The 144,179-nt window shown below is 45.0% G+C and overlaps 1 protein-coding gene, 1 long non-coding RNA gene and 2 pseudogenes across 5 annotated transcripts; 2 read left to right on the forward strand and 2 right to left on the reverse strand.

Moving 5' to 3' along the window:
- Positions 1 to 13,303: 13,303 nt before the first annotated feature.
- On the reverse strand, positions 13,304 to 75,440 carry LOC148136240 (uncharacterized). Its single transcript, XR_015754611.1, has 3 exons — positions 75,351 to 75,440; positions 39,038 to 39,256; positions 13,304 to 14,345 (listed from the first exon to the last, which is right to left on the reverse strand). It is a non-coding gene; the product is annotated as an uncharacterized LOC148136240 (long non-coding RNA).
- Positions 75,441 to 83,459: 8,019 nt separating this feature from the next.
- LOC148136241 (uncharacterized) lies at positions 83,460 to 89,154 on the forward strand (annotated as a pseudogene). Its single transcript, XR_015754602.1, has 2 exons — positions 83,460 to 83,478; positions 87,494 to 89,154. The product of XR_015754602.1 is annotated as an uncharacterized LOC148136241 (transcript).
- A 19,281-nt stretch (positions 89,155 to 108,435) lies between these two features.
- On the forward strand, positions 108,436 to 114,921 carry LOC122543932 (uncharacterized). 2 transcript variants are annotated; one of them, XM_043682878.2, is made up of 3 exons: positions 108,513 to 108,549; positions 108,824 to 108,933; positions 113,244 to 114,921. In XM_043682878.2, exon 3 carries the CDS (start codon positions 113,333 to 113,335, stop codon positions 114,317 to 114,319), a length of 987 nt encoding a protein of 328 aa, XP_043538813.2. In that variant the 5' UTR covers positions 108,513 to 108,549; positions 108,824 to 108,933; positions 113,244 to 113,332; the 3' UTR covers positions 114,320 to 114,921. The 2 variants fall into 2 exon arrangements, with proteins under 2 accessions (XP_043538810.2, XP_043538813.2); XM_043682875.2 differs by lacking the exon at positions 108,824 to 108,933 and having other exon boundaries at positions 108,436 to 108,549.
- A 16,196-nt stretch (positions 114,922 to 131,117) lies between these two features.
- Positions 131,118 to 135,738, reverse strand: LOC122543941 (uncharacterized; annotated as a pseudogene). The gene is made up of 2 exons (XR_015754604.1): positions 135,516 to 135,738; positions 131,118 to 132,844 (listed from the first exon to the last, which is right to left on the reverse strand). The product of XR_015754604.1 is annotated as an uncharacterized LOC122543941 (transcript).
- Positions 135,739 to 144,179: the final 8,441 nt, after the last annotated feature.

Here is a 144,179-nt window from a genome sequence, read left to right on the forward strand (position 1 = left end):
ATTTTGGGTCCATTTCCTACTTCTTGCACCCCGGCCAAGAAATCCACAAACAAGATTCTGTCTGTTTGCAGTTTCAAGCCTCTGTACCTCTCGACAGCAGTTTAGTTTAAGCTGAAATAAGTTCCACTCAAAGTTGAATGTAACATTCAAATGGTGCATTGAGATAAATCTAATTACTTTTTTGATTATTGTTATGGTCTCGGCGAGTTTGCAGCAAAGTGAATAACAGGGAAGAGATGAACACAAGGTAACCCAATGCAGAGTCATCCACTTGAGAAAGAGCTAAAACAGCTGAAAGGGTTGACAAGCCAAACAGAGACATGCATGAGAATGCCTAGAAGCATGGCATTCCAACCAGAACTCCATCCTCAAACACATTGATTTGGACCCCATTTACCACCATGTGAGGAAAAGAACAGGAAATGACACCACCACAGGAAATGATGTCACCAACCCAAGGAAACCTAAACACTTAAATAGAAAGTGGGACATGACACTAGTGCTTCCCCAGAGACTCACTGATGATGTTACTTAGTATGATGACGAAACAACTGAAAACAAACCTTCCAGGTCAGCGAGCAAATTGACATCCAGAGCTGAAACATCACATTCGGTTGTTTTTCCATGGATGCTTCTTCATTTGTAGGATATTTGCCGGTAATTGTGACATTTGCCCCGGTAAGGTCTTTCAAAATCCACAGAATCTGGCATTTTCCAACATGTCAATTCTGGTCAACACTATCCTTATCCTACTCTTCCATTTCAATAAAAGCTGCTCGAGGTGAGGTTTGAACTCACAGCGCTGGCATTTCACACACCTCTACGCTGCCCTAGAAGCATTGCACACAATTGCTTCGCTGGCACCACATAGCAAAATGCGCATCCAAATTTTCAGTTGTGTCTTTGTGGCACAGACGATATCGGCTGATGGGCCTTTTTTGTATAATTGCGATTGTATAATTGAAAAAAACCCAAAAGAAGTGCAGATGCTAGAAATCAGAAACAAAGAAATTTCTGGTAAATCTTAGCAGGTTTGACAGCATCTGTGGAGAGAATAAGGAGTTGATGATTTGGATCCAGTGACCCTTCTTCAGATCTGATAGTAGTAAGGAAAATATTGACATGAAGTTTGGGGGTGGAGTAGGCATAATTGGTGGAGATAAAGCCCAAATAGAGAGATTAATAGTTGGACAGACATACGACTGGGTAAAGATCAGCCTGGGAGGATAGGTAATTGCTCACGGGGACTATGAGTAGCTGACAATGGGGTTGTGTGTGGTAGCAGCCCAAGTGATGACAAGGTCTGGTGTGTGGGGTCGTTGTATGAGCAACGAATAGAGTCAGCTAGATTGAGTGAACTGCAGATAAAGTGCCGCTTCACCTGGAAGATGTATACGGGAACTTGGAGGTGAGGAGGGAGGAAGTAAACAGGGCAGGTAATACACCTTCTGCGATTGCAGGTGCAGGTGCAGTGGTGCTGTGTGTTTTGTTAGGAGTGAACCAGGGTGTCCCAGGGGAAATGGTCCGTACAGAAGACTGACAAGGGACAGGAGGAGAGTACGTTTCTGGTGGTCGCATCCTGCTGTAGGTAATGGAAATGCCGTGAATGATCCTATGAATATGGATCCTGGTTACATAGTAGGAGAGGACAAGAGGAACGTGGTCTGTTGTATACACCAAACCATCAGCACTTAGAGAGTTAGCAAATTGGTTTACAGCACTGCTGCCTCACAGCGCCAGAGACCCGGGTTCAATTCCCGCCTCAGGCGACTGACTGTGTGGAGTTTGCACATTCTCCCCGTGTCTGCGTGGGTTTCCTTCGGGTGCTCTGGTTTCCTCCCACAGTCCAAAGATGTGCAGGCCAGGTGAACTGGCCACGCTAAATTGCCCTAGTGTTAGGTAAGGGGAAAATGTAGGGGTATGGGTGGGTTGCACTTCGGCGGGTCGGTGTGGACTTGTTGGGCCGAAGGACCTGTTTCCACACTGTAAGTAATCTATTCTAAATCGAATCTATATCTGATTTGGGAGTTCGTCTGGGAAACGTATCACACCCAGACAGATCTTAGTGCTGAATCTAATTAAATGCATTGCAATTTGTTAAGAGCTACATGCTTTGACACAATGGTATGAACTAACCAGGAAATTGAGAAACAGGTTTGTCAGGAGATTTCAGTTATCTGTAAGAATAATAGGATGGTTATGGTAAGGGATTTTAACTTTCCAAACATAGACTGGGACTGCCATTGTGTTAAGGGTTTAGATGTACAGGAATTTGTTAAGTGTGTACAAGAAAATTTTCTGATTCAGTCTGTGAATGTTCCTACAAGAGAAGGTGCAAAATGTGACCTACTCTTAGTGGTAGACTGGAGGAAGACTGGAGGGTAGCTAACATGGTGCCACTATTTAAGAGAGATGGTAAGGAAAACCCACGGAACTATAGAGCAGTGAGCCTGACCTCAGTAGTGGGCAAGTTGTTGGAGGGAATCCTGAGGGACAGGATTTACATGTATTTGGAAAGGCAAGTACTGATAAGGGATAATCAGCATGGCTTTGTGCATGGGAAATCATGTCTCACCAACTTGATTGAGCTTTTTGAAGAAGTAACAAAGAGGATTGAAGAGGACAGAGCAGTGGACGTGATATTTGGACTTCAACAAGGTTCCTCATGGGAGACTGGTTAGCAAGGTTAGATCTCATGGAATACAGGGAGAACTAGCCATTTGGATACAGAACTGGCTCAGAGATAGAAGACAGAGGGTGGTGGTGGAGGGTTGTTTTTCAGACTGGAGGCCTGTGACCAGTGGAGTGCTACAAGGATCGGTCCACTACTTTTCATCATTTATATAAATGATTTGGATGTGAACGTAAGAGATATAATTAGTAAGTTTGCAGATGACACCAAAATTGGAGGTGTAGTGGACAGTGAAGAAGGTTACCTCAGATTACAACAGGTTCTTGACCAGATGGGCCAATGGGCTGAGAAGTGGCAGATGGAGTTTAATTCAGATAAATGCGAGGTGCTGCATTTTGGAAACGCAAATCAGAGCAGGACTTGTACACTTAATGGTAAGGTCCTAGGGAGTGTTGCTGAACAAAGTGACCTTGGAGTGCAGCTTCATAGCTCTTTGAAAATCAAGTCGCAGGTCGATAGGATAGTGAAAAAGGCGTTTGGTATGCTCCCTTTATTGGTCAGAGTATTGCGTACAGGAGTTGGGAGGTCATGTTGTGGCTGTACAGGACATTGGTTAGGCCATTTTTGGAATATTGTGTGCAATTCTGGTCTCCTTCCTATCGGAAAGATGTTGTGAAACCTGAAAGAGTTCAGAAACGATTTACAAGGATGTTGCCAGGGTTGGAGGGTTTGAGCTCTTGGCAGAAGCTGAGTAGGCTGGGGCTGTTTTCTCTGGAATGTCGGAGCCTGAGGGGTGACCTTATAGAGGTTTACAAAATTATGCGGGGCATGGATACGATAAATAGACAAAGTCTTTTCACTGGAATGGGGGAGTCCAGAACTAGAGGGCATAGGTGGGGGGTTAGAGGGGAAAGATATAAAAGGGACATAAGGGGAAACCTTTTCATGGTGCTTGTATAGAATGAGCTGCCACAGAAAGCAGTGGAGGCTGGTACAATTACAGCATTTAAAAGGCATCTGAATGGATATATGAATAGGTTGGGTTTAGAGGGATGTGGGCTAAGTGCTGGCAAATGGGACTAGATTAGGTTAGTCGGCATGGACGAATTGGACCAAAGGGTTTGTTTCCGTGCTGTATATCTCTATGAACCTCTGACTCTAAATGGTGCCAGTTTATTACTCTGCCCATCTGTTTAGAGACATGTTATGGACATCTGTGTTTATATCATTTGGCTAATTGACTCTTCAGCATCTGCGGTTCTCACTATCTCCGGGTTTAGGTGTTATCAGAGTGAATAAAGACTGGAGCTGGAAAAAGCACGGCAGGTCAAACAGAATCAGAGAAGGAGGAAGGAAATCGATGTTTCAGGTCACAACCTTTCATCAGGACATGAAACCCACCAGGAGGATGATTGTGCACAATGGTCAGATGGTCCATTCCTGATGAAGGGCTTTTGCAGTGTACTTCACCAAGTTTCCTCATTTCCTCTCCCCCCCACCTTACCCCAGTTCCAACCTTCCAGCTCAGCATAGTCCTCATGACCTGCCCTACCTGCCAATCTCCCTTCCCACCTATCCTCTCTACCCTCTCCTCTGACCTATCACCTTCATCCCCACCCCCATTCGCCTATTGTACTCTTTGCTACCTTCTCCCCAGCCCCCAGCCCCAGCCACAGCCCCACCCCCACCCAATTTTCTCTCCACCCTTCAGGCTCCCTGCCTTTATTCCTGATGAAGAGCTTTTGCCTGAAACGTCGATTTTCCTGCTCCTCGGATATTGCCTGACCTGCTGTGCTTTTCCAGCACCACTCTGATCTAAACTAAGGCCTGACATGTGGCGTCTATTCGCCTGCATTGAACCATGTGCATTGCAGCTTAGCAGATGTACTTGCAAGTGCCAAGATTTAATGACAAAATCATTCACAAAATTGGCCCAAACCACATGTGTGTTACCAGTATACATACCATCTATTTCAATGATAAGAGAGGGGAACCATTCACCATTTTATCATTCATCATTCAACATTTATGTTATCTATGACACAATGAGGTGTCATAGTTAATCTTTACATAGTTCTTGGCCACTCGAAATTTTACAGATTCCTGCACGGGATGAATCTTTTCTGTGTTGCTGGTTTTAGATTGAGCAGGAGGGTTAACCCTTTCTTCTAGTTACATATTCTGTGTTTATCTAAAAGTCCTTTAAACCCCCCATCAGATCTGCCTCCACCACCACCATTGGCAGTGTGTTCCAGGCTCCTACCACCCTCTGTGGAAAAGACTTGCCTCTCACATCTCCTTTGAATTTTTTCCCTTCTCCCCCTTAAATGCATGCCCTTTGAACTCTGGGAAAAAGAGATTCTGACTGTCATCCCTTTTCACAAATCTCATAATTTTATAGAAACCATTTGGAGTTCTAGCCTCTCCTTATAGCTCATACCTTCTCATTCAGGCAGCATCCTGGTAAACTTCGTCTGCACCCTCTCCAAAACCTCCACATCCTTCCTGTTATGTGGTGACCAGAATTGATTGCGATACTCTTAAGTGTGGCTAACCAAAATCTTTCAAGTTGCAACATGACATCCTGATGTGTACTCAATGGCCCGACCAATAAGGGCAAGCATGCTATATGCCTTCTTTACCACCCTATCTACTTGCGTGGTCACTTTCAGGGATAGTGCAGTACCACGGGGAAGTGACAGTGAAATGGAAAGAGGGAATTGAAGGAGGGTTAGTGATTATGAGAGGGAGAAAAATCTCCAACGTGAGGTGGGTTTGAATTCTCAACCATCACCCGCAGACATCTGAGAGAGCGGGGTTTTGAAGGAACAAAATCATCACTTCAGAGAATATATTCATGCAAAAAAGATGCTGCTTTTCTGCATTGCTTTATCACTTGTGATTGAGAGTAAGGTGAGGAGGAACACCCAAACCGAGATTGCTGGGGCCATAGCACAGAGCACTGACCGCTGTGCGATCACGGACCACATGTACTGGATATTTGAAGTATGGTTCCAGAGTGTAAGCCAAACGCAGCACTAGACACATGGAAAAGTGAAGTGTCCACACCAGGAATACTTGCCATATAACGGGTAGGGATGGGGGAACTCAGAGTGAGGCGAAACCTTCAAATTTGCTGCCCCAGAAACTGTGGAGGACAGTCGTTGAGTCTGTTCAAGACTGAGATTTCAAAAACATCACAGGGAAAAGAATATTTCAAAAAGCAATGCCATTTAACATCGGTCACTGCACCGGTGTCCTCCCACAAGGAAGTAACCACTACGGCAGAGGATGACATTGATCCCAGTTCCCAGGCCAGGAATCAGAGAAACTGGGTGGCACAGCCGCGAAGATCCAACTGGAAATGGGGAATGGGAATGAGTGCGCAGAGCGACTCTGTGGTTGTGGTGATGTAATCAGTGAGCGCGTGGTCCTTCCATCATGTTTAAAGTTAGGGTGGTGCTGGAAAAGCACAGCAGATCTGGCAGCATCCGAGGAGCAGGAGAATCGACGTTTTGGGCAAAAGCCCTTCATCAGGAATGAAGCTGGGGGCCTCGGGGGTGGAGAGATAAATGAGAGAGGGGGGTGGGGCTGGTGGGGGGGAGGGAAACGGTAGCTGAGAGTGTGGTGGATGGAGGTGAGGGTAAAGGTGATAGGTCGGAGGGGAGGATGGAGCGGATAAGTAGGGAGGAAGATTGACAGATGGGGCAGGTCATGAGGATGGTGCTGAGCTGGAGGTTTGGGAACTGGGATAAGGCGGGGGGATGGGAAATGAGGAAACTGGTGAAGTCTGCATTGATGCCCTGGGGTTCGAGGGTCCCGAGGCAGAGGATGAGGTGTTCTTCCTCCAGGTGTTGGGTGGTAAGGGAGTGGTGATGGAGGAGGCCCAGGACCTGTATATCCTCGGCAGAGTGAGTGGGGGAGTTGAAATATTCGACCTTGGGGCGGTGGGGTTGATTGGTGCGGGAGGTGTTCTCTGAAGCGTTCTGCGAATAGGTGTCCAGTTTCCCCAATGTAGAGGAGACCGCATCGGGAGCAACGGATACAATAAATGACATGTGTGGAAATGCAGGTCAAACTTTGATGGATGTGGATGGTTCCTCTGGGGCCTTGGACAGAGGTGAGGGGGGAGATGTGAGGGGGCAGATTTTGCAATTCCTGTGGTGGCAGGGGAAGGTGGCAGGAGGGGAGGGTGGGTTGTTCAGGGGCGTGGACCTGACCAGGTAGTCACGGAGGGAACGGTCCTTCTATGACAGTGTAGAGGCACATGAAATGCCGAGGCTGGGAGCTCCAACCTGACCTGGAGCAGCTTCTATTGACATGGAGCAGGGAGCATTTGGGATATCAGGCTGGGGGAAATGTCACAGAGTATTGCTGAGTAGAACAAAATTGATTCGAAAAGACCGGTACCTGATTTGGTGTGAAGAACAGAGGATTGTTGAAAACTAAACTAAACAGCTTCATTCCTTTGCAGTTTGTTAGTAGTTCATTTTGAACCGGCTGCCACACCTTTCAAAACCACGAGCTCTTTTTATACTTTAAGTTATTCCGTTAAACTTGTTACACTTGTCTTTTAAAATATTCCGGAATCAGCTTCCACATGCCTCTTCTCAAAAACCATTCCCCATTTCGATAACTCCGAGCAAATAAAAATTCTGGTCCAAAGTTTTCTTGATCGTTCATTGGTGAGGAGAGAGATTTAAAAAATACATGAGAGGCGAACGTTTTATACAGAGGGTGGTTCGCATGTGGAATGAACTTCCTGAGGAAGTGGTGGAGGCGGTTACAATTACAACGTTTAAAAGCCATTTGGGTGGACATATGAATAGGAAAGGTTTATAGGAAGGATATGGGCCAGGAGCAAACAGGTAGGACTTGTTTTATTTGGGATTATGTTTGGCATGGTTTGACTGAGGGGTGTGTTGCTGTGCTGTATGACTCTATGGTGAATGATCCAGCTGAATGCCACCACCAAACATTCTTCCCCCTCCCCCCCTACCCCCGACCTGGCCATTTCGCAGATATCGTTCCCTCTGGGACATCCTCGTCCATTCATTGACCACTAACCCCACTCCCATTCCCATGGCACCTTCCCATGTAACCGCACAAGGTGCATCACCTCCCCCTTCATCTCCTCCCCCTCACCATCCAAAGGCCTACACAGTCTTTCCAGGTGAAGCACCTGTACCTCTGCCAATCTTGTGTATTGTATTCAGTGTGGTCTACTCTGCACTGGAGAAATCAAATATAGCAAAACAGCTCCGGTCTGTGTGCAAGAATGACCCTGACCTTCCTGTTGCCAGTCATTTTATCACAGCATCCTGCTTTCATGCCAACTTGTCTGTCCTGGGCACGCTGCAGTGCTCCAATGATCCACAGCACAAACTGGAGGAAAAACATCTCATCTTCAGAGTCGGCACTTTACTGCCTTCTGTGCTTAATATTGAGAATGACACCTTCAAATTGTGAATCAAATTTCATTTGTTTTCCCTCTTTTAGTTTTACTTGCTACATTCTATGTCACCATGTTCTCTCTCCCCTCCACCCCCATTGGACTGTCTGATCTTTCAAGTCTGGTCGGTAGACACACCATTGTTCTGTCATTCTCATATTCTAATCACTTTTTTTAGAATCCCTACAGTGTGGAAACAGGCCCTTCGGCCCAACAAGTCCACACCAACCCTCTGAAGAGTAACCACTCAGACCCATTCCCCCTACCCTACATTTACCCCTGACTAATACACCTAACTCACTCATCCCTGAGCACTATGGGCAATTTAGCACAGCCAGTGCACCTGACCTGCACCTCTTTGGACTGTGGGAGGAAACTGGAGCACCCGGAGGAAACCCATACAGACATGGGGAGAATGTGCAAACTCCGCACAGAGAGCCGCCTGAGGCTGGAATCGAACCCGGGTCCCTGGTGCTGTGAGGCAGCAGTTAGCACCACTGAGCCACTATGCTGCCAAATCTCTACAATCAACATAGGGTGGCATGATGGCTCAGTGGTTAGCGCTGCAGCCTCACAGTCCTAGGTTTCAATTCCAGCCTCGGGTGACTGTCTATGTGGAGTTTGCACGTTCTCCCTGTGTTTGCGTGGGTTTCCTCCCACAGTCCAAAGATGTGCAGGTCAGGTGAATTGGCTGTGCTAAATTGCCCATAGTGTTAGGTGCATCATTCAGAGGGGAATGGATCGGGGTGGGTTTCTCTTCGGAGGGTCAGTGTGGACTTGTTGGGCCAAAGGGCCTGTTTCCACACTGTATGGAATCAAATTTAAACATCTTTTTCTTCCCTGACACAACATTCTAAATGGGGAGAAAGTGAGGACTGCAGATGCTGGAGGTCAGAGCTGAAAAATGTGTTGCTGGAAAAGCGCAGCAGGTCAGGCAGCATCCAAGGAGCAGGAGAATCGACGTTTCGGGCATAAGCCCTTCTTCAGAAATGAGGAGGGTGTGCCAAGCAGGCTAAGCTAAAAGGTAGGGAGGAGGGACTTGGGGGAGGGACGTTGGGAATGCGATAGGTGGAAGGAGGTTAAGGTGAGGGTGATAGGCCGGAGAGGGGGTGGGGGCGGAGAGGTCGGGAAGAAGATTGCAGGTCAAGAAGACAGTGCTGAGTCCGAGGGTTGGGACTGAGATAAGGTGGTGGGAGGGGAAATGAGGAAGCTGGAGAAATCTGCATTCATCCTGTGTGGTTGGAGGGTTCCTAGGCGGAAGATGAGGCGCTCTTCCTCCAGGTGTCGTGTTGCCATGGTCTGGTGATGGAGGAGGCCAAGGACCTGCATGTCCTTGGCGGAGTGGGAGGGGGAGTTAAAGTATTGAGCCACGGGGTGGTTGGGTTGGTTGGTGCGGGTGTCCCAGAGGTGTTCTCTGAAACATTCCGCAAGTAGGCGACCTGTCTCCCCAATGTAGAGGAGGCCACATCGGGTGCAGTGGATGCAGTAAATGATGTGTGTGGAGGTGCAGGTAAATTTGTGACGGATATGGAAGGATCCCCTGGGGCCTTGGAGGGAAGTGAGGGGGGAGGTGTGGGCGCAAGTTTTGCATTTCTTGCGATTGCAGGGGAAGGTGCCGGGAGTGGAGGTTGGGTTGGTGGGGGGTGTGGACCTGACGAGGGAGTCGCGGAGGGAGTGGTCTTTCCAGAACGCTGATAGGGGAGGGGAGGGAAATATATCCTTGGAGGTGGGGTCTGTTTGGAGGTGGCGGAAATGACAAAGGATGATATGATGTATCTGGAGGTTGGTGGGGTGGTAGGTGAGTACCAGTGGGGTTCTGTCCTGGTGGCGAGAGGCGGGGTTCAAGGGCAGAGGAGCGGGAAGTGGAGGAGATGCAGTGGAGAGCATCGTCAACCACATCTGAGGGGAAATTGTGGTCTTTGAAGAAGGAGGCCATCTGGGTTGTTCGGTATTGGATTACACCTCCTCCCACCCTGCCCTAGATTACACCTCCTCCCACCCTGCCCTAGATTACACCTCCTCCCACCCTGCTCTAGACTACAGCTCCTCCCACCCTGTCCCCTGTAAAAACACCATCCCATATTCCCAATTCCTTCTCCTCCGCCGCATCTGCTCCCAGGAGGACCAATTCCAACACCCCTCCTCCAAGTCCCTCCTCCCTACCTTTTATCTTAGCCTGCTTGGCACACCTTCCTCATTCCTGAAGAAGGGCTTAAGCCCGAAACGTCGATTCTCCTGCTCCTTGGATGCTGCCTGACCTGCTGCGCTTTTCCAGCAACACATTTTTCAGCACAACATTCTAAACCCCTCCCCCCTAACTATAGCATAAATGCTTTCTCCACCACACTTCATGTCAGCTCCGATGAAGTGTCATCTGGACTTGAAATGTTAGGTTGCCCTCTCTTCAAGAATGCTGCCTGACCCACTGTGACCCCCAGCATTTGTTGTTTCCAGCATTAAAAATTGCTGCTCGGCAACATTTTGTACACACGTCAGGATTAACCCACACGGGGAAGAGAGATGAGAAAGATCAAAGTGCTATTTGTCCCTCTCCGTATGACCTGAAAGGCTGTGTCTAAGCTGAAGTTCTCTTTCTGCCAATGATCCCTCCCCAGATTATCCTTTCTGAGCTCCAGTTAAACCCTCAGATGGGAAAGAAAAATCCAGTGTTTTAAATAAAGCTGATTTACTGACCATGTATTCAAAATATCAAGTTCCAGCCCAGTTACAAGGATTGTTAATATCAGCAGAAACAGGACCCAAACTACTAATATATTACTCAGTCCTGGATGTGATTCACAGCAAAATTCAACTGCTGCAGTCACTTCTGAACAACTCATGAGTGTCTCAGTTGGTGAGATGACTGAGTGACGATCATCCCACGCACAAACCTTCTCATCAGCATCATTGGGTTTGTTGGACAAGTGGACATTTGCTTTTAAATCTTTGAATACAGAACATTAAAATGTTTTCTTACCGAAACAAGCAAGTTGCTGTATGATGAGGTGGATGACCGATTTGAATCTTTTGCCACACACACAACAAATGGCAGTTCTGTCCCTGGTGTGAATTTGGTGTTGGACAGTGAGTTCACATGATCCTCTGAAGCCAGTCCCACAGTGAGGGCACCTGAATGACCTCTTGTCAGTGTGAACATGTTGCTGGAAAATCGGATCCGAAACTTTCACACCCCCTCCTGCAATCAGACATTTAAAAGTCCTTCTGTCAATGAACACTTGGTACTGTGCCCACAGATTTCTGATCAATATGAGAATCATTGGTTATGGGGATAACAAAGGAAAGTGGATTGAAGATTATCCAAAAACTTGATAGGCTGAATGGCCTACAACTACTCCTATGTCTTATATCCTCTATGTATCACCATAGCCCAGGCCCCTGTCATGACATGGACTGCTTTTAGCCCAGCCAACCCATTTTCACTGACTTCTAGCCCTCATAGAGTCAAAGAGATGTACAGCATGGAAACAGACCCATTGGTTCTAATGTCCATGCCGACCAGATATCCCAACCCAATCTAGTCCCATCTGCCAGCACCTGGCCCATATCCCTCCAAACCCTTTCTATTCATATACCCATCCAGATGCCTTTTAAATGTTGCAATTGTACCAGCCTCCACCACTTCCTCTGGCAGCTCATTCCATACACGTACCACCCTCTGAGTGAAAAAGTTGCCCCTTATGTCTCTTTTATATATTTCCCCTCTCACCTAAACCTATGCCCTCTAGTTCTGGACTCTCCCATCCCAGGTAAAAGAACTTTGCCTATTTACCCTATTCATGCCCCTCATAATTTTGTAAACCTCTATAAGGTCACCCCTCAGCCTCCAACACTCCAGGGAAAACAGCCCCAGCCTGTTCAGCCTCTCCCTGTAGCCCAAATCGTCCAACCCTGGCAACATCCTTGTAAATCATTATCACTTTTTCTTTCTCTCTGGCATACTACCATCCAGCCCTTTAGCTGTCCAACTATTATTCTCTCTTACACATTATGCTTTCTCTCCATTCTTTCCCCCAATGGCATCTTAAGCTATCTGCCAATTTTCATTGACCTCACCTCAGCGTTTCAGCTTCTCTTTCCATTCCCTTTTCTCGCATGCTTATTGTTTGAAGCATTTCCTGTAGTGGTGAGCTCCACATCCCAAAAACACTAAGCAAAGACATTTCTCCTTATTTCCCTGTTGGATTTATGAGTAATGGTCTTGTGATCATGGCCTTGCAATTATCATCTTGTCCTCAAGTCGAAACGTTATCTCCAAGGCTACAAGGTCCTACATGGTAGACTGGGCGTAAAAAATAAATCTCACAAGATCGAAGCACAAGTTACAACTTACATCTAAAACTGACTGAATGGCAGGACATAATGAATGATGGATGGTGTAACAAGATGGTGGTTTACAGTGAGGTCGCACTGGGTTCAATCCTGAGTCCTTCACTCCTGAATTATAAGCTTGATGCAGGTGAGATGTCGGGATATGAATAAGACATTTTCAGATAACGTGAAAGATGGGCGAGTGCTTGACGTTAAGAATGAAACGTGAAGATCAAAGGCAGTTAACAATGGACTAGTCAGGATGAGAAACAGAAGCGGGATTAAACCATCTGGCCCATCGACCATGCTGCATGATCCAATACATTTCTGACTGAGTTTACTGCCTGTCCCTTTTCGATGAAAAATCTGTTTCTGTCTTGAATATTTTCAATAGCCCAGCCTGAATGGCTCTCTCGTCAAATACACACAATCTTTTGAGAGAAGAAATTCCTCTTTGTCTCGATCTTCAACCAAAAACTATAATATAAAACTGATTTTCCCTGCATCTAGATTCCTCCACATCCTCTCAGCAATTAATATGCCTGGTCCCATCAGAATTTTATATATTTTTATGAGATCACCACTCATTTTTCTCAACTTCAATGGATACCAACCCAAGTCTTTCCTCATAATAATCCTTTCATCCAGGACACTGGCCTTGTGAACCTCTTTTGAATGGTTCCCAAAGCAGCTATAGGCCTGCTTATGGAAGGAGGTTAGAGGTGTTGTTCAGACTATAACAAGAGGAGTGTGCTGGCAACCAATTCGAGTACAGCCCCATGACACTATCTGTGGAGATGCATTGATTTGTTTTTATTTGATTTCCAGTGCACTACAATGCAGAATCCAGGAGACTTTCACCAGACTTCTTGTCAGCAAAATTTCAAAACAATCCAATCATTATAAAACAAAACTGACTGTTAAAACGGTGGCAAAGCTGTTAACATCACAACTATAATCTGGAAAAAGAACTACATTCCCTTAAAGACACAGTCACTCAATACAAAGGTCACTGCAGAGACCATTTTTTAAAAAAAAAGCCCGAGGTTCTGCAATGAAAGGACAGAATTCCATGAATCTTCACGGTCCACTTCCTGTCAAGGAGATTGAATTGTTGACAGCCGGAGGATGTTAGATCTTCAGGTCAGATTGAAGTCAAGCTGGATCAAGTGTTTGGGAAGTGGAAACAATTCAGCTTTTCAGGGGTTAGAAATGGTCGGACAAACTGTTATCTGGAAATTTTATCAGGTTTCTAATAACTTGAACTGCTGGACTAAGTGAAGGAGACTTCCAGCTTCTGAGGTTTACTGACCAGCCAGATCAGTGTGAACATTGATCAGATGAGTTGTCAGGAAACCCATCAGTCCTCTGGATTACCCATAGTCCAAAACCCATGTTTTCCAGAAATTAGTTTCCATAAATCTTATCTTCCAAAACACCTGTCTTTCTTTTCCCCTCCTGATTCATTTCACTTTCTGTATTTAGAATAGAATATCCTTTATTGCCACATGGACTCCATTGGAGAACTAGAGTGAAAAGCTTTTACAATGTCTGCCTCTTATGGCGCCATCTTGGGTGCAAAAGAGGAATAAAAGTAGTTGTATTACTTTACAGAATATTAAAAAATAAGTTAGAAATAAGACATTGTTAAAGGATTGATATTACAGTGAGGTAAAAATTTTCAGATAAACATTACATCGCAGCAGCTCAATGCAGGGCCTCTGGAAATGGTCTGACCATTCGTGCCAGACCCCAGCCCAACAACTGCCCCTGTTCCAAGCGTCCAGTCCACTCCATAGAGGCACTCAGCTGCTCAAAGATACGTTCTAGGTCTGCCTTCCCTGTGCTGCTCTCCAGCTGGGATTCATCGCCCCGGGCTGCTCCAGGACTCGCTGCCCACAACTGCCACTACTCCAGGATTCGCCTCCGGGGCTAAGGGGAGAGAAAAAGAAAGTAATTAAAGAAAAGAACAGGCCAAGCAGAGGGGCAGGAGCATCTTACTTGCAGGAAGTAGCAGGCAAAACAGCAGATATTAAATCTGACCTCATTTTCCAAATAAATAACCATAAAAATTCTTAATGTTTCAGTAAGTGTCCAAACTGTTTCATATCTTCCTCCTTTTCTCATAGATTTGGAGTTTATTCCCAATACTGTCCACAGTACTCAAGGACATTCCCACCAGTGCTTTGTAGAATTACAATGAGACTTGCAAATCAGGGCAACAATCTGACTGTCTTTCTGCTTACTTGCCCCACCTACATATTACTGTATGTGATCCAAGGACACCCAGATCCTTCTTCAATGCAGCATTCTGCTGCCTCCTCACACATTTTTCCACAATTAGGCTCAACCTGTCATTTTGCATTCCCCAATATCTTTCTTGCTTTACAGATTCAGTCTAACCTCCTCACATCTTGCTCAGAAAGTTTGTTTACAAAACTGTAGACTCTTTCATTCAAGTCAGTCAGATAGATTGCAAATAGTTGAAGTCCCAACACTGATCTGTGGTACTGCATGAGTTAACGTTTGCCAGCCTGAAAACTAATCATTTATTCCAACTATCAGGCTGCTGTTAGTCAGCCAAACCTCTGCCATACTAACCACCAACACCTTGAGCTCTGAGTTTGCACAGAATTTTTTTCCCTGGAATCTGATTGAACACTGGTCAGAAATCCAAATACACAACATCTCATCTTCTTTCTCCACCTTCCTTATTACATCTTCTAAGAGGTCAAATATCTTCAGTCTTGTTGGAAGTGAGGATGGAGGAGACAATGGAGAGGAAAAGACCTTCACAAGGAAGCAACATATGTGAGAGATATTGTTGTCTGGATCCTTATACACAAATCTCAAAAACCTAATATCAGAAGGACAAAAACTGATGGTTATTACGAGGGGATGGGACTCGGGAAGTGAGGAAGTCTCGCCATGACTCTACAGGGGAGACGTGAACCATGAACCAACTCAAAAAGGCTACTGGACCAATGTGACAATTCACAGACATTCTGGGAGAGGAGAGAGAAACAGACAGACACACACTGAGCAATGGGACACACAACAACCAAAGGATATTTGGATTTCCAACAGGCATCATCTCAGGTCAGTCTTCAATTTAAAAATTGAACATATTCTTGCTGAAAGTAGATAAATTATGAAGACGATGTAAGAGGTATTCCAACTGGATAATGTAGAGATGATCAGTAAAACATTGTCTGATGCAGCATAAATTGGAGAGTGTGGTTTTTGTCAGAAAGAATCAGTAAAAAGCCTTTAAATTAAATGGGGAGAGGCTGAAGGACTCTCAGGTACAGAGGGATCTGGGTACCCTGGAATATGAATCACATTGAGTTAGGCTGCAGGGGCAGCAAGTGATTAAGAAGACAAAGTTTTTTTTTCCATTTGTTCCTGGGATGAGAGCATCACTGGCTGCACCAGCAGTTACCCCCCATTCCTATCAGCTCTTGAGAAGGTGGTAATGAGGTGCATTATTGAACTGGTGAACTCCAAAAAAATTAGTTTTGAGGAGAAACAGAATGTAACAGAAATTAAACAGCAGTTTTCTTTTTGCTGCCTTCAGTTTCACATTCAACCATTTAGTTTCTGCTTAGTTAGAGTTCATAGTCTCATTGATGGTCTCAGCATGTTTATATATGGCAAAACACAACGGAATGAGTTACAAACTGGATCTAATTGAAGGGATCAGGGGTTTTATATGGAGCATAATACATATTCGGGAGTGAGTTACAGTCTGAAATCTAATCAAGGGATTTGGGTTAATTTATATAGGGAGGCAGACAAAAGATGGAGAATAATAGACCAGTTAGCTTCTGTAATGGGAAAACGCTTGAGTCGATTATCAAGGAAGAAATAGCAAGACATCTCAATAGAAATTATCCCGTTGGGCAGGCTCAGCATGGGTTCAGGAAGGGTGCATCATGCTTAACTAATCTTTTGGAATTCTATGAGGTTATTACGAACACAGTGGACAATGGGGACCCAGTAGATGTGGTTTATCTAGATTTCCAAAAGGCATTTGACAAGGTTCCACACAAAAGACTGCTGCATAAGATAAAGATGAGGGCATTAGGGGCAATGTATTAGCATGGATAGAGGATTGGCTAACCAACAGGAAGCACAGAGGGAATAAATGAATGCTATTCTAGTTGGCAATCAGTGACTAGTGGTGTGCCTCAAGGATCAGTGTTGGGGCTGCAATTATTCACAATTTACATTGATGATTTGGAGTTGGGGACCACATGTAGTGTATCAAAGTTTGAGGATAACACTAAGATGAGTGATAGAGCAAAGTGGGCAGAGGACTGTGAAACTTTGCAAAGGGACATAGATATTTTAATTGAGTGGGCAAAGGTCTGGCAGCGTTAATAAATGTGAAGTCAGCCATTTTGGTAGGGGTAACAGTAAAAAGGATTATTACTTGAATGGTAAAACGTTGCTGCATGCTGCTATGCAGAGGGATCTGAGTGTCCTTGTGCATGAATCACAGGAGGTTGGTCTGCAGGTACAACAAGTAATTAGGAAGGCAAATGGAATTTTGTTCTTCATTGCGAAAAGGATTGAGTTTAAAAGCAGAGAGGTTATGTTGCAACTGTATAAGGTGCTGGTGAGGCCACACCTGGAGTACTGCGTACAGCTTTGGTCTCCTTCCTTGAGAAAGGATGTACTGGCACTGGAGGGGGTGCAGAGGGGGTTCACTAGGTTGATTCCGGAGATGAGGGGATTGGCTTATGAGGAGAGGCTGAGTAGACTGGGATTATATTCATTGGAATTTAGAAGAATGAGGGACGATCTTATAGAAACATAAGAAACTATGAAGGGAATTAATAAGATAGAAGTAGGGAGGATGCTTCCACAGGCAGGTGAAACCAGGACAAGAGGGCACAGCCTCAAGATTAGGGGGAGCAGATTTAGGACTGAATTGAGAAGAAACTTCTTCACCCAGAGAGTTGTAATTCTATGCAACTCCTTGCCCAGTGAAGTAGTTGACTAAGATAGCTCCTTTACTGTTCAAAAAATAATCTAAGAGTTATGGTGAGAGGTTGGTTAAATGGAGCTGAGGCGTTGAAAGATCAGCCATGTTCTTAGTGAATGGCAGAGCAGACTCAAAGAGCCAGATGGCCTACTCCTACTTCTAGCTCTTATGTTCGAGTAACAGATACTAGGGAGTGAATGACAAAGAATCTAATCTAGGGGTTTGAGAGGTTTATGTCCACAGTCTCAGACACTTTGGACTGAGTTACTGACTAGAATCTAATCCTGGGGTTCAGCGTGGCTGATATGTGGAATATCAAACACACAGAGTGGGTTACAGATCGGAATCTAATCGAAAGATTTGGTGTGGATCAAAAAGTTGGGGGCAATCGTGAGAGGCATACAATTTGTGGGAGGGGGGTGTAATGTGAGGGGGAAACACTGGGAGGGTGTTCAGTGGAGGGAGTGGCAGCACAAAATGTGGCATGGGTGTAAATTGAGAAAGGGCGCAACAATGGGGCAGGGATGATATTTGGGGGGAGATCAAACATTTGGAGGGGATTGAGTGCCAGATCTGAGAACGGGAACAACATCTGGGTAGGTGCAAAATTTGGGTGGGCATAATTTGTGGAGGGCCTGCAAACATTTGGAGGCACACACAGTGGGCATAAAACGGGGCGGGGAAAGGGGGGGAGAAACAGGGAGAGCTGCATAACTTTGTGGGAGGCTGTGCAACTGGGTGGGGGCGCAGTTAGGGATGGCTGCAAACAGGGGAGTACTATACCAAAGAGGGGCAATATTTGGGATGCAACTTTTGGCTGGGACACAAACTTTCAGGGTGAGCACAATTTGGGGGCATACACAACAGTGCATGTTGTATAATTGGGGGGTGAGTGAAGACATGGGGGGGCAAAATGAGGCAGTGCATAATTTGGGGGGGATGCAAGAGGAAATAATATTGGGGTGGTGCAAAGCAGGAGTAGGCCTAAGACTAGGGGGCAGAAAACTGAGGTGGGGGGAAAATCGTGTGTGTGGAAAATCAGGGGGTGTTGTACACTATTTGGGGAAGGTCAAAATTTATGTGGTCGATAATGGGTGTCAAGTTTTTAGAGGGATGCAGAGCTTTGAGGAGGGGCACAATGTTTGAGAAGCTGCAAAATTGGAGTGGACTCAACATTGGGGAGGCTGCATAAATAGGGAGCCGCTGCAAGATTTTGGGTGTTTGCGAAATTAGAGGGGGCTCCACAAACGAGTTCCCTCTCCACCCCCACCCCTCCTCCCAATGTTCGGCATGTGAAAAAATTTGGGAGTACAACATTTTTGGGAGGGTGCGATATTATGGGACTACCAAATTTGGTGGGGACAAAACTTTGGGTGAGGACTGCATAGTTTTTGGGTTGCATAATTTGTGAAGGAGCTGCAAATCCTGGAGGGGGTCTGCAGAGAGATGGGGCAGGAAAGTTACGGGGGATTAAATGAGATGGGGCAATAAAAAGAGAGGAATAAAAAGAAGGGAGCACATAGGGAGTGAAGAAGGGGTGAAATTTTCTGATTCAGTATGTGGATTACAGACGAGAGAAGGTGCAAAACTTGACCTACTCTTGGGAAATAAGGCAGGGCAGATGACTGAGGTGTCAGTGGGGGAGCACTTTGGGGCCAGCGACCATAATTCTATTCGTTTTAAAATCGTGATGGAAAAGGATAGACCAGATCTAAAAGTTGAAGTTCTAAATTGGAGGAAGGCCAATTTTGACGGTATTAGGCAAGAACTTTCAAAAACTGATTGGAGGCAGATGTTCGCAGGTAAAGGGACGGCTGGAAAATGGAAAGCCTTCAGAAATGAGATAATGAGAGTCCAGAGAAAGTATATTCCTGTCAGGGTGAAAGGAAAGGCTGGTAGGTATAGGGAATGCTGGATGACGAAAGAAATTGAGGGTTTGGTTAAGAAAAAGAAGGGGGCATATGTCAGGTATAGACAGGATAGATTGAGTGAATCCTTAGAAGAGTATAAAGGCAGTAGGAGTACACTTAAGAAAGAAATCAGGAGGGCAAAACGGGGACATGAGATAGCTTTGGCAAATAGAATTAAGGAGAATCCAAAGGGTTTTTACAAATACATTAAGGACAAAATGGTAACTAGGGAGAGAATAGGGCTGTTCAAAAATCAGCAAGGCCGCCTTTGTGTGGAGCCACAGGAGATGGGGGAGATTCTAAATGAGCATTTTGCATCGGTAGTTACTGTGGAAAAGGATATGGAAGAGATAGAATGTAGGGAAACAGATGGTGACACTTTGCAAAATGTCCATATTACAGAGGAGGAAGTGCTGGATGTCTTGAAACACATAAAAGTGGATAAATCCCCAGGACTTGAACAGGTGTACCCAGAACTCTGTGGGAAGCTAGGGAAGTGCTTGCTGGGCCTCTTACTGAGATATTGTTGTGTGATTTTTAACTTTGTACACCCCAGTCCAACACCGGCATCTCCAAATCATGAGATATTTCTATCATCGATAGTCACAGGTGAGGTGCCAGAAAACTGGAGTTTGGCTAATGTGGTGCCACTGTTTAAGAAAGGTGGTAAGGGCAAGCCAGGGAACTATAGACCGGTGAGCCTGACCTCAGTGGTGGGTACATTGTTGGAGGGAATCCTGAGGGACAGGATGTACATGTATTTGGAAAGGCAAGGACCTGTTAGGGATAGTCAACATGGCTTTGTGTGTGGGAAATCATGTCTCACAAACTTAATTGAGTTTTTTTAAGAAGTAACAATGGATTGATGAGGGCAGAGCAGTAGATGTGATCTATATGGACTTCAGTAAGGCGTTCGACAAGGTTCCCCATGAGAGACTGATTAGCAAGGTTAGATCTCATGGAATTCTGGGAGAACTAGCCATTTGGATACAGAACTGGCTCAAAGGTAGAAGACAGAGGGTGGTGGTGGAGGGTTGGTTTTCAGACTGGAGGCTTGTGACCAGTGGAGTGCCACAAAGATTGGTCTGGGCCCTCTACTTTTTGTCATTTACATAAATGATTTGGATGTGAGCATAACAGATATAATGAGTAAGTTTGCAGATGACACCAAAATTGGAGGTATAGTGGACAGCGAAGAAGGTTATGTCAGATTACAACAGGATCTTGATCAGATGGGCCAATGGGCTGACAAGTGGCAGATGGAGTTTAATTTAAATAAATGCGAGGTGCTGAGTTTTGGAAAAGCAAATCTTAGCAGGACTTATACACTTAATGGTAAGGTCCTAGGGAGTGTTGCTGAACAAAGTGACCTTGGAGTGCAGGTTCATAGCTCCTTGAAAATGGAGTTGCAGGTAGATAGGATAGTGAAGAAGGTGTTTGGTATGCTTTCCTTTATTGGTCAGAGTACTGAGTACAGGAGTTGGGAGGTCATGCTGTGGCTGTACAATATATTGGTTAGGCCACTGTTGGAATATTGCGTGCAATTCTGGTCTCCTTCCTTTCAGACAAATGTGAAACGTGAAAGGTTTCAGAAAATGTTTAACAAGAATGTTGCCAGGGTTGGAGGATTTGAGTTTAGGGCGAGGTTGAATAGACTAGGGATGTTTTCGCTGGAGCGTTGAAGGCTGAGGGGTGACCATGTAGAGGTTTATAAAATCATGAGGGGCATGGATAGGATAAATTGACAAAGTCTTTTCCTGGGGTGTGGGAGTCCAGAGCTAGACGGCATAGGTTTAGGGTGAGAGGGGAAAGATATAAAAGAAACCTAAGGGGCAACTTTTCACGCAGAGGGTGGTGTGTGTATGGAATGAGCTGCCAGAGGAAGTGGTGGAGGCTGGTACAATTGCAACATTTAAAAGGCATCTGGATGTTAAATAGGAAGGGTTTGGAGTGATATGGGCCAGGTGCTGGCAGGTGGGACTAGATTGGGTTGGGATACATGGACGGGTTGGACTGTAGGGTCTGTTTCCATGCTGTACATGTCTATGACTCTAAGTTGGGAAGGACAGAGACTAGGGCAGAAAGTCAGTCAGAAATACAAAAGATAGAGCAAAACAGAGCGAGAGAGAGAAACAATGAGACATATGGGGTAAAAAAAGAGACAGGCAACGAAAGTAAAAATAAAGAGTGTGAAACAATAGAGACAAAGGCAGAATGAAGAGGTAAGAACCAGAACACAAAAGAACAAGAAAGAAATGGGCAGCAAGTGACAATGTAAGAGAGAGAATAAAAAGAGACAAGCAGAGAGAGATTAAGAGAGAGATAGAGAAAATAAGAAAAATGAAAACAAGTCACAAAGACAGACAGGAGTTAAGGAAAGTTCCTGCCTCAGGTTCAATTCCCGCCTCAGGCGACTGACTGTGTGGAGTTTGCACGTTCTCCCCGTGTCTGCGTGGGTTTCCTCTGGGTGCTCCAGTTTCCTCCCACAGTCCAAAGATGTGCAGGTCAGGTGAATTGGCCATGCTAAATTGTCCGTAGTGTTAGGTAAGGGGTAAATGTAGGGGTATGGGTGGGTTGCGCTTCGGCGGGGTGGTGTGGACTTGTTGGGCCGAAGGGCCTGTTTCCACACTGTAAGTAATCTAATCTAATCAGTAATCTAATCTAATCAAAGTCATGGAGAGAGTGAAGAGGGGATATTCACCTTTCCAGTGACTCACAACTTTCTCAATGGCTTCTCTCACTCCCTGTCTCCCATGAGGGAAAGACCCTGCTGCTGGAGTTTTCTTCAGTCTGGATGGTTCAGGGAGGGGTGGGGTGGGGGATGGGTGCTGGGGGTGGTGAGGAAGTGAAAGGATCAAAACTTACATTGAGATTCCAACAATGCCCACATTCTCTCTCCCTTACACACACACAAACATAAACCCTCTGATACTTACCACATGGCAAAAGGAATTATATATAGTCCAGAGCCTGCTTCAGGTCTGTAACTCAAAGGCACCTCTCCACCCAAATCCCAACTCATCCTCGACCTGGAGCACACCTCTCCCAGGTATGGAGCAATCCAAGAGGCATTTTTTGTGAGACGAGAGGCAGGAGGTGTGAGAAAAAGCAGCAGCTCTGTAATTTATTCCAGACTGCCTGTCTGTCCGTCTCCTCCCCCACCGGCCCCAGACTTGAAACCACACAGAGACAAAGCTGTGGTTCAAACCGGCAGCAGCCACAACACAGGATCATTCAGACAATGGAACACGGGCTTCTACAACCAACGGACACAAAATTTATTTCACAAAGGAACACAGGATTGTCACACCGAACAACACAAGGTGTGAGTGGAACTGAAATAAACAAGTCAGCAAATTTACTTTTAATGAGTTTGAGAATTCCACAAATGAATCAATCCGTTTTATAAATGAACGGTGATTACACAGATCTATTGTCCAAATTAACGAGGTTATTGTACAAATCAACTTGAGTTTCTTAAACACATTAACCCTGACCTTATACTGAGGGATACTGTCTGTTTGTATCTCTCTATGGATGTTTGTGAGTGTCTGTGTGTCTATATGTCTGTGTCTCGCTCTCTGTATACGTGTTTCTATCTGTGTGTGTGCCCAGCTCTGCCTGCAATGGGGTACACTTTGAAAGAATGAATTAATATGTGATGAATTAGTCAGTCTCTCTCTCTCTGACCTTCTACTGTTGAAGGGAATACCACACTACCCTCTGCTGGCCTCCCCATGTCCATCACAAGCACCGCATATTTCTCCAACAACTGCTTCCTGGTCCTCGGGAAGAGGGGGAGGTGGTTGGACCTGGATCAATCAAAGTTTTGTGAAGAACAATAACAGTTGCTCTGCCGTCACTTGTGTACTTGCTGGTGTCTCAGCATGTGGGGGTGACGGAGTAAATCCTTTCCCACAGAGGGAGCAGATAAACAACTCACCAGTCTGTGCTCACTGGTGTCTCAGAAGATTTAGTGCAGCACAGAACAGACCCTTCGGCCCTCGATGTTACGCTGACCTGTGAACTATTCTCAGCTCGTCCCTCTACACTATCACATCATCATCCATGTGCTTATCCAAGGATTGTTTAATTCTCCATTTGTTATAATGGTGGGTGGCACGGTGGTTAGCACTGCTGCCTCACAGTGCCAGAGACCTAGGTTCAATTCCCACCTCAGGCGACTGACTGTGTGGAGTTTGCACATTCTCCCCGTGTCTGCGTGGATTTTCTCCGGGTGCTCCGGTTTCCTCCCACAGTCCAAAAATGTGCAAGTTAGGTGAATTGGCCATGCTAAATTGCCCGTGGTGGAAGGGGTAAATGCAAATGTAGGGGAATGGGTCTGGGTGGGTTACGCTTCAGTGGGTCAGTGTGGACTTGTTGGGCCGAAGGGCCTGTTTCCACACTGTAAGTAATCTAATCCCTAATGTGGCTGAGTTAGGTCATTCCATTGTCAAATGGACAAGTTGATTCTCTCAGCTGGAGCAAGGGAATGGCCTCTCCCCAGTGTGAATGCATTTGTGTTTCAGAAGGTCAGATGACAGAGTGAATCCTTTGCTGAAAATGTGTTGCTGGAAAAGCGCAGCAGGTCCGGCAGCATCCAAGGAACAGGAGAATCGACGTTTCGGGCATAAGCCCTTCTTCAGGGCTTATGCCCGAAGGAACACTCATTTGGGTGGGTGGATGCTGCCGGACCTGCTGCGCTTTTCCAGCAACACATTTTCAGCTCTGATCTCCAGCATCTGCAGCCCTCACTTTCTCTCAGAGTGAATCCTTTCCCACATTCAGAGCAGATGAATGGCCAGTGTGAATTTGCTGGTGTTTCAGCAGGTTGGATGAGTCACCGAATCCCTTCCCACGCTCGGGGCAGATGAACGGCCTCTCCCCCGTGTGACTGCATTGGTGAGCTTCCAGCAGGGACGGGCTTTTGAATCCCTTCCCACAGCCCACACATTTCTATGGTTTCTCCCTGGTGCAGCTGTCCTCACCTTTGTCCACACTGGATGATCAGCTGATCCTCACCCATACACAGGACAGGGCTACAGTTTCTCTCCACTGTCGATGGTATGGTGTTATTCAGGCTGTGTAACTGGTTCAAGACCTGTCCATAGTCAGTTCATTGGAACACTCATTTGGGTGGATGTGCCTTAGTGCATTTCCAGTCACACTGATGTTTGCAATCTTTTCCCACAGACAAAACAGACAAGCATTGAAAATCCATCGATTTTCAAGTCCTGAATTGACTCACACAGATCTTGATGGGGTGTTTGGAATTCTTGCTATTAAATGTGCCTCTGAGATTCTCTGTTTTAAAAAAAAGTTAAATCAGGAAAAGGTGAGTATGACAAAGAGAACTGTTTAAGAACTGGAGCGTCGGAGGCTGAGGGGTGACCTTATAGAGGTTTACAAAATTATGAGAGGCATGGATAGGGTAAATAGGCAAGGTCTTTTCCCTGGGCTTGGGGAGTCCAGAACTAGAGGGCATAGGTTTAGGGTGAGAGGGGAAAGATATAAAAGAGATCTCAGGGGCAACTTTTTCACGCAGAGGGTGGTACGTGTATGGAATGAGCTGCCAGAGGATGTGGTAGAGGCTGGTACAATTGCAACATTTACGAGGCATTTGGATGGGTATATGAATAGGAAGGGTTTGTAGGGATATGGGCCGGGTGCTGGCAGGTGGGACTAGATTGGGTTGGGATATCTGGTTTGCATGGACAGGTTATGACATCTCTATGACTATGACTCTATAACTGAAGGAGGTGGTGAAATGGAGTTCATTGAATCTGCTAATTGGTATGAAAGACACTCAGAAATAGTGACCATGAAAGATTATTGGATTGTCATAAAAACTCAACCAGTTCACAAATGCCCTTCAGGGAACTGCCTGCCCTGGTTCTCCACAAGACTCAGCCCTCAATGGAAGGAGAGACAATGAAAGCAGTGAGATACTTCAGGACATCTACATCAGAGGAATAGCTGTGACAGATCTGCCCTCCAAGAAGGTCAAGACCAGCTTGTATGGGGAATCATCACCCATAAATACCCCTCCCAGACACACTGGGTCCTCTTGTGATACATGTTGTTTCTTCATACCTGCTGCCTGACAATCCTGTAACTGCTTAGTGAACAGCGCTGTGGGAGAATGGTCACAACAGTGAATGCTGGCCTCTTTAGCCTTGCTCATGTCTCAGTTATAAAATTAGATGTAAATTCAATTCTCAATTATCCTTGAGAAATACCTCTCCCTAAAATAAATTCCTGAACTTTGAACAGGCACCTTCAGTTTTTTTAGATTAGATTCCCCACAGCATGAAAACAGGCCATTAGGCCAAGTCCACACCGACACTCTGAAGAGTAACCTACCCAGATCCATTCCCCTACCCTATATTTAACCCTGAGTAATTCACCGAACACTTTGGGCAATTTAGCATGGCCAATTCACCTGACCTGCACATCTTTGGATTGTGAGAGGAACCCCACGCAGACATGGGGAGAATGTGCAAACTCCACACAGACAGTCGCCTGAGGTTGAATTCAACTGGGTCCCTGGCGCTGTGAGGCAGCAGTGCGAACCACTGAGTCACTGTGCCGAAGCAACTAATCCTAGGAAAATTTCCCATCACAGCCTCACAATGGTGGTTATTGGAGCTGGTCAGTCTCAGCAGTGCTGGGGGGTAAACCCAGCAGCTTCTCCTCGCTCTCCACTCCAGATGAAAATGAAACAACAAAAATTGACTCAAACAGGAGGCCAGAGACCTACTTCCCCATCCAATCGCCACCCTGATGTAAAGTAGCTTTTTAACTGATCTGCCTTTGGTTCAAGACTGGGTTCTGGGACTCCAGCTCACTCAACATCAGTCTTCAATGACCAACCACACGGAGTTCCTCCTCACTGCTATGGACTCCAGCCGCTTGTACCCTGCTGCAGACGGCTCTGACCCGGGCTCTGGAAGCCTCTGAGACTCAGTGTCACTGAGGCTGTGTTCAGCTTCCGGGAGCAGCAGTACACATGCACTGCAGGGCTGTCTGCCTTCGGAGGAAGGGCCATATTGCGTTTGCATAGTGCCACCCTTTCGCGTATTCATCTCTGCGGGGTGTTCTGAGTTTGCCATGCACCATTCCATTCAATAAATATGCACATGAAGGTGGGCTTTGGAATCTGTAGCAGTTCTTCTGCAGGCTACGTCTACCAGAGTTTCAAAGAATGAGGGGGATCTCAGAGAAATGTAAATAATTTTGACAGGTCTGAACCGGGCATGGCATAAACGTAAGAGCTAGTAGCAGGAGTAGGCCGTCTGGCCCTTCGAGCCTGCTCCACCATTCAATAAGATCATGGGTGATCTTTTCATGGACTCAGATCCATTGACCCGCACTCTCACAATGTCCCTCAATTCCTTTATAGTTCAAAAAAAATCTACCTTAACTTTAAAAACATTTACTGTAGTAGCATCAAGTACTTCACTGGGCAAGAAATTCCACAGATTAACAACCCTCTGGGTGTAGAAGTTCCTTCTCAATTCAGTCCTAAATCTGGTCCCTCTAATCTTGAGGCAATGCTCTTTTGTTCTAGCTTCAACGACCAGTGGAAACATCCTCTCTACTTCTATCTTATCTATTTCCTTCATTGTTTTATATGTTTCTATAAGATCCCCCTCATTCTTCTGAATTACAAAGAATATTAGATTACATTACACTACCTACAGTATGGAAACAGGCCCTTCGGCCCACCAAGTCCATACCGACCCTCCAAAGAGTAACCCACCCAGACTCATTCTCCTACCCTATATTCACCCTGACTCTATGGGCAATTTAGCATGGCCAATTCACCTAAACTGCACATCTTTGGATTGTGGGAGGAAACCGGAGCACCTGGAGGAAACCCATGCAGACACGGAGAGAATGTGCAAACTCCACACAGATAGTCGCCCAAGGCTGGAATTGAACCGGATCCCTGGCGCTGAGGTAGCAGTGCTAACCACTGAACCACCATGCCGTCCCTATAATCCCAGTCTACTCAATTTCTCCTCATAAGCCAACCTCCTCAACTCCGGAATCAACCTAGTGAACCTCCTCTGCACCCCCTCCATGCCAGTACATCCTTTCTCAAGGAAGGAGACCAAAACTGCCTCACCCTATACAGCTGCAGCATAACCTCTCTGCTTTTAAACTCAATGCCTTTAGCAATGAAGGACAACATTCAATTTGCCTTCCTAATTGTGGTACCTGCAGTCCAACCTTCTGTGATTCATGCACAAGGACACCCAAGTCCCTCTGCATAGCAGCATGCTGCAACATTTTACCATTCAAATAATAATCCTTTTTATTGTTACTCCTACCAAAATGGATGACTTCACATTTATTAAATTGTCTTCCATTTGCCAGACCTTTGCCCACTCACTTAATGTATCTTTGTACCTCTGCAAAGTTTCACAGTCCTCTGCATACTTTGCTCTGCCACTCAGCTTAGTGTCATCTGCAAACTTTGACATACTACACGTGATCCCCAACTCCAAACCATCCACATAAACTGTAAATAATTGTGGTCCCAACACCGATTCCTGAGGCACACAACTGGTCAATGATTGCCAGCCAAATTTGCATTCATTTATGTCCACTATTTGCTTCCTGTTAGTCAACCAATCCTCTATCCATGCTAATACTTTACCCCTAACGCCATGCATACTTATCTTAAGCAGGAACCTCTTGTGTGGTACCTTGTCGAAGGCCTTTTGGAAATCTAGATACACCACATCCACTGGGTCCCCATTGTCCACCTTACTTGGAATGTCTTCATAGAATTCCAAAACATTTGTTAAGTGTGACCTGCCCTTCATGAACCTATGCTGCACCTGCCCAATGGGACAATGTCAATTGAGTTGCTTTGCTATTTCTTTCTTGATAATAGACTCAAGCATCTTAACCCACGACAGAGATTAAGCTAACAGGTCTATAATGTTCCATGTTTTGTCTACCTCCCTTTTCAAACAGTGATGTCACATTTGCTGTTTTCCAATCTGCTGGGACTGCCCCAGAATCCAGTGAATTTTGGAAAATTACCAGACGTGCACTTGCTATTTCTCCTGCCATTTCGTTTAGTATCCTGGGATGCATTCCATCAGGGCCAGGAGGCTTATCAATCCTTAGCTCCATTAGCTTGCCCAACACTATCTCCTCCGTAATAATGATTGTTTCCAGATCCTCACCTACCTTTGTCAATTACCGGCATGTTATTAGTGTCCTCCACTGTGAAGACCTACACAAAATACCTGTTCAATGCCTCGGCCATTTCATCATATCCCATAACTAAATGACCCTTCTCATCCTCTAGAGGACCAACGTTTATTTTAGCCACTCTTTTTCGTTTTACATACTTATAGAAACTTTTGCGATCTGTCTTTATATTCTGTGCTAGATTTTTCTCATGTTCTATCTTACTTTCTTTTGTAGTTCTTTTTGTGGCTTTCTGTTGACCTTTAAAGTTTTCCCAATTTTCTAGCTTCATGCTGTTTTTGGCCACTTTGTATGCATTCTCTTTCACTTTGATAGCCTCCCTTATTTCCTTAGCCACCCATGACAGATTACGCCGTTTCTTACAGTCCTACCTTTTCACTGGAATATACTTTTGTTGAGCACTTTGAAAAATTGCTTTCAAAGTCCTCCACTGTTTGTCAACTGTCCCACCATAAAATCTTTGTTACCAGTCTACTTTAGCCAAGTCTTCCCTCATTCTATTGTAGTCTCCCTTGTTTAAGCTCAGGACCCTGGTATTGCAATTTATCATCACACTCTCCATTCTAAATTCAACCATACTGTAATCACTACTTCCAAGAGGATCCCTAACTATGACACCATTCATTATTCCTGCTTTATTACACCGGACCAGATCTAGAATAGCTTGCTCCCTCGTCAGTTTCATTACATACTGTTTAAGAAAACTATCATGGAAACACTCAACAAACTCCTCCTCTAGGCTACCCTGACCGAGCTGGTTCAACTAATCTATGTGTAGATTAATTCCCCCATGACAATTGCTATACCATTTTTACAGGCATTCGTTATTTCCTTGTTTAATGCCCGCCCCAATGTGATGTTATTATTTGGTGGCCTATAGACTACACCTATCAGAGACGTTTTCCTCTTATAATTTCTAATTTCCACCCAAATAGATTCAACCTCATTCTCCAGAGAATCTCTCAGCACTGCCCTGATGTCATCCTTGAATATCAGAGCGACACCACCTCCCTTATCTTCCTGTCTGTCTGTCCCTCCGAATGGTCTGATACCCCTGGATATTTAACTCCCAGTTGTGACCATTCTCTGTAATGGCTATTAAATCATATGGATTCACGATGATTTGTGCTGTTAACTCATCAACCTTGTTATGAATGCTACGAGCATTCAGGTAAAGTGCCTTTATGCTAGCTTTCTTACCCTCATGATTTGCAACATTTCTAATAATATCTCCTGAGTTATCCTTTCTCTTTGCTTCTCTTGGACTGAAACCTCCCTGCACACATACTAACCTACTGCTTACCCTTTTATTTGCCACCATACCCTCTGTCGTTTTCCTTTTCCCTTCCCTCCCCTGACTCACCAGTTTAAAGTCCTAATGACCACCCTATTTATCCTTTTCGACAAAACAGTGTTCCACATTGGTTCAGGTAGAGACTCATTGGTACTAATTCCCCCTCGTTCCAAAACTGATGCCAATCCCACATGAAATGGAACCCTTCTTTCCCACACCACTCCCTTAGCCACGTGTTTATTTCCCTAATTTTCTTATCCCTAAGCCAATTTTCACATGACTGGGGCAGTAATCTAGAGATTATGACCCTCCAGGATGTGTTCCAGAACAAAGGGTCGCATTCTCATTGCATGTAGCAGGTCATTACAGACAGGCATCAGGAGAAACCTATTCAGCTTGAGACTGATCAGCCTGGGGAATTTCCTGTCACAGTAAGTGGTTGAAGCGAATATATTGAATGCTTTCAAGAAGAGTTCCATGTTGTTGTTAAGGCCGAAGGGTCAAAAGGTGTGGGAAAAGTAGGCACTGAGTTGGCTGATCAGGCACGATAATACTGAATAGTGTAACAGGCTTGAAATGCCGAATTATCTATTCCTGCTCCTCGTTTCTATGTTTCATCTGAACCTCAGGGCAGGAACAAACTGCCCTGAAGCTGGAAAATAGAAGTAAAGATAGAAGACGTCCAGTTCTGGTCGCACTATTATAAGAAAGATGTGGATGCTTTGGAGAGGGTTCAGAGGAGGTTTACCATGATGCTGCCTGGACTGGAGGGCTTATCTTATGAGGAGAGGTTGACTGAGCTCGGACAATTTTCATTGGAGAAAAGGAGGAGAAGAGGGGACCTAATTGAGGTATACAAGATAATGAGAGGCAGGGATAGAGTCGATAGCCAGAGACTATTTCCCAGGGCAGAAATGACTAACACGAGGGGTCATAGTTTTAAGCTGGTTGGAGGAAAGTATAGAGGGGATGTCAGAGGTGGGTTCTTTACACAGAGAGTTGTGAGAGCATGGAATGCGTTGCCAGCAGCAGTTGTGGAGGCAGAATCATTGGGGACATTTAAGAGACTCCTGGACATGCATATGGTCACAGAGATTTAAGGGTGCATACATGAGGATCAGTGGTCGGCACAACATCGTGGGCTGAAGGGCCTGTTCTGTGCTGTACTGTTCTATGTTCTATGTTGGAAATTCTGAGTGAAGCGGAGTTAAATGTTCAGGGCAGCACCTTTTCATTGGAACTGATAAAAGTTGGGAATGTTACAGATTTTTCAGCAATTAAACGAGAAAGTAGATAGAAAGAAAATTACAAAAGTTCTGTTGAGGATCCTTTGAGACAAATCTTCATCACTATAGAAACACAGGTCACTCTGCTCTTGCACATCATTTTAGGAGAGCACCTCTTATTTTATACTGTCCCTGCAGTAATTCGCCACACTGTTTCCAACAGCAATGTCCTCCAGGTGACGTGAAAAGTCGTGAATGCCAAAATCGTCGTTTATAACTTCCTGCGCAAATCTGATTCTGCCACGTTTGCTCCTGCCCTCCTCCAGTGTTTGAGAGAAAGCTGCAGAGGTATACCATCCCCCAGCACTGCCTGCCCGTGGAGGGAAATGGTTTAATCCATCTGTCAATGGAGAGAGCCTGGTCTGAAAGGAAAGGAGCAAAGGGCAGCTTCTTGGGAGCAGGGTGACAGAACGGGAAGAAGCTGTTCATTGCTACTTTCACAGGGATTGCTTTTTCTAATAAACCTATTCAGAGATGTTATTACATATTTCTGAAGCAGACTGGAGTTGAACCTGGGTTTACTACATCCAAGGTTTGGACATTGTCACTGTTTGATTGTCACCTGGTTTATTGGTAAATGGATTGGCTTCTCCGTCTGACAGTAGATTCTCACTCTGGGTGACTGCAGGGACTGCGAGAGGCCCCAGGTCCAAATCCTGGACAAGCCCTTAATGTCTTCGACTCCGTCCCTTATTCATTGTTTGACGTGCTTAAAAAGCCACTTCGAGAGTGCGTGAAGGTGGCTTGTTTTTATGAGAGCGCTGTTGGTCTGAGATCCCACAGGTCTGTGAATTGAATATATCACATTCGGAGAAGACGGAATCAGGTTTTCAAAAACTTCTCTGCCCGTGGTGAGCTGGCTTCACTGCTGATGGTGAAAAGCGTAATATAAATGCAACTATGTCTCCTTCGAATGCCCTTAAATCAAAGTACTCTATTTACTGACCCTGGTGAGTGGAAAGAATTTCTCACCCATCAGCTCAGTCAAACTGCCCAATCCCACCGCTACCCATCCCCAACATTATAAACAGTGCCCACATTGTCAGTTGGGAGGTGGAAACATGAAAAGGAAGCAAAACAGAAATCCCAGTCTCCAGCTTCATGAATCTTTTAAAACTCCGTGAACCAGACTCAGGCGAGAGTGACAGGTGAACTGTCCAATTCAGCAGAGCCGGTCAAAGCACCTCTCCCTCCTTTAACACTCTGGGACATTGACTTGGTCTCATGACCTGATCTGAGACATTGAAATAATCAGGATTCTTTGAAAGGATCAAGCATTCATACAGAATCTTGGTTCTCAAACAATCAGATACTTGGGAATGGATTAGAAGCGGAAAGGCTTGTTGGGAGTTGGTCCTGAGTTCAGGGGAACGGGTGCATGGTGACATAGGATCAGACTGTTTCTGTGACTCCACAATGAATGTCCCTGACTTTATTTTGGAAGGTAAAACTAGCCAAGGACAATATATTCTTGTGAAATCACAATCTCAATCTGAAACATCTTACCTACCCTACTTACTCCACAGATGGAGGTTATGATCTACTTTCTTGAATTCCTTCGCACATAACTACAGCCATGATGCCATTAGGGAGGGAGTTCCACCCACTGACACTGACGGAACAGTGGTATATTTCCAACTCTGAATGGGGAGATGTTTAGAGGGGGATGTGCAGATGATAGTGGTCGCGTGTATCTGCTGTCATTATCCGTCCAAATGGAAGCAAACTCTCACTGGGCTGATCCTGGCAGATTAAGGATGTGCGTTCTGTTTGTAACCAGGAATTTGCATTGGGATAATTCACACAAGAGAAAGAAATCTTCATTTCCTGACTGGGAATTGTGTCCAGCCTGAGCGATGCAAGTTCTATAATGTAACCACTGAAACACCAGTGATGCTGATGGTAATACTTGTGGCCTGACCTGTGCACACTCTTGTGTCATTTCTTCACATCAGAAGCACCTTCACCAGAAATGTTTCTCTCTCTAGCTTTGAAACGGATCATATTGTCGCCCATGTTGCTATGTGAAGAAAGTGGGACTGTCATAATCTGATGTTGTTCAGCAGATTGTTATAGACTAGGCCAGACCACTCAAAACATTCTTGAGCAGGCAACCCAGACCATAACTTTGCAATTTGTTTCGGGAAGTGTACAGTCAAAATTATCCGGGGTAAATTAGCTAGGTAGACTACTAGATTTTAAAACAGACAGAAAGTTATTCACAAAATTACACAATGAAACACAAAGAACAGAATAAAGAACCCTGATAGAACTTAGTCTATCCAAACTAGACTTAATTATGCTGTTCCGAGTGTACACAACAGTCCCAATAAGCAAACTCTCTTGAAAAACAGTATTAAAATGGAACAGCTGCTTACAAGTTGAAGTGAGAAGGGCAGAAAGAGAGACTGCCTGTTCACACAGTCCACTGCTGAACGTCCCAACTAGTTTTGGACTGAACTCAGCGAGAGAGCTGACCACTCCCCTTTCATTCTACAGGTCACTTCTAAAACATGACCACTTTGGCCTGAAGTCTCATGTGTTTACATATAAACAAGAGGCCTCTCAAAATCCTTTTCATCTCTGTACCAAACCAATCTGATCAAAGCCGGCCTGGTTTATGACCACTCTGAAAAACATCAAGGACAAAGTTTCCTGGGAAGGTGAGCATAACAGTTTAAAACACTTACTTCAGGCACCGGGGCATCCATTTGCCGAGAGGTGCGAGGGATGCGCAAAGGACTGCTGGGAATTTTTTAAGTGGGTGAGATCTAAACCCGAGACCCTATACTGTATGGCCTCCCTCCCGCCGACCTCCTCTAACCTTATTAAGAATCTGTAAACTCGGTAAATTTTCAGTTTTCTCTTTTTATTTTCTCTTCTTTTCCTTTATTGAGTCCTGTGCGGGCTTTCAGTGTAGCGGGATATGGATGTTAGGGCAGTTGCATGTTCCTCCTGCAGAATGTGCCAGGTGAGAGACACTTCACATGTCCCTGCCGGCTACATCTGCGGGAAGTGCACCCAACTCTACCTTCTCAAAAGCCGAGTTAGGGAACTGGAGCTGGAGCTGAGTGAATTATGGATCATCCGGGAGGCTGAGGGGGAGATTGAGAGGATGTACAGGAAGGTGGTTATTCCCCAGACACAGGATAAGGATAGCTGGGTTACTGTCAGGGGAGGAACGGGAACCGACGGTCAGAGCAGGGATCCCCTGTGGCCGTTCCCCTCAGCAATAAGTATACCGTGTTAGATACTGCTGGTGGAGATGGCCTACCAGGGGAAAGCCATAGTTGTCAGGTCTCTGGCACTGAGATTCAGAAAGGGAGGGTGGAAAATAGAAAAGCGCTCGTGGTAGGGGACGGATTGACAGGAGATTTTGTGGTCAGGAACGGAACTCCCGGAAGTATGTTACCTTCCCGGTGCCAGGGTCCGGGATGTCGCCGATCGGGTTTACAGGATTCTGAACAGGGAGGGTGAGCAGCCAGAAATCGTGGTACATATTGGCACCAATGATATAGCCAGGAAAGGGACTAAGGTTCTGAAAAGTGACTACAGAGAGCTAGGTTGGAAGCTGAAGAGCAGGACAAGTAGAGTAGTGATCTCAGGTTTGCTACCGGTGCCACGAGATAGTGAGGTGAGGAACAGTCAGCGAGTGAAGCTTAACACGTGGCTGCGAGGCTGGTACAGGAGGGAGGGCTTCAGATACCTAGACCATTGGGATGCCTTCTGGGAAACGTGGGACCTGTACATGAAGGACGGGTTGCACCTGAACTGGAGGGGCACAAATGTCCTGGGTGGAAGAGTTGCTTGTGTGATTCGGGAAGGTTTAAACTAGTTTGGCGGGGGGTTGGGAATCAGAGCCACATGTCTGAGAGGGGCACAGTTGCAGATGGGGCAGTGACAGGATGTATTGAATCTATCGGGAAGGTTTCTCACGCTATGGAACAAAGGGATCGGTTAAAGTGTGTCTGCTTTAATGCAAGGAGTGTCCGAAATAAGGGTGACGAATTTAGACCATGGATCAGTACTTGGGGCTGCGATATTGTGGTCGTAATGGAAATGTAGGTTTCACAGGGGCAGGAATGGTTCCAGGGTTTAGAACGTTTAAAAAGAACAGGGAGGGTGGTAAAAGAGGGAGGGGGTGTAGCATTGCTAATCAGAGAGTGCATCACAGCTACAGAAACGAAGGTTGTTGAGGAAGGTTTGTCTACTGAGTCAATATGGGTGGAAGTTAGGGACAGCAAGGGAACAGCTACCGCATTGGGAGTTTTCTATAAACCACCTAATAGCAGTAGAAAGATTGTAGATCGCATAGGCTGGCAGATTCTGGAAAAATGCAAAAGTAGAATGGTTGTTGTTATGGGTGATTTCAACTTCCCTAATATCGACTGGAACCTCCTTCGTGCAGATGGTTTGAATGGGGCCTTTTTTGTCAGGTGTGTTCAGGAGGGTTTCCTTACTCAGTATGTAGACAGGCTGACGAGGGGAAGAGGCCATTTTGGATTTGGTGCTTGGCAATGAGCCAGGACAGATGTCAGATCTCGTGGTGGGAGAACACTTTGGTGACAACTGCCTCACATTTACCATAGCCTTGGGAGAGGGAAAGGAGCAGTTACCGAGGGAGATATTTAATTGGGGAAAAGGAAATTATGAAGCTATCAGACAGGAGTTGGGAAGTACAGACTGGGAGCAATTGTTCCACAGAAAGGGCATAGTAGAAATGTAGAGACTGTTTAAGGGGCAGTTGTTGCGAGTGATGCACGAATTTGTTCCTCTGAGACAGGTAAGAAAGAGTAAAATTAAGGAACCTTGGATGACGAGAACAGAGGAGCTTCTCATCAAAAGGAAGAAGGCAGTTTACATAATGTAGAGGAAACAAGGATCTAGTACAGCTTTACAGGATTACAGGCTTGCAAGAAAGCAGCTCAGAAATGGACTGAGGAGAGCCAGGAGGGGGCTCGAGAAAGGCTTGGCAAGAAGGATTAGGGAGAACCCGAAGGCATTTTACTCATACGTGAGGAATAAGGGAATGATCAGGGAGAAGGTATAGTGGGGGGAACTTGTGTGTGGAGTCTGAGCAGATAGGAGAAGCCCTAAATCAGTTTTTTAGCTTTGGTTTTCACCAAGGAAAGGGACCTTGTTGCGAATGGAAAATTTGAGGAGCTAGGATACAATCTGGACCAAGTCAAGATTGATGAAATTGATGTGCTGGAAATTTTGGAAAACATTAAGATTGATAAGTCCCCAGGGCCAGACCAGATTTATCCTTGGCTGCTCCGGGAAGCGAGAAAGGAGGTTGCTAAGCCGCTGGCGAGGATACTGGAGTCGTACCAGAGGATTGGAAGGAGGCAAATGTTGTTACTCTTTTCCAGAAGGATAATAGGGAAATCCCTGGCAATTACAGACCAGTCAGTCTTACGTCTATGGTCAGCAAAGATTTGGAAAGCATTCTGAGGGATAGGATTTATGACTATTTGGCAAAGCATAGTGTGATTAAAGGCAGTCAGCATCGTTTTGTGAGGGACTGGTCATGCCTCACAAATTTTATTGAGTTCTTTGAGGAGGTATCAAGACAGGTCGACAAAGGTCGAGCAGTAGATGTGGTGTATATGGACTTTAGCAAGGCATTTGATAGGGTTCCCCATGGTAGGCTCATTCATAAAGTCAGGAAGTATGGGATATAGGGAGATTTGGCTATCTGGATTCAGAATTGGTTGGCTGACAGAAGGCAGAGAGTGGTTGTAGATGGAAAGTATTCTGCCTGGAGGATGGTGTTGAGTGGGGTCCCGCAGGGCTCTATTCTTGGGCCTCTGCTCTTTGTAGTTTTTATAAATGACTTGGATGAGGAAATTGAGGGGTGGGTTAGTAAATTTACAGATGCCACAAAGGTTGGAGGTGCTGTCGACAGTATCGAGGGCTATTGCAGGCTGCAGCACAACATAGACAGGATGCAGAAGTCACGCATTTTGGAAGGTTGAACTCAACTGCTGAATATAGGATTAAAGACAGGATGCTTGGCAGTGTGGAGAAACAGAGGGATTTGGGTGTGCAAGTACATAGATCCCTCAAAGTTGCCACCCAAGTGGATAGGGTTGTTAAGAAAGAAATGGTGTTTTGGCTTTCATTAACAGGGGGATCGAATTTAAGAGCCATGAGGTTTTGCTGCAGCTCTACAAGTCCCTGGTGAGACCACACTTGGAATATTGTGTCCAGTTCTGGTCGCCCTACTATAGTAAAGATACAGAGGCTTTGGAGAGGGTGCAAAGAAGGTTTACCAGGATGCTGCCTGGACTGGAGGGCTTGCCTTATGAAGAAAGGTTGAATAACCTCGGACGTTTCTCTCTGGAGAGAAGGGGGAAGAGAGGAGACCTGATCGAGGTATATAAGATAATGAGAGGAATAGATAGAGTTGATACCCAGAGACGTTGCCCCAAGGCAGGATTGTCTGGTGCGAGGAGTCATAGTTTGAAGATATTAGGAGGAAGGTATAAAGGAGACATCAGAGATAGGTTCTTTACGCAGAGAGTTGTGAATGCATGGAATGCGTTGCCAGCTGTGGTGGTGGAAGCAGAGTAATTGGGGACATTTAAGCAACTGCTGGACATGCACATGGATAGCAGTGAGTTGAAGGGTGCGAAGGTTAAGTTACTATATTTTACATTAGGATTAAACCTCCGCATAACATCGTGGGCCAAAGGGCCTGTTCTGTGCTGTACTTTTCTATGTTTCACTAAGTACATTTCATTTGGAGTGAATCATAAAATAGCAGAGATACTATGAATAAAACAATGGAAACTTCCATCAGAGAAAGAATGAATACTGAAACAGCCACCTAAGGACAAATGTTTTCTTTGCCAGTGAAACTCACCACCTCTCAAAATGGGGACCATGGAAGTGAAGCAGTGATGGTGATTGGCTTTGATGGTTGCTCACCTTGCTGCTCATGTCCATGTAACACCACAACTCTGCATCATATAGGCCTTAGGTATGCACAGGGTCAGTGGTGCAATGGATAACAAGTGTGACTATGGATCAGGAGACTGTAGGTTCAAGCCCTATGTGGCCCACGTGTAATTCATGATTTCTTTATAATTCCTCATTGCCCTGAAGCCGAGATGAGGGTTGAATTCCTGATCTGCAGGAATGAGAATCCTTTCAGTGACTCACATCAGTAAATGTCCCCGAGAACATCAGAGTCAGTCTCACAGAGCTATCAGAGTCAGTCTCACAGAGCTATCAGAGGAGGAGAAGCTGAATAGTCACACAAGCTGCTCATGGGTCCTGTTCAATTTCCCAAACCCAACGATCCAATCACTGCAGATCCTAAGAATGGAAAGGAAACAAACAACAAAACCCAGTCTCAACTTCGTGAATCTTTAGAAACTCTTTGGGAACTGGAATCAGAGAAGAATGAATAAGCAAAGATGGTCAAGGCACCTTTCCCTTCTTTCAGAGGCTGGGCCATTGACGGTGATGTTCTCAGGGATATTAACATTGAGAGGATTCCCATTGTCACAATAAATCCTGATTACCTGTTGGGAATTGAACCCATGTCATGGCGATGAAAGTGCCAAATCCTAACCAGGGATGACAGCAAGAACGCTTGCATCATTTCTTAATGACACAGCTTTTGGCTTTTTTTCACTGGAGGAAGGTTTCTCCTCCAAAATGATCAAGTCACTGAGTTTTGACAGCACAGAAAGAGGCTCATCATCCCAGTTTCCAGCACTTGGCTGCAGCCTTGTGTGCGCTAACGTTTCAGGTATTCATCTTAATGATACTTTCCCTGTTACGTTTTAATCTCATGCACATAACGAATTGGACTGAAGTTTGAGACCATAAAACAGAACCTCATTTTCAACCACAGACAAATCCCCCCCCCGAGAGTGACAGAGGCCTCAGGAGTGACCAACCTGCAGAAAGCAGGATTTCACCCACTTGGCTTAGATTGTCCCATTTCGGATTTCAAAACACGAGTCTGGTTACAGCAAAGAACGGCAGTATTTGGCCACTCCCCTGTCAATGTTCCTCCTGCTTTGTTTCCCAGTTACTCTGTACGTTATACTGTCTCGCCTCGCTCTTCCTGCCACGTCAGCTGTTTCCTGTGCCTCCAAATGGTCTTCCTCAAGTACCTGGAAGGACAAACAGGAATGTGATATTTCAAACACATTTCTGGTCAGTGGAGGAAACGTCATCGTCACAATTTCAGGCAATATTTAAAGTGCTGCTTTGGACGTTGGATGCAGCAGGTATACAAAACTTGCACAGGACCCTGTGAGACTCAAACTCACAACCCCTGATTTGTAAGGCCAGTGCTCAAATGAGGAGGAGTCTCATATGCACTAGAAGCTGCAGTGCAATAGATTGGACAGCTTGTGTATTATAAACCCAGACATAACAAAACTGAGACAGAGCTGAGAGGAGAATGATGGGAGAATGCAATGCTGAATCAGACAAGTCTCCAGGGTGACATCAGCCCTGCTAATCTAGTGATCAGGATTCAATGCTTCCACTGCCATGACCTGTTAATGGTTAACATTTATAGTAATAAATAGAAAATCCTGACTGATCTTTAGAAGCAGAATTAAGTCGCGGACCAGTCAGAATCACCTCACTGCATGTCACAGTTCCACGTCAGTAATATCAGCCGCAGTTGCCTGACGTGCAATCTGTTTAAAACACAGAGGGGACGGCAGGAAAAATGAAGGGCAGTGGTGAATTTATGAGAGATGACTGTGGGCCTAGTGGAGCCAGGCTCAATGTGGGTGCTCAAGATCGATGTCCACTGCTTATCCTGGCAGACAGATCATGAGTAGTGTGGTGCTGGAAAAGCACAGCAGGTCAGGCCCATCCGAGGAGCAAGAAAATCGACGTTTCGGGCAAAAGCCCTTCATCAGGAATAGAGGCAGGGTGCCTGCAGAATGGAGAGATAAATGAGAGGGGAGTGGGGGTCGGGAGAAAATAGCATAGAGTACAATAGGTGAATGGGGGTGGGGATGGAGGCGATAGGTCAGAGGGGAGAGTGGGGGAAGGTAGCAAAGAGTACAATGGGTGAATGGGGGTGGGGATGCAGGTGATAGGTCAGAGAGGAGGGTGGAGTAGATAGGTGGAAAGGAAGATAGGCAGGTCGGACAGGTCACGAGGGCGGTGCTGAGGAGAGACCCACCGAGATTCTTGTAGAGAGAGGAGGAAAACTTCTTCAAGGCAGGCATCCTTGCAAGAGGATTCGCAAAAAGGGTTAAAAACAACTAGGTAAAAACAAGGACTGCAGATGCTGGAACCTATCACCTTCATCCCCACCCCCATTCACCCATTGTACTCTTTGTTACTTTCCCCCACTCTCCTCTCTGACCTATCACCTCCATCCCCATCCCCATTCACCTATTGTACTCTATGCTACTTTCTCCCCACCCCCACTCCCCTCTCATTTATCTCTCCACTCTGTAGGCACCCTGCCTCTATTCCTGATGAAGGGCTTTTGTCCGAAACGTCTATTTTCCTGCTCCTCGGATGCTGCCTGAACTGCTGTGTTTTTCCAGCACCACTCTAATCTCGACTCTGGTTTCCAGCATCTGCAGTCCTTGTTTTTACCCAGACGGATCATGATGCCAACAGTGTGGGGCTAAATCCCAAAATCGCTGAGGTTACTGCTTATGACTTTCCTTTTCATGCTTCTGTGCATCGGAGGTGTGGAGTCCCTCAGGTTAAACAACCAGCAGCTCTCTCTCTCTCTCTCGAATAAGAAAGCAGCCCCATTGTCCAGATTAAGTATGGCAACTTTACCATTTAATGTGTAGTTCAGTGTCAGACTTTGTTCTATTATATCCTGGGATGCACAAGGAACTTCTTATTCTCAATTAAATGTATTATATGTATGTTAGTTGTCCTGGCAGAAAGTATGAATGCCAAGTGCTTGTGACCATCCCCTATGCATGGAATTGCTTATCATGGCCCAGGCACAGTTTCTTTCCACCTATCCACAATCTTGAGCATGCGCGGTGGGAGTGAGCCTGAGCAGCAGCTGTTCTTTTCCTTGGCTTCACAAAAAAGGTAACAATGAGACAGAGCGGAGGAGGCAATGGTCCAGGCGGTTAGACATGGAGGCTTCGTAAATAGTTTGTGGATATGGCTGACTCTGCAGAAAGAAACTCTGTCCCTGTTTCATGAACTCAAGGCTTCCTCTCAGCCACAGGCCCCGGTAACGGCCGCCATCTTTGTAAGGGGCGAAGGGCAGCAGGACACACGTGCAGCCATCCTGGGCTGGGGAGAGAATGTTGTGAATGTCTGCCCTGGGCTGACACGGATGGAGATTATAAACTCCTTTTACAGGGAGGGATTTACACACAGCAAACTCCAAATAACAGAAATATTTGTCTCTTCTGAATTTCTGTCCTGGACTGACGGAGATGGCTTTTGTAAACTTATTTAACAGCATGTTAGAAGAGGAGTTGCAGGTGGGAAACTCAAACCAAATAACATACCAAGATCTGAGCGTGCCACTTTATTCATTAGTCATCATCATTGAATATTATTAGCCGTTGAATGTAAGTATTGAGTAAAACAAAAGTAACATAAAGTTCCTTCCTTACATCCGCCAGTAACTCTTGCCAAATAACTTAAATCTGTGTCTTTAATACATTTACTATTAGCTAATGGAACAGCTGCACTTTATCTATCTTACCTAAACCTATCATTAACCTAGACACCTTCATCAACTCTCACCTCAATTTCCTTTGCGCTGTGCAGAACAGCTTCAGTTTCTCCAACCTGACCTTACAACTAATATCCCTCATTCCTTGAACCATTCTGAAGACTATTCCTTTTAATCTCTCCATGGACCTTCACATCGTTCACGGTGATCACTTGTCTGTGCAGACCCAAATGCTCTGTGTTCATGTGGGTGATGTTAATACACAGGGGGAATTGCTCAGTAACGTCACCCTGATTCCCAGGGTATCTCCTCAGCGCTTCTGATAACGTTTGAGCTGCATTTGATTGTAAAGTTGAAAACAATGAAATTATTTCAGTATTTTTAAAGCAGTAACCTTCATGATTCAGCTTTTGCTGCTGTTCTCAATTATCTGTGAAAACTTGATATGGCCCTGGAGCTGGTGTGGATCTGAATCAATATCTATCCATTGCTTGTTTCACCACTGCTCTCCCTGATCAACTCTCTGTCATTGTCTAACGTCCTGTCTCCTATAATGGGTATAACTGTCTTACGGGTATAAATGAGGGTTTTATAGCTGAACATCACCTGACCATTTGATGCTGGCATTTATCTTCCCTTAGTAGATCGTGCACTGCCATTAGGGAAGCAGTTATTCACCGAGTGATGATGAAAGATGCGTCCAAATTAATGACAATTAATTTATATCACTACAGTGTTATAAAGCAACTTTTGACCCCAGTCACACAACGAGATATCAAGAAGATGACAAAACGTTTTATGGTTAAAAATGTAGTTTTCAAGGAGTATTTTAAAGCGCAAAACTGAGATCAAGAGAGGGAGAGGTTTAGTGAAGAGAGTTTATGGCCTTGGCAGCTGAAGGTTGAGGGCTTCAAATGTGGAACAGTTAAATTCGAGAATACTCAGGAGGCTGGAATTAGAGGCAATGCAGATATCTCAAAGAGAATTTTAAATAATTCATTTTTGGATGTGGGCATCGCTGGCTGAGTTAGCCAGCCCTAATTGCCATTGAGAGGGCTGGAGGACATTACAGAGATAGATAGAGAAGACACTATTAAAAGGTTTGAATAGAAGGACCTAAAGTTTAAAATTTAGTTACACAGGCATAGGGTGGTGGGTAAGCCAGAGAGTCATCGAGATGTATAGCACAGAAACAGACCCTTCGGTCCAACTCATCCATGCCAACTGGATATCCTAAACTAATTAATCCCATTTCCTTAGAATCCCTACAGTGTGGAAACAGGCTATTTAGCCCAAAAGGTCCACACTGAACCTTGGAAGAGTATCCCTCACAAACCCATTTCCCATTACTCTACATTTACCCCTGACTAATGCACCTAACCTACACATCCCTGAACACTATGGGCAATTTAGCATGGTCCATCCATCTAGCCTGCACATCTTTGGACTGTGGGAGGAAACCATAGCACCTGAGGAAACCCACCCATTTGCCAGCACTTGGCCTATATCCCCCTAAACCCTTCCTATTCATATACTCATCCAGACGCCTTTTAAATGTTGCAATTGTACCAGCCTCCACCACTTTCTCTGGCAGCTCATTCCATACACACACCACCCACTGTGTAAAAAAGTTGCCCCTTAGGTCCCTTTTAAATCTTTCCCCTCTCACCCTAAACCTGTACCTTCTAGTTCTGGACTCCCCCACCCCAGGAAAATACTTTGTCTATTTATCCTATCTATGCCCCTCATGATTTTACAAACCTCTATAAGGTCAACCCTCAGCCTCCAACCCTCCAGGGAAAACAGCCCCAGCCTACTTAGCCTCTTCCTATAGTTCAAATCCTCCAACCCTAGCAACATCCTTGTAAGTCTACTTTGAACCATTTCATGTTTCACAACATCTTTCCGATGGGATGGAGACCAGAATTGCACACAATATTCCAAAAGTGGCCTAACCAATACACTGTACAGCCATAACATGACCTCCCAACTCCTGCACTGGATGCTCTGACCAATAAAGGAGAGCATCTTCACTATCCTATGTGTGACTCTACTTTGAAGGAACTATAAATCTGCACTCCAATGTCTCTTTGTTCAGCAACACTCGCTAGGACCTTTCCATTAAGTGCATAAGTCCTGTTGTGTTTTGCTTTTCAAAATGCAGCACCTTATATTTATCTAAACTGAACTCCATCTGCCACTCCTCAGCCCATTGGCCCATCTGATCAAGATCCCTTTGTGCTCTGAAGTAACTTTCTTTGCTGTCCACCACACCTCCAATTCTGGTGTCATCTGCAAACTTACTAACTACACCGCTTACGCTCACATCCAAATCATTTATATAAATAACAAAAAGTAGTGGACCTAGCACTGATCCTTGTGGCACTCCACTGGTCACAGGCCTCCAGTCTGAAAAGCAACCCTCCCCCAGCATCCTCTGTCTTATACCTTTGAGCCAGTTCTTTCTCCAAAAGACTAGTTCTCCCTGTATTCCATGAGATCTAACTTTGCTAACCAGTCTCCCATGGGGAACCTTTTTGAACACCTTACTGAAGTCCATATAGATCACGTCCATCGCTCTGCTCTCATCAATCCTCTTTGTTACTTCTTCAAAAAATTCAATCAAGTTTGTGAGACATGATTTCCCACACACAAAGCCATGTTGACTATCCCTACTCAGTCCTTGCCTTTCCAAATACATGTGCATCCTGTCCCTCAGGATTCCCTCCAACAAACCTGACTTGTTGCGAATAATCACACCAGGACCAGAGTTTTGAATGACCTCAGGATTACATCACTGGGTGAACAACCTGTAACTCACTCCCTTACAGCATTGTGGGAGCTTGGGTGGGAAGAGAAAGCTGCCAAGGCAGCAGCACATGGTTAGAATGGGCAGTGGTAACAACTTCATTCAGAAACAGGCAACAGAAGGGACGATAAAACACTAAACAGAGCTCAAGTACATCCATTAACAGAGGCAGAGGAAGTCAGGCAAGTGCAGAGAGGGGAATGTGAGCGGTTGGTGGGGAGTGAATAAGGACAGTTCAGGCCAGAGGGAACAAAGGAATGGATGAGAGTTTCAGCAGCAGGTGAGCAGAGACTATGAGGAGTTGGGTGATGTTCTTGAGGTGGAGGTGGGCAGGCTTGGTGATGACGGGGATATGTGGTGGAAAACTCACCTTGGGGTGAAATATTTCACCATGGTTATGGTGTGTTTGGTTCAGACTCAGACAGTTGCCAGGGAGAGGGATGGAGTTGGTAGCGAGGCAGTGGAGTTTGCAACGGGGCCTGATGACAGAGGCCTCAGTTTTGCTATGATTTAACAGGAGGAAATTTCTCCTCCACCAGGGACTGGATGTCAGCCAAGTCAGGACGGTGTGTGACCTGGAGGGAACCGAGAGATGATGGTGTTCACAACCACCCTGCTCTGCCTCGGTGTGGAGGCTGAGTGTTTGGAAGATTCTGTCAAAGTTCTGATCAAGTTGTAGGTGTCCAATAGCCCTCTCCTTCAGACCTAATCTTCACACAGGAGCCAGACTCTTGTGAGAGATTCTCTGTCACTCTCTTGCTGTTTGTTTGACATCAACTTCACAGGATATTAGACAAGGAAGATTTACAAACCAATCATCGCACCCATTTCATCACAAATGGCACGTCATCAGATTTGATGAGAGAGAAATCATACAGCTAATCATCAGGCTTCACAAACCACAAACGCAGTCACACCAGAGGGAAACTGTAGAAATGTGGGAATTGTGGGGAGGAATTCATTTCCCCTTCTGAGCTGGAAACTCATCGATGCAATCACACTAGTAACAGGCAATTCACCGGCACAGTGTGTGGGAAGGGATTCACTCAATCATCTAACCTGCTGCAACACCAGCTCATTCACACTGAGGAGAGACCATTTCAATGCCTGGATTGCGGGAAGTGCTGTAAAAATTCAAGGGGATTGCTATGCCATCAACGCATTCATACTGCAGACAGACCATTTCAATGCCCAGACTGTGGAAAATGCTTTAAAACAGCCAGGGACTTGATGTCCATTGACATGCTCATATAAATGAGAGACCATTTACGTATCCAGACTGCGGAAAATACTATAAAATGTCTGGGGACCTGATGTCCCAACAACTTGCTCACATGGAGGAGAGACCTTTTAAATGCCCAGCCTGTGGGAAATGCTACAAAACCTCCATCTGATGTCCCACCAACGTGTTCACTCTGAGGAGAAAGTGTTTAGATGCTCTCTCTGTGGGACTGGGTTCAGGTGATCATCTGACCTCATGGAGCACCAGCAGGTTCACACTGGGAAGAAACTGTTCAGCTGCTCAGAGTGTGGGGGGGGATTCACTTGTTCATCCAACCTGCTGAGACACCAGCAAGTTCACACTGCAGAGAGATCTTTTACATGCCCAGACTGCGGGAAGAGCTACACGAACTCCTGGGGACTGGCTTGTCATCAGCATATTTACTCTGAGGAGAGACCGTTCAAAATGGTCGGACTGTGGAAAGTGCTTTAGGAATTCTGTGGAACTGAAGTCCCATCAACACAATCAAACCCAAGTTCTAGGTAGTGTGAGGCAGCAATACTAACCACTGGGCTAAAATGTCCAAAATTGACTTGTGAAAGCTGGAAATTGAACCAGGAACCTTTATATCTTTAGGCTAATATACTCTGAGCGGAGCTATGTCAATGGTAATTTGTGGAGCAGGCCCTTGGAAAATGTGACCAGGAAAGCTGCCGGATTATTGTCGAAACCCTAGCGTGTTCACAAATGCCTTCGGGAAAGAGAACCTCCCACCTCTCTGGCCTACACTGGACTGTGGTCTCTGTGGGAGGAGAGAGAGCTGGGAATAACAAGTGACAAACAAAAGGGACATTTTCTCCATTTAAAGAGGAGGAAGAACGAAGCTGTTGTCTTCAGTAGCCACTGCAATCTCCATTACTTATCACCAATAATGGCACCAGCTTATGATACATTAAAAAAAAACTGTCATTTCTAGCTTCTGTAGTGCAGAGTTTTTCTAGTTTTATTACTGTTATCTCCAATAACCTGGCCTTCCACTGGGAGCTGCCAGACCCCACTCTCAGCTAACGAGGGCTGGTAGTTTGTCGTTTCTACAAGCTGGTTGTGGAGTCTCCCCAGCCTGTGCTGGATTAATGGGTCCCACCATACCAGAATATAAGGGACAATAAGGGTGGTGTGGGTATGAAATGAGCTTCCAGAGGATGTGGTTGAGGCTGGTAGAATTACATTTAAAAGGCATCAGGATGGGTACATGAATAGGAAAGGTTTAGATGGTTATGCGCCAAATGCTGGCAAATGGGTCAAGAGTTATTCGGATATCCGGTCGGCACGGACGAGTTGGACTGAAAGGTCTGCTTATGTGCTGTATTTCTCTATGACTCTACGTGACCTATTTTATGACTGGTGTTGCCCTTTCTTATTTAATGGTCCTGAGAAACTTTGTGAGTCTTTACATGATATTAAATGGGTGATCTAAGTTGTGAATGGACAAAATAAATAGAAAGAAAGAGGCAAGCACCTCTTGCATGTCTGAAATATGCTACATTTCCCTGAACCATTTCAGAGTGAAGCTGCACAACTGGGGTGAATAAATGTTGGAGTGGTAAAAGATTGACCATCCAAATATTCACAAATTCAAATGAATATATTCAAATGGATTCCAAATATTCACACCAAATTGAGTACTAGCTGACTGACACATGTTGATCACAATGTGATGTCATTTCTGGACACACCAATCAGAGTGGCCACACCCGCTCTGCAACAACACTGTCAAATTATTTCTGAGTTTCAGGCTGCTCAATGAGATTGTCCCTCATTATTGTAAACTGAAGAGAGAACATGTTTATCTTACCTCATCCTTGTTTCAACCACCTCAATTCCTTGACTCAATCCATGAGTGGGCGGCACAGTGGCACAGCAGTTAGCACTGCTGCCTCACAGCGCCAGAGACCCGGGTTCAATTCCCGCCTCAGGCGACTGTGTGGAGTTTGCACATTCTCCCAGTGTCTGCGTGGGTTTCCTCCCACAATCCAAAAATGTGCAGGTTAGGTGAATTGGCCACGCTAAATTGCCCGTGTTAGGTGAAGGGGTAAATGTAGGGGAATGGGTCTGGGTGTGTTGTGCTTCGGCGGGTCGGTGTGGACTTGTTGGGCCGAAGGACCTGTTTCCACACTAAGTAATCTAATCTAATTTAAGTAATCAAGACCAATCTAGTAGATAGACAACCAGCAAAATAAAGATTCCCATTCACCACAATGACAGAGACCATTTGACCCCGTGAGCTGCATTGAAAGAGCAGTTGCAGTTCTTTGATTAGGAGTGAGATTGTGTCACTGAAAACAGATGGAATTAAAATCTTTCACATGACTGTCCATACTTTCTGTCTCACCACTGTCTCCACCATCAGTGCTTGGCAACGGGGTCAGTTGTAGAGTTTTTACAGCATGGCAGAAGCCCTTCAGCCCAACATGTGCACCAATGTCATCAAACATCCATCTGTTTAATCCGATTTCCCAGCATTTGGCCTGTCTATGCTATGGCATATCACGTTTGTGACTAAACGAGGGTGAGAACAGTTCATTAACATTGCGGAGAGACAGCTAACATCGCACATAAACCTTTGGTTCTCCCTTTTATGAACCTCTGGAGTGTTTGTTGTGGTTCTGTTCGCCGAGCTGGGAATTTGTGTTGCAGACGTTTCGTCCCCTGTCTAGGTGACATCCTCAGTGCTTGGGAGCCTCCGTAGAAGCGCTTCTGTGTTGTTTCCTCCGGCATTTATAGTAGTTTGTCTCTGCCGCTTCTGGTTGTCAGTTCCAGCTGTCCGCTGCAGTGGCCAGTATATTGGGTCCAGGTCGATGTGTTTGTTGACAGAATCTGTGGATGAGTGCCATGCCTTTAGGAATTCCCTGGCTGTTCTCTGTTTGGCTTGTCCTATAATAGTAGTGTTGTCCCAGTCGACCAAAAGAGAGAGTTTGACCCCACCCTACAGCTCACCAATAGGATAAATAACACACTGAGGAACCTGCAAAAAAATGGACAGATAACCAGGTCTGACCTACAGAGAATGAAACCTGAAAGCAACACCACCCCCAGATTCTATGGACTACCTAAAGTGCACAAACCAGACATCCCACTCAGACCCATCGTATCGCTACCAGGGACGCCATCAAACAAACTGGCTAAAGCACTACAACAGAAACTGAAACACCTGATCAGCGGATCCAGACACTCTATACAGTCAACACAGGAATTCTTGGACACCATCAGAAACATACACATAGACAAGGAAGAAACCATGGTCTCATTCGATATAACGGCACTGTTCACCTCTATCGACAAAACCCTAACCAGAGAAACAATAGCCAACCTGCTGGACATACAGAACAGACAACAGGATGGTGAACCTATCAATAAAGACTGCATACTCAAACTACCGGACCTGTGCCTCACAACACACTTCACATTCAACAACCAAATATATGAACAAATCAACGGCACACCCATGGGCTCACCCACCTCTGGACTCATAGCAGAAGCGGTAATGCAAAGATTAGAACAAACAGTCTTACCGCAAATTCAACCCAAACTCTGGGTTAGACATGTGGATGACACCTTTGTAATCATTAAAAACACAGAAATAGAAAACACACACCAGATCATCAACGCCACACTCACAGGAATCCGATTCACTAGAGAGGAAGAAAAGGACAACCAACTCTCATTCCTTGACGTGATGGTACAGAGAACACCGAACGGAGATTTCACCACAAAGGTATACAGGAAAGCCACACACACAGACCAAGTCCTGAACTATGAAAGCAACCACCCCAACACACACAAAAGAAATTGCATCAAGACACTGTTCAAAAGGGCCACAACACACTGCAGCACACCAGAACTGCAAAAAGAGGAAGAAGAACACCTCTACAATGTATTCGCCAAAAATGGATACCCCCGCAATTTCATCAACAGATGCCTAAGGGAAAGACAACAGAACAAGGACATGCCACAACCCAAAGGACTAGCCACGTTACCATACATCAAGAACATTTCTGAACTGACAGCCAGCGTACTAAGACCACTAGGACTCATAACAGCACACAAACCAACAGCCACTCTCAGACAACAACTCACTAGGACAAAGGACCCGATACCCAGCATGAGCAAAACCAATGTAGTGTACAAAATCCCATGGAAGGACTGCACAAAACACTACATAGGACAAACAGGAAGACAGCTAACAATCCATATCCATGAACACCAACTAGCCACGAAACGACATGACCAGCTATCCTTAGTAGCCACACGCGCAGATGATAAGTAACATGAGTTCGACTGGGACAACACTACTATTATTGGACAAGCCAAACAGAGAACAGCCAGGGAATTTCTAGAGGCATGGCACTCATCCACAGATTCTGTCAACAAACACATCGACCTGGACCCAATATACCGGCCACTGCAGCGGACAGCTGGAACTGACAACCGGAAGCAGCAGAGACAAACCACTATAAATGCCGGAGGAAACAACACAGAAGCGCTTCACAGGAGGCTCCCAAGCATTGAGGATGCCACCTAGACAGGGGACGAAACGTCTGCAACACAAATTCCCAGCTCGGCAAACAGAACCACAACAACGAGCACCCGAGCTACAAATCCTCTCACAAACCTCTGGGGTGTTTCCTGAGGAACGAGTCCAATTTCACTGCAGCCAGCTTGTTTCAGCGTTATGTACTTGCATGCCAACGCCCCTGCTGATGGAACTGAGTGAGCAGGAGCCCCAGACTGCACATGACCTGGAGAGACAACGATTGACTGATTGGTTTGATTCAAAGAGTGTTGTGCTGGAAAAGCACAGCCATTCGGGCATCATCTGAGGAGCAGGAGAATTGACGCTTTGAGCATAAGCCTTTCATCAGGGATGAGGCTTGTGGCATTGTCTCTTCTGGTCATGTGCAGTCTGGAGCTGCTGCCAGTTACATCAGCAAGGGTGTTGGCATACATGCACACAACGCTGAAACAAGCTGGCTGCAGTGAAGATGGACATGTTCCTTAGGTAACACCCCAGATGTTTGTCAGCAAGCGTGTGGAGGACTGCATAGCGAGGACGTCAATCCAGGTGTTCCCCAACAGGAAACCCTGGATGAATCAGGACATACAAAACCTGCTAAAAACCAGGCATGAGGCCTTCAGTCAGGCGAATCACTCAAATATAAGGAATTGAAATATGACCTTCGCAGAGCCGTTAAGACAATCAAGGACAAATACCGATCCAAACTCGAGATCCAGACAGACACCCGGCAACTATAGCAAGGACTGAATGATATCACAGGTTCTAAAAAGAGACAGTGCAAGATAGCGGATGATGACACATCCCTCCCAGATTGTCTCAATGCCTTCCATGCTCGCTTTGAGCAGAATTTCAGTGGACAGGTAACACCCATTTTGACAAGCCCTGACGAACCTATCCCAACAGTCACTGGATCAGAGGTCAGATCAGTTTTCCTTCGTGTGAATCCAAGGAAAGCGATGGGACCAGACGGAGTACCAGGCCGTGCACTCAGAGCACGCGCAGATCAACTGGCAGAGGTCTTCTCGGACATCTTCAACCTCTCCCTGCAGCAGGAGAAAGTGAGGACTGTAGATGCTGGAGTAGGCATCCTGAGGAAGGGCTTATGCCCGAAACGTCGATTCTCCTGCTCCTTGGATGCTGCCTGACCTGCTGCGCTTTTCCAGCAACACATTTTTCAGCTCTCCCTGCAGCAGGCCATTGGCCCTGCCTGTTTCAAGAGGCCAACATCATCCTTGTGTCTAAGAAGTCTCATGCAGCATGTCTCAATGACTACCACCTAGTGGCCCTAAACTCGGTGGTCATGAAGTGCTTTGAAAGGCTGGTCATGACATTAATCAACTCCAGCCTCCCCACTACTCTTGACCCACTCCAATTTGCCTATCGGACCAACAGATCCACGTCGGATGCCATATCACTTGCCCTTCACTTCTCCCTAGAACACCAAGAACCTGCTAAAAACCAGGCATTTGAGTGGTTTGCCTGACACCAAGAACAGCTATGTAAGAATCCTACCCATTGACTACAGTTCAGCCTTCAACACTATTATCCCCTCGAAACTGATTACTAAACTTAGTGATTCCAGACTAAGCCCCTGGATCTGCAACTGGATCCTCAGTTTCCTGACCCACAGGCCGCAATCAGTGAAGATTGTTAACAATATTTCATCCTCACTAACACTCAACACTGGAGCCCCCCAGGGGTGCACACGCAGCCCCCTCCTGTACTCCACTGTATACCCATGACTGCGTCACCAAATACCAGATTACTGCCATTTACAAGTTCACTGTAACACCACCAAAGTCATTCGAATCTCACAGTGACGAAACAGACTACAGACGGGGGGTGGAAGACCTGAAAAAATGGTCTATTGACTTTCGGCGGGATGTTACTCATGTCCCCTTACACATTAACAGCACAGAGGTGGAACGAGTGGAGATTGTCAAGCGCCTGGGAGTGGTCATCAACAACAAGCTTTCTTGGACCCTTCACATGGACGCACTGGTTACAAAGGCCCAACAACATCTCTTCTTCCTCAGGCAGCTGAGGAAATTTGGCATGACGGCGAGTACTCTTGCCAACCTTTATGGGTGCACTATCGAGAGCATTCTGTCTGGATGTATCACTACCTGGTATGGCAACGGTAACATTCAAGACTGGAGACAGTTACAGAGAGTGGTGAACTCGGCCTGGACAATCACAAAGGCCAACCTCCCATCTATAGAATCCATCTACCAGGCCCACTGTCAAGGAAAGGCCGCCAGCATTCTCAAAGATCCATCCCACCCTGGCAATGTTTTTCTACAACCTCTACCATCAGGGAGAAGATACAGAAGCCTGAACACACACACCAGCCGGTTTCAAAACTGTTTCTACCTGTTAGAATACCGAATGGACTCTCAAACTCTGAGCATTCGCCTGTACCTGTGTTTTTGTTTTTGCCGCTGTTTACCTATGATTTGCTTATCTATGCTATTTAACTGCGTGATCTGCCTGTATTGCTCACAAGACAAAGCTTTTCACTGTGCCTCAGTACATGTGAAAATAAATTCATTTCAAGGGGGTTGAGCGATAAATGGGAGGGGGTGGGGCTGGAGTAGATAGCTGGGAATGTGATAAGTTGATGAAGGTGGGGTGAAGGTGATAGGTCAGACAGGAGGGTGAAGCAGATAGGTGGGAAGGAGGATGGACAGGTAGAACAGCTCAACAGGGCGGTGCTGAGTTGGAAGATTGGATCTGGGATAAGGTGAGAGGAGGGGAAAGAGGAAACTGGTGAAATCCACATTGATTGCATGTAGTTGGAGGGTCCTAAGGTGAAAGATGAGGCTTTCTTCCTCCAGGTGTTCGATGGTTAGAGTTTGGCAGTGGAGAAAGAGGAAGGATCGTTTGCGACCATGGACGGAGGAATTGGGAATAAGGAATAACGTTTATACAGGAGGCAGTGTGGGAGGAGGTAGTCCAATTAGCTGAGGGAGTTGTTGGGTTTGTAGTAGCTGTCTGTGTTGAGTTGGTCGCTGGAAGTGGAGATGGAGAGGTCCTGGAAGGGGAGGGAGGTGTCCGAGATGATCCAGGTGAACATGAGGTTGGGTGGAAGGTCTTAATGAAGTTGTCGAACTGTTCACCCTTCTCGCAGGAGCAGGAGGTGATGCCGATTGAGTCATCAATGTAGTGGAGGAAAAGGCAGGGAATGGTGCTGGGGTAATTGCAGAAGATGGACTGTTCCATGTACCTGATGAAGAGGCAGGCATAGCTGGGGCCCATGTGGGGGCCCATGACTACCCCTTTGGTCTGGAGGAAGTGGGAGGTTTCGAAGGAGAAATTGTTGAGGGTGAGGACCAGTTCAGCCAAATGAATGACAGTGTCAGTGTGAGAGGAAGAAACGGAGGGCTTGGAGACCTTTGTCATGGTGGATGGATGTGTGCAGGAACTGGATGTCCACGGTGAAGATGAGGCGTTGGGGGCTGGGGAAACAAAAGTTATGGATTAGGTGGAGGGTATGGGTGGTGTCCCAAACATAGGTGGGGAGCTCCTGGACCAAGCGGGACAGGAGAGTGTCATGGTTTGCAGAGACGAGTTCAGTGGGGCAGGAGCAGGCTGAGATGCTGGGTTGACTGGGCAAGTCAGGCTTGTGAATTTTGGGTCGGAGGTAGAACCGGGCGGTGTGGGGTTCCTGGACTCTGAGGTTGGAGGCTGTGGGTGGGAGATCCCCTGAGGTGATGAGGTTGTGGATGGTCTGAGAGATGATGGTTTGGTGATGGGAGGTGAGATCGTTGGCAAGGGGGCAGTAGAAGGAGGTGTTCATGAGTTGGCGCCTGGCTTTAGATGCTGCCCGAAGGACTGTGCTCTTTGACTCTGATCTCCAGCATCTGCAGTCCTCACTTTCTCCTCATTGATTTGATTCACAGCCTGGTGCAGTGGCAGTATCCCTCCTTCAAGTCCTACCTGTTGCTGCTCTAGAGTTATGTGGTGGCATCGCTGGACAGGATGATTAGTAAATATTTTGCAGCGAGGAGCTGGTACAAAAAGAGAAATTGCTGGAGAGATTGAGCAGAATGGTGGCATCCAAGAAGAGAAGGCATTTTGGATCCACTGATCCTTCTTCAGGACAGGCAGAGGGTTACCTTTGAGACAACTGGAAGTAAAGGAGCCATTTTTTTCTCTTGGAGAGTAGTATTCTGTAGATTACTTGATCAAGTTTGGGTCTTGAAGTATATTCAAGACTGATTTAGGTTTTTAATTAATCTGGGAATCAAGGGTTTACCATTATCAATCTGAAAATAAGAGCAGAGAGTTCATAGTCACATTTAACGCAATGAAACGTTCCACATGATTAGATTAGGTTAGATTACCTCCAGTGAGGAAACAGGCCATTTGGCCCAACAAGTCCACAGTGACCCTCCGAACAGAAACCCACCGAGCCCCATTCCCCTTCCCTATATTTACCCCTGACTAATGCACCTGATCCTTCTTCAGGACTGAGACAGGCAGAGGATTGGCCTTCAGACAACTGCAAGTAGAGAAGCCATTTCTTCTCTCAAGAGAATATGGACAATTTAGCACGGCCAATTCACCTGACCTGCACATCTTTGGATTGTGAGATGAAACTGGAGGAAACCCACGCAGACACGGGGAGAGTGTGTGAACTCCACACAGACAGTTGCCCAAGGCGGGAATCGAACTGATGAGACTTTAACTGATTGTCCAATTGGAGATACATGAGGACACCTACAACTTGCAGAAATTATGGCTATGTGAATAATGTGTTAAAGGATTTGATTACCTATGTGAGCTGGACATCAATCACCAGTTACACTCAGTAGACATCATCCACCTGCTGGGTACATGGGGAGGGATTCACAAAGTCACCCTACTTCATTATATATCACTCTGGGGAAAGGCCATTTATATTCTCCAAGTATGGGAACATACCCAGCAATTCATCCACTTTACTGAAACACCAGCAACATCACACTGGAGAGAGACCATTTACCTGCACTTTGTGGGGAAAAGGATTCACTCATCTATGATCCTCACTGCGCACCAACATACTGACACTGGAGAGAAACTTTGTGCAAAGGGATTTACTCAGTTATCTCATCACCCGACATGACAGCAAGTTTATAAATGTCCGCAGGGCTTTAAATTTGCTGTTAATCACATCCGGGAATGATAGTCCAATAATATTTGGATTATTTGTGATGATCTTAAAAGTTCCTAGACCGGGCTAGTTTACTATGATAGAAATGTTTCAGATTTGATTTTTAAGAAAATATTTCTTTTAAGATGAAACGTGCAACAAAGACTGGTTTGAGATCTAATCTGCAGAAATGATATTTTCACAGAAGCCAAAGTCAACGTTAAATTGAAGGAGCATAAAGCCGACAGCTAACATACTGCATAATGTGAAAGTGGCCTCGAATATTATGCAGAACAGAGAGAGAAACTTTGCAACGAAGCACTTTGTTGGGCCAAATTAAGAAATCCAGACTGTTTGTGACGATGAAGATCTATAAGTTATATATGATGGGATCAAGAGCATGCTTGATCCTACCACCAAAGTTGTCCTCGTGCAATGGGCAGGTGCTAGACCTTCTACTTGCAGCAGTAGATAGATGTCTCACTGGCCTAAGTAAGGCTGGAAGTGTACTCCCGTGAAACAGACGCTGCTCAAATGAGATTTAATGCTCTCCTACAGGTTTCTGTCATGGTTGAGTTGGACAATTGAAGATTGACTTAAGTTGAAAATAGCACTAATCTCTTTGCAAGCAGAGAGGCACTGGCAAGGATGGAATTCCAGTTGAATTGTTCAAGGACAGAAAGTCTCATTTACTGTCGCAACCTCATGACCTCCAATTCTCTGTTGGGAGGACAGAGCTGTTTCTGCAGGAAATACATGATGCAAAAATCATCACAATTTATATAATGGTTACAGAGAGGATTGTGGAATTTCTAATCATGCTGTATGGGATATGGGACAAGCAGTTTGGTAATTTAACTAGAGTGGAGAAATGGAGAGAGATGGTATTGAGTTGCAGCTGGATGTTGTCTGTGACAATGTGAAAACTATCTCAGTGCTTCAGGATGAGGTTACCCGATTGAGGCAAGTAGGTCAGTAATATCAGAGGTAACTTCAAGGACTTTAGAGAGGAAAGGGAAGTCTAAGGTGGAGGGTTAGCTTGCTCAGAAGAGTCAAGGTTTCTTTAAATAAGTTTGGGAGATTTGAAGCCAGAACAAAAAGAACAAATTGTTCACAACGTCGGCCAATATGGGGAGGTTGGATTGTCTGCATGTTAGTGGGAATAGGGTCAGTGGAGCACGAGGTGCATGTTATTGGCAAGACGAGCTCTGACAGAAGATGAAGGGACAAAAAATAATTGGAGAAAGATGAGAATTCTGCACCCAGTGGTCTATTTGGAAGGGAGGGATACAGCAAGAACAGATAATTGGATTGTCTCAGTTCAGAGCCAAAGAAGCTCTACTTGTTGGAGGTGAGGATGGAGGAGACAGGAGAGAGGGAGAACCTTTCAAAATGAACTATTATGAAAATTTAATAGATTGAAACAGAACTCATATTTGATCTTTATTCACCATATTAACACATAATAATGGAAGTTATCAACATCAAAGAGCATGATGAACTTGGTTGATTGCAGGAAGTCAAAAACAGCAAAATTCGATAAATGTAGTCACATCTGAACTCACTGGTGTCTCAGCGGGCTGGATGAGTGAGTGAATCCCTTCCCACACTCCATGTGGGAGAACGACCTCTCCCCAGTGTGACTGTGTTGGTGTACAATAAGGTCAGATGATTGCTTGAACCTAGCCCCACAGTAAAAGGAAACAAATGGTCTCTCCTCCATGTGAACACATTGTTGGTGTGTCAGCTCGCCAGAACTTTTAAAGCACTTTCCACAGTCTGAACATTTAAAAGGTCTCTTGTCAGTGTGAACCAGCTGGTGTGTGAGAAGGTGGGATGACTGAGAGAATCCCACTATTGTCCTGATTCTCCCTCAGTTGAAGCAAACCGCTCAGAGACACAGTATAGTTTTACCGCCTTCATCTATATTCCGGGCCCTGGAGGGAGAGAGAACAATCACCATTGTGCACAGGGAGATGAGTTCTCGGTCATCTCTGGAACAGCAGATTCTTAATGAATTACATACTCATTTTAAAGGGAGGAACGTCCAGATAAGGCAATATACATATTGACTGGGTGACCGTTACAATCACCGAGTGTCAATAGTAAAGATTAAGGCATCTGCTGTTACACAATAAATGTTCTTAACCTTAATTGGCTTCACATAATGAATAACTTTCACCTTGTTAAACTGACCTTACATACTGAATGCTTCCAATATTGTTAAATGGTTCTATATAATGAATGCTTTTCCACCTGGTTAACTCATTACCTTTGCCTCCAGCACTCCATTGTTAACTACAAGTTCTTATCTGATCTGAGTCATTCTCAATTGAACCTCCTGTTTCACAAAATTCAAAACTTAACTCTTTCCCTCCCTGCTTATACCTTATACACTTTCTCACCACAATCGCTCTCGGTGAATGGTCTCTCTCCAGTGTGGATTTGTTTAGTGAGTTGAGATGATTGCCGGAATCCAGTCCTACAGTGAGCACCTGAATGGTCTCTTATCAATGTGAACATCTCTCTCATCAGTGTGAACATGTAGGTGGGATATCAACTCTCCTGAACTTTTAAAGCACTTGCCACAGTCTGGACATTTAAAAAGTCCCTCATCAGTGTGAACACGTAGATGGGATATCAGACTGCTAGTGCTTTTATAACACTTCTCAGAGCCTGGCCATTTAAAAGGTCTCTGAGAAGTGTGAAATCACTGGTGTCTCAGCAGGCCGGATGAGTAAGTGAATCCCTTCCCACACTCAGAGCAGATTAATGGTTTCTCTTTGGTGTGAACCCACTGGTGTCTCATAAAAAGTGTGCTGCCCGAGTGAATTCCATCCCACACTCTGAGCAGACGACCACTTTCACTCCAGTATAACAGCACTTGTAGTTTGTGTGGCTAGCTGATTGACTGAAACCTTGTTCACACACACAACACATTCCTCCCCACTGTGAGCAGAGCTTGTCCATTACATGTTCAAAATCTGATGAATTGCTGATTATGATGAACCTGGTGCCTCTCTGAAATCCTAATGTGGATACTTGTTTTGAGGTTCCTAATGGCAAATCCTTCCTTTCTAATGCCCTGTGAAGCGTATTTAGGACAGAATAGCGTGAAAGAGGGAGAACTGACACAAACATAAAGGAAGGTTATGAAATGGAGCTAAAGAGTCAGATAATTTCCGGGGCAGGCACTAGGAAAAGGTGACCATGAAAGCTGCCAGTTTGTTAAAGAAAACAAAAATGCCAACCAGTCTGGGTGACACAAGACTTTGGCTTCCAAGGTGGAAGGAGAGAAAGGAGAACAAGAAAGAAGGTGAGGGAAGAGCAAGAGAGAGAGAGAGAGAGCTGGGGAGGAAGAGGTATGGGGTGGGGCGGGGGGGGGGGGGGGGGGGGGGGGGAGTGTGGAGATCAGAGAGAAAGTTTTCAGGTGGACAGAGTGTGTGTGTAGCAGTGATGAGAAAAATTGCAGTGGGGAAGACGGGCAGAATGTGAGAGGGTTGGCCAGAACCTGAAGGCTGTGAGAGCCAGAGAGTGGAATGATGGCAGCTGCATGAGGAGGGAGTGAGGAAGGGGATCAGAGAGAAGGAGGGGGGAGGAGTCAGAACATGATTGGAAGGGGAAACAATATGTTTAACCGTTCACCTGCTGTCAGTCTCCTGGTCACTGGGAACCTGATGCCCCACCCACTCATATGACATCACCGGGCAGATCGTACATGCACTGCGCTCCCCTGAGCCTGTTCCCCAAAAAATGCCCTGGAGTTGCAATGGTGTCTCCTGCAGAATCTTATGCAGGGCTTGGGGTCCTCCCAAACCCCTAACTCCATTCCTCTCCTCACACCCCCACTTACTTCCACGCTTTCCTCTCTCCTTCACCTTGGATCCATTCCTTGACGCCCCCACACCCCCACCCCCTTTCCCACCACACCATTTATGACTACTCTGCCATGCACCATTTCTGAAAGTGATTTGAACACTTCTTTTCTTTGTGGAACTACCCTGAGATTTGGCATCTGAATGGGTATATGAAAAGGAAGGGTTTAGAGGATTATGGGCCAAATGCTGGCAAATGGGATTAGATTAATTTAGGATTAAATTAAATTAAATTAAATTTAAGGGGCACAGATAGGCAGTTTTGTGGGAACGAGAGAGACTCACGATTGGTATGTTGCCTCCCAGGTGCAAGGGTACGTGATGTCTCTGATCGTGTTTTCCGGGTCCTGGAGGGGGAGGGGGAGCAGCCCGAAGTCGTGGTCCATATTGGCACCAACGACATAGGTAGGAGGAGTGCCGAGGATGTTAGACAGACTTTCAGGGAGCTAGGTTGGAAGCTCAGAGTTAGAACGAACAGAGTTGTTGTCTCTGGTTTGTTACCCGTGCCACGTGATAGAGATTCGAGGAATAGGGAAAGAGAACACTTAAATGCGTGGCTACAGGGATGGTGCAGGAGGGAGGGATTCCGGTTTTTGGATAACTGGGGTTCTTTCTGGGGACGGTGGGACCTCTATAAACAGGATGGTCTACACCTGAACCTGAGGGGCACCAGTATCCTTGGGGGGAGGTTTGCTAGTGCTCTTGGGGGGGGTTTAAACTAACTCTGCAGGGGCATGGGAACCCAGATTGTAGCTTCAGGGTGCAGGGCCTGGAGTGTAGGGAGGTTAGGAACATGGCATCAATTTCCAAGGAGGGTGTCTGTAAACAGGAAAGTGGCTTGAAGTGTGTATACTTCAATGCAAGAAGTATACGAAATAAGGTAGGTGAACTTGCAGCGTGGGTTGGTACCTGGGACTTCGATGTTGTGGCTATTACGGAGACATGGCTAGAACAGGGACAGGATTGGCTGTTGCAGGTTCCAGGATTTAAATGTTTTAGTAGGGTCAGAGGTGGGGGTAAAAGAGGGGGAGGTGTGGCATTGCTTGTCAAAGATAGTATTACAGTGGTGGAAAGGACGATGGATGAGGACTTGCCATCTGAGGTAGTTTGGGCTGAGGTTCGGAATAGGAAAGGTGAGGTCACCCTGTTAGGAGTCTTTTACAGGCCTCCCAATAGTCCTAGAAACGTAGAAGAAAGGATAGGGAAGGTGATTCAGGAGATGAGTGACAGTAATAGGGTGGTTGTTATGGGGGACTTTAACTTTCCTGATATTGATTGGGAAAGCTATAGCTCAAGTTCGTTAGATGGGGCAGTGTTTGTTCAATGTGTGCAGGAGAGTTTCCTGACACAATATGTAGACAGGCCAACAAGAGGTGAGGCCATACTGGATTTGGTTCTGGGTAACGAACCAGGCCAGGTGTTAGAATTAGAGGTAGGTGAGCACTTTGGGGATAGTGACCATAATTCGGTGATTTTTACTCTCGTGATGGAGAGGGATAAGTGTGTACTACAGGGCAAAAGTTATAGCTGGGGTCAGGGAAATTATGATGCGGTGAGGCATGACGTAGGATGTGTGGCTTGGAAAAGTAGACTCCAAGGCAAGAGTGTAAATGATATGTGGAGCTTGTTCAAGGAGCAACTATTGAGTGTCCTTGATAATTATGTACCTGTCAGGCAGGGAGGAAAGGGTCGTGCGAGGGAGCCGTGGTTTAATAAGGAATTGGAATCCCTTGTTAAATGGAAGAGGGCGGCCTATCTCAAGATGAGACGTGAAGGTTCAATTGGGGCGATTGAGAGTTATAGGGTAGCCAGGAAGGACCTGAAGAGAGAGCTAAGAGCAGCAAGGAGGGGACATGAAAGGTCCTTAGTCGGTAGGATTAGGGAAAACCCTAAGGCTTTCTATAGGTATGTTAGGAATAAAAGAATGACTAGGGTAGGAATAGGTCCAGTCAAGGATAGTAGTGGGAAGTTGCGTGTGGAGGCGGAAGAGATTGGGGAGACACTGAATGAATACTTTTCTTCAGTATTTACTCAGGAACAGGGCATTGTCGTCGATGTGAATACTGAGTCACAAATAAGTAGAATGGATGGCTTTGAGGTATGTAGAGAAGAGGTGTTGGAAATCCTGGAAAAGGTGAAAATAGATAAGTCCCCTGGGCCTGATGGCATTTATCCTAGGATTCTCTGGGAAGCAAGGGAGGAGATTGCAGAGCCATTGGCCTTGATTTTTATGTCCTCTTTGTCTACAGGAGTAGTGCCAGAAGACTGGAGGATAGCAAATGTGGTTCCCTTGTTCAAAAAGGGGAGTAGGGATAACCCTAGTAACTATAGGCCGGTGAGTCTCACTTCTTTTGTGGGCAAAGTCCTAGAGAGAATTGTAAGGGATAGGATTTATGCACATCTGGATAGGAATAATGTGATCAAGGATAGTCAGCATGGTTTTGTGAAGGGCAGGTCGTGCCTCACAAACCTTATTGAATTCTTTGAAAAGGTGACGAAGGAGGTTGATGAGGGGAAAGCGGTAGATGTGGTATATATGGATTTTAGTAAGGCGTTTGATAAGGTTCCCCATGGTAGGCTACTGCAGAAAATACGGAGATATGGCATTGAGGGTGAGTTGGAGGTTTGGATTAGGAATTGGCTGGATGGAAGAAGACAGAGGGTAGTAGTTGATGGCAAAGTTTCTTCATGGAGTGCCGTCACTAGCGGTGTTCCGCAAGGATCTGTTTTGGGACCATTGCTGTTTGTCATTTTTATAAATGACCTGGAAGAGGGGTTAGAAGGTTGGGTGAGCAAGTTTGCGGATGATACGAAAGTCGGAGGAGTTGTTGACAGTGAGGAAGGATGTGGCAGGTTACAGCAGGATATAGAGAAGCTGCAGAGCTGGGCAGAAAGGTGGCAAATGGAATTCAATGTAGCTAAATGTGAGGTGATTCACTTTGGGAAGAATAACAAAAAGATGGGGTACTGGGCTAATGGTCGGATACTTGGTAGTGTGGATGAGCAGAGGGATCTTGGTGTCCATGTACACAGATCTCTGAAAGTTGCCACCCAGGTAAATAGTGCGGTGAGGAAGGCATATGGCGTACTGGCTTTTATTGGTAGAGGAATTGAGTTCCGGAGTCCTGAGGTCATGATGCAGTTGTATAAAACTCTGGTGCGGCCGCATCTGGAATATTGTGTGCAGTTTTGGTCGCCATACTATAGGAAGGATGTGGAGGCACTGGAACGGGTGCAGAGGAGGTTTACCAGGATGTTGCCTGGTATGGAAGGAAGATCGTATGAGGATAGACTGAGACACTTGGGGCTGTTTTCATTAGAGAAAAGAAGGTTTAGGGGTGACTTGATTGAGGTGTACAAGATGATTAGGGGGTTAGATAGGGTTGACAGTGTGAACCTTTTCCCGCGTATGGAGTCGGGTATTACAAGGGGGCATAGCTTTAAATTAAGGGGGGGTAGATATAGGACTGAAGTTAGGGGTAAGTTCTTCACTCAGCGAGTCGTAAGTTCATGGAATGCCCTGCCAGCAGCAGTGGTGGACTCTCCCTCTTTATGGGCATTTAAGCGGGCATTGGATAGGTATATGGAGGATAGTGGGTTAGTATAGGTTAGGTGGGCTTGGATCGGCGCAACATCGAGGGCCAAAGGGCCTGTACTGCGCTGTATTCTTCTATGTTCTATGTTCTATTCTTTTCAAAATGGAGGGTTGTGACTAGTAGCATTCTACAGAGATCAGTGTGAGAACTCTGCTTTTTGTGGTTTACAAAACAGATTTGGAGGAAAACGTAGCTGGTCTAATTAGTAAGTTTGCAGAAGACATAAGGATTGGTTGAGTTGTGGATAGTGAGGAGGATTGTCAGGGGATACAGCAAGATATAGATCAATTGGAGGCATGGGCAGAAAATGTGCAAATAAAATTTTATCCAGACAAATGTGAGGGGATGCATTTTGAAAGGTTAAGTACAATTGGAAATCATGCATTGAATGGCAGAACTCATAGCCGAGGAATCTGGGTGTGCACATCCACAGATCACTGAAGGTGCTGGTGCAGGTAGATAAGGTATTAAAAAAAAAGGCCTGTTGCATGTGTCTTCGTTGGAAGGTGCATTGAGTATAAGGATAGGCAAGTTATGTTGCAGCGTTATTGAACATTAGCTCAGCCACACTAGGAATATTGTGTACAATTCTGGTCACCACACCTACCAGAAGAATGTGAATACTGTGGAGAGGCTAGCTTACCAGGATGTTGCCTGGTATGGGGGACTTTAGCTTTCAAGAAAGCTTGGATAGACTGGGTTTGTTTTCACTGGAACATAGGAGGTTGAGGAGCGTCTGGTTAAAGCTTATAAGATTGTGAACGGCATGGATAGAGTGAAACGTATTAGGCCTTTTATCCCCAGGGTGGAGGGGGACACAGGTTCAAGGTGCAGGGAGTTTAAAGGAGATGTGTGCGGCAAAGTTTTCACACAAAGGGTGGTGAGTGCCTGGAATGCAGTGCCAGAGGAAGTGCTGGAAGCAGATTCAATATCAACATTCAAGAAGTACATGGATGAATTCATGAAGACGAACGTTATAGAGGGATATGGAACCTGTTAATGAAGGCAATTTTAGTATTGAAGGGCAAAATCTGTCAACGTAGGCTTGGAGGGCCAAAGGGCCTGTTCCTGTGTTGTACTTTTCTTTGTTCTATAACTGGTCGGCATGGACAAGTTGACCCAAAAGGTTTTTTTCCATGCTGTACATCTCTATGACTTGAGTCTTCCCACCAGTCCCCCACATATATTTCCCCTGAAGATGCTGGCTCTGAGTGATTTAAATTTCACTTTTACTGTTTTCTTCTCTGTGTCCGATAGTCAATATTCGATTTTATGGAATGGTAAAGCACAGATGGGAACCATTCAGCCCATCACGTCTGTGCGAACTCTTTGAAAGTTCCATCTAATTCATTCCACAGCCTTCTGTCAAAATATGGACTATCTAATGTCATAAGGCAAGAGGTGGATGGAAAGGTTTTCCCTTTGGTTACTTACATTAATTGAACCTGTGGATTGATCAATAACTCCATGTACTCAACATATATGAAGTACTCACATTGTTAGTTAAGCACACAGTACTTCAAAGTTCAATTCAATAAATCTGCACATCTCATATCCTATCATGGCATCATTAATGTGAGGCCAATTTAACATGAAATAATGTAATAGCAGAAAATTTCACATTTGCACATCTCCAAACACTGAAACACAAGTCAGATGATTGACAGTTTTCAGCGATCTGGAGAAACAGCTGTGAAGGAAGCACTCATGAAAAGACCTGATCATCTGGTCAAGACCACTGCCTTGCTTGCTGCCTACATCAGTAAACTAAGTAAAAACCAAAAGAACTGTGGATGCTGGAAATCAAAAACAAAGACAGAAATTGCTGGATAAGCTCAGTCGGTCTGGCAGCATCTGTGGAGAGAAATTCAAGTTAACACGGACCATGGCCCTTCCTCATGTTATAGACCAGACCCTCTCAAAACACTTCAAGAAAGTAGCCTGGACCCTAACTTTGATCGTTGTTTTACGCCGGTGTAGACTGGGCACTCCAGGAGTGATGCAACTGGCCCAACCACTTAGTTTTAAACAAAATAGAATTTATTTGCAAGATTACCAAATGAAACACAAACAAAAGAGAGCAGAATATGGAATAACCTTAATCTATCCAAAAGCCCAACAGATTATCTGAACTTAATGATGGTGTGCCAAATACTTTCACAATTCCCTTGGCAAAAAAAAAGGTAAAATCAAACATAGGGTTTTACGAGAGAGATGTCAGAGAGAGGGAGGATCAGCATGGACCTGCTTCTTTGGGTCCAGCAGCTACACAACTGACTGCTTGCTAAAAAACAAACCAGAGTGAAAGCTGAGCTGGGAGAACTGGCCACTCCCCTTTCATTGTACAAGAGGTTTTTAAACTTGAAAGCCTTTGCCTGAAGCAGTCTGTTAGCTATATTAAAATTGGCCCTAAAACCCTTCAAACCTAGACCTCCCAGTCTCTGTGTTTATAACCCATCTGAAAAGAAAACAAGAACAACACCACTTTGTTAATCGAGCAGCATCATTACCCTCCGTGCTGCATTTTCTGTTTTTATTTCATCACCAAACTCTCCACTCCTGATCACTCTACATCACAGCTCAAGACAATTCCGCCAACTCAGACTGCTCCTCCCACTCCCTATCACTACTCATCAGACTCATGACTCTCTAGTTTCTCCCAACCTCCAACAAACATCAGCATCTTCCCTGCTGCAGGCAGTAGAAAGGCGTTGCCCACTTCAACACACCAGGGACAACCATCCACTCCTATTACACTAACTGATTCATGGGTTAAAAAAATCACACAACACCAGGTTATAGTCCAACAGGTTTAATTGGAAGCACTAGTTTTCGGAGTGCTGCTCCTTCATCAGGTGGTTGTGGAGTACACGATTGTAAGACACTGAATTTATAGCAAGTTTACAGTGTGATGTAACTGAAATTATACATTTAAAAATACCTTGATTGTTTGTTAAGTCTCTCATCTATTAGAATGACCATGTTAGTTTCTGTGAGAGGTAATTTCGGTTTAAACTTTAAGATGTGCCTGGACCACAGACTGATCTATAATAAAAGACAAAACTTTTGTTTCTTTTCTAGAACATTTTATATACTCAAAAGTAGAATAGTTTAAATTGTGCAGAATGCTGACAATTTGTGAGCAGAGTTAAAAAACAAACAGGCCCTTGATTGATGAAACCATTAACACAGGCAGGGAAGGATGAGTCCTTGACTGATAAGACTGCAGGATAGGGAAACGACTCGAGAGACATCTGCTACAGATTGATAAGACCGCTAGCACAGACAGAGAAGAATAAGTCTTTGACTGATAAGACTACAGGGTGAGAAAAACAACAACTTTAGAGACTCTGAAGACATTTGTTGCAGACTTTGTGATAAGAGTGTAAATTGGAGAATAATGATGTTTTTAAGAATGTGAACCTCATGGCTCGTTAGGGCCAAGGAGGGGAGGGACTTGTACTGTATATAATGGGAGACTTTGTAAGCCTCAGGGCGCCTTTTTTTTCTTTCAAGGGTGCCCAACTCTGCAGACTTGTTAATAAAACTTTGTTTTCCTGAATTTGTCTAGAGCGATTATTGAGAAGCGATTTTCGTTTCTAACAACTTGGGGGCTAGTCGTCCGGGATCAACACTCCGGCCGCAAGGGGAGTTGAGGAAGGATATCGGAGAAGGTGCACCCTGCCGAGTTCGGCAGTCCCTGATTCCTTGCTTGTCGCCCCGCGCGGCTTGAGCGAGTGATATCCGGGAGGCTCAGGAAAACAAAGGAGGGGTGTACCCGAGGCAGTGGGGACGGTTAATGATAGAGTAATTTCGGTGCACCGAACCCAGGTAAGAAAAAAAAAACTTGCGGGCACCGTGTTTCCGGAGGACTGGGGACCTACGGGGTGCCTGTGGATTTTTCTACAGAGACGTGGGACTCAGGAATCTAGAGACCGGGGCTCGCCTGTGAGGGATTTTGCAGAGACCGTGTTTGAGGAGGAACGTGTACCTACGGGGTGCCTGTGATTTGTGTCACAGAGACGTAGGACACAGGAATCCAAAGACCGGGGGTGCCTGCAAAGGAACCTGGGCGATCACGGGACTGAAGGTCCGGGAATTGGCTACATTGTGATAGATTATCACGGGAAAAATACGAAGTCCTCGGAAATGGGAAATAAGGGATCTAAGGCGATTAAGGGAAAGGTAGGATTAAACAGGGACAATGACACATACCCCGGGGTACCTGACGATAGTCCGTTAGGGAGAATGCTAAATAATTGGGATCAGGGTGGAAGAAAGGGAAAATCTAAAAGGAAGATGGTAAAATACTGTCAAAAGTGGTCCCAGAAACCTATTCAGGGCGACTCAGTGTGGTGGCCTAGATTTGGGACTGACGAAGACTGGGTCCGGCAAGCCCTCATTTTATATGTCAATTCAAAACCTGATGTTAATCTGGAAGAAAGTGATTATGCCCTTTGTTGGCTACCGGTTACGATATCTTGCCAAATGCAGGTAACTAATAAAGACTCGAAAGGGCAGAAAGAATGGGACCCTTTAGATCACTTTCCGCCGCCCTACGTGACCCCGTCTGCCCCACAAAATGTTCCTTCGGGTGACGACGATTCAGGGGAAGGGGAAGAAAATGGGGAGGAATCACAAACTACCTCAGGGGTACAGACCAGATCTCAAGCTGGAAAGGGTCACAGACAAAACCCTGTCTCGATTGCAAGAATGAATCCACTCCGGGAAGTGCCCATGGGGGGGGCGAGGAAGGACGGACGGGATATGTGAACGTTCCCTTGACGAGTACTGAAGTACGGAATTTCAGGAGGGAGATGAAGGGTCTACTAGAGGACCCCATGGGACTTGCTGAACAATTGGATCAGTTCCTGGGTCCGAATACTTACACGTGGGAAGAGATGTGTTCCATCATGAAAACATTGTTCTCTAGCCAGGAGCGTCAGATGATACGACAAGCTGCGCTCTTGGTCTGGGAGAGAGAGGGGGGAGAAGGAGGGGAGCAGAAGTTTCCCCTCACCGACCCCGAGTGGGATAAGAACACGGAGGAAGGACGGCGCAACATGAGAGACATGCGGGAATATTGGATAAAAGGAATAAGACACGCAGCCCCGAAGGGGCACAATTTTACCAAGGCCTTTGGTAATCATCAAAACCCGGAGGAAACTCCTACGGACTTCCTAGACAGGATTAGGAAGAATTTGCAGCAGTTTGCTGGGGTGGACCCTGAGACGGACGTGGGGCAACAACTCATACGGGTAGAGTTTGTATCAAAGGCCTGGCCGGACATACGAAAGAAGTTAGAGAAAATGGATGATTGGGATAGTAAATCTTTAAGTGAATTACTACGGGAGGCGCAAAAGGTGTTTGTGAGAAGGGACGATGAGAAGCAAAAGAAGGCGACAAAGATAATGATGCAAACGGTGCAACAAATGACAGCTGGAAGAAGGGAAAAGGGAGAGCCGTGGCAGAAACAGGAAAGGGGAGAGTCGTGGCAAGAGCAGAGGAAAAGAGAACCATGGCCGGAACAAAGGAAGAGTGGAGGAACGCGAGACCGCGACAGGGAAACGAAGAGGACACTCAGATGTTACTACTGTAATGAAGAGGGACATTTTAAACGGGAGTGCTCCCGCTACAAGCGGGAGGTGAGGTCGTACGCCCTGATGGAGGAAGATTAGGGAGGTCGGGGGTTCCTACCCTTGGGGCAAAAGGACTATCGACAGGAACCCGTGGTAAACTTGAAAGTAGGGCCCCAAGGATCGGAGATCACATTTATGGTGGACTCGGGAGCCGAAAGATCAAGTATAATCCAAATACCCCCCGGCACCCGAGCAGGAGGAAAAGTTATGGGGGTATCTGGAATTGGAGGACAGAAATTACAAGTCCCAGTGGTGGAGGACGTGGAAATTGGGTATGAAAACAGAACTACTAAACGAGACCTCCTTCTACTGCCATCGGCGGGGTTTAATTTGTTAGGAAGAGACTTGCAGGTCAAACTAGAGATCGGAACGGTACCAAATAACGGGGAAATGGTGGTAAGGTTGTTCGCCCTTACCGAAGAAGATGATCAACAAATAGACCCGGAAGTATGGTACCGAGAGGGGAACAGAGGGGGTCTAAACATCAAACCTCTCCAAATCACCATGTTACCAGGAAGAGGCCCGGTAAGAAGGAAACAATACCCGATTGCTATGGAAGGACGGGAGGGGTTACAACCTGTGATAGAAAGATTAATCACAGATGGACTACTGGAGGAATGCATGTCCCCTTTCAATACTCCAATACTCCCTGTGAGGAAGCCGGACGGGACATATAGGCTGGTGCAAGACTTGCGGGGGTTGAATGAAGTAGTCCAGGCTAGATACCCGGTGGTACCTAATCCCTACACGTTAATGAGTAAAATTCCCCCTGAACATGAATGGTTCAGCGTAATAGATCTGAAGGATGCTTTCTGTTGTTTCCCCCTTGACGAAGAAAGTCGGAACCTTTTTGCCTTTGAATGGGAGAATCCCTTCACAGGACGAAAGCGACAGTTAAGATGGACGGTCTTGCCGCAGGGATTCACGGAGTCACCCAATTTGTTTGGACAAATACTGGAGCAGATCTTAGGAGGATTTCGGTGTAACGCGGAGAATCAATTGCTCCAATATGTCGATGATCTCTTACTCTCAGGACCAAGAGAAGAGGAGGTACGAGCAGACACCGTTGCCCTGCTGAACTTCCTGGGGAAACAGGGTCTACGCGTCTCCAGGACAAAACTCCAGTTTGTGGAGCGAGAAGTAAGATATCTGGGTCATCAAGTCAGTAAGGGGCACCGCCGTATCACGCCAGAACGAATATCAGGGATTACGGGTATGCCAATACCCAGGACGAAGAAGGAAGTCAGACAATTCCTGGGACTAGTAGGGTATTGCCGGATATGGATTGAAAGTTACACCACTTTAGTAAAATTTTTGTACGACAAACTGGGACAAGAAGGACAAAAGGTGGACTGGTCAGATGAGGAGGAGCAGCGATTTAATATTATTAAAAGTAAACTGATTCGAGCTCCGGTATTGGCTTTACCCACCCTGAAGGAACCGTTCCAGTTATATGTTAATAGCGCCGGCGGAATTGCCCAGGGTGTGCTTACTCAGCTGTGGGCAGGGAAACGTCAGCCGGTTGCATTTTTGTCAAAAATGTTAGACCCTGTGTCATGTGGATGGCCGACCTGTATACAGGCAGTGGCAGCTACGGCAATGTTAGTAGAAGAGGCCCGGAAACTTACCTTTGGAGGAAGGATCACAGTATACTCTCCACATTCGGTTAGTACCATACTGGCTCAAAAGGCTCACCGCTGGTTAACAGACTCTCGCATCCTGAAGTATGAGACGATTTTGATGACCGGGAACGATCTCAATTTTGCAAAAGATCTCAGTTGCAACCCAGCCCAGTTTCTGTACGGACGTCCTGCAGATGGGGAACAGGAGCATGATTGTGTGGAATTTGTGGACTTGCAGACCAAGAGCCAAGAGGACCTGCAAGAAGCCCCGCTGGGTGAGGGACAGGAACTGTATATCGACGGGTCCTCCCGGTGCATCAGTGGAGTACGATACAGTGGCTATGCTGTCATAGATGGTGCAACGAAACGGACGATTGAGTCCGGACGACTGCCCGGGAAGTGGTCAGCCCAATCCTGTGAGTTGTACGCCCTCCAGAGGGCCCTGAAGTTGTTGGAAGGGAAAGTGGGAACCATATATACTGACTCAAAGTATGCATACGGAGTCGTTCATACTTTCGGGAAAATCTGGAAAGAGCGAGGATTGATAACTTCCTGGGGAAAAGAATTAGCTCACGAACAAATGATCAGCCTAACGTTGGAAGCCCTGGCGTTACCTACGGAACTTGCAGTAGTCCATGTACCCGGTCACCAGAAGGGGTCGACACCGGAAGCGGTGGGAAACCGGCTGGCAGACGAGGAAGCCAAGCGGGCAGCGGTCGAAAAATCCGTCCAATTGTTAACGTTAATACCGTTGAGGGAAGGGCTCGCTAAACAACCCGTCTTCACCCAGGGGGAGATTGATAAAATGGATCAATTAGGTGCCCGGCTAGATACTAACGGGAAGTGAACGGTTCCTGATGGGAGACAAGTACTGAACAAACAGATCACCCGAGGTATTCTGCACCGATTACACCATCAGACCCACTGGGGGGTGCAAGCCATGTGTGATACAATCCTGAGAGACTATGTATGCAGGGGGATATACACATTAGCCCAACAAGAGGTAGTCGGATGCCCCACTTGCCGGCGTATTAATCAGAAGGCCATGCGTTCTATGCCAGCCGGTGGTCAGCCCCTCGCGATTAGGCCATTTCAGAGGATCCAAGTCAACTTTACAGAATTACCCCCAGTACAGAGATGGAAATATCTGCTAGTAATAGTAGACCATTTCACTCACTGGGTAGAGGCTTTCCCAACTGCCAAAGACGATGCACCAACCGTGGCCCGACTGTTGTTAGAGAACATAATCCTGAGATATGGCATAATGGAATCTATCGACTCCGACTGCGGGACGCATTTTATTTCTAAGCTACACCATTTGATCTGTACTGCCCTGGGTATCCAATGGAAATTCCACGCACCCTGGCATCCTCAGAGTTCGGGTCGAGTTGAGAGAATGAATGGCATGCTCAAGACCCAATTGACTAAGCTGATGTTAGAAACTAAGTTACCCTGGCCAAAGTGCCTGCCCATTGCCCTATTGAGGATACGTACGGCACCTCGCCGAGATGTCGGGGTTTCCCCCTATGAAATGCTGTTCGGATTACCGTATTGGAGTAAGGTTGATGGATGTCCCACTCTACAAGGGGGGGATGTATTTATCCGAACCTATTTACTGGCCTTATCCCGTTCTTTTGCAGAACTCCGGAGGAAAGGTCTCCTGGCTCAGACTCCGCCGCTCGACTTCCTCCTGCATAAGGTGGAGCCCGGAGATTGGATACTTGTTAAGACCTGGAAGGCCGAAAAGCTCCAGCCGCGGTGGGAAGGACCGTCCCTGGTTCTGTTAACAACTGAAGCAGCTGTTCGGACGAAAGAAAAAGGGTGGGTCCACGCATCAAGGATAAAGGGGCCTATTCCGCCTGAAGAAGAAAGCACCTGGACATGCGAGCAAGGGGGCAAGCCGTTGTCGGTAAAACTGAAAAGACAGCAATAATGAACTCTACTTGGACTGTATTGGTGGGGATATTGATCAGTTTACTCCTGTATGTGGGGGAGGGTGAGGGGAGATGTGACAAATGTCGAACTACAGTAAGACTTGGGATTCGAATCTATTCGGGATCATTTGTGTCCCATTCCTATGTGGACGATAGGTGTTACGATGTGAGTGCACGCCATGAATGTTGGGAGGATGGGAGACCCTATTATCAGGTATATAATAAAGGATACGGTGGCAAAATCCATGGATGTCCTATAAATGACCGCTGGGTGTGTATTAGCAAAACTGGGAGGTGGGACCTATCCTCTGTGTTGCTCAGGGAGCAGGTTGACAGAGTCAAGGAGACCAAGATACAGATCACTGATCGGGGATTGGGGAAAGAGCAAGACCGTCAGGGAACGGTCGTGCTCCCTAAAGTGCCATCTGTATACGCAGAGGTAGAAGGAAAGATTGAACTCCCTGATGTTACACAAAACCTGTTTATTGATCTCACCTCTAGAATAGCCACTGTTTTAAATGTTAGCAATTGCTGGGTCTGTGGGGGGGCCGCATATGTCGGAACAATGGCCGTGGACTGGTCAAAGCTTAGACATAGGGGAATTGCTGCAAACCACTTGGACTCATGACAACGACAGAAAAAGCCAGGGGTGGAGACTGACAAACAGCCCTGAGGGCCAGTTCTGTATTGAAGGCAAGGGGACCGTGAAGGTAGGGATTAGCCCCTGTCAGAATATATTGGATGCAACCACGCGAGTATGGTGGCCTGAGAATATTGCTTGGTACATTGCAAACCGAGATCATCAAAATTGCATTCGGTTACGTTCTGATTCCTCCTCTTACGAGCTAAGTGCTGACCCTCCCGATGGCATGAAAAGAGTGTGGAGCGGTGGTTGTCAGGGGAATCAATGCTGGAATAATTCTGTCCAGACTCTGCCACGGGGCCAACAATCCAAATACTGGAATTGCAGTGGTCCTGGTCCTTATGAGGGCGTCCCTGGGGTAAAGGAGTTGTGGGATGACGTTGTGAGGCAGGGAGGGCCTGCTCCAGATGGCCTATTTTGGATATGCGGTAATCAGGCATATTCCAAACTGCCCATGGGATGGGCTGGAGTATGCTTCCTGGGTCTAATAAGACCTGAATTCTTCCTATTACCCCGGGAGGAAGGCGATGATTTGGGAGTTAAACTCTTTGACTCCCTGCGTAGGTCGCCAAGGGATATCCAAGTCGGTGATTGGGGGGATGAGTGGCCACCGGCCCGGATTATTGAATACTACGGGCCGGCTACGTGGGCACAGGACGGATCATGGGGATATCGTACTCCTATCTATATGTTAAATCGAATTATCAGGCTCCAAGCAGTCGTAGAGGTCATTACTAACCGGACTGCCCTGGCCCTAGAGTTATTGGCTAAGCAGCAGGAACAGATGAGGGCTGCTATATATCAAAACCGACTTGCCTTGGATTATCTGTTGGCCTCGGAGGGGGGTGTGTGCGGGAAATTTAACCTGACAAACTGCTGTCTAGAAATTGACGATAATGATAAAGCGGTGTTGAAAATTTCCGATGAAATTCGGAAATTGGCCCATGTGCCAGTACAATCTTGGCGTCCTCTTAGTGGCATCGGATGGTGGGATGGTCTCCTAGGTGGTAGCTGGTGGCGCACGGCGTTGCTGGTGGTTGGGGGAGGCATGATTCTTCTTCTCGTAACACCCTGCCTAACTCCCTGTATTCAGTTTTTAATTCAGAAAAATATTTCCCGACTCCAGGCAGTGGTGGTTCCACAACATGGGACGCGGGAACTTAAAGTGATGTTGCTGCGAAAGACCAAGGATTTCCCGGGCCCTTGAGGGAGGGGGGGCTTATCTTGGTCAGGCACATCTTAAAGAAAGAAAAGGGTGGAATTGTGAGAGGTAATTTCGGTTTAAACTTTAAGATGTGCCTGGACCACAGACTGATCTATAATAAAAGACAAAACTTTTGTTTCTTTTCTAGAACATTTTATATACTCAAAAGTAGAATAGTTTAAATTGTGCAGAATGCTGACAATTTGTGAGCAGAGTAAAAAAACAAACAGGCCCTTGATTGATGAAACCATTAACACAGGCAGGGAAGGATGAGTCCTTGACTGATAAGACTGCAGGATAGGGAAACGACTCAAGAGACATCTGCTACAGATTGATAAGACCGCTAGCACAGACAGAGAAGAATAAGTCTTTGACTGATAAGACTACAGGGTGAGAAAAACAACAACTTTAGAGACTCTGAAGACATTTGTTGCAGACTTTGTGATAAGAGTGTAAATTGGAGAATAATGATGTTTTTAAGAATGTGAACCTCATGGCTCGTTAGGGCCAAGGAGGGGAGGGACTTGTACTGTATATAATGGGAGACTTTGTAAGCCTCAGGGCGCCTTTTTTTTTCTTTCAAGGGTGCCCAACTCTGCAGACTTGTTAATAAAACTTTGTTTTCCTGAATTTGTCTAGAGCGATTATTGAGAAGCGATTTTCGTTTCTAACAGTTTCATATAGATTGCAAAACCTTTTTAAAAAAGTTACATTCTCAAGTGAACTTTAACAATTGGTGCCAGCCCAGATAATGCATTGAAGGATTTAGTCCCTTGCTAACACCTTCAATGCATTGTCTGGGCTGGCAGCAATTGTTAAAGTTCACTTGAGAATGTAATTTTTAAAAAAGGTTTTGCGACTTACATATGAAAGAAATGAAACTAACATGGTCATACTAACAGATGAGAGACTTAACAATCAAGGTATTTTTCAATGTATAATTTCAATTACATCACACTGTAAACTTTTGCTATAAATTCTGTCTTACAATCGTGTACTCCACAGCCACCTGAAGGAGCGGCGCCCCAAAACTTAGTGCTTCCAATTAAACCTGTTGGACTATAACCTGGTGTTGTGTGATTTTTAAACTTTGTATACCCCAGTCCAACACCAGCATCTCCAAATCATGATTCATGGAGTTGAAGTAAAATCAAAACTATTGCTAACAGGAGCTAAGCTGCGAGATCAAATAATAAAGTCTACATGATAAAATTAAAGATCAAAGCGACAACTGTATGTGGTCATTTGGGGACAGGCAATAAATGCTGGGCTAGCCAGAAAGACCCAAATCCACTGAAATCAAGAAAAATAGTATATTTGCCTGAAAACATCTTCGTAACTCTTGTCCTTTACGTTGGCATTATTTCCATTATGTTTTGTTTCGACTTATATTGACTACCATACTCACTCCACTCACCTCATTGCCAACAATCTCAGCAATGGCACATAGAGGGCACCGGAGACTACCGCGCAGGCGTAGTACCGCTTCGAGTTTGGGCCATGCGCAGTGACAGTGATAACAACGAGCCAGAGAGGCTGCGTGACCGCGGAGGGAGCGCCGGAGCCGGTGAGAGGGCGGAAAGTGTTTATAAACATTTATTAAGTACCCCAAAGTTTGACTAATAATCTGCATGTCCAGTTTGTATATGCCTGGGGCAATTACCCGGGTTCAGATGCCAATTTGGCACCGCCGGGAGTTGAGCGCATGCGTAGTTAGCCTTGGGTTGGCAAGGTGGGTGGGGCTTCAGGGCCTCCAGTCAGTATCAAAGCCAGGCAGTGGTACTGATCAGTGTGAGAGAGGCTGGAACACTGCAGAGTTACCTAAAAGGTCGTCTTAACGATTACTGACATTGTGGTCTCATATTTCTGATCTATGAATGCGTAGTGAATTTGAATTTAAATTATTGTCACGTATACTGAGGCACAGTGAAAAGCTTTGCCTTGCGAGTAATACAGGTAGATCACACAGTCAAATAGCATAGATAAGCAAATAATAGGAAAACAGTGGTACAGGCGAAGCTAAGAGCTTGTGAGTCCATTCAGTATTCTAACAACAGTAGGGTAGAAACTGTTTTGAAACCAGCTGGTGCGTGTGTTCAGGCTTCTGCACCTTCTCCCCGATGGTAGAGATTGTAGAAAAGTATTGCCAGGGTGGGATGGATTTTTGTTTGGTGGAAGGAGAGGTCATTAAATAAAGTAGGACGGTTGGGTAAATCAGAAGATTTCTATTTGGATTTGCTTGTGCTTATACTGTGATTTGTAGGGCTTAGATAAACAGGACCCTTTGGTGAATTGTGGGTTTTGGGTGTTTGAGTAGGGAGGGTCGCCAGAGCTGAAATTAAGAAATAGATGCAGAATTATGTCATAAGGCCAAACAAGCCTGCTTCGTGACACATTAAGATTTGATTTGATTTTGGATTCTCCCATGATACTCCCTTTGTCTAGGCAGTCCTGGCGAGGGAAAACACAACATCCTTGGTAAGTTGTGCCTGCCACAACTAGTGAGTATCTTGAAATACAAACTGTTCCGTTAACACAGAAAGCTGGTGTTTATTAGAAAGGTTCCTTAGCTTAGCGTGTAGACTTTGTTGCAGAATTTGGCTTTTTTTAGTGTGCTTAAATCATATATTTTGGGGAACAAGAGAGGAATGAATATTTCAAAGAAACTCAAAGTGTCTGTTGTGATGTTCAGTGTGAGCTGAGTGTTATCCCAACACTGTCATCTTTTTGAAAATGAGATTGTGAATCATGTTGACATTCGATTAAATTGAGTGAATCATTAGGAGAGAAATATCATTGAATGTAGAAGGAGAAATGGGTTGGGAAAAGATTTCAAACAGTAGTATGACTTGAACCGCATACATGCCCAAGTGAGTGTATTCCAGTGAACTGGCTGTGGAAGGTCCAGTTACACTGCCTGCAAAACATTACTTTGTGGATGTGATAACAACTGATCAGATAAGTTGGACAGACACAAGGACACCTACACCACAGGGAAACCATGGAAGTATATGTCCTATGGGAATGCATTCAAGTGTCCATCTGTGTTGGGAATTCATCATTGCATTCATACTGGGAGGAGACATTTCACCTGCACTGAGCCTGGGACTGGATTTTCTCATTTATCCAATTTTTTTGAGATACTACTTTGTCCACTCTGATGCAAGAATGTTTAAACGTTTGGACTGTGATATGAACTTTAAAAACAGTAATGACCTGCAGAAACGCCAATGCATTCAGACTAGAGAGAAGCCATTTAGCTGTTGGCTTAGTGGAAAGGGATTCACTTGTTCATCTAATTTCCTGAAACACCAATGAACTCACACTGGGGAGGGGCCATTTTCCTGCAGTGCGCACATGAAAGGGTTCACTGCACCATTCACCCAGCTGCTGCACCAGCAAGTTCATACTGCAGAGAAGCTCCATTTACCCGCTCCCAAGTGTGGGAACGGATTCTCTCAAACTTTCGCCCTTCAGATACACCAGTGAGTTCACACCGTGAGAGGCCATTCACTAGCCGATATGTAGAAAGAGGTACACTCGGTCATCCCACCTTCTCGGGCACCAGATAGATCACGACTGACTGCAGGGATTGGATTCTGCTATTCTTGCTACTGATAATCGCATCCAGGACTGAATGTGTGGGTTAATTCTGAGAAGTGTAAGGAAAGTGTCCCAGCCTGACTATTGCATGGTTCCGAGGTTCTAGACACAGGAGAGAAGGCTCCTTTATGACTGTGTTCAGAGTCGCACAGGATGACACGTCCTTGTTAGATGGGCTGTTCTGAGACCCCTCAGTCTCACTCAAGTGAGACACCCCTCTGCCTCTTCTAAACTTCAGTGCATTCAAGGCCGGTTTGTTCATCTTTTCTTCATAAAACTGCCATCCCATTACTGTCATTTGTTTGGCAAAACTTCTCTGAACTGTTACCTTCAGGTCTGAAAATAACTAGTAATTTTGGTGCAAAGATTTCAAATGTTTCTGTGACCTTCCTGAGATGACCACTGTCATGTCACAACAACGGTGTGCATTTATACAGAACAGTGAAACCTCTCAAGATTCTTCATAGTTCACCAAAAGCTTGGCCAAAGATTTTAAAATACCTTGAAAGACAACATGGGGCTTGGCAATTGAAAGCACAGCTACTGATGGCACAGTGACGAAGGTGAGGGATATGGAAGTGGTCAGAAATAAAGGAGCACAGGGTGCTTGGATGCTCGAGAAAAGCTGCCTGTATGGAACTTCAAGCATGACTCTGAAATGGATTCATTCAGGTCATGTGCAGGACATATCTGCTGCCTTAAACAGAATAACAGATAGTGAGGGCTCTGAGGCTGGAGGAGATTACAGACATAGGAAGGATTGAGAGGCTGGAGGGGATTACAGAGACAGGGAGGTGGTGACTCGAGGAAGTTGTAGAGATAGGGAGGATTGAGGCTGGAGATTATAGAAATAGGGAGGGCTGAGAGACTGGATGAGATTACAGTGAGAGGGAAGGTGGTAGGAGCTGGAGGAGGTTACAGAGACAGAGGATTGTGATATTAGATGAGATTACAGAGAAAGGGAGTTTTCTTGGGAGGAAGTTATGGAGTTCAGGAGGTTTGTGAGGAAGGAGATGATTGTAAAGGTAGTGATGTTTGTGGAGACCTAAGGGGCAACTTTTTCACACAGAGGATGGTATGGGTATTGAATGAGCTGCCAGAGGAAGTAGTGAAGGCTGGTACAATTGCAACATTTAAGAGGCATTTGGATGGGTATATGAATAGGAAGGGTTTGGAGGGATATGGGCCGGGTGCTGGCAGGTGGGACTAGATTGGATTGAGATATCTGGTCGGCGTGGATGGGTTGGACCGAAGGGTCTGTTTCCATGCTGTACATCTCTATGACTCTATGCTGGAAGAATTTACAGAGGCAGTGAAACTTATAGAGTCATTGAATTATACAGTACAGAAACAGAACCATCAGTTCACCTTGAGTCCAAGTTCTGAGGAAGGGTCACTCGTACTGAAATGTTAACGCTGATTTCTCTCCAAAGATAATGCCAGACCTGCTGAGCTTTTTCAGCAATTTCTGTCCAACTTGCTTGCTTGCTTCAGTCCAACTTGTTTGCACCGATCAGATATCCCAATTTGACCTAGTCCTTTTGCCAGCATGTGGCCCATGTTGCTCTGAATCCTTCCTATTCATATATCCATTCAGATGCCTTTTACATAGAGTCATAGAGCCATAAAGATGTACAGCACGGAAACAGACCCTTCGGTCCAACCCGTCCATGCCGACCAGATATCCCAGTCCAATCTAGTCCCACCTACCAGCACCCGGCCCATATTCCTCCAAACCCTTCCTATTCATATACCCATCCAAATGCCTCTTAAATGTTGCAATTGTACCAGCTTCCACCACATCCTCTGGCAGCTCATTCCATACACGTACTACCCTCTGCGTGAAAAAGCTGCTCCTTAGGTCTCTTTTATATCTTTCCCCTCTCACCCTAAACCTATGCCCTCTAGTTCTGGACTCCCCGACCCCAGGGAAAAGACTTTGTCTATTTATCCTATCCATGCCCCTCATAATTTTGTAAACCTCTATAAGGTCACCCCTCAGTCTCCGACGCTCCAGGGACAACAGTCCCAGCCTGTTCAGCCTCTCCCTGTAGCTCAGATCCTCCAACCCTGGCAACATCCTTGTAAATCTTTTCTGAACCCTTTCAAGTTTCACAACATCTTTCCGATATGAAGGAGACCAGAACTGCACGCAGTATTCCAACAGTGGCTTAACCATTGTCCTGTACAGCCGCAACATGACCTCCCAACTCCTGTACTCAATACTCATGTTTAAAGTTAAAAATCACACAATACCAGGTTATAGTCCAACAAGTTTAATTGGAAGCACTAGCTTTTGGAGCTCTGCTCCTTCATCAGGTAGTTGTGGAATACACAATTGTAAGACACAGAATTTATAGCAAAAGTTTACAGTGTGATGTAACTGAATTTATACATTGAAAAATACCTTGATTGTTTGTTAAGTCTCTCATCTGTTAGAATGACCATATTAGTTTCACTTTGATATGAACATCACAAAACTTTTTTTAAAAGTTACATTCACAGGTTAACTTTAACGTGTCAGCCCAGATAATGTGTTGAAGGTGTTAGCCCCCTGTGTGCTGTTGTCTGTGCCATAATGTTTAGACAGATTCTAATCTAAAGAATGAGTTAATAGAGTCTTACATGGATTCATGCAGTTTTTGAACAAAGTATAATGTAACTCTGCAGGTACAAATTCACCCCACAAATGTATATGTGTAAGTGGGTTTTTTGTGTGTGTGTGTCTGGGGTGGGGGGTTGTGAGTGTCTGTGTGAGAGAGTGTATGTGTGAGTGTACATGGGTCTAAGGCTGTGAGAGGGTGTATGTGGGAGTGTGTGTGTGTGTCTGGGGTGGGGGGGTTGGGAGTGTCTGATAGAGAGTGTAAAGGGGTCTAAGTCTGAGAGGGTGCATGTGTGAGTGCGAGTGCGTGTGTCTGGGGTTGGGGGGGTTGAGAGTGTCTGTGAGAGAGAGTATATATATATATATATGTGTGTGTGTGAGTGTAAAGGGGTCTCAGTTTGTGAGAGGGTGCATGTGTGAGTGTGGGTGGCTGTGGGAATGTGTGAGAGTGTCTGTGTACAGGAGTGTGTATTTGTATGTATAGTGCAATGGTGGGCACCTATAGTGTGACATGAACCCAAGGTCCCGGTTGAGGCCCTCCCTTTGGGTACCGAACTTAACTATCAGCCTCTGCTTGGCCACTTTTTGCTGCTGCCTGTCCCGAAGTCCGCCTTGGAGGATGGTCAACCGAAGGTCCAAGGTCGAATGTCCTTTTAAATGTTGTAATTGTACCAACCTACACCACATTCTTTGGCAACTTTTGTTCTGTACATGCATCACCTTCTGAATGAAAAAGTTGCTCTGAGGTCCCTTTTAAATTATTCCCCACTCATCTTATACCAACACTGTCTAATTTTGAATCCCCTACTGTGGGGAAAATGGCCTTGGTATTCATTCTATAACCTGGTGTTGTGTGATTTTTAACTTTTTATATACCCCAGTCCAACACTGGCACCTCCAAATCACCCTATCCATGTCCCTCATGATTTAATAAACCGCTATAAGGTCACCCTCAGCCTCTGATGCTCCAGGGAAAAAACTCCCAGCCTATTCAGCCTTTCCCGTTACCTCAAACCCTCCAATCCCAGAAACATCATTGTAAATCTTTGCTGAGCCTTTTCAAGTTTAACAGCATCTTTTGTATTGCAGGGAAGCCAGAATTTAATGCAGTATTCTAAGCGTTGCTTCACCAATGTCCTGTACAGTTACAGCATGATCTCCCAACTACTATTCTCAATGCACGGGCAAATGAAGGCAAGCATGCCAAATGCCTTCTCCACCACACTGTCCATCTCCGACTTCACTTACAATGAACTATGCACCTGCACCCTGGGTCTTTTTGTTCAGCAACAAGCCTTCATGCCTGACAATTAGCTGTATAAGTCATGCCTTGGTTTCCCTCAGCAAAATGTAACACCTCGCATTTATCTAAATTGAACTCCATCTGCCACTCCTTAGCCCACTAGCCCATCAGATATGAGCCCTGTTGTATTCTGAGATAACCTTCTTTACTGTGGACTGCAGCACCAATTTTGGTGTCATTTGCAAACTTGCTACCCTTATCTAGTTCAGAGGCTGGAGGAAATTACAGAGGTAGGGAGAATTGTAAGGCTGGAGGAGATTATAGAGATAGGGAAGATTATGAGGCAGCAGGGGATTACAGACACAGGGAAGATTGTGAGACTGGAGAAGATTACAGAGATGCGGGAGATTATAGAGTTTGTGAGACTGCGGGAGATTTTCATCAAAACAACACTGTGGTGTCCTTACAGCACATGCACTGCACAGTTCAATAAGGCAGTTCGCCACTGTTTTGTACGAGTCAAATAATGTTGGACAATAAATACTAGTCTGGGCAGCAAACAGCCATTCCATGCATAAATTAAAATGAAGATAGGTTTTTGTTTTGGGGAGACTTAGCAGAAGCTCAGATAATTCTCCTTGGAGCTGAGAAGGTTAAGCAGTGATTTAATGGAGGTGTAGATTTGTTTCCAGGATATTTCATGTGCAGACAGAGAGAGACATTATTAATATTGTCACAATGTTCGGTAACCACAGAACACAGCTTTCAGATAATTGGCAAATAATGCAGGTGAACATGTGAAGATTATGTGAATCTGGAAAAATCTAAACATCCGCTGAATGCAGATTTAGCGGTTACTCTCAAAAAAAGATTTGATACTTAACTTTTTAAGGAAAGGTTTGCAGGCTTATGGCAAATTTGGGATCGATTTGCAGCGATTCTCGAGTGGGAGGATGCAGCCCTCATGGGCTGAACGGCCACAACCTCTACCCTCTATGATGCTGCTCCATTCACTGTGAATGGCCAAGCTCATCCTGGGGCAACAGTAAGGAAGGCTAGGTCCATGTCACAAAGGGCCCCGGCCGACTGACAGCAGTTGTGGGCCAATAGGAGGAGGAGGAGGCGGGTCCTCTGAGCACTCGGGGTGGGGCCAGGCAGTACGGCCCGTGGACGTCTGTGACTCGCGTCTGAGGAGGTTCGTACCGTTCATGAGGAGATACAGCAGAGATTAGGAGAAAAATGGAGCCAGTCTTGACTGGGCTGTTTTGTAAACAGCAGATGTAAACCTCTAGATCCAGATTAGAAACTCTAGGTCCTGCGTTTACAGTAAACGGGAAATCGGCTGCGGGCCTCACGCAGTAACAAGCCCATATTACAGACGCCATCTTTATTGGGCTACGTTGCAGCAGAGCGCATGCGCTTCGGGCTTGGTTGTTGGGGTTGGGGTTGGGGTTGGGGGTTGGGGGTTTAGATTAGATTACAGTGTGGAAACAGGCCCTTCGGCCCAACAAGTCCACACCGCCCTGCCGAAGCACAACCCACCCATACCCCTACATTTACCCCTTACCTAACATTACGGGCAATTTGGCGTGACCTGCACATCTTTGGACTGTGGGAGGAAACCAGAGCACCTGGAGGAAACCCACGCAGACACTGGGAGAACGTGCAAACTCCACACAGTCAGTCGCCTGAGGCGGGAATTGAACCCAGGTCTTCTGGCGCTGTGAGGCAGCAGTGCTAACCACTGTGCCACCGTGCCGCCCCACAGTTGGGGGTTGGGGGTGTGATTTGAAGAGGTCCGTTCACACAGTGATTTTTCTTTCGTGAACTTGTTTTGCAGACCAGAATTTCTAAAGAAGTTCTGACAGTCAGCAGAGCCTCAGGATTTGTATATCATTGGCATTTCACTCTGGAAGGAAAAAGGTTTGTGGGAATATAATTCCGATATGTGTGTATCTCGAAAAGTAGCAAGATGTTCCAGTTCGTCGTTAGATCACTGGGGTATGTGATCAGTTCTGGGCAGTGCAGCTCAGGAAGGAAATATAGGCCTGACAGCGGCACAGATTTATCCAAATAACTCCTCAAGTCTTGGAAAGAACGGTCATATTTCATCCCACTTCATGGTTTTAACCTATAATTTACTCATTCTCAAATGCCTGCAAACTTCATTTTCAAATTCCTTAGCGCCCCTTCAGGTGGAACGTTCTAGATTCTTGAATCTGAAGTGTTACATAGTGCTGAATTGGAAGATGAGATGCTGTTCCCTGTGCTCCCATTAAGCTGCATTGGAACAGTAAAGGAGGCTGAGGTCAGTGTAGGTGTGAGTAGACAGATAAACTGACAAGGCTGCACTGTGAGTGCTGCTTGGCTGAATGAGAGTGCTTTAGAGTTGGGTGGAAACAGACAGTGAGGTGTGTCAGGGAGAAGATGAAGCTGAAAGATTGAGTGTGGTACACAGTCTCCGGGCTGTTCAGAAAGTGATACAGTCCAGTTGGAAAGAGCCAATTGGTTCGTGTTCTCTGCAGAATATTTTCTTCCAATTTTTAAATTTAATATTCATGAAGTACAGATAGGAGCTTTCCGTTGTAATAGACGTGTTTGAAATGAAGGAAGATCCTTAGCTCAATTAAATTCTCTTAAGGGGAGTAACTAGCTTAATTTACAGAGAAGTCATGTAAGGAGACCTCAGACTCATGGTGTGCACCTCTTACACAATGTGGGAAATAAGGGAGGCTTCCAGTATGCCTGATGACTGCGTGTGCACGAAGTGTATCCATATGCAGCTACTGGCTAACATTTTCAGAGCTGGAGCTGTGGATGGACTTACTGTAGAATGTCATGGACAACGCGTTTACCGAGGTAGTCACACTGCACGTGAGAATTACACAGGCAGAACGGGAATGGGTGACCATCAGATAAAGCGAAAGGCTCTTCACGTAAGTGCTGGAGTCCCCAGTGGTCATTCTCCTCTCAAACAGATATACCACTTTGGATACTGTAGGGAGTGGTTGGGGTGGCCTTTCAGGGGAAATCAGCAACAGCTGAGTTCATAGTGTCATAGTAGGCTCTGCTGCACAAAAGGGAAGGAAAAAGAATGGCAAGGCTATAGTGACAGGGGTCTCAATAGCCAGTGATACAGACAGGCACTTCTGTGGCCCAGACATGAACCCAGGATGATATGTGACCTCCCTGGCGCTAGGATCCAGGATATTATGCAGCGCTGCAGGACATTTTGGAGCTCGAGAGTGAACAGCCGGTGGTCATAGAACTCAGAGGTACCAACGACAACAAGACATGAGTAACTGAAAGCTGAATGTAGGAAGACAGGAGATATATTAAAATGCAGGACCTCAAATGTAATGTTGTCAGCTTTACTCCCAATACCATGTGCTACTGAGAGCAGGAATAAGAGGACAGATCAGAGGAATGTGTGACTGGAAAAATGATGTACCAGAGAAGGGTTTAAATTCTTGATGCATTGGGACCGTCTCTAGGTAAGGTGGGAGCTGTAGAAGCTTGACCACTTACTCTGGGCCGAGCTGGGACAAATCTTGGGTCCCTTTGCTGGTTCCATTGGTGAGGTTTTAAACTAGTCTGGCAGGGGAATGGGAACCCAAGTGTAGGCTTAGATGGGTCAAATTCAGATTAGGAAACGGAAGGTTACTGATGCAATCAGTGGCTCAGAAAGACAAAGAAAGGCTAGATAAACGAGGATAGATTCTGCCTTTATGATAGTGCAGGAATCAGAATGTTGAACCTTCTTTACACTCTTAAGTGGCCAATGCATCCTTCCGTGAGTAAGGAGAACAAAGGTGCATACACTATTCCAGGTGTGGGCTCCCCAAAGCCCTTACAGAAAGGCATCCCCTGTTCCTGTACTTGAATCCTCTCACTATGTGCACATGTATCATTTGCGTTCTTCACTGTTTGCCAATCCTGCTTACTTCCTAAAAGAGAGATTCACAGAGAAACATGGAACAAAATGGGGTCACAGTCTCGGATATACAATTGCTGAACACAATATCCTATCGAATCTAGACTGGTCAGCAAGCACCAATACTCTTGACCCATTTTCCTGCTTTCAGCATGTAACCTATATTGTAGTGACTTATAGAGTCATAAAGATGTACAGAATGGAAACAGACCCTTCCGTCCAACCCATCCATGCCGACTAGATATCCCAACCTAATCTAGCCCCACCTACCAGCACCCGGCCCATATCCCTCCAAATCCTTCCCATTCATATACCCACCCAAATGCCTCTTATGTTGCAATTGTGCCAGCCTTCACCACATCCTTTGGCAGCTCATTCCATACACGTACCACCCTCTGCGTGAAAATGTTGCCCCTTAGGTCTCTTTTATATCTTTCTCCTCTCACCCTAAGCCTATGCCCTCTAGTTCTAGACTCCCCGACCCCAGGGAAAAGACTTTTTCTATTTATCCTATCCATGCCCCTCATAATTTTGTAAACCTCTATAAGGTCACCCCTCAGCCTCCGACGCGCCAGGGAAAACAGCCCCAGCCTGTTCAGCCTCTCCCTGTAGCTCAGATCCTCCAACCCTGGCAACATCCTTGTAAATCTTTTCTGAACCCTTTCAAGTTTCACAAGATCTTTCCGATAGGAAGGAGACCAGAATTGCACGCAATATTCCAACAGTAGCTATATGATCATCTCAACAATTCTTCAACGTTGCAATGATGCCTGCATCCGTCGTCATTTCAGATGCTGTTTTTAGTTTAGATTTCCACAGTTTTGCTTCTGCACTCAGAGTCGTAGAGTTATACAGCATGGAAACAGACTATTTGTTCCAGCTTATCCATGTTGACCCGATGTCCTGAACCAATTTGGTCACCTTGGCCAGCACTTGGCCCATATTCCTCTATACCTTTCTATTCATATGCTCATCCAGATGCCTTTCAAATGTTGTAATTGTTCCAGTTTCAATCACTTCCTCTGGCAGCTCATTCTATACACGCATGGCCATCTAAATGAAAAGGTTGTCCATAAGGTCCCTTTTAAATCTTGCCCTTCTCAACTATTCACCGTATCCATGCCGCTTATGATTTTATAAACTTCTAGAAGGCCACCCCTCAGCCTCCAATTCTCCAGGGAAAATAGCCTCAGCCTCTCCCTATAGCTCAAACCTCCAAACCTACTAACATCTTTGTAAATCTTTTCTAACTCTTTCAAATTTCACACCATGTTTCCTATAGCAGGGTGACTAGAATTGAATGCATTATTCCAAAAGTGGTCTAACCAATGTCTTGTACAGCTGCAACATGATTTCCCAACTCCTGAAATCAATGCACCAACAAATAAGGCATTCTTCACTATTCTGTCCACCTAAGACTCCACTTTGAAGGAACTATGAACCTACACTCCAAGGTGTCTTTGTTTGGCAACACTCCATGGAACCTTACTGTTGAGTGTCTAAGTCCTGCCCTGATTACTTCTTTCAGAGAGGAGGGAGACCAGAATTGAATGCAGTATTCCTAAAATTAGCCTCATCAACTTCCTATCGAGCCACGACTTGAGCTCCCAACTTTGATACCAAATGCATCGACCAATAGGGGAAAAAACATGCCAATTACCTTCACTACCCTGTCGACTTCCAACTCCACTTTCAAGGAACTATACACTTGTTCTTAGCCCTTCAGAGGAATTGAAGGGAGAAAACAGGAACAGGATTGAGTTGTAGATCTATAAAATGCATCTCGTTCATGCATACCTCTCCCTCCTCTATCTCTTTCTTTAGTTTTGTGCAAACACTGAGCGGTTCCCTTCCTTGAAGGAGATTCATGAACCAGTTTGGTTTTAACAATAATCCAGCAGTTTCCCTCTGTCATCTCCACAACTGACCGGATTTATGTGTTTCAGTTTCACACCTGTGTGTTCTTGTTTCTCCTAGTACATTTGTTTTCTGTTTGAAAGGTTAATTTGCAATTCGAGACTTCAAACGAAACCACACCCAGATCCAAAAGTCACTGTGTTTATCATAATCTAATTATCTCAGGATTTTGAACATTGAAGGAAAAAGCATCATTCACACCAGGGATCCTTCATCATCTGTGAAAATCTGTGAAGATTCATCTGAAATGTCCAAACACCAGTATGATCATACTGGAGTGGGAGGATGGAAATGTGGGGATTGCGGGAAGGGATTTCTTTACCCATCCCAGCTGGAAAATCACCAACGCAGTCACACTGGGGAGAAGTCATTCACTTGCTCTGATTGTGGGATGGGATTCACTCAGTCATCCAACCTGCGGATCCACCAGCAGGTTCACACTGGGGAGAGACCATTAACCTGTTCTGAATGTGGGAAAGGATTCACTCATTCATCTAAACTGCTGGAACACCAGCGTGTTCACACTGGAGAGAGACCATTTATCTGCTCTGTTTGTGGGAAAGCATTTGCTCAGTCATGCAACCTGCTAATACACCAGCGAATTCACAAGAGAGAGAGACCATTCACCTGTTCTGAATGTGGGAAAGGATTCACTCACTCATCTAAACTACTTGAACACCAACGGGTTCACAGTGGAGAGAGACCATTCACCTGCTCTGATTGTGGAAAAGGATTCACTCACTCATCTAAACTGCTGGAACACCAGGGAGTTCACACTGAGGAGAGACCTTACACCTGTTCTGCCTGTGGTAAAGGATTCACTCGGTCATCCAGCCTGCAGATACACCAGCGAGTTCACACTGGGGAAAGACCATTCCTCTGCTCCCTGTGTGGGAAGGGATTCACTCAGTCATCCAAACTGCTGGAACACCAGCGGATTCACACAGGAGAGAGACCATTCACCTGCTCCAATTGTGGGAAGGCATTCGCTCAGTCATCCAACCTGCTGCTACATCAGCGAGTTCACACTGGGGAGAAGCCATTCACCTGCTGCCAGTGTGGGAAGGGATTCACCCAGTCATCCAGCCTGCGGATACACCAGCGAGTTCATACCGGGGAGAAACCTTTCACTTGCTCCGACTGTGGGAAGGGATTCACTTCTTCATCCAGCCTGCTGAAACATCAGGGAGTTCACACCGGGGAGAGACCGTTCACCTGTTCTGAATGTGGAAAAGCGTTTGTTCACTCATCTAAGTTACTCGAACACCAGGGAATTCATACTGGGGAGAGACCATTCACTTGTTCTGAATGTGGGAAAGGATTCACTCACTCATCTAAACTGCTGGAGCACCAGCGAGTTCACACTGGGGAGAGACCATTCACTTGTTCTGAATGTGGAAAAGGATTCATTCGCTCATCTAATCTCCTAGAACACCAGCGAGTTCACACTGGGGAGAGACCATTCATTTGTTCTGAATGTGGAAAAGGATTCATTCGCTCATCTAAACTCCTGGAGCATCAGCAAGTTCATACCAGAGAGAAATCATTCACCTGTTCAGCTTGTGGGAAGGGATTTACCCAATCATCAAACCTGCTGAGACACCAGCGGGTTCACACTGGAGAGAAACCATTCACCTGCTCTGATTGTGGGAAAGCATTCACTCAGTCAACAATCCTGCTAGTGCACCAGCGGATTCACAGGAGAGAGAGACCATTCACCTGCTCCCATTGTGGGAAGGGATTTACTCAGTCATCCAACCTGCTGAGGCACCAGCGAGTTCACGCTGGGGAGAAGCATTCACTCAGTCAGCTTACCTGTTGATACAGCAGCCTGTTCACTCCATGAATAGATTATTCACTTGTTCCACATGTTGGAAGGGATTCACTCTGTCATCCAAACTGTTAACACACCAGTGAAATGACACTGCGTGAATCCTGTTCACCTGCTATGCTATGGAAATGGCGTTGCTGTTTGCAAACACACCAGCAAATTCACAAAGAACCACCAAGGAATGAACCTTTGTCACTGGGCGGTTGTATTGATGTTATTAAACCCTACTCTATTAAAGGTGTTCATTTTGTAGATAAAACATTGATACAGTTGTATCAATGCCTTTGGAAATGATCACAATGTCACTGGACATCAACAGATTTACACTGGGTAAAGATTGTCCATCTGCATATTGTCTGTAAAGTGATTTTATGGTTCCTTGGGATTGGTTAAATAACAATGAGTTCCCTAGTAACTCTGCATTGGATTTTGAAGTTACTGTTATCGATATCCAAACAGTGTTTTCTGGGCTTTTTGCTGATGATATTTGTAAACACCATAGGTTCATTTACCTGTATAGGATAAAAATGATATAAATAACCTTTTCCTTAAAATTAAGTCGTATCAAGTCTTTATTTTATCTCCAAGGCGCTCAGAATGAGACAGTCAGTACCCTTCACCTAAGCTGTTGGGCGAAAGCCTATCCAAAGTGAGATATAGCCTGTGATGCTGGAAGTGTTGTTACAAGTGCTGTTGTGGTGTGTGAAACTTAACTTGGTAATGGTATGGGATCCAGAGTGAATGTCCAAAAGGGTAAGAAGGAAAGAGAAGAATCAAGTGAGTGAGGAAGGGGTTAGCATTACACAACAGTTAAGGTTTGACACGGTTGAATGGCAATGATTTTAATGTTACAAGTTTGACGAATAAGGCAGATGAGTTGCAGATATAAATTAACAATGGGTGCGATGACTGTTTTAGATCAATTTCATTGTGTTTTGGAGTTTGATGTACAGTCGTGACACATACAGAACACCACACGAAGATCTAACAGAATTGCTTAGTTGAATATGGAAGGTGGAAGCATCACAATAAGAGAAACTGTGCAAAAATTCTGTATTCTTCAGACGAACATCTGAGCGTTTGAAACTAAACCAGTGCCACACTGACAAGAAACTGGCTATATAGGGACTACTGTGGGAAGGGTGTCAAATACCCATCCAAGGCGTAAACACATCAGCGCAGTCACACTGGGGAGAAACCATTCACCTGCTCCATGTATGAGAAGGCGCTCAGAAAATTTCCCCATGTAAAAGGATCTGTTCCGCTGCGCTGAGTGTGGTAAGGAATTCATGCAGTCATCCTACCCGCTGTCACACCAGCGAGTCTACACTAGGGAGAGCCTGTTCACCTGCTCAGAGTGTGGGAAGGATTTCTCCTCGTCAGCAGGTTCACTCTGAGGAGAAACCCTTTAAATATGCCGAAGGGAAGTGCTTTAAAAGCTCAAGTGGACAGATGTACCATCAACATGTTCACACTGAAGAGAGACCGTTCCGGTAATCTCACTGTGGGGCTGGGTTCAGGACATCATCAACTCTCATTGTACACCAGCAAATACACACTGGGGAGAGGCTATTCATCTGCTTTGAGTATGGGAAATAATTCACTCAGTCATTCAGCTTGTTGAAACAGCACGAGTTCACAAGTAACTGCAGTAACAGTTTGTTTTCTGTTTATTCATGGGATCATGGCATCATCAGTTCAGCCAGCATTTATCATCCATTCTGAATGCCCAGAGGATGGTTAAGAATCAAACTCAATGTTTTGAGTCCGCATTCACGTGTTGGCCAGGCTAGGTCAGAATTAACAAAGGTTCCCAGATAGAGTCATAGAGATGTACAGCACGGAAACAGACCCTTTGATCCAACCCGTCCATGCCGACCAGATATCCCAACCCAATCTAGTCCCAACTGCCAGCACCCGGCCCATATCCCTCCAAACTCTTCCTATTCGCATTCCCATCCAGATGCCTTTTAAATGTTGTAATTGTAATTGTACCAGCCTCCACCACATCCTCTGGCAGCTCATTCCATACAAGTAGTACCCTCTGTATGAAAACGTTGCCCCCTAGGTCTGTTCTATATCTTTCCCCTCTCACCTTAAACCTATGCCCTCTAGTTCTGGATTCCCCCACCCCAGGAAAAAGACTTTGTCTATTTACCCTATTCATGCTCCACATAATTTTGTAAACCTCTATAAGGTCACCCCTCAGCCTCCGACGCTCCACGGAAAACAGCCACAGCCTGTTCAGCCTCTTCTTATAACTCAAATCCTCCAACCCTGGCAACATCCTTGTAAATCGTTTCTGAACCCTTTCAAGTTTCACAACATCTTTCCAATAGGAAGGAGACCAGAATTGCATGCAATATTCCAACAGTGGCCTAACCAATGTCCTGTACAGCTGCAACATGACCTCCCTACTCCTATACTCAATACTCAGGCTGATCAAGGAAAGCATACCAAGCGCCACCTTCACTATCCTATCTACCTGCGACTCCACTTTCAAGGTGCTATAAACCTGCACTCCAAGGTCTCTTTGTTCAGCAACACTCCCGAGGATCTTACCATTAAGTGTATAAGTCCTGCTAAGGTTTGCTTTTCCAAAATACAGCACCTCTCATTTATCTGAATTAAACTCCATCTGCCATTTCTCAGCCCTTTGGCCCATCTGATCAAGATCCTGTTGTAATCTGAGGTAACTCCTTCGTTGTCCACTATACCTCCAATTTTGGTGTCATCTGCAAACTTACTAACTATACTTCTTTGGCTCACATCCAAATCATTTGTGTAAATGACGAAAAGTAGAGGACCCAGCACCGATCCTTGTGGCACTCCACTGGTCACTGAAAAACAACCCTCCACCACCACCCTTTGTCTTCTACCTTTGAGCCAGTTCTGCATCCAAATGGCGAGTTCTCCCTGTATTCTGTGGGATCTAACCTTGCTAACCGGTCTGTCATGGGGAACCTTGTCGAACACTTTACTGAAGTCCATATAGATCACATCTACCGTTCTGCCCTCATCAATCCTCTTTGTTACTTCTTCAAAAAACTCAAACAAGTTTGTGAGACATGATTTCCAATGCACAAAGACATGTTGACTATCCCTAATCAGTCCTTGCCTTTCCAAATAGATGTACATCCTGTCCCTCAGGATTCCCTCCAACAACTTGCCCATCAGCGATGTCAGGCTCACTGGTCTATAGTTCCCTGGCTTGTCCTTACACCCTTCTCAAACACTGGCACCATGTTCGCCAATCTCCAGTCTTCCAGCACCTCACCTGTGACTATTGATGATACAAATATCTCAGCAATCACTTCCCTAGCTTCCCACAGAGTTCTGGCGTACACCTGACCAGGACCTGGGGATTTATCAACTTTTATGTGTTTCAAGACACCCAGGACTTCCTCCTCTGTAATATGGACATTTTTCAAGATGTCACCATTTATTTACAGTCTGTATCTTCCATATCCTTTTCCACAGTAAATACTGATGTACAATACTCGTTTAGTATCTCCCCCATTTCTGCGGCTCCACACAAAGGCCGCCTTGCTGATCTTTGAGGGGCCCTATTCTCTGAGAGAAAGTGAGGGCTGCAGATGCTGGAGGTCAGAGCTGAAAATGTGTTGCTGGAAAAGCGCAGCAGGTCAGGCAGCATCCAAGGAACAGGAGAATCGACGTTTCGGGCATAAGTCCTTCTTCAAGAATGAGGAAAGTGTGTCCAGCAGGCTAAGATAAAAGGTGGGGAGGGGCTTTGGAAATGCAATAGGTGGAGGGAGGTCAAGGTGAAGGTGATAGGCCGGAGTGGGGTGGGGGCGGAGAGGTCAGGAAGATGATTCCTAACCTGCAATCATCTTCCTGACCTCTCCGCCCCTACCCCACTCCGGCCTATCACCCTCACCTTGACCTCCCTCCACCTATCACATTTCCAAAGCCCCTCCCCCAAGTCCCTCCTCCCCACCTTTTATCTTAGCCTGCTGGACACACTTTCCTCATTCCTGAAGAAGGGCTTATTCCCGAAACGTCGATTCTCCTGTTCCTTGGATGCTGCAGGGCCCTATTCTCTCCCTAGTTACCCTTTTGTCCTTTATGTATTTGTAAAAACCCTTTGGATTCTCCTTAATTCTATTTGCCAAAGCTATCTCATGTCCCCGTTTTGCCCTCCTGATTTCCCTCTTAAGTATACTCGTACTGCCATTATACTCTTCTAAGGATTCACTCAATCTATCCCGTCTATACCTGACATATCCTTCTTTTTCTTAACCAAGCTCTCAATTTCTTCAGTCATCCAGCATTCCGTATACCTACCAGACTTTCCTTTCACCCTAACAGGAGTATACTTTCTCTGGATTCTCATTATTTCTGAAGGCTTCCCTTTTTCTAGCCATCCCTTCACCTGCGAACATCTGCCCCCAATCAGCTTTCGAAAGTTCTTGCCTAATATCGTCAAAATTGGCCTTGCTCCAATTTAGAACTTAAGCTTTTAGATCTGGTCTATCCTTTTCCATCGCTATTTTAAAACTAATAGAATTGTGGTCGCTGGCCCCAAAGTGCACCCCCACTGATACCTCAGTCACCTGCCCTGCCTTATTTCCCAACAGTAGGTCATTGCACCTTCTCTAGTAGGTATATCCACATACTGAATCAGAAAATTTTCTTGTACACACTTAACAAATTTCTCTCCATCTAAACCCTTAACATTACGGCAGTCCCATTTGATGTTTGGAAAGTTAAAATCCTGACTATAACCACCCTATTATTCTTACAGATAGCTGAGATCTCCTTTCAAATCTGTTTCCCAATTTCCTGCTATCTATTAGGGGGTCTATAATACAATCCCAATAAGGTGATCATCCTTTCTTATTTCTCAGTTCAACCCAAATAACTTCCCTGGATGTATTTCCGGGAATATCTTCCCTCAGTACAGCTGTAATGCTATCCCTTGTCAAAAACACCACTCCCCCTCCTCTCTTGCCTCCCTTTCTATCCTTCTATCCTTCCTGTAGCACTTGTATCCTGCCAGTATCCTGTAAGCTGCCAGTCCTGTTCATCCCTGTAGAAGTGACCTGTACAAGAAGGATGGATTGCATCTAAATTGGAAGGGGACTAATATACTGGCGGGGAGATTTGCTAGAACTGCTTGGGAGGATTTAAACTAGTAAGGTGGTGGTGGTGGTGGTGAACCATGTCTCTGTAATTGTTATGGTATCCCAGTCCCATGTTCCTAACCATGCCCTGAGTTCATCTGTCTCCCCTGTTAGGCCCCTTGCTTTGAAATAAATGTAGTTTAACTTATTAGACCTACCTTGTCCCTGCCTGCCCTGACTGTTTGGTACAGTTGAGAACAGACGTGAATCAGTCTCAGATTGATCTCTTCCCTCACTATCACCCTCGGTTCCCCCCCAACTTTACTGGTTTAAATCCTCCCAAGCAGCTCTAGCAAATCTCCCTGCCAGTATATTAGTCCCCTTCCAATTTAGGTGAATTCTGTCCTTTTTGAACAGGTCACTTCTACCCCAAAAGAGATTCCAATGATCCAAAAATGTGAATCCTTCCCCCATACACCAGTTCCTCAGCCGTGTATTCATCTGCTCTATCCTCCTATTCCTGCCCTCACTAGCTAGTGGCACTGGGAGTAATCCAGATATTACTACTCTCGAGGACCTCCTTTTTAAATTTCTGCCTAACTCTCTGAAATCTCCCTTCAGAATCTCAACCTTTTCCCTTCCTATGTCGTTGGTTCCAATGTGGACAATGACGTCTTGCTGGCTCCTCTCTCCCTTGAGAACATCCTGCATCCACTCTGGGACATCCTTGATCCTGGCACCAGGGAAGCAACACCCCATTCTGATTTTTCACTGCTGGCCACAGAAACATCTGTCTGTACCTCAGACTAGAGAGTCCCCTAACACAATTGATCTCTTGGAACCTGACGTACCCCTCATTGCATTAGAGCCAGTCTCAATACCAGATATGTAGCCATTCGTGCTAGTTCACCTGTGAATCGATCACCCCCTACATTTTCCAATACAGCCTACTTGTTTGAAATGGGGATAGCCACAGAAGACTGCTCAGGTCTACTCTAGGGTCGGTGATTCACCCTGACCAAACCTGTGCTGTGCCGGGCAGGAAGATCGCTGAGAGTCTCGCACTCCTCAGGGATACGATTGCCTACGTGCAGGACAGAGGGTTGGACACCTGCCTGATCAGCCTGGACCAGGAGAAAGCCTTTGACAGGATATCACACAGGTATATGAGAGATGTTCTCTCCAAAATGGGCTTTGGGGAGAGAATCTGCAATTGGATCAGACTGCTCTACACCAACATTGTCAGTGCAGTCTCAATCAACGGGTGGGAATCAGATAGCTTCCCAGTCAGATCTGGAGTCAGGCAGGGCTGCCCCCTCTCTCCTGCCTTGTTTGTGTGCTGCATAGAGCCATTTGCCGAGTTCATCAGGAAGGATGCGAGCCTGAGAGGGGTGACTATTCCTGGCAGCGGGGGCCTGCAGGTTAAGGCCTCCCTGTACATGGATGACGTCGCCGTTTTCTGCTCGGATCCGCTGTCCGTGCGCAGACTCATGTGCATTTGTGACCAGTTCGAACGGGCCTCGGGGGCCAAGGTAAACCGAGGCAAGAGCGAGGCCATGCTCTTCGGGAACTGGGCCGACCAATCCTCGATCCCCTTCACCGTCAGGACCGACCACCTGAAGGTGCTGGGTATTTGGTTCGGAGGGGCTGGGGCGTGCGCCAAGTCTTGGGAGGAGTGTATCAGCAAAGTGAGGCAGAAACTGGGCAGATGGAAGCTACGGTCGCTCTCCATCGTGGGAAAAAACCTGGTCATCAGGTGTGAGGCACTGTCATTGCTGTTATACGTGGCACAGGTCTGGCCTATTCCCAGAACCTGTGCCGCTGCAGTCACCCGGGCCATCTTCCAGTTTATATGGAGGTCAAAGATGGACTGGGTCCGAAGGGACTCACTGTATAAAGATCTGGGCAACGGGGGAAAAAATACACCCAATGCCACCCTCACCCTGATGGCCACCTTTGTGTGTGGCTGCATCAAGCTGTGCGTGGATCCCCGGTACGCAAACACCAAGTGTCACTACGTACTGAGGTTCTACCTGTCCCCGGTGTTGGGAAGGATGGGCCTGGCCTCGCTGCCGCGGAACGCTCCGAGTAGTTGGACCGTTCCGTATCACCTGTCCTTCGTGGAGAAATTTATGAAGAAAAACACCTTTGACCACAAGTCCATTAGGAAGTGGTCAGCACGTAGTGTCCTTGAGACCCTTCGGGAAAAGGAGAGGGCGGATCCTATCGAGCGGTTCCCTGAGCAGACTGTCAAAGCCATTTGGCAGAATGCCTCATCGCCAGAACTTTCCAACAAGCACCAAGACATGGCTTGGCTGGTGGTGAGAAGGGCTCTGCCTGTGAGATCCTTTATGCACGCCCGGACTCTCAGCCGCACCGCACGCTGCCCTCGAAGCGGCTGCGGGGGGGACGAGACTGTCACACACCTCCTTCTGGAATGTGCCTACGCAGAGGAAGTCTGGAGAGGAATGCAGTGGTGTTTGTCGAGGTTCGTCCCGAGCAGCGCCGTGACACGGGACTCCGTGCTCTACGGTCTGTTCCCCGGGACGCACACCGAGACGAACATCAACTGTGCCTGGAGGATCATCAACTCGGTGAAGGACGCTCTCTGGGTGGTCCGAAACCTGCTGATCTTCCAGCTGAAGGAGTTGACCCCGACTGAGTGTTGCAGACTGGCACATTCCATGGTCCAGGACTACGTGTTGAGGGACGCGCTGAAGCTTGGGGCAGCTGCCGCCAAGGCGCGGTGGGGAAAGACCACTGTGTAAAGTCTGCCTGCCTAACGAAGAACAGGGGGCCCATGCAGTCATTTGGGCTCTGCTGATGCCTCAGCTAATTATATGGGCATATGATCAAAAAATGTACAGATCTGTATAAAAATGATAAGGTTTGATTTCTGTATGTACATGTTTACATATGTCGGGCATTACCAACTGTACAGACCATCAAATTATTTTATGAATAAAGTATATTTTTGAAATAAAAAAAAACAGAATTCACACTAGAATTTAAAAGAAAATTGGGAGAAATTGCTTGTTCACAGATGTCGGACAGAGGAGCAAGTTTCAGTCTGGGTGAAGCTCAATCTTCATTCAGAGAGAGAGGAGCAGCAGCAGTAACCTTGCTAGGCAGCAATGAACAGTTTGAGAGGCTCATGATTCAACATTCATGCTCAGACAACAGAGAAACTCTGGTTCAGTGTGCATCTGGTTTCTTGCTGTTTCCATTGCTCACATGACCGAATTATGACGGAATTAGGGCAGAACACGGATCCAAGGGGGGCGTTGCTCTATCAATGTACTCATGACGTATGAAACATTCAGCCAGTAGAATAACAGGGCGAGGTGATCACAATCCAATCATATAGCAGGAGCTGCTTCGCCCAAATAGAGTCTCTGCACATGCGCAAATCATCAAGCTGTTGAAGGAGCAGTGTTCCGAAAGCGAGTGTTTCCAAATAAACAGGTTAGACTATAACATGGTGTATGATTTTTGGCTTTTGTGGGAGCAGTGGAATAGGTGACTGTGACAGTGAACACCAGAAATGCCTCCAGGGAAGAAGATTTGGGCTAAAAGCCAGGAGATAATTGGATGAATTAGTGTTCCAAACTTAAGTAAGGAAGGAGTATTGGGGATACAGAGATTTATACTTTTTATCTGAGAAGCATACTCACACCATCCAGAATGTCTATTCAGTACATACAATACCCTTTTCTGAGGCCACATTCTTCTTGACCAATCACCATGGATCGTGGATGATTTTCTTCCATTCCAGGCTTGTGGGTCCTGAGATTATTCAATAGTTCAGTACCAAATCCACAAGCACTGCCACATATTGGGTGGGTGACATTTGCTGAGTGGAGTGTGTGTGATGCTCAGATTTTCACAAGCTTCTTCCGTTGTTAATGTTTGTACTTCATATGGCCTTGTTGGCCTGGTCCATGCTGACCAGGTAGCCTAAATTAATCTAGTCCCATTTGCCAGCATTTGGCCTATATCCCTCTAAACACTCCTATTATTGTACCCATCCAGATATCTTTTAAGTGTTCTAATTGTATCCGCCTCTGCCAGCTCATTCTATTAACACACGATCGTCGGCATGAAAAAGTTGCCCCTTATCTCTTTTCCCTCTCACTGTAAACCTATGCCTTAGTTTTGATCGCCCCTACCTTGGGAAATAGACCTTGGATATTCAACCTATCCATGCGCTTCATGATTTTGTAAATCATTAGAAGGTTTCCCCTCAGCCTCTGACATAACGGGGAAAATAGCCTTAACGTATTCAACCTCTCCATTTAGCTGAATTCCTCCAACCATGGCAACATCCTTGGAAATATTTTCAGAACCCTTAGAAGTTTAACAATATATTTCTTATAGCAGGAAGACCAAAACTTAACACAGTATTCCAAAAGTGGTCCAACCAATGTCCTGTACAGCCACATCATGATATCCCAACTCTTCAACTCAATGCACTGACCAATAAAAGCAAGTGTACTTCTTCACTATCCCATCTCCCTGTGACTCCACCTTCAAGGAATGATGAACTTGCACCCAAGGTCTCTTTGTTTGACAGCATTTCCCAGGACTCTACCATTAAGTGTATAAGTCATGCCATGATTTGGCAACACCTCACATTTATATAGATTAAACTCCATTTGTCATTCAGCAGCCCATCTGATCAAAGTCCCATTGTACTCTGAAATAACCTTCTTTACTGTCCACTGTACAGTCAATTTTGGTGTTATCTGTAAACTTACTAACCATTCCTTCTATATTCACATCTGATGCAGCACCAAATCCTGTAGCACACTACTGATCACAGGCCTCCAGTATAAAAACAATCCTCCACCACCATCCTATCTCCTACCTTATAGACAAATTTGTATTCAATGGCTATTTCTCCTTGGATTCCATGTCATCTAACCTTACTAACCAGTCTACTATGCGGAACCTTGTCAAATGCCTTGCTGAAGTCCATATAGACAACATGCATAGTTCTATCATCATTAATCTTCTTTGTCACTTCTTCAAAAAACTTAATCAAGTTCATGAGACATGATTTCCCATGCACAAAGCTGTGATGACTATTCCTAATTGGTCCTTGGCTTTCCAAAAGCCCATAGATCCTGAGGGACAGGATCTCCTCCAATAACTTACCCACCACTGACATCAAGCTCACTGGCCTCTAGTTCCCTGACTTTTCCTTACAACCTTTCTGAAAATACGGTGCCATATTAGCCACTCTCCAGTCTTTTGGCACCTCACCCACGGTTATTGCTGATATAAATAACTCAGCAAGGGGCGCAGCAATTACTTCCCAAAGATATATCCACCTTTGTATTTTAAGACGCTCAGCTCCTCCTCCTCTTACATATGAACACTTTTCAAGATATCGCTCATTTTTTTTCTCCAATTTCTCTCGTTTCCATATCCTTCGTCACAGTAAATACTGATGCGAAATACTCCCTTCATATCTCGCCCATCTCCTGCGTTTCCATACATAGATGGCCTTGTTAATCTTTAAGACCCCGTAATCTCCCTGGTTACTATTTTGCCCTTAATATATTTGTAGAATCTCTTTGGATTCCCTTATTTGCCAAAGCTATCTCGTGTCACCATTTGCCCTCCTGATTTCCCTCCGGAGTAGACAGTACTCCTACTGGCCATATACTCCTCGACAAATTCACTTGATCTCAGCTGTCTGTACCTGCAATGTACTCCTTTTTTTTGACTATAGCCTCAATTGATCTAGTCATCCAGCATTCCCTACACTCCCCAGCCTTGCCCTTCACACTGCTAGGAACATATTGCTTCTTGACTCTCATTAGCTCATTTTTGAAGGTCTCACTCCTTCCATCCGCCCCTTTACTTGTGAATAGCCTCTCCCAATCCGCTTTTGAAAATTCTTGCCTAACACTTCAAAATTGGCCTTGCTCCAATTTATAACTTTAACTTTTAGATAAGATCTATCCTTTTCCATATCTATTTTAAATCTAACAGAATTATGGAGCGGCATGGTGGCTCAGTGGTTAGCACTGCTGCTTCACAGCCCTGAGGACCCGGGTTTGATTCCAGCCTCAAGCGACTGTCTGTGTGAAGGTTGCACTTTCTTTCCGTGTCTACATGGGTTTCCTCCAACAATCCAAAGATGTGCAAGTCAGGTGAATTGGCCATGCTAAATTGCCCAGAGTTTTCATGGATGTGTATATTAGCTGCGTTAGTCAGAGGTAAATATGGGATATTAGAGTAGGGGAATTGGTCTGAGTTGGTTACTCATTGGAGATTTGGTTTTTTTTTTTTAGATTACTTACAGTGTGGAAACAGGCCCTTCGGCCCAACAAGCCCACACCGACCCGCCGAAGCGTAACCCACCCATTCCCGTACATTTACCCCTTTACCTAACACTACGGGCAATTTAGCATGGCCAATTCACCTGACGTGCACATCTTTGGACTGTGGGAGGAAACCGGAGCACCCGGAGGAAACCCACGCAGACACGGGGAGAATGTGCAAACTCCACACAGTCAGTCGCCTGAGTCGGGAATTGAACCCGGGTCTCTGGAGCTGTGAGGCAGCAGTGTGGACTTGTTGGGCTGAAGGGCCTGTTTCCACACTATGATGATCACTGGCCCTACAGTGTTCACCCACTGATACCTAAGTCATTTGTTTTGCCTTACCTCCTGAGATAAGGTCAGATTTTACTCCTTCTCTAGTAGGTTCATCCATATACCGAATGAGACATTTTGCTTTACACACTGAACAATTTCCTCTCCATCTAACCCCTTAACAGTACGGCAGTCCCAGTCTATGTTTGGAAAGTTAAAATCATGGCCATTACAAGCCTGCATTCTTACAGATATCTGAGATCTCCTTCCAATTTTGTTTCTCAATTTCCTGCTGACAGTTGCAGGTATCTATAATACAATCCCATTAAGGTGCTCATCCCTTTCTTATTTCCAAGTTCCATCTAAATAAGTTAACTGAACGTACTTCCAGGAATACCCTCCCTAAGTACAGCCGTAATGTTATCTCTAATCAAAATTACTACTGCCCCTCCTCTCTTGCCCGTTTTTATCTTTCCTATAGCATTTATACCCGGGAACATTAAGCTGCCAGTCCTGCGCTTCCCTCAGCAACGTTTCTGTAATAGCTAAGATATCCCAGTCCTATGTAGCCAATCATGCCCTTTTTTTATTCATTCATAGGATGAGGGCATCGCTGACTAAGACAGCATTTATTGCCCATCCCAAACCAATCAAGCTGTGGGTCTGGAGTCACATGTAGGCCACAACATGCAAGGATGGCAATTAAGGAGATTAGCGAACCAAAAAGGGTTTTTCTGACAATCGACAATGGATTCATGTCATTGTTAGACTTTTAATTCTAGGTGTTTATTGAATGTAAAATCCACCATTTGCCACTGCAGGATTCAAATCAGCATCCTCACAACATTACCTGGGTCGATGGTTTAACATTCCTGATGAAGGGCTCTGGCCAGAAATGTTGATTTTTCTTCTCCTCGGATGCTGCCTGACCTCCTGTGCTTTTCTAGCACCACACTCTCAACCCTCTGGTTTAACAATCGAGTGATAATACCACAGGCCATTACCTCCCTATGATACATGGATTCCAAATAGGCAAGGAGTGTTCACTCACAGAGACTGATCCTGAATTGTGGCACACTATCACAGGTTGTGGAAACACAACACCCTCCAGTATTTCAATTCCAATGTATCATCTACATGATTCATTTGTAGTTTGGAAACACCACCAAAAATAGCATTCATTTACCACAGCACAATGTAAATTCATTCTTAAAAAATGGATTATATACACAATCACTAACAAAACAGTGTGTTAACACAACAAATTCCTTGAAGAAAAGTCACTCTTTTTAAAATTATAAGATCTGTGCTGAGCCAGTAACCCCCAGGATTACAATCTCACCTCCATTTTAGAACAAACTGGAGTAACTTCCCCTCAAACATTAATCTACCACAATCCCATCTCTTTTTTTCCCCTATAGTGAATCCATTAGAAGAAATGGATTGCTCACAACTTTACCGCTTTGGGATAACTTTCTTTAGAGAAGAATAAACCATTTTCACCAATGCAGCTGGTTTACTTTTTAATCACGGACAATTTGCCTTTAAATGTTCTTCCCTAAGAAAAGGAAAACATATCAGTCCTTTTGACTTCCTTCCATCTTCTACACCATGTTTCTCACCACCTCAGTGAGAATCTGTTCTTTCACTTCTGCTGCCTTTTCCACAATACTTTGATTCCCATTCACTCTCCTACCATTTCACTTTATAGATCCTGTTTGCGTTTGTAACTAATGGTTTGCTGCACCGAGATGTCTGTGAGAACAGAAGAAGAGTCAGTAGATCTGAAGTATAACTTGGCTTTCTCTCCAGAGATGCTGCCAGACCTACTGAGTTTCTACAGCAATTTCTGTTTTTGTTTTGATTTCCAGCATCTGCAGTTCTTTGTTATTGACTATTCAAGTGGCTACTTCCTCCCACAAGGCTGACTGCCTTTCAGTGAGGTCACTTTTGGACATTTGTTCCCCTACAGTGCAACTAGTAAAATTGCCCTGCTTTATTTCCCCTCAAACTCTCAACCAAGTGAGATATCGACTACTCAAGAGCAAATTTGTAACAGTCTTCTGTGAGAAACCCAAAATATGTTCAGCAAAAGAACCTGGTAAGCCCCGTAACCCATCGCTTTGACAACATAATGATCTATGTGTGGTTCCAAACAGAAATGCAAATTAAATACTATGTATCTTGAAAGCAGTAACTGAATTGGTGATCCATGTGATCGCACATAAACTATCTTTTGGAAAAAATACTCTAGGTGATCAGCCCATTGGAATAAAAGTTGTGAAACCCTCTGACTCTCCATTTCACTCACTGTCAGAGTGAACTTGGTTTAGTCCTGGATGTGATTACAGCAGAATCCAAACGCTGACATTACCTGTGAACTTGCTCATGGCTCAGCAGGTTGGATGACTGACTGAATCCTTTTCCACACTCAGAGCAGGTGAACGGCTTCTCCTCAGTGTTGACTCATTGGTTCATATGCAGGCTGTATCAATCACATAGTACTTTCCTTCACTCGGAGCAACTCAACGGCTTCTCCCTGCTGGTAAACTTGCTGATGTCTCAGCAGGTTGGATAAATGAATAAATCCCTTCCCATACTCAGAGTAGGTGAATGGCTTCTCCTCAGCGTGAACTCGCTGATATCTCAGCGGATTGGATGACTGTGTAAATCCCTTCTGACACTCCCAGCAGCTGAATGGCATCTCCCCAGTGTGACAGTGTTGATGTGTTTTCTATTGTGAATGGGTACAGAAATCCTTCCAACAGTCCCCATATTTCCATGGGTTCATCAGGGTGCAGCTGTCCTTGTATACTTCCAGGTTCGATCATCAGTTCAAGCCACATCGACACACAGAACATGTGTACAGTCTCGCCCCATTGTTAACGATGTGAAGTTTCTTGTGGCTGTTTAGCTGGTTAAAGCCCTTTCCACAGAACTTGCATGGGAGCGCTCTCATTGTGGTGCATAGGTCATGTTGCTTTTCTGGTCACAATGATGTTTAAAAACTTCTGAAGCAGCCAGACATTTCTCCTGCTCGATTGACAGGCCAATGCATTTCAGATCCCAAAGAATCAAGCAGCTGTGCAAAACAGATTCATAAAAGTCATTATCACTTTTAGTCCAGATTAAAGAGTCAGAACACACAATTCTAGTTTCAATCAATATTCTTTCCTCTTTTGCTCCCCAAAAATCTCTCATGTTCGAACACATTGTCTTGACACTCACTCTGCTGTACCTGATATACACTCACTAAATTCTCCAAAAGGTGATGATTTATGCTGAGTGTACATATTTGGTGGACTAAAATGAGTAATCCACAGTGCTGTAATTACAGAATCCCTATACTGTGGAAACAAGCCCTTCGGCCCAACAAGTCCACACCAACCCTCCAAAGAGTCACCCACCCAGACCCATACCCCTACACCTGACTAATGCATCTAAACTACATATCCCTGAACACTATGGGCAATTTAGCATTGCCAATTCACATAACCTTCACATCTTTGGATTGTGGGAGGAAACCACAGGAAACCCACACAGACACAGGGAGAATGTGCAAACTCCACACAGCCAGTTGCTCGAGGTTGGAATCGAACCCAGGTCTCTGGTGCTGTGATGCAGCAGTGCTAACCACTGAGCCACCATGCCACTCATCATGAATGATGAGACATACATGAAGAATGTGAAAAATAACTTTATTTGGACAGCAAGCAACCAAGACCTGGACTGCTTTCTTTTTATAATTATTCAAAGGAAGTGGACATCATTGTTTAGGCCAGCATTTATTGCATGTCTCTATCTGCTCCTGACAAGGTGGCTGTAAGGTTGAAACAAAAACAATCAGTGATTTGAAATTGAAATCTGATGGTCATCTAATGGATATTGCAGCGGTACAAGCATGCAGAGGATCAAATGGGACTGACTGGATTGGTTTAGTGTTAGTGTGGACTCAAAACATGAATGGTGTCCTGTGTCATTAATGGCCTTTAATTGTAAATGTATTATGTAGCCACAGTATTGTAATACAACATTAGAAACAATGATTAGATTAGATTCCCTACAGTGTGGAAACAGGCCATTCGGCCCAATCAGTCCACACCAACCCTCCGAAGAGTAACCCACCCAGACCCATTCCCCTACTAATGCACCTATCATTATGGGCAATTTAGCATGGTCAATTCACCTGACCTGCACATCTTTGGACTATGATAATAGCTCTTTGTTTATAGATCTATAAACAATATGTCAAATATCTATCATATAATAACACAAGAAAATGTTAAAAATCACACAACACCAGGTTATATCCAACAGATTTATTTGGAAGCACTAGCTTTCAGAGCGCTGCTCTTTCATGAGGTACACAACCACCTGAAGAAGGAATAGCGCTCTGAAAGCTAGTGCTTCTAAATAAACCTGTTGGACTATAACCTGGTGTTGTGTGATTTTTAACTTTGTTCACGCAATCCAACACCGGCATCTCCAAATCATGACAAGAAAGTGTATAATTTTTGGTCCACTTAAGAATCAGCTTTTCCACAAGTAAACCATTCTTTTAATTGTGAATATTAAGAAAGAGGCCATCCTTTTAGCCAGACAAGAACATTTGTCAAACTGAGTGAGCAAAAGATGTCGTGTCTATAAGAAAGAGAGGAAGAGGAACCAACCTTTTCAAAATCTGCACCCTCCTGGATTCACTCTCTTTCTCTTAGGTTACTGCTAGTGAACAGCTTCCCCCTTCCCTGCCAATTTGGTGCACAGAGCAGGCAGTTTCAGTCTGAAGCTCTTTTTTTTCCAGTCACAGTGTTGTCTGGAGCAAACGGAATGGTTAATTATTTCTCCTTTCAGATTCAAAGTATGATGATATGCATATCCAATGGGTTGAATGACTGTCAGATCTTCAGATTAAGATTTTTTAAAGACTTATGTCTTCAAAGGCGAAAGTGAGGTCTGCAGATGCTGGAGATCAGAGTCGAGAGTGTGGTGCTGGAAAAGCATAGCAGGTCAGACAGCATCCGAGGAGCAGGAAAATCGACGTTTCGGGCAAAAGCCCTTCATTAGGATATGTCTGCAAATCCTATCCTGTAGATCCTCCAGTGCCTTGTAAAGGGAATTTGCCTAAGTACTCGCTAGAAATCAGAGTGATGGATTATTTCAAAATTTATTGGCTGGGGTTCTTGAAGGAAATAAACTTGCAAGGCTTTAGAAGTTGGATGGGAATAATGGTTCCAAATTTACTGCTCCTTAAATCCTGAGCATCTCTATAGAAACCCTATAATTGTGAACATTCAGGAAGAGGTCATCCTTTTGGCCAGGCAAATAAATGGGTGAAGCTAAGAGATCACTGTGAATGATGAAACTTATCCCAGAGAAGAGTGAGGGAAGATTCCTTCACCCACTTCAGTGCGGAATCCAGCCGATTGACGGCAGCCGCCGACCAATGGATTACTAAGAAGGAAATACGCAGAGGAAAAATGAGGTACGAAGGTAAACTGGCCAATAATATAAAGGAGGACAGTAAAAGCTTTTTTAAGTATGTGCAAGGCAAAAAAATGGTTAGGACTAAAATTGGGCACTTGAAGACAGAAACAGGGGAATATATTACGGGGAATAAAGAAATAGCAGAAGAATTAAATGGGTACTTCAAATCTGTGTTCACTGGGGAAGACACAAGCAATCTCCCTGAGGTAACAGTGGCTGAAGGACCTGAACTTAAGGGAATTTATATTTGCCAGGATTTGGTGTTGGAGAGACTGTTACGCCTGAAGGTTGATAATTCTCCGGGGCCTGATGGTCTACATCCCAGGGTACTGAAGGAGGTGGCTCGGGAAATCGTGGATGTGTTGGTGATTATTTTCCAGAGTTCGATAGATTCGGGGTCGGTTCCTAAGGATCGTAAGGTGGCTAATGTTATACCACTTTTTAAGAAAGGTGGGAGAGAGAAAGCAGGAAATTATAGACCAGTTAGTCTGACCTCAGTGGTGGGAAAGATGCTGGAATCTATTATAAAGGATGAAATTACGGCACATCTGGATAGTAGTGACAGGATAGGACAGAGTCAGCATGGATTTATGAAGGAGAAATCATGCTTGACTAATCTTCTTGAATTTTTTGAGGATGTAACTGAAGATGGATGAGGGAGATCCAGTAGATGTAGTGTACCTGGACTTTCAGAAAGCTTTTGATAAAGTCCCACACAGGAGGTTAGTGAGTAAAATTAGGGCACATGGTATTGGGGGCAAAGTACTAGATTGGATTGAAAATTGGTTGGCTGACAGGAAACAAAGGGTAGTGATAAACAGCTCCATTTCGGAATGGCAGGCAGTGACCAGTGGGATACCCTAGGGATCCGTGCTGGGACCGCAGCTTTTTACAATATATGTTAATGATATAGAAGATGGTATCAGCAATAACATTAGCAAATTTGCTGATGATACAAAGCTGGGTGGCAGGGTGAAATGTGATGAGGATGTTAGGAGATTACAGGGTGACCTGGACAAGTTAGGTGAGTGGGCAGATGCATGGCAGATGCAGTTTAATGTGAATAAATGTATGGTTATCTACTTTGGTGGCAAGAACAGGAAGACAGATTACTACCTCAATGGAATCAATTTAGGTAAAGGGGCAGTACAGAGAGATCTGGGTGTTCTTGTACACCAGTCAATGAAGGCAAGCATGCAGGTACAGCAGATAGTGAAGAAGGCTAATAGCATGCTGGCCTTCATAACAAGAGGAATTGAGTATAGAAGCAAAGAGGTGCGTCTGCAGCTGTACAGGGCCCTGGTGAGACCACACCTGGAGTACTATGTGCAGTTCTGGTCTCCAAATTTGAGGAAAGACATTCTGGCTATTGAGGGAGTGCAGCGTAGGTTCACGAGGTCAATTCCTGGAATGGCGGGATTACCTTACACTGAAAGACTGAAGCGACTGGGCTTGTATACCCTTGAGTTTAGAAGACTGAGAGGGGATATGTTTGAGACATATAAGATTATTAAAGGATTGGACACTCTGGAGGCAGGAAACATGTTTCCGCTGATGGGTGAGTGCCGAACCAGAGGACACAGCTTAAAAATACGGGGTAGACCATTTAGGACAGAGATGAGGAGAAACTTCTTCACCCAGAGAGTGGTGGTTGTGTGGAATGCTCTGCCCCAGAGGGCAGTGGAGGCCCAGTCTCTGGATTCATTTAAGAAAGAGTTGGATAGAGCTCTCAACGATAATGGAATCAAGGGTTATGGAGATAAGGCCGGAAGAGGATACTGATTAGGAATGATCAGCCATGATCACATTGAATGACGGTGCAGGCTCGAAGGGCTGAATGGCCTAGTCCTGCACCTATTGTCTATTGTCAATAGGATGAAGGTGGGCGGGGCTGGAGGAACAAGCGGAAGTCCAGCAGGACACAGTACGCCAGGCAGTAATCAGGAGGTGGAGAACACATCTTGTTCCGGGTGAAGGGTTCATACGTTGGATTCCAATAACCGCAGGTATTGTTGTCTCCGCACAAGCGGAAGCGGCTGCCCCTCCAACCAATGGGAGTGAATGGGGGGGGCGGGGCGAGCAGGAAGACACAGTGTCGGGGCAGTGCTGGTGTAACTGGCCCATGGGCGAATGCGGAACGTGGATACCGCTAAAATCAGCGGACACCGGGAGGAAAATGGAATCAGTCTGAGCTGGGAGATTTTCTGAACACTCGGTGTAGGCTGCTAGACCGAAATTAGTAAACTCGCGGACACGCGTTTGCAGTAAAGAGGGAAACGCTTGCGGCTCTCAGGCCCCAGGTTACTCCCGCCATCTTTATTTGGGGCAAGGTGCAGCAGAACGCATGCGCATGCTTCTTGCTGCGTGGGGGCGGGGTAGTTTGAAAAGGCGCATTTTCACAGCAAACTGAAATCAATAGAAATGTTTGGCTTTTCTAGATTTCTATCCTCGACTGACAGCGATTTTTTTCTTTTCTGAGTTGGTTTTACAGGGTATTAATTGAGAATAATTTGCAGACTGGGATCTCAAAACAATTTCTGACAGCAGAGTTATCATGAACTAAATAACTATCAATTGGCATTTGACTGTGGAAGCAAAAAGGTTTGTTTGTTCTGTGTGTGGGAAAACATCTCTGATATGATTGTAACTCGAAAAGCAGCAAGATGTACAAATTCGTGGTTAGATCACTCCTGCTGTATGTGCACAGTTCTGGGAGCTGATGAAGGAAATTTTGGCTTGAGAGGGGCACAGATTTATCCAAACTACACCTCGTATTTTTGAAAGAACTGTCATATTTAGTTCCAATCAACAACCTCATGCTTCTAACCTATAGCCACTTCATTCTCAAATACCTGCAAACTTCCATTTAAAAATTTGAATTCTTGAATCATTGGGATCTTTTCTGGGGCAGAGGTGACTTGTTCTCGAAGGATGAGTTGCACCTGATCTGGACCAATATCCTGGTGGGCAGATTTGCTAGTGCTGCAAGGGATGGTTTAAACTAGATTGGTGGTGGTGCAAGGCTAGAAGGAGATACAGTAATCAAAAACAGCAAGTTGAAGAGACAGGTCAGGCTGGAACACAACAGGGAGTGGGGGGTGTCTGTTGGATAAATTGCACGTATTTCAGTGCAAGAGGGCTGACAGGTAAGCTGATGAATTCAGGATGTGGCTAGGTATGTGGGAGTGGGATATTATTAGCCATTACAGAAACATTGCTAAGGGAAGGGCAGGACTGGCAGCTAAATGTGCCAGGGTATTGGTGCTTTAGATGGGACAGAAATGGAGGAAAGAGAGGAGGGGTTGTTGCATGCTTGATTAAGGGGAGCATCACAGCAATTGTCAGAAATGAAATAACTGAGGGATCATCCAGTGAGGCTTTGTGAGCAGAGCTAAGAATTAAGAAGGGAATGGTGACATTATTGGGGTTTTACTAATGGCCCCCAAACAGTCAACGGAATTAGAGGAACAAATATGCAGGGACACTGGGGAGCAATAGGGTTGTCATAGTAGGGGATTTTAATTTTCCTAACATAGATTGGGACTCCCATAGCATTATGGGCTTAGATGGAGTGGAATTTAAATGTGTTCAGGAAAGTTTCCTCAAATATTATATAGAGGGTCCTACTGAGGAAGGGGCAAAACCTGACTTAATCTTAGGGAATAGGGCAGGACAGGTGACTGAGATGACAATGGAGGGGGGGGTACTTTGAAAACAGTGACTGTAGTTCTATTAATTTTAAAATAGTTATGGAGAGCGACAAAATTGGTTCACAGGTTCAAGTTCTAAACTGGACCAAAGTGAATTTCGATGGAATTAGACAGGAAGTTGCAGGGGTTGATTGGAATAGTTTATTTGCAGGCGATGGGACTTTGAGCAAGTGGGAGGCCTTTAAAAGTGTGACAGTTAGAGTTCAAGGTCTGTATGTTCCTGTGAGGCAAGGTTAGCAGGAATAAGGGACCCTGGATGACAAGAGATATTGAGGCTTTGACCAGCAAAAAGAAAGGCGGTAAGGCTCAGGTACAGACAGCTGGGATCAAGGGAATTCTGAAGGTATGTAGGGGGTACAGAAGTTTACTGAAGAAGGAAATCAGGAAGGTGAAATGAGAGCGTGAGATTCTTTTGGTTGGGAAGATTAGGGTGAATGCAAAGAGATTCTTTAAGCTTATTAAAGGAGAAAGAATAATTAGAGAGAGTTTAGGACTCCTCTAGGACCAAAGTGGACAGGTATGTGTGGAACTGCAGGACATGGATGAGGTCATCAATTAATATTTCTCCTCCTGTGTTTAACTGTGGAGAAAGACATGAAGACTTGGGAACTTGCAGAGGTTAATGACGATATCTTGAGGACAGTCCATATCACAGTAGAGGAGGCGTTGGACTATTAGAATGTGTGATGGTGGATAAATATCTTGGACCTGACCAGATATATTCAAGCACACTGGAAGAGGCGAGAGAAGAAATTTCAGGGGCTCTGGTTGATATATTTGCATCATCATTAGCGATGGGTTAGATCATGAAAGACTGGAGGCTAGTGGATGTTGTGCCCTTATTCAAGAAGGGCTGCGAAGAAAAACCTGGGAGCTATAGACCAGTAAGCCTAACTATGGTGTTAGGTAAGTTACTTGAGAAGATTCTGAGGGATGAGATATACATGCATTTGGAAAGACAGAGTTTCCTTAGGGGTAGTCAGCATGGCTTTGTGCATGGGAAATAATGTCTCACAAATTTGATTAAATGACCAGGAGGTTTGAAGAGTGCAGGGTGGTAGACCTAACCTATATGGATTTCAGTAAGGCCTTTGATAGGGTTCCAGGCTGCTCTGGAAGTTTAGATTGCATGCAATCTAGAGGGAGCTGGCAAATTGGGATACATAATTGGCTTGATGTTAGGAACCAGAGGGTAACAGTGGAAGGATGCTTGTTGGACTGGAGGCCTGAGACACATGGAGTAACTCAGGGGTCAGTGCTGGGCCCATTGCTATTGGTTATCTATGTCAATGATATGAATGAGAATGTACAAGGCATGATTAGTAAGTTTGCAGATGACACTAAAATAGGCAGTATCATGGACAGTGAGGAAGTTTATCAGAAGTTGCAGCAGGACCTTGATCAGCTGGGGAAGTGGGCTGAGAAATGGCAAATCAGGTTTAATGTAGATAAGTGTGTGGTCTTGCATTTTGGGAAGTCAAATCAAGGTAGGAGTTAGTGAGTTTTGAGAAGATTTGTAGCAAGGTAGAGTTTCATTATGAAGTGTAGGGCCTTAAGGAGTGCCATGCAACAGAGGGACCTTAGAACTCTGGTTCATGGTTCTTTGAAAGTGGAGTCATGTAGACAGGGCAGTGAAAAAGAAGGCACTGGCCTTCATCAGTCAGGGCAGAAGTTGGGAAGTTATGTTGCAGTTGTACAGGACGTTGGTGAAGCTGCATTTGGAGTATTGTGTTCAACTTTGGTTACCTTGCCATAGGAAGGATGTGATTAAACTGGAAAGAGTACAGAAGAAATTTTCAAAGTTGTTGCCAGAGCTCAGGGCTGAGTTATAGGGAGAGGTTGGACAAACTAGGACCTTTTTCTTTAGAGCACAGGAGACTGAGGGGGGGATCTTGTAGAAGTGTATAAGATCATGAGAGGCATTGATAAGGTCAGTGTACTCTGCCCCTTCACAAGGGTTTGGGCATTGAGGACAAGAGGGCATCAGTTTTAAGGTACAAGGAGGAAGATAAATGTGAACCTGAGGGGCAACGTTTTTACACAGAGGGTGGTATGCATATGGAATGAGCTGTCAGTGAAAGTTGTTCAGGTGGGTACATTAAGAACAGTTAAAAGGCATCTGGACAAATACTTGGATAGGAAAGGTTTAGAAGGATGCAGGCAAATGGGATTAGCATGGATGAACATTTTGGTCGGCTTGGACCAGTTTGGGCTGAAAGGCCTGTCTCTGCGCAGTAGGTTTCTATGATCTATGAGACCTCTGAGCCCTAGTATCCTCCTTTTGCACAGTGTGGAATCGAGGGATGCTTCTGGTGTCCCTGATGGCTATGTGTGCAGGAGGTGTGTCCAGCTGCAACTCGTTTCATACATAGACAACCCTCTGTATGAAAATATTGTCCCTCAGGTCCCTTTTAAATCTTTCCCCTCTCACCATGAAGCTGTGCTCTCTAGTTTTGAACTACTTTCCCCTAGGAAAAAGAACATTGCTATTCACCATATCGATGCCCCTCACGATTTTATAAATCGCTATAAGATCATTCCCCAACCTCCAACATCAAGAGAAGAAAAAGCCCCAGCCTATACAGCTTCTCCCCATAGTTCAACTCTCAAATCCCACCACAACTTTGCAAATCTTTTCTGAATGCCTTCAAGTTTAACAACATCTTTCCTACAGCAAGGAGACCAGAACTGAATGCAGTCTTCCAATATTGGCCTAACCAATACAGTAATAACATGACCTCCGATCTCCTATACTGAACACATTGATCAATAAAGACAAGTATTCCAAATGCCGCTTCACCTCCCTGTCTATCTGCACTTGTTCTTAACCCTTTGGAGGGATTGAAAGGTATGGGAGACAACAGGAACAGGATTGAGTTGTAGATCTGTAAAATGCCTCTGCTTCGTGCCTGCCTTTCCCACCTGTACCTCATTCTGTAGTTTTGTGCAAACACTGACTGATTCCCTTCCTTGAAGGAGATGAATGAACTAGTTTGGTTTTAACAGTAATCCAGCAGTTTCCCACAGTGTCATCTCCATAACTGAGCAGATTAATTGCTGTCAGTTTCACAACCTGTGTTTTTTCCTCATTTCTCCTCATACATTTATTACGTGTTTGAAAAGTTGATTTGCAAATAGAAACTTCAAATGAAACCACATCCAGATCTGACAGTCACTCTGCTTATAATCTAATTATCTCAGGATTTTGAACATTGAAGGGAAAAGTACTGCTCACACTGGCAAGAAGCTCATGTCGTCTATATGTGGAAGTCTGTGGAGATTCCTCTGAAATGTCCAAACGCCAGCGCAGTCACACCAGAGGGAGGCAATGGAAATGTGGGGATTGTGGGAAGGGATTTCTTTACCCATCCCAACTGGAACTGCATCAACGCAGTCACACTGGGGAGAAGCCATTCACCTGCTCTGATTGTGGGAAGGGATTCACTCTGTCATCCAACCTGCAGATACACCAGCGAGTTCACACTGGAGAGAGACCATTCACCTGCACAGTGTGTGGGAAAGCATTCAGTCAGTCATCCAGCCTGCGGGTACACCAGCGGGTTCACACTGGAGAGAAGCCGTTCACCTGCTCTGATTGTGGGATGGGATTCACTCTGTCTTCCAATCTGCGGATACACCAGAGGGTTCACACTGGAGAGAGACCATTCACCTGCTCTGTCTGTGGGAAAGCATTTGCTCGGTCACCCGACCTGCAGATACACCAACGAGCTCACACTGGGGAGAAACCATTTACTTGCTCTGATTGTGGGAAGAGATTCATTTCGTCATCCGTCCTGCTAAAACACCAGCGGGTTCATGCAGGGGAGAGGCCATTCACCTGTTCTGAATGTGGAAAGGCCTTCAATTGCTCATCTAAACTGCTGATACACCAGAGAATTCACACTGGGGAGAGACCATTTACCTGTTCTGAATGTGAAAAAGCATTCAATTGCTCATCTAATCTGCTGATTCACCAGCGGGTTCACACTGGGGAGAGACCATTCACCTGTTCTGAATGTGGAAAAGCATTTAATTGCTCATCTAAACTGCTGATACACCAGCGGGTTCACACTGGAGAGAAACCATTCATCTGCCCCGAATGTGGGAAGGCATTTGCTCAATCAACCACCCTGCTAATACACCAGCGCACTCACAGAAGAGAAAGACCATTCACCTGTTCCCATTGTGGGAACGGATTTACTCAATCATCCAACCTGCTGAGACACCAGCGGGTTCACACTGGGGAGAAACATTTGCTCGGTCAACTCACCTGCTGATGCACCAGCCTATTCACTCGATGGAGAGACCATGGAAAGGGATTTCAAATTGTTATCATCCCAGTGAAATGACACTAGGTGGATCCCATTCACCTGCTGTGTTTGTGTAAATGGCTTTGCTGTTTGTTAACACCAGCAAATTCACAAAGAAGCAGAGGGGAAGGACTTTACTTTTACCCACACCAAAGACCGAACCTTAGTCATTAGGCAATTTGTATTGGTGTTATTGAACTTTGCTCTATTAAAGGGGCTGATATTGAGGATAAAACATCACTACAATGGTGTGTATGTAGGGTTAGTATTGGAAATGATGAAAATGTTGTTGTGCATCAACACATTTATACTGGGTAAAGACTGGCCATCTGCATACTATTTGTAAAATGATTTTGTGATTCATCAGCATTGGTTAAAAAAACAATGACTTCTATAGTAACTGTCAGCGTTGATTTTGATGTTATTGTTATCCAAATCCAAACCATGCCTTCTGGCCCTATTTCTGATGGTGTTTGTAAACACCACAGGTTCAGTTACCTACTTGTGATAAAAATAATACATATCAGCTTTTTCTTAAAACTAAGTTGCATCAAGTCTTTATCTTATTTTCTGAGTGCATGAGAGATAAAGTAATTGGTACCCTTCACATGAACAGTTGGGAGAAAGCACATCCAGAGTGACATGTAGTCTGAAATGCCGGAAATTTAGTTACAAGCGCTGTTGGGGTGTGTGCAGCTTAACTTAGCAATGGGATGGGATCCAGAGAGAATGACCAAAAGGGTAAGAAGGAAAGAAGAATCAGTAAGTCAGTCAGGAAGGCATTGACATTACAGACCAGGTCAGGTACAAGGGAATTTGACATGGTTAAAAGTCATTGATTTTCATGCCAAGCGTTTGATAAACAAGGCAGATGAGTTGAGAGTAAAGATTAAAAATGGGGTATGATGCTATTTGTGTAATTGAGACATAGTTGAGACAGAGGCAGGATTGGAAGGTCAGTACTGTAGGATACAGGGTCTTCATGTGAGACCGCGAAGGAGGCAAAAGAAGAGGTGGTCTCACAATGATGTTTAGGGAATTTATTACAACAATAAGAAGCGATGACATCTTAGAAAACTTTTTCAATAAACCCATATGGGTAAAACAAGTAGAGCTGGTAAGGAGGCAAATTTCAGGCAAGTGTAAAAGTCATAGGGTCGTGATAGCAGGGTACTTCAATTTCTGCAACATTAACTGTGGTCATCATAGTGTGAGAGGTTTACAGGTACTTTTAAAATAGAGGAGAAAGTGAGGACTGCAGATGCTGGAGATCAGAGCTGAAAATGTGTTGCTGGAAAAGCGCAGCAGGTCAGGCAGCATCCAAGGAACAGGAGAAGGGCTTATGCCCGAAGTGTCGATTCTCCTGTTCCTTGGATGCTGCCTGACCTGCTGCGCTTTTCCAGCAACACATTTTCAGCTTTGAAAATAGATCCTGGGCAACTTTTGAAGCCAGTATGTAGAAAGCCAAACAAGGAAGGGGGAAGCTCTTGAAATTAATTTTAGGTAACAAAGATGGACAAGTGGTTGAAGTATCTGGAGAATGATTTTGCAGTTATCAGAACTCTTTTAAAAGGATTCAGGATTATTCCAGAAAAGGACGAGGATGGGCCTTGAATCAAGGTTCTAAATGAATAATATTAGATATGATTTGGCCACAGTGTGCAGGGAGCATATAATTTCAGGTAAATGGGGAAATGAGAGCTATAAGGGGAACATGGATTGGTACGGCCAGGTAAAATAAAGTAAATTGTTCAGTTATTTTACAGTTACATGAATTATTTAAAGATAACAGATGAAAGAGTAAGGCCTATTAAACTCAATCACGTACTGCTCCTTGATTTCTGTCTCATTAGTGAATATTGACATAAAGTATTCACTTAGAACCAGGCCTACATCCTCTGGTTTCACACACCGATTACTGCTGTGATCCGTAAAGAAATTCTGGTAGAGAGAGAGAAGGTTTTGAGTCATCTGGCAGGCTTAAATGTTGATAAACCTCCAGGGTCAGGTAAAATGTATCCAATGTTGTTGGGATAAAATAACAGGGGTGTTTTCAAAAATTTTCAATTCCCCTCTGACCACAGGAAAGGTGCTAAAGGAGTGAAGGACAGCCATAATGGAACTTTTATTCAAGAAGGGAGCAAGGGATAAACCAAGAAAGTTCAAGTCAGTCAGTCTCATCTCAGTGGGTGGGGAAACTATTTTAAGTAATTGTGGGGGACAGAACTAATTTCGAAACATTAGAAGCTGTCCAAATATGTTACTTCTCACCGGTCCAGGTCAAATTCAACTGATCAACACATCTGACCAGCCTGTTTATATCCTGCAAGCTCAGGATATCCTCTACACTATTTATCATCCATTATTTTTATATTATCTGCAAACTAACTGAGCAACTGTCCTACATTCAAGTCTAAATCATTTATATAGACAAAAAATCAGCGAGGGCTCAGCACTGGCCACTATGGGCTCCCTGGACACAGACGTCCAGTTGTGGATCCAATTTGCCAAACTTCAATGGATCCCATGGGCTCATTTCTTTCCTATCAGTCTCCCATGCAGGACCTATTGAAAGCCTTGCTAATGTCCAAGGTGACTATATTAAAAGTATTGCTTTCGTTGAAACAACTTTCGTTGAATGAAGTTGGTCAAATGTGAACTCCCCTTTTTAAAAAAAAAAGCAAGCTGACTGTTCTTGATTAATCCCCTTGCTTAATCTTTGATTAGTTTCAAATGCTGGAGATCATTTTCCCACAGTGCCTTCCTTCTCGCACTCATTCTGCAGAAGGCAAATTCATGTTAATCAGTACTCAGTTCCGAGGATGGGTGTTGGATCCGAAATATTAAGTCTGATTTCTGTCCACAGATGCTGCCAGACATGCTGAGCTTTTCTCTTTTTGTTTCTGATTTCCAGCACGCAGAATTCTTTCGCTTTAGCTGCGCAGTGCTTGCTGTCCAGGTCACATAGACCTGAAAATCTTCATGCTGTCTCCCACCCTCTGCGTATATGCACATATAAGGGTATCATGTTCCTGTTTTATATGCAGTGCATTACTTCTAACTTACTGTCCTTTAAATCCTGACCATCTCTGATAGAAATCCTGTAATGAGGAAAACGGCCACCCTTTCAGACAGGTAAATAAATGTGTGAAGCTGACACAGCAAATAATAGCAATACGTTTAAGAGACATAACAGAACAAACATTTCTGAAGGATGCTCCCTCTGTGGATTTCCTTCCCCTCTCTTCAGTTGCTGCATGTGAACAATGCTCCTCCTCCCTCCCAGGTGTTGCATGGAGGAGGAAGGTTCACTGTGACCTGAGGTGGATGATGTTCCACATTGTGGCATTGACAGTGCGGATGGAGCTTGCCTGAAGCAGACAAAAGCATTCGCTGAGCTCGTCAGTGATATCCTCAAGTTCCAGGCTTCAGGCTCGGCGTGTGTCATGGGAGCACTGCCCCCCCCCCCCCCCTACCCCCCCCCATTGCCACCCCCTCTCCCTCTTGGTAGCCAAGGTTTCCAGGGCAACTGGTTGCTGGCTCATGCCAGAGCGAGAAGCTGCTCGGTGAGGTGTTCCCAACCCCTATATCCGCTGATGCTCTAAAAAATGACATGATGTGGAGGAGCCGGTGTTTATAGAATCATAGGATTCTAACAGTGTGGAAACAGGCTCTTCAGCCCAAAAGTCCACACCAAACCTCCAAAGAGGATCCCACCCAAACCCATTCCCAGGCATGTGCCAGGCCCACTCACCACCCTTTGTATGAAAAGCTTGCCTCACATGTCTCTTTTACGCATAATGGCTGAGTGGTTAGCACTGCTGTCTCACAGTACCAGAGACCTGGGTTCAATTCCAGCCTCGGGCGACTGTCTGTGTGGAGTTTGCATATTCTCCCTGTGTCTGTGTGGGTTTCCTCGCATGTGGAGTCATAGGGTAGGGGAATGGGTCTGGGTGGGTTACTCTTCGGAGGGTCAGTATGGACTTGTTGGGCTGAATGGCCTGTTTCAGCGCTGTAGGGATTCTATGAATTTGCCCCCTCTTACCTTGAACCTGTGTCCCCTAATAATTCAGCTCTCCACTGTAGGGGGGAAAGAAACTTCATATGTTCCACTCTGTCCATGCCATTCACGTACTTATAAAGGTCTATCAAGTTGCCTCTCAACCTCACGCATTCCAATATATCCAACCTTTTTTTCATAATTGGAAGCCCCCATACCAGGCCACATCCCTGGTCAGTCTTTTCTGTACACTCTCCAAAGCATCCACATCCATCTCGTAGTGTGGTGACCAGGACTGTATGCAATTTACTACATACATGTCTGTGAATTTTCTTTAGAAAGAAGAATGGGACCAAGTTGAGAAGGAGTTACTTGATGAAACAGAAGGTGAATATGATCTGGCCTTGTCTGGGGAGGATTGAGATTTGTCTGTTCTGTGTGTGGGGAAAGATATGGAGCATAAGGAAATAGAGAGGAAAACCATGGAGCCTTAGTTTTTTTTATATGTATATTTATTCATGGAATATGGGAAGTGTTGCTTGGATCATGCTCTGGAGAAAGTGCTGCCATGGACCCTGTCTGTGATCTTTGACTGCCCAGTGCAAGGGGGAGTAGGCAACTCAAAGGATCTTCTCCTGGAGCTGCAGTCTTTTGATTGAAGTGAAATCATGTTTGACAAATCTGGTGAAGTTTCTTTTTGAAGATCTTGTTATGTTGGAATATTTCCAAGTTTGTTGACACAGAACTAGGGGGATGATGAGTGAGCAGGACACAAAGAAGCTTCAGAGTGATTCAGATAATTTGAGTGAGTGGCAAATGCAATATCAATGTGAAGTTAGTCATAGAGATGTACAGCATGGAAACAGACCCTTCGGTCCAACCTGTCCATGCCGACCAGATATCCAAGGCCAATCTAGTCCCACCTGCCAGCACCCGGCCCATATCCCTCCCAACCCTTCCTATTCATATACCCAGGAGGAGAAAGTGAGGTCTGCAGATGCTGGAGATCAGAGCTGAAAATGTGTTGCTGGAAAAGCGCAGCAGGCCAGGGAACAGGAGAATCGACGTTTCGGGCATAAGCCCTTCTTCAGGAAGAAGGGCTTATGCCCGAAACGTCAATTCTCCTGTTCCCCGGATGCTGCCTGGCCTGCTGCGCTTTTCCAGCAACACATTTTCAGCGCTATTCATATACCCATCCAAACGCCTCTTAAATGTTGCAATTGTACCAGCCTCCATCACTTCCTCTGGCAGCTCATTCCATACACGTACCATCCTCTGCGTGAAAAAGTTGCCCCTTGGATCTCTTTTATATCTTTCCCCTCTCACCCTAAGCCTATGCCCTCTAGTTCTGGACTCCCCGACCCCAGGGAAAAGACTTTGTCTATTTATCCTATCCATGCCCCTCATAATTTTGTAAACCTCTAAATGGTCATCCCTCAGCCTCCGACGCTCCAGGGAAAACAGCCCCAGCCTGTTCAGCCTCTCCCTGTGGCTCAGATCCTCCAACCCTGGCAACATTCTTGTAAATCTTTTCTGAACCCTTTCAAGTTTCACAACATCTTTCTGATAGGAAGGAGACCAGAATTACATGCAATATTCCAACAGTGGCCTAACCAATGTCCTGTACAGCCGCAACATGACCTCCCAACTCCTGTACTCAGTACTCTGACCAATAAAGGAAAGCATACCAAACGCCTTCTTCACTATCCTATATATCTGCGACTCCACTTTCAAGGAGCTATGAACCTGCACTCCAAGATCTCTTTGTTCAGCAACACTCCCTAGGACCTTTCCATTAAGTGTATCAGTCCTGATAAGATTTGCTTTCCCAAAATGCAGCACCTCGCATTTATCTGAATTAAACTCCATCTGCTGCTTCTCAGCCCATTGGCCCATCTGGTCCAGATCCTGTTGCAATCTGAGGTAACCCTCTTCGCGTCCACTACACCTCCAATTTTGGTGTCGTCTGCAAACTTACTAACTATACCTCTTATGCTTGCATCCAAATCATTTATGTAAATGACAAAAAGTAGAGGACCCAGCACCCATCCTTTTGGCACTCCACTGGTCACAGGCCTCCAGTCTGAAAAACAACCCTCCACCACCACCCTCTGTCTTCTAGCTTTGAGCCAGTTCTGTATCCAAAAGGCTAGTTCTCCCTGAATTCCATGAGATCTAACCTTGCTAAGCAGTTTCCCATGGGGAACCTTGTCAAACGCCTTACTGAAGTCCATATAGATCACATCTACTGCTCTGCCCTCATCAATCTTCTTTGTTACTTCTTCAAAAAACTCAAGTTTGTGAGACATGATTTCCCACACCCAAAGCCATGTTGACTATCCCGAATCAGTCCTTGCTTTCCAAATACATGTAGATCCTGTCCCTCAGGATTCCCTCCAACAACGTGCCCACCACCGAGGTCAGGCTCACCGGTCTATAGTTCCCTGGCTTGTCTTTACCGCCCTTCTTAAACAGTGGCACCACGTTTGCCAACCTCCAGTCTTCCGGCACCTCACCTGTGACTATCGATGATACAAATATCTCGGCAAGAGGCTCAACAATCACTTCTCTAGCTTCCCACAGAGTTCTCGGATACACCTGATCAGGTCCTGGGGATTTATCCACCTTTAACCGTTTCAAAACATCCAGCACTTCCTCCTCTATAATCTGGACATTTTGCAAGATGTCACCATCTATTTCCCTGCAGTCTATATCTTCCAATTCCTTTTCCACGTAAACACTGATGCAAAATATTCATTTAGTATCTTCCTCCATTTTCTGTGGCTCCACACAAAGGCCTCCTTGCTGATCTTTGAGGGGCCCTATTTTCTCCCTAGTTACCCTTTTGTCCTTTATTTATTCGTAAAAACCCTTTGGATTCTCCTTAATTCTATTTGCCAAAGCTATCTCATGTCCATGTTTTGCCCTCCTGATTTCCCTCTTAAGTATACTCCTACTTCCTTTATACTCTTCTAAGGATTCACTTGATCAATCCTATCTATATCTGACATATGCTTCCTTCTTTTTCTTACCAAACCCCCAATTTCTTTAGTCATCCAGCATTCCCTATACCTACCAGCCTTCCCTTTCACCCTGACAGGATATACTCTCTCTGGATTCTTGATATCTCATTTCTGAAGGCTTCTCATTTTCCAGCCGTCCCTTTACCTGAGAACATCTGCCCCCAATCAGCTTTCGAAAGTTCTTGCCTAATACCATCAAAATTGGCCTTTCTCTAATTTAGAACTTCAACTTTTAGATCTGGTCTGTCCCTTTCCGTCACAATTTTAAAACAAATAGAATTATGGTCGCTGGCCCCAAAGTGCTCCCCCACTGACCCCTCAGTCACCTGCCCAGCCTTATTTCCCAAGAGTAGGTCCAGTTTTGCACTTTCTCTAGTAGGTACACCCACATACTGAATCAAAAAATTGTCTTGTACGCACTAAAGAAATTCCTCTCCATCTAAACCTTTAACACTATGGCAGTCCCAGTCGATGTTTGGAAAGTTAAAATCCCCTACCATAACTACCCTATTATTCTTACAGATAGCGGAGATCTCCTTACAAATTTGTTTCTCAATTTCCCTCTGACTATTGGGGGGTCTATAATACAATCCCAAGAAGGTGATCATCCCTTTCTTATTTCTTTTCCACCCAAATAACTTCCCTGGATGTATTTCCAGGAATATCCTCCGTCAGCACAGCTGTAATGCTATCCCTTATCAAAAATGCCACTCCCCCTCCTCTCTTGCCTCCCTTTCTATCTTTCCTGTCGCATTTGTATCCTGGAACATTAAGCTGCCAGTCCTGCCCATCCCTGAGCCATGTTTCTGTAATTGCTATGATATCCCATGTTCCTAACCATGCCCTGAGTTCATCTGCCTTCCCTGTTAGGCCCCTTGCATTGAAATAAATGCAGTTTAATTTATTAGTCCTACCTTGTCCCTGCCTGCCCTGACTGTTTGACTCACGTCTGTACTCAGCTGTACCTGTCTCAGATCGATCTCTTTCCTCACTATCTCCCTGAGTCCCACCCTCCTACCTTACTAGTTTAAATCCTCCCAAGCAGTTCTAGCAAATGTCCCTGCCAGTATATTAGTCCCCTTCCAATTTAGGTGCAATCCGTCCTTCTTGTACAGGTCACTTCTACCCCAAAAGAGATTCCAATGATCCAAAAATGTGAATCCTTCTCCCATGCCAGCTCCTCTGCCATGCATTCATCTGCTCTATCCTCCTATTCCTGTCCTCACTAGCTTGTAGCACTGGGAGTAATCCAGATATTACTACCCTTGAGGACCTCCTTTTTAAATTTCTGCCTAACTCTCTGTCATCTCCCTTCAGAATCTCAACATTTTCCCTTCCTATGTCATTGCTTCCAATGTGGACAATGACCTCTTGCTGGCCCCTCTCCCCCATGAGAACATTCTACACCCTCTCTGAGACATTCTTGATCCTGGCACCAGGGAGACAACACACCATTCTGCTTCTTCTCTGCTGGCCACAGAAACGTCTGTCTGTACCTCTGACTACAGAATCCCTTAACACAATTGATCTTTTGGAAGCCGAGGTATCTCTCGTTGCATTAGAGCCAATCTCAATACCAGAAACTTGGCTGTTCGTGCTACGTTCCCCTGAGAATCCATCACCCCCTACGTTTTCCAAAACAGCATACCTGTTTGAAATGGGTATATCCACAAAAGACTCCTGCCCTAGGTGCCGACCTCGCTTACCCTTCCTGGAGTTAACCCATCTATGTGACTGTATCTGAGACTTTCCCCCTTCCTATAACTGCCATCCATCACATACTGTTGCTGTTGCAAATTCCTCATCGCTTCTATCTGTCTCTCCAACCGATCCACTCGATCTGATAAGATTCGCATCCAACAGCATTTACGGCAGATATAATCCGCAGTAACCCTTAAACCCTCTTTAAACTCCCACATCTGACAAGAAATACATATCACTGCAAAGACCATTTTTGCTCCTTCACAATCTACAGACCCAGAAAATAACACCGTCTTAATCCTCTACAAACACTGCCCCAGGTTAAATTAATAGCTATGGCTTATATTTTAAGTTTAATCAAGAGACTTATCTCCCATAAACAAAAAAATCAAGAAAGACCCCACTGTACTCACTAATACAGCCTTTCTCTTGGACAGACTTAAAACAACAATTAACTTATCTGACTCTGTGCTGTGAACTTCGCCCAACAGTTCCTCCAAGATTAGTTGTGAATTTCACTGTTTGTTAATTTTCCCAGATGCACTCCGATGTCTAGAAATACACGAATTCAAACAGCAAAGGCGGTAACTGTGCAGGTTCTCTCTCTCTATCTCTCTCTCTCTCTCTCTCCCCCTCTCCCTCTCCCTCTCCCTCTCCCTCTCCCTCTCCCTCTCCCTCTCCCTCTCCCTCTCTCCTGCACTGTCATCTTCATGTGCTTCCTTTGTCTGCTCTTCTCCCTTTTAAAACTGCTGTTGTTTTGACTTTTTTTTTCCCAAAGTTCCAAAACAATGCAACAGCATATAAAACAGTAATTGCTGCTCCTGAAATTCGAGGAAATCACCTCCAACACCTAAAATACCTCAAAAAAAGGATGAGCTCTTTCAGCCGGTAATTTTTCCCACCCTCCATCTTGGATTACCCAGAATCCATCCTCAAATTATCCACTTTAAGCCTTTAAGATTTTTTTAAAAAATTGTTTAAAAATAAAAGAGGCCTGGCCAGTTCTGCCAGTTCAGGTTTTTCTAGTTTTTTTCAGCTGTCGCAGTCACAATTTGTGTGAGTACCAGAAGGGTTGCAAGCTTCAGTAAATAATTTCTAATTGAATTTCTCCGAAATCTCTCTGGATGGTGCTCCCTCCCAAATATAAGAATCTATGTTTGAGTTTCCCTTTTTGCCAACTCGTGTGTTTGTAGGATGTTACTATATTGGAACAGTTAACCAGTTATTGAGTATTCAGTTAAGTTTTCCAACATTCAAGTTATTCTAAATCCTGCTTGCTTTTGGTCATATTTTAATTGTAATGGTTAAATAAATTTGCATTTTGCATAAAGCTGAGTGGTTTGACCAGATGCATCACATCTGGAACACTCACTTCACATCTACCTTTAAAATACGAAAAAGTTAGGGTCTAGGTTACCTTGTTAAGATATTTTGAGGCGGTCTGGCCTGTTCCATAACAGAACTCCGTAACAATTTGTCCACAATGGGAAATGGGTGATGTTTCCTCATTCCTGCTTCATTCCCCTCTTGCAGAGCAACACAGAATCTGATGGCACTGTTTGGTTTAGACACTACAACTGCAGGGCTCACAGCAGAAAAGGATGATGTGGATATAGCAATCCAAGAAGAGTAGTGTGAAATAGAAGACAAAATAATCATCATGAAAGAGGAGGTGTTCAAAGTGTTGGAATCATTGGAAGTGTATAAGTCACAAGGATGTTGCCAGGGTTGGAGTGTTTGAGTTAAAGTGAGAGGCTGAATAAGCTGGAGCTATTTTCCCTGGAGTGTCAGAGGTTGAAGGGTAACCTTATAGAAGTTTATAAAATCATGAAGGGCATAAATCAGGTGAATAGCCACGGTCTTTTCCCCAGGGTGACAGAATCCAAACCTTGAGGGTGCAGGATTAAAGTGAGTGGGGAAAGATTTAAAAGGGACCTGAGGGGCAACTTTTTCACACAGTGGTTGTTGCGTATATGGAATGAACTGCCAGAGGAAGTGGTGGAATCTGGTAGAGTAACAACATTTAAAAGACATCTGGATGATGATATGAATGGGAAGGGCTTAGAGGTATATGGGTCAAGTGCTGGCAAACGGGATTAGATTAATTTAGGATATCTGATTGGCCAGAAGTTGAACAAAAGCTGTTTCCACACATTACCACTCTACAACTCTAGACACATGTGAGCTGTGGGAGGGCTGGAGAAACCCAAATGTGGTTTCATTATTTAAAAAGTGGACCAAGGAAATGCCAAACAGCTATAGGCCAGTCAACCTTGCCTTGGTGATGGGCAATTATAAGAACTAACCCTGAGAAATCAGATAACCTGTCACTTAAAAATGCATTAGACCATAAGAAATAAGAGTGGAAGTAAGGCCATTTGGCCCATTGGGTCCACTCCACCATTCAATCATGGCTGATGGGCATTTCAACGCCACTTACCCGCACTCTCCCCGTATCCCTAGTCAGGGATAGTCAGCATTGCTTTGTTAAGTCAAGCTTAACAAATTTAATTGAATTCTTTTAGGAATTGGCAAGGAGGATTGATGTGAGGATATTGTTTAAATGGATTTTGTTAACTCTAACCCTAACCCTATCGCAATCACATTTGACAAGGTCCCACATAGCAGACTGGTCAGCATATGCATAAATACATATTGTTATGAACCAGGCCAGACCCCCTCAAAACATTTCAAGAAAGTAACCCAGACACTAACTTCGCTCGTTTTTTTAAGCAGCTGTAACGCACATATTCCAGGAGAGATGTAGCTGGCCAACCGACTTAGTTTTCAACTAAACAGAATTTATTTCTAAGATTACCAAATGAAACACAAACGAGAGAATAGAATACTGAATAACAACCTACCCGAATACCCAAAAGATTATATCAGTTTAATGATGCTGTTCATAAAGCTCAAACTTTCCAACTCTGGCAACACCCTTGTAATAATTCCCATAAACACCGCTTGGGACTAAAGGTAAAATCAAATACAGGGTCGGACAACAGAGAGGCAAGAGAGAGAGTACCAGCCTGGAACTGTCTCTTTGGGTCCAGCAGCTTTTTTTCACACAGCTCTTAAAAACCAAACCAAACCAAACCAGAGAAAAGCTGAGCTGGGAGAACTGGCTGCTCCCCTTCCATTGTACACGTGTTGTTTAAACTTGAAAGCCTTTGGCCTGAGGCAGTATCCGTTATCTACCCTCAAACCAGCCCTAAAACCCTTCAACCCCAGACTTTTCGGAGTCTGTGTCTTCTACGACCTCTCTGGAAATAAAAGCCAACCACAACATAACCTTGTTAAAGGCGCATCATCACCACAATATACAAACAAAATATACCATGGGCTACAGGGTAATGTGGTAAAAACAATGACTGCAGATGCTGGAAACCAGATTCTGGATTAGTAGTGCTGGAAGAGCACAGCAATTCAGGCAGCATCCGAGGACAGGCAAAATCGACGTTTCGGGCAAAAGCCCTTCATCAGGAATTGTAATGTGTTGAATTGTAGTTTCTGTCTTCAGTGCTTCTGATATAATTCCAGTTGCATGTTGCAGCAGTATTGAAAGCAGTGAATTTGTTACAGAGCTCAGCATTTTTGATTATTCAGGACAACGTTCAAGCTTTTAGTGCTGTGTTCTGTTATGGGTGAGAGTTTGCATGGCCTGGGGCTAGTGTGGCTCCTTTACACTGGATCTGAATCCATATCCATCCATTGCTCTCTTTTATGTTTGCCCTCCCGGATCTCCCCTCTGCCTTTGTCTAACTTTCTTTGGCCCTCACAATGGGTGTATTTTAACTCCGTTCTATTTTTTAATGTTACCTCTGCTGTTGTGCCTAAATTAGGTTTGCACCACTGCCTATCCCCTGACTGTGTGTTGCTGATATACCAATTTTACCTTCCTATAGAATCTTTAATGGTCAGAAATTGTTTTCACTGCATTTCTGTGAACTGCTATTCTGCAAATTATGAGCTTCGGCCAGTTCACATAACCTCCATTTTTAATTTTGTGGTTTCTGTCTCACTCTCTTTGTACTGTCTAAATCAGTTCCATGGGATTATCCTAAGATTCTCTGTGAAGCCAAGAGGAGATTGCAGAACCCTTGGCTTTGATCTTTATGCTGACATTGTCTACAGGAATAGTGCCAGAAGACTGGAGGACAGCAAATGTCCCCTTGTTCCAGAAGGGGAGTAGAGGCAACCCTGGTAACTATAGACCAGTGAGCCTTACTTTGATTGTGGGTAAAGTGTAGGAAAAGGTTAGAAGAGATAGAATATATAATAATCTAGAGAGGAATAAGTTGGTTAGGGATAGTCAACATAGTTTTGTGAAGGGTAGGTTATGTCTTATGAATCTTATTCAGTTCTTTGAGATGGTGACCTAAGTGGTGGATGAGGGTAAAGTGGTCGTTGTGTGTGCAGATTTCAGTAAGGCATTTGATAAGGTTCTCCACGGTGGGGTATTGCAGAGGGATTGAGGGTGATTTATCGATTTGGATCAGAATTTGGCTAGCTGAAAGAAGACAGAGGGTGGTTGTTGATAGGAAATGTTCATCCTGGAATTTAGTTACTAGTTGTGTACCGCAAGGATCTGTTTTGGGGTCATTGCTGTTGGTCATTTTTATAAATGACCTAGATGGGGACGTAAAAGGATGGGTTCGAAATTTGCAGATGTTGCTAAGGTTAGTGGAGTTGTAGATCATGCTGAAGGATGTTGCAGGTTCCAGAGGGACATATTTAAGCTGCAAAGCTCGGCTGAGAGGTGGCAAATGGAGTTTAATGTGGAAAAGTGTGATGTGATTAATTTTGGAAGGAGTAACAGGAATAAAGAGTACTGGAATAATGGCAAGATTCTTGGTAGTGCAGATGAGCAGACAGATCTTGATGTCCATATACATAGATCCCTGAAAGTTGCCACAAAGGTTGATAGGGTTGTTAAGAATGCATAGTGTGTTAGCTGTTATTGTTGGAAGGATCGAGTTTCAGAGATCACACTGCAACTGTACAAAACTCTGGTGCAGCCGCACTTGGAATATTGCGTACAGTTCTGATCACCACATTATACGAAGGATTTGGGAGCTTTGGAAAGGGGTCAGAGGAAGTTTACTAGGATGTTGCCTGGTATGGAGGGAAGGTCTTATGAAGAAAGGCTGAGCGACGTGAGATTGTTTTCGTTAGAGAGAAGATTGAGAGGTGATGTAATTGAGACATATAAGATAATCAGAGGGTTAGATAGGATGGACAGTGAGACCCTTTTTTCTCAGATGGTGATGGCTAGCATGTGGGGACATAGCTTTAAATTGAGGGGTGATAGATACAGAACAGATGTCAGAGGTAGTTTCTTTACTCAGCAGTAGAGGCATGGAACGCACTGCCTGAAGCAATAGTAAACTCGCTGACTTTAAGGGCATTTAAATGGTTATTGGATAAACATATGGATGAAAATGGAATAGTGTAGGATAGATGGGCTTCAGATTGCTTCACAGGTTGATGCAACATTGAGGGCTGAAGGGCCTGTACTGTGCTATAATGTTCTATGTCTGTCTGCACAGAGTGTGCGAAGAGATTTATTAATGTTGTGGTTCTGTTCGCCGAGCTGGAAGTTTTTGTTGCAATCGTTTCGTCCCCTGGATAGGCGACATCATCAGTGCTTGGGAGCCTCCTGCGAAGCGCTTCTTTGATGTTTCCTCTGGTGTTTATAGTGGTCTGTCCCTGCCGCTTCCGGTTGTCAGTTTCAGCTGTCCGCTGTAGTGGTTGGTATATTGGGTCCAGGTCGATGTGTTTGTTGATGGAGTTTGTGGATGAATGCCATGCCTCTAGGAATTCCCTGGCTGTTCTCTGTCTGGCTTGCCCTATGATAGTAGTGTTGTCCCAGTCGAATTCATGTTGCTTGTTGTCTGCGTGTGTGGCTACTAAGGATAGCTGATCGTGTCGTTTCGTGGCTAGTTGATGTTCATGTATGCGGATTGTTAGCTGTCTTCCTGTTTGTCCTATATAGTGTTTTGTGCAGTCCTTGCATGGTATTTTGTACACTGGTATTTTGGGACAGACCACTATAAACACTGGAGGAAACATCAAAGAAGCGCTTCGCAGGAGGCTCCCAAGCACTGATGATGTCGCCTAGCCAGGGGACGAAACGTTTGCAACAAAAACTTCCAGCTCGGCGAACAGAACCACAACAACGAGCACCCGAACTACAAATCTTCGCACAAACTTTGAAGATTTATTAATTCATTAATTAATTAAACCAGGTGACACATCAGCAAGTTCACCCTGACGAGAGATTGTTTCAGTTTAAAGGATCGGTACTGGGTCCACTGCTTTTTGTCATTTATGTAAATTATGTATAGTTTGTAAATTTGCAAATGACACCAAACTAGATGGTGTAGTGAACAGCGAAGAAAGTTACCTCAGAGTATAGCAGGGTCTTGATCAGATGGGCCATTGTCCTGAGGAGGGGCAGATGAAGTTTAATTCAGATAAATGTCAGATTCTGCACTTTGGAAAGACTTAATGGTAAGGTCCTGCAACATGTTGTTGAACAAAAATACCTTGGAGTGCAGCTTCATAGTTCCTTGAAAGTGGAGTGGCAGGTAGATAGGATAGTGAAGAAGGTGTTCCGTATGCTTGCTGTTATTGGTCAGTGCATTGAGCATAGGAATTGGAAAGTCTGTGCAGGACAGTGGTTTGGCCACTTTTGGAATATTGCATGCAATTCTGTCTCCCTGCTACAAGAAAGATATTGAAACTTGAAAGAGTTTAGAAAAGATTTACAAGGATGTTGCCAGAGTTGGAAAGTTTGAGCTTTATGGACAGGTTAAATTGGCTGGGGCTACTTTCCCTGGAACCTGGGATGCTGAGGTTTATAAAATTATGAGGGGCTTGGATAGAGTAAATAAACAAGGTCATTTCCCCGCTGTAGGATAATCCAAAACTAAAGGGCATAGGTTTAAGGTGAGAGCGGAAAGATTTAAAAGGGACATAAAGGGCAACTTTTTCATGCAGAGGGTGGTGCGTGTATGGAATGAGCTGCCAGAAGAAATAATGAAGTCCAGTACAATGACAACATTTAAAACACATCTGAATGGGTATATGAATAGGAGGGTTTTGAGGGATATGGGCCAAATGCTCACAAATGGGACGAGATTAGTTTAGGATTTCTGGTCGACATGGACGAGTTTGGCTGAAGGGTCTGTTTTCCTTGCTGTACATCTCTCTGACTCTATAACTACGGATGCTGGAAATCTGTAACAAAGAAAATACTGGAGAAACTTTGCAGGTCTGACAAAATCTGTGATATAAAAACAGAGATAAGGTCCCTAGTCTGGTGATCATTCATCGGAACTAAAAGCAGCTCGGAAATGGTGGTATAGATGCTGATTAATGGGTGAGTTGAGGGAAAAGAAAGGCTGATGAATGGAGACAGACCCTCGGGAAAGAGACACTTATTGGGAAGGCTGTGAGCAAATGGCTGGGAATTTGGGATGGATTTGCAGCGTTTCTCCAATGAGAGAATACTGCCTTATTCGCTGCAAATGATTAATCCCGGGGCAGAGAAAGGGAGGATCCCACCACTCATCTCACAATAGGACCTGGCTGATTGACGGCAGCCCATTGGCCAATAGGAGGAGAGTGGGCGGGGCTGGCAGTGCAAGGGTCCTCCAACCAGTGGGAATGAATGAGGGACGGGGCCAGTGGTACGACATATGCCCGTAGTGATCCAGCAGAGACTGGGAGTGTAGGGGTATCAGTGTGGACTGGGAGGTTTTATAAACACCCGAATTAGAAAGTCCCGCGTTTGCAGCAAACGGGAAAACATACGGGCTTTCCCTTACTCTGGATGTATCTTCTCCCAGAGACGTGCTGATGAGAAACTGTTGGAAAAGCTCAGCAGGTGTCTCAGACGAAGGGTCATTGGATCCAAAACGTTAACTCTGATTTCTCTCCCTAGATGTTGCTAGATTGCTGAGCTTTTCCAGCAATTTCTGTTTTCGTTTCTATAGAGAGTAATCAGGGCCAGAAATCGCACACTACCATGTTATAGTCCAACAGGTTTATTTGAAATCACAAGCTTTTACAGCGCTGATCCTTGACTTGACCAAGGGGTAGCAGTGGACCCCGCTGAGTTTTTCCATCAATTGCTGTTTATCTTTCTGATTTCCAGCATCATCCTTTCTCTTGGTGCTTGTGTGAAAAAGAAATAACTTCTTCCCCTGTGCCCTGTATGGTGCACTGAATTTCCAGCATTTCGGGCTGTCCCTCACTCTGATTGTCCCGTTCCCTGCGACAAATAAACTCCAAGAGTTCCTTGCACTTGTTGGAAGTGAGGACAGAGGAGACATGGGAGCCGAAGAGCTCAAAATAAATTTGTGCTTTACAGATACGATAAAGGCACAATAGGTTTAACAAAAAGCTGATCTATAAAATTTGTCACCCAACTAGGTAACCAGACATGTGGTGTTTAGAAACATCATCAGAACCCAACCCAGAAAACATGGTTTGAATATAGGTAACAGTGGAATCAAGAAACGATTCAGAGAGAGATTCTTGGGAACTCATTGATGATTAACCAGGCCTAATGAACCAAGAAATCCCTTTTCACAAATCGTGTAGGTGGATAATCTTTACCCAGTGTGTATATGTTGATATACAGTAACGATAAGATACTTTCCAAAACCTACCCTCCAGTTACAGGGTAACTGTTACAAATGTAAAGAAAATTATCTCCATTTTACAAGCTTTTATTGAGCAGGAATGAACAACATCAGTACAAATGATCCAAAGACCACAGTTCATTCCTTGATGTGAGTGAAAACAAAATCCTTCAGTTGGTTATTTGTGACTTTGCTGGTGTCTCAGCAGGCTGGATGATCGAATGAATCCCTTCCCACACTCTGAACAGGTGGATGGTTTCTTCCCAGTGTGAACCTGCTGATGTGTCAGCAAGTGAATTGCTTGAGTGAATGCTTTCCCACACTCAGAACAGGTGAATGGTCGCTCTCTAGTGTGAATTCGCTGGTGTGTTAGCAGGTTGGATGACTGTGGGAATGCCTTCCCACACACAAAACAGGTGAATGGTTTCTCCCCAGTGTGAGTTCGCCGGTGTATCAATAGATGAGATGAGCAAGTGAATCCTTTCCCACACTCAGAACAGGCAAATGGCCTCTGCCCAGTGTGAATTCGCTGGTGGGTCAGTAGATGAGTTGCCTGCGTGAATGCTTTCCCACACTCAGAACAGGAGAATGGTCTCTCCCCAGTGTGAACTCGCTGATGTATCAGCAGGTTGGATGACTGAGAGAATCCCTTCCCACACTCAAAACAGGTGAATGGTTTCTCCCCAGTGTGAATTCGCTGGTGTCTGAGCAGTTCGGATGACTGAGTGAATCTTTTCCCACAATCAGAGCAGGTGAATGGTCTTTCCCCAGTGTGAACTCGCTGGTGTATCAGCAGTTTAGATGACCGAGAGAATCCCTTCCCACAATCAGAGCAGGTGTATGGCTTCTCCCCAGTGTGACTGCGTTGGTGAGTTTCCAGCTGGGATTGGTAAAGAAATCCCTTCCCACAATCCCCACATTTCCAAAGTCTCTCCCCAGTGTGACTGCGCTGGCGTTGGGACATTTCAGATGAATCTTCACTGACCCTTCCACACACAGACGATTTGTGTTTCTCCCCAATGTGAATGGTGCTTTTTCCTTCAATGTTCAAAATCTTGAAATTATCATAAACAGAGTGACTATTGGATTTGGATGTGGTTTTTTTTCTTCAGTCAACCTTTCAAACAGAATACAAAGTTAGAGACAGAGAAACAAGAAGAAGACACACAGGTTGTGAAACTGCACGAAATTAATCTTGTCATTTGTGGAGCTGACACAGAGGGAAACTGCTGGATTATCATTAACACTGAACTGGTTCATAAATGTCCTTGAGGGAAGGGGACTAGTCAATGTCTACACAAAATTATGGAAAGGTACAGAGGCATGAGAGTTGGCAGGGGTGGGATGCATTTTATAGATTTGCAACTCAGTCCTGTTCCTCTTTTCTTCCCATATCTTTCTAACCCTCTGAAGGACTAAGGAAAAGTGCAGAAGCAAAATGATGGAAATCGAAAATAAAAACAGAAGATGCTGGAGATACTCAGCAAGTCTTGCATCACCTGAAATGCTAACAGATGCAGGAACTATTGCAACGAGAAGAAACCTTTAGATGATCATACAAAACACCACCATATAGGTTACACGTTAAAAGTCAGTAAATGGGACTTGAGTGATAGGTGTTTGACGACCAGCATGGATACAATGGGTACATTGTGTTCTACAATTTTATATCAGAGTCTCGGACCCAATTTTGATCCCTGTTTCTCTGAGACTTACTTTTTTTTAGTAAGCAGACAGGAGTGGCAAGCATTGGATCATTGAAATTAAACATTGGCCTTCACAGTGATAGGAGGAGAGTATGGTGTAGGGATATCCTTCTGTAAGGGCTACAGTGAGCACACACCTGGAATACCATGTGCACTTTTGTTCTCCTGTCCCTGGATGGATGCCCTGGCCATTGTGATAGTGCAAAGAGGGTTAACCAGATTGATTCCTGGGATGTCAGGATTGATGTATGAAGAGAGGCTCAATCCTCCTTTAATCCTTGACTCTGTCTTTCTGAGCTGCTGACTGCATCACTAACTAGCGTTCTACCTGCCAATTCCTGATCTGAATCTGACCAATCAAGGCCTGTACTTGGTTTCCAATCCCACTGCCACACTAGTTTTCAAACCTCACCAACTGAACTAGCAAATGCCCCCAAGAGGACACTTGTTGGAGCTTGTCCAGGCTTGCACAGGTCCCACCTTGCCCAGACACAGTCCCAATGCCTCAAAAATCTAAATCTTTTATGGTACACCATTTCTCCAGCCACACATTTATCTGATCTATCCTCCTATTCCCGCTCTCACTAGCACGTGGCACTGGGAGTAATTCTGACATTATTACATTTGAAGTCCTGCATTTTAATAAAGCTTCTCTCTTCTGATATTTATTTTCCAGGTCCTCATCCCTTTGTTTACCTGTGTAGTTGGTACCTGTGTGTTCCATGACCACTGCCTGTTCACCCTCCAGCTCCAGAATGTCCTACAGCAGCTTCAAGATATCCCTGATCCTGGCACCAGGGAGGTAACATACCATCCCGAATTCATGTCTGTGGTCACAGTAGTGCCTTTCTACACGCCTTGTCATTGAGATGCAGGGTTGTTTTGACGGGATACATTTTCCTCCCCTTTTGTGCAGCAGAACTACCTGTGATGCCATGAATTTCGCTGTTGCTGATTTTATTTGAGGCCACCCCCAATCAACACAACAGTACCCAAAGTGGTATATCTGTTTCAGAGGGAGATGACCGCTGGGGACTTCTGCACTTCATTTTACTTTGTCTGGTCACACATTCCTTTTCTGTGTAATTCTCACTTGCAGTGGGACTAACTCGTTATAGTTATTGTCCATGACATTCTCTGCAGAACAGATGCTGATATTGAGCCCACCCACAGCTCCAGCTCAGAAAAGCAGTTAGCCAGAAGCTGCAGGTGTACACAGTTCCTGCACATATTGCCATCAGAGACATTGAAAACTTTCCTTAATTCTCACATTGAGGTGCGCATCAAGGGTCTGAGGTGTCCTATCATGACTTCTTTCTGAATTAAGCTAGTTATTCTCATTAAGAGAATTTAATTCAGCTATGGATCTTCCTTTATTTCAAACAGTTCTGTTCTAATCAAAACCCCTACCTTTACAAAAGCTGATATGTTACACTTTAAAACAATAAGAAAACAGCCATTTACCAGTTGGCTGTGTCCATGAAGACCTTGTCATTTCTGAATTGAGACTGAGCACCACACTCGATCTTTCAGCTTCAACTTCTCCCTGCCTCACCTGACACTCTGTTTCAAAGCACTCAACTCCAATGCACTCTCACCGAGTCAAGCAGCACTCACAGCGCAGCCCTGTCATTATAATCTGTCCTCAAACTTCTGGGCTGTTCGAATGCAGTTCAATGGGAGCTCAGAGAACAGCATCTCTTCTTTCAATTCAGCCCTTGTTAACACTGCAGACTCAACGTGACTTCCAGCAGGTTCGGGACCAACGTAGAGTTGTCAGGGTCTGGAGCACTACACCTGAAAGTATGCTGGAATTCGAGTCTATGTGGAATTTGAAAGGGATGTTTGCTGATAATTAAAATCGTGGTGAGTGACTGGGACGAAGCATGACAGTTCTTTCAAAAGTTGAGGTGGTATTTGTGCAAATCGGTGCCTCCGTGAGGCCAGAATCTCCTCCTTCAGCTGTAGGACCTAGAACTGAACACATAACCTGGGGTGATCTGACCACAAATTTGAACATGTTGCTCCTTTTCAATTTCCAAACAGATCAGAATTACTTTTCCACAGAAAGCAGAGACAAACCTTGTTATTTCCACAGTTAAGTGCCAGCGATATTCATATCCTGCTGTCTGTCAGAACTTATTTTGAGAATCCCGGTCTGCAAACTATTCTCAATTGATATCCTGTAAAACGAATTCATAAAAGAAATATCACTGTCAGTCCCGGATTAGAGATCTAAAGAGAAACATTTCTCTTGCTTTCAATTTGCTTTGTTGACGTTTCGCTTTGCCCCGCTCCGCCCCCCACCCTGGAGGAAGATTGCACATGCGCACTGCTGCACCTTGCCCCCAATAAAAATGGCCGCAGTAAGCCAGGGTCTATGACCGCCTGAGGCCCGCAGACGTTTTCCCGTTTGCTGCAAACGCGGGACCAACAGATTCTAATTCTGATCGAAGGGCCTAAACTGAGTGTTTCGAAAGGCTGCCAGTCCAGACTGAGTCAATTTTTCGCCCGCCGTCCGCTACTTCCTCCGCTTTCTCGATTGAATCTCCCACACTCATTCGCCAGCGGCACATGGTCACGTGTAGTTGTGCTTGCACCGCCCTTCGTTCATTCCTATTGGTTGGAGGACCAGTCGTATCGCGTGTCTCGTTAGCCCCGCCTCCTCCCCTCCTAATGGTCGAGCAGTTGCCGTCAATCAGCCGGGCCCCATTGCGAGGTGAGTGGCGGGATCCGCCCTCCCTCTGCTCTGGGGTGAGCTTCATTATTCACAGTGAATGGGGCAGCATCATAGAATACAGGGGACTGCTGGCCGTTCAGCCCACTGAGGCTGTGCTCGACAGTCGCTGCAAATCTATCCATCTCCTCTGAGCTTTGCCGTAAGGCTGCAAATCTTTCCTTGAATATCTTTTGAGTTTAACTGCTAAATCTGCATCCAGCTGACGTTCAGACTGTTCCAGATTCACGACATATTCACGTTTTCACTCTGCAATATTTGTTAGTTATTTGAAAGCTGTGTTCTGTGGATACCAAATATTGTGACAAGATTAATAATTTCTCTCTGCAAATGAAATACTCTGGAAGCAAATTTACACCTCCACTAAATTACAGCTTAACTTACTCCGCTCCAAGGAGAAAAGTCCGAGCTCTGCTACTTCTCCTAAAAACAGAAATCCATCTTTGCTGCTCAGACCAGTATTTCTTGTCCATTTTTATTTAACTTTATAGTTGTGGCAAAATGCCTTTTCGAAATGTGCATTGCATGTGTTGTAAGTACACCACAGTACTGTTTGGATGCTAATGTCCTCAGTGTCACATCCTCCCTATCACTGCAATTCACTTCAGTCTCACAACAATTACAACATTTAAAAGACATCTGGTTGGGTACATGAATAGGAGGGATTTGGAGGGAAATGGGCCAACTACTGGCAAATGGGACTAGATTAATTTACGATATCTAGTTGGCATGGATGAGTTGCACTGAAAGGTCTATTTCTGTCCTGTACATCTCTTTGACTCTATAACCTTTCTATCTCTCAAATCTCGCCAGGCTCAGAACAAGATAAGTATAGTAAATTTGCAAATTACACCAAAATTGGTGGTGTAATGCACAATGAAGAAGGTTATTTCCTACTACAACAGGACCTTGATCAAATGGGCCTGTGGGTCGGGTAATGGGAGACAGTGGCATACTGTGCTAGGGCAATAGTGTGCTGATCCTGCCTGGGGATGGGGTCTGACCAGTATATTCCCAGCATAGGATTTGGAAAGTCACATTGAGATTGTACAGAATGTTGGTGTGGCTTCTTCTGGAGTACTGTGTCCAGTTCTGGTCACCCTATTATAGGAAGGATAGGTTAGGTGAATTGGCCATACTAAATTGCCTGTAGTGATCAGGGATGTGTAGGTTAGGTGGACTGACCATGGGAAATGCAGAGTTGCAAGTATTGGGTAGGGCATTAAGTCTTGGTCTGCAGCTCTTTGGACAGTCAGTGTGGACTTGTTGGGCCGAATGACCTATTTCCATACTGCAGTGAATAAATGGTTCAATGGTTATTAATCTGGAGAAGATTCAGAAGAGATTTAACAGGATGTTCCTCGTTATTAAAGTTTTGAGTTACATAAAGACAGGCCAGAACTCTTTTCATTGACATATGGGAGGTTGTGAAGTGACCTTATAGATGGTCCTAAATTCTGAAGAGAGATATATACAGTTAATGGTTGGTGTCTTTTCCCTAGCATGGGGGATTTCAAGACTGGGGCATAATTTTAAGGTGAGAGGAGAGAGATTTACAAAAACTATATGAAGGGCACCTTTTAACACAGAGAATGATTCATGTGTGTAATGAACTTCGAATGGAAGTGATGGTTGCAAGTACCATTACAATGTTTAAAAAACGTTTGGATAAGTACATGAATAGGAAAGCTTTGGAGGTATGTGGGCCAGGCACAGGGGGGTGGGGCTAGTTTAGTTTGGGATTATGGTCGGCATGGATTGGTTGGACCAAAGGATCTGTTTTCATGCTATATGACTCTACTCTTCCTGGATCCCTTATGGTGGTACCTTTACTCACCATGCCCGTGGCGGTTTTAAATTGATCACCGGACCTTTCCAAACACTTGCACAACTACACTGGGGAAAACGTTAAAATGTGAGGATTTGGAGTTCCTCTGACTAAACCCAGTTGGAAATGAGAGTCTGTTCTGTGTCTAGAAGCTCAGAATCATTGGAGACAGTAACTGCAACACATCTCTTACACATTGCAAGATAAACTCACACAGGAGCTTTGTTATCAGTAAAGAGAGACAAGAAAGACTGAAGTGTCATTTGGTCCCCTCAGTGTGACCCTGAAGGACGTGCCCAGGCTGATGTTCTGTGCTGCTGCATGACCCTCACCTCAGATTGTCCTTTTTGAGCTCCAGCTGGTATGAAATACACAGGGGAGAAATAGAACAATCTACAGTGACGTATTTGAAACAACGCTGATTTATTTGACATTTTGAGTGTGGTGCTGGAAAAACGCAGCAGGTCAGGCAGCATCCGAGGAGCAGGAGAATCGATGTTTCAGCCATAAGCCCTTCCAGATGGAGGGCTTATGCCCAAAACATCGATTCTCCTGCTCCTCAGATGCTGCCTGACCTGCTGTGCTTTTCCAGCATCATGCTCTCGACTCTGATCTCCAGCATCTGTAGTCCTCACTTTCTTCTTATTTGACATTTCTCCAGGATATTAAATTCCAGTCCAACTTGCGAGATTATTAACATAATCAGAAACAAACTCAAATGGTCAGAAAAAAAACTGAAACTTATAACATTGATTGAGGCCAGTTGGCCTATTGTGCTTTTGTTGGTTGCAATAGAGCAATCACGGCTGATCCTATTCTGCAGCTCTTAGTCTGGAGCCCTCTATGTTCTGGGTTTTCATGTCTACTGAGCCTTTTTCTTCAATGTGATGAAGGTTTCTGACTCTATCACCCTAGCAGGCAGAGCTCCAGTTCTTCACCATCTCTGGGTGAAATTATTTCACTCCTCCCTCTCTTCCTGTGAATTACAGAGTAATTGATATTGTCTGCAATTTTGGTCACCTTGTTATAGGAAGGATGTTATCAAACTGGAAAGAATGCAGAACAAATTTACAAGGATGTTGCTTGGATTCAATGTTCTGAGTTACGGGTAGAGATTGGACAAGCTAGGAGTTTTTTCTTTAGAGCGTAGGAGACTGAGAGGAGATCATATAGAAGAGCATAGGATCATGAGAGGCATGGATAAGATGAATGCACTCATTCTTTTTCCCAGGGTTGGGGAATTGAGGTGTAGAGGGCATCAGTTCAAGGTTACAGGGGAAAGAATAAAAGGGAACCTGAGGAGCAACTATTTTACACAGAGGGTGATATGCACTTGGAATGAGCTGTCAACTGAAATGGTTGAGGTGGGTACATTAACAACATTTAAAAGGCATTTGGACAAATACATGGATAGGAAAGATTTAGAAGGATATGGGCCAAATGCAGGAAAATGGGTTAGCATGGAAAGACATTTCGGTCAGCATGAACCAGTTTGACCCGAAGGACCTGTCTCTGTGCTGGAGAACTCTACTTTCAATTTAAAGCCTCCAGTTACTGATCTACCTGTTAATGAACGGATCTTTCCTATCCATTCTCTCTGGACTCTTCACAATTTTATCACTTTTAATTAAATCTCACCTTGGTCTCCTCTGTTTCACAGAAAACATCCCCAGCCTATCCAATCTTTTCTCACAGCTGCAATTCTCCATTCCTAGGAACACCCTAACCAATCTTCTCTGTATCCTCTCTGGTGTGATCACATCGATCCTGGAATGTGGGGACCAAAACCCATTAGTTTTGTTTAGTTGTGGTCAAACTAGTTTTCTGACAGTTCTAGAGTCACCTCCTTGTTCTTATAGTTGTCCCAGACACAACAAGTGTCCTGATTTTCCCACATGGAACTGGATATGTACTCCATGATATTGGGATAGACTACCATTTGAACTAAACCAAAATAATATTCAGATTAAAATGAATAGAGATTCATCAGCTACTCACCAATCAACTTCCTCCATTATATAGAAGGTACCTTACTGTTTAGAGAGTTCACAAAAGTATTTTTCTTAAGATCTTATTATCTAAATATAGCAGATTTTGGTTTGCTGAAAAATTTAGTTATCTTCATGATACAATCCCTTGTAGGTTAGCTTTATCTTCATCAGCTACGTTTTGTGAATTGAACACTGACTGTAATTCTGTTGGCCATGTTCCTGACTGTTTGAGTCATCCAAGACATCATGCAATCTGCAGCTTCCTTTCTCATGTCCACCACACGGCCAACTACTGTGATATCTGCAAATGTCTTCACCATGGCCACTAAATTGAAGTCTAAGTCCTTGATATCCACCACAAAACTGCAGAACCCCATTGGAAATGGGCAGCCAGTAAGGTTTACTTCTGTTGGCAGTTAACAGCAGCAAAGAACACAGAACCGAAATGCTGCTCTCACAGGTGAATTTGCTGGTGTCTCAGTAGGTGGTGTGACTGAGAGAATCCTTTCCCGCACATGTACAGTCCATCCTCAGTGTGAATTTGTTGCTCTTTCAGCAGATTCTGTTTGCTTTTAAACCCCTTGCAGTTAGAATCTTTTCTTACAGTTAGCATTTCTTCAGAGGCTGATGATGTTCAGGATTCTGATGAACTGAATGACTCTGTCATAGAGATGTACAGCACAGAAACAGATCCTTCAGTCCAACTTGTCCATGCTGAGCAGATATCCCAATCTAATCTAGTCCCACCTGCCAGCACCTGGCCCATATCCTTCCAAACCCTTCCTATTCATATACCCATCAAGATGCCATTTAAATGTTGTAATTGTACCAGCCTCCACCACTTCACCTGGCAGCTCATTCCAAACATGTACCACCCTCTGCATAAAAAAACTTGCCCCTAGGTCTCTTTAACATCTTTCCCCTCTCACCCTAAACCTATGCCCTCTAGTTCTGGACTCCCCCACCCCAGGGAAAAGACTTTGTCTATTTATCCTATCCATGCCCCTCATGATTTTATAAACCTCTATAAGGTCACCCCTCAGCCTCCGACGCTCCAGGGAAAACAGTCCGAGCCTATTCAACCTCTCCCTATAGCTCAAATCCTCCAACCCTGGCAACATCCCTGTAAAACCTTTCTGAACCCTTTCAAGATTCACAACATCCTTCCGATAGGAGGGAGACCAGAGTTGCATGCAATTCCAAAAGTAGCCTAACTAATGCCCTGCAATATGACCTGCCAACTCCTGTACTCAATTCTCTGACCAATAAAGGAAATCATGCCAAATGCCTTCTTCACTATCCTACCTATCTGCGACTCTACTTTCAAGGAGCTACGAACCTGTACTTCAAGGTTTCTTTGTTCAGCAACACTCCCTAGGACCTTACCATGAAGTGTCTAAGTCCTGCTCTGATTTACAGTCTTACAGCATGGAGACAGGCCCTTCAACCCAAAGTTGTCCAGAAATAAATATAGGGAAGATGGTGGGCCTAGGGGAAGGGTAGTTGGGATGGTGATAGGTGATGCAGACAGGAGGTTATTATGCTTGGTCAGTGGGAAGGGTAGAGCAGATTGGTGAATTGGAAGTTTGGCAGGTTAGAACAAGTCAAGAAGGTGAGGAGGTGGAGTGGGGCTACACATGGGATAAGGCTGGGGGAGGAGTGACTTTGAAGCTGGTGAAGTCAACTAAAATGTCCATCCATGCTAACCCCATTCAACATAGAATGTACAACATAGAACAGTACAGCACAGTACTGGCCCTTCGGCCCTCAATGTTCTGCCGGTCTTCTATTTTACTCTAAGATCAGACTAACCTACAAACCCTTTGTTGTATTATCATCCATGTGCCTAACCAAGAGCTGCTCAAATGTCCCTAAGGTATCTGACTCTACCACCACTGCTGGCAATGTATTCGACACACCCACCACTCTCTGAGTTATGACCCTACCTCTGACATCTCCCCTAAAACTTCCTCTAACCTTAACATTATGCCACCTCGTGATAGACATTTCTGTCCTGGGAAAATGTCTCTGGCTATCCACTCTATCTATGCCTCTCAACATCTTGTCTACTTCTATCAAGTCATCTCTCATCCATCTTCACTCCAATAAGAAAAGACCTAGCTCCCTCAACCTGTCTTCATACGTCATGCCCTCCAGTCCAGGCAGCATCCTGGTAAATCTCTGCATCCTCTCTAAAGCTTCCACGACTTTCCTGTAATGAGGTGACCAGAACTGAATACAATATTCCAAGTGTGATCTAACTAGGACTCTATAGAGCTGCAGCATAACCTTGTGGCTCTTAAATTCAATCCCCCTGCTAATAAAAGCCAACACATCATACATCTACTTAACAACCCTATCAACCTGAGGTGCAACTTTGAGGGATCTTTGGAAAGGGACCCTCAGATCCTCTGTTCCTGCACACTGCCAAGAATCCTGCCTTTAACCCTGTATTCTGTATTCAAATTCAACCTTCTAAAGTGAATGACTTCACCCATTTTCAAGTTGAACTCCATCTGCACTTATCAGCCCAGTTCTGCATCCTGTCAATGTCTTGTTGCAACTTACAACAGCCCTCCACACAGTCCACAACTCCACCAACCTTTGTGTTATTGGCAAATGTACTAACCCAGCCTTCCACATCCTCATCCAAGTCATCTATAAAAATCACAAAGGGCAGAGTTCCCAGAACAGATCCCTATGGAACACCACTGGTCACCAAGCTCCAGGCTGAATACTTTCCATCTACCACCACCCTGTCTTCTATTGGCCAGCCAATTCTGTGTCCAGACAGACAGGTTTCCTGATATCCCATGCCTCCTTACTTTCTGAATTAGCCTACCATGGACAACCTTATCAAATGCCTTGCAAGACCAATATACACCACATCCACTGCTCTAGCTTCATCAACGTGTTTTGTCACAACCTCAAAGAATTCAATAAGGTTTGTGAGCTATGATCTGTTCCTCACAAAGCCATGCTTACAATCTCCGATCAAATGATGGTTTTCCAAGTCATCATAATTCCTGTCTCTCAGAATCCTCTCTCATCTCTTGCACTCCACAGGTGTAAGATTGACTGGTCTGTAATTCCCACGATTATCCCTATTCTCTTTCTTGAACAAGGGAATAACATTTACCACCCTCCAATCATCTGGTACTATTCCAGTGGACAGTGAAGAAGCAAAGATCATCGCCAAAGGCACAGCAATCTCTTCCCACGCTTCCTGTAGTAAACTTGGTTATATCCCTTCTGGCCCGGGGACTTACCTATCCTTAAGTTTTTCAAAATTTTCAGCAAATCTTCTTCCTAACATCAACCTGTTCCAGCATATCAGTCTGTTTCACGCATCCTCACAAATGTCAAGGTCCCTGTCAGTATTGAATATTGAAGCAAAGTATTCATTAAGGACTTCCCCTATCACCTCTGACTCCAGGCACAAAGTTCCCTCCACTATCCCTGATTGGCCCTCCCCTCACTCTGGCCATGTTCTTGTTCCTCACTAAGTGTAGAACCCCTTGAGATTTTCCTTAATCCTACCAGTCAAGGCTTTTTCATGCCCCATTCTATTTCTCCTAAGTCCTTCCTGGCTACCTTGTAACCATCTAGAACTATGCCTGATCCTTGCCTCCTCAACCTTAAGTAAGCTTCCTTCTTCCTCTTCACTAGATATTCCACATTCCTTGTCACCCAAGGTTCTTACAACCTTTCTTGCCTCAGTGGGACAAATCTGTCCAGTGAACTGAGAAATAAGAAAGGGATGATCACCTGATTGGGATTGTATTAGAGACCCCCTAATAGTCAGAGGGAAATTGAGAGAAAAATTTGTAAGGCGATCTCAATTATCTGTAGGAATAATAGAGTGGTTATGGTTGGGGATATTAACTTTGCAAACATATACTGGGACTGCCATAGCATTAAGGGTTTAGATGGAGAGGAATTTGTTAAATGTGTACAAGAAAATTTTCTGATTGAATATGAGGATGAACCTACTAGAGAAGGTGCAAAACTTGACCTACTCTTGGGAAATAAGGCAGGGCAGGTGACTGAGGGGTCAGTGGGGGAGCATTTTGAGGCCAGCGACCATAATTCTATTCGTTTTAAAATAGTGATGGAAAATGATAGAGCAGCTCTAAAAGTTGAAGTTCTAAATTGAAGAAAGGCTAATTTTGATGGTAGTAGGCAAGAAC

The sequence above is a fragment of the Chiloscyllium plagiosum genome, unplaced genomic scaffold (assembly GCF_037043375.1).
Source record: "Chiloscyllium plagiosum isolate Xiang-an unplaced genomic scaffold, Cpla_swu_hap1 HiC_scaffold_46, whole genome shotgun sequence".
Classification (NCBI taxonomy): Eukaryota; Metazoa; Chordata; class Chondrichthyes; order Orectolobiformes; family Hemiscylliidae; genus Chiloscyllium; species Chiloscyllium plagiosum.

Bases quoted from the DNA above. Each gene is read 5' to 3' on its own strand.
- LOC122543932 (XM_043682875.2), top strand. From the start codon at position 113,333: ATGTCCAAACGCCAGCGCAGTCACACCAGAGGGAGGCAATGGAAATGT.